The sequence below is a fragment of the Bubalus bubalis genome, chromosome 16, assembly GCF_019923935.1.
Source record: "Bubalus bubalis isolate 160015118507 breed Murrah chromosome 16, NDDB_SH_1, whole genome shotgun sequence".
Classification (NCBI taxonomy): Eukaryota; Metazoa; Chordata; class Mammalia; order Artiodactyla; family Bovidae; genus Bubalus; species Bubalus bubalis.
Genome location: NC_059172.1, coordinates 25,050,377 through 25,194,555, shown reverse-complemented (window position 1 = coordinate 25,194,555; position 144,179 = coordinate 25,050,377). Strand labels below are relative to the sequence as shown.

The window sequence follows — 144,179 nt, the reverse complement described above, 5'->3', positions numbered from 1 at the left end:
TGAACATGAATTTGAGAAAACTCCCAGATAGAGCGGTGGACAGAGGAGCCTGATGTGCTACAGTCCATGGGGTCACAAAGAGTCAGATACAACTTAACGACTGAACAACAACAAATGTGTGGGAAGAGGATGCATTCTATGACCTACGATGAGGTTTCAGTCTTTTGGTAGCCTGTGCTTCTGGACTGTGAACTTGGTGAGTCCTCATTTTTTTACATCCTCTTAGATGGAACAGTATGGGTAGAGTGGGCTATGGCTGATTATTTCCTTTTCCCCAGGTCAGGTAGGATCTGATAATGCTCCAGCAGGTTAAAAGTGAAACTGAAAGTTGTTCAGTCATGTCCAGCTCTTTAGGACCCCATGGACTGTAGCCTGCCAGGTTCCTCTGTCCATGGAATTTTTCAGGCCAGAATACTGGAGTGGGTAGCTGTTCCCTTCCTCCCAACCCAGGAATTGAACCCAGGTCTCGCGCATTTCAGGCAGATTCCTCACCACCTGAGACACCAGGGAGCTCTGGTTAACTACTTTTCCCTTGGGGCAGACCTTATTAAGAAGAACAGAGGGCTCCAGTATGTTTCAAAATGGTTGCTTTGCCCCTTCTCTGGCCACAAGCCAGAGGGGATTTTTCTCAGGTATTCACTTTGGGAAACTGGTCAAGCTCCTGTCAATAAAATTCACAAGAGTATAGGGCTCCTCTATGAGTTGATCCTCCTGGATTTTTAATCTCTCAGATTTGTCTTTGGTAACCGTCTCAGTTCAGTTCAGTTCAGTCACTCAGTCGTGTCCGACTCTTTGTGACCCCATGGACTGCAGCACGATAGGCCTCCCTGTCCATCACCAACTCCCAGAGTTAACCCAAACTCATGTCCATCGAGTCGGTGATGCCATCCAACCATCTCATCCTCTGTTGTCCCCTTCTTCTCCCACCTTCAATCTTCCCCAGCATCAGGGTCTTTTCCAATGAGTCGGTTCTTTGCAGAAGGTGGCCAAAGTATTGGAGTTTCAGTTTCAGCATAAGTCCTTCCAATGAATATTCAGGACTGATTTCCTTTAGGATGGACTGGTTGGATCTCCTTGCTGTCCAAGAGACTCTCAAGAATTTTCTCCAACACCAAAGTTAAAAGCATCAATTCTTCAGCATTCAGCTTTCTTTATAGTCCAACTCTCACATCCATACACGACTACTGGAAAAACCATAGCCTTGACTAGACGGACCTTTGTTGGCAAAGTAATGTCTCTGCTTTTTAATATGCTATGTCAGTTGGTCATAACTTTCCTGCCGAGGAGTAAGCATCTTTAAATTTCATGGCTACAGTCACCATCTGCAGTGATTTTGGGGCCCCAAAATATAAAATCTGTCACTGTTTCCACTGTTTCCCCACCTATTTGCCGTGAAGTGATGGGACTGGATGCCATGATCTTAGTTTTTTGAATGTTGAGCTTTAAGCCAACTTTTTCATTCTCCTCTTTCACTTTCATCAAGAGGCTCTTTAGTTCTTCTTCACTTTCTGCCATAAGGGTGGTGTCATCTGCATATCTGAGGTTATTAATATTTTTCCCAGCAATCTTGATTCCAGCTTGTGCTTCATCCAGCCCAGCATTTCTCAAGATGTACTATGCATTTAAGTTCAATAAGCAGGGTGACAATATACAACCTTGACATACTCCTTTCCCTATTTGGAACCAGTCTGTTGTTCCATGTCCAGTTCTAACTGTTGCTTCTTGGCCTGCATAGAGATTTCTCAGGAGGCAGGTCAGGTGGTCTGGTAGTCCCATCTCTTTCAGAATTTTCCACAGTTTATTGTGATCCACACAGTCAAAGGCTTTGGCACAGTCAATAAAGCAGAAATAGATGTTTTTCTGGAACTATCTTGCTTTTTCCATGATCCAGTGGATGTTGGCAATTTGATCTCTGGTTCCTCTGCCTTTCCTAAATCCAGCTTGAACATCTGGAAATTCATGATTCACGCATTGCTGAAGCCTGGCTTGGAGAATCTTGAGCATTACTTTACCAGCATGTGAGATGAGTGCAATTGTGGGGTAGTCTGAGCATTCTTTGGCATTGCCTTTCTTTGGGATTGGAATGAAAACTGACCTTTTCTCATCCTGTGGCCACTGCTGAGTTTCCAAATTTACTGGCTTATTGAGTGCAGCACTTTCACAGCATCATCTTTTAAGATTTGAAATAGCTCAACTGGAATTCCATCACTTTCACTAGCTTTGTTCATAGTGATGCTTCCTAAGGTCCACTTGAGTTCACATTCCAGGATGTCTGGCTCTAGGTGAGTGATCACACCATTGTGATTATCTGGGTTGTGAAGATCTTCTTTGTACAGTTCTTCTGTGTATTCTTGCCACCTCTTCTTAATATCTTCTGTTTCTTTTAGGTCCATACCATTTATGTCCTTTATTGAGCTCATCTTGGCATAAATATTTCCTTGGTATCTCTAATTTTCTTGAAGAGATATCTAAGAAGAGATCTCTTTCCCATTCTATTGTTTTCCTCTATTTCTTTGCATTGATCACTCAGGAAGGCTTTCTTATTTCTCCTTGCTATTCTTTGGAACTGTGCATTCAAATAGGTATCTCTTTCCTTTTCTCCTTTGCTTTTTGCTTCTCTTCTTTACACAGCTAAATGTAAGGCCTCCTCAGACAACAATTTTCCTTTTTTTCATTTCTTTTTCTTGGGGATAGTCTTGATCCCTGTCTCCTGTACAATGTCATGAACCTCATTCCATACTTCATCAGGCACTCTGTCTTATCAGATCTAGTCCCTTAAATCTATTTCTCACTTCCACTGTATAATCATAAGGGATTTGATTTAGGTCATACCTGAACGGTCTAGTGGTTTTCTCCACTTTCTTCAATTTCAGTCTGAATTTGGCAATAAGGAGCTCATGATCTGAGCCACAGTCAGCTCCTGGTCTTGTTTTTGCTGACTGTATAGAACTTCTCCATCTTTGGCTGCAAAGAATATAATCAATCTGATTTCGGTGTTGACCATCTGGTGATGTCCATGTGTAGTCTTCTCTTGTGTTGTTGAAAGAGGGTGTTTGTTATGACCAGTGCATTCTCTTGGCAAAACTCTATTAGCCTTTGCCCTGCTTCATTCTATACTCCAAGGCCAGATTTGCCTGAGTAGTTTTTTAATTACTGTTGAGGTTTTCTCATCCAGCACTACTTCCTGAAGTGATTTCTGTTTGTGGATTTCAGCTCTTTCCCAAAGAAAATGTAGAATGCTTCAACCAGTGTGCCTGAAATCATTCAACTTCCTTAAAAGGCACAAACCTTCAAAAAATTCTAATTGTTCAGTTCAGTTCTGCCAGGTAAATTGCTTTGGCTATTTTAAGTGCAAAGAATTGGAACATACACCATAATTGTAGCTAAAATCTTTCATCTTAAAACAGATTGTATTAATGTTTATTTTTTCCTGGCCAATTTTTTTTTCCCATAGCCATGTTTTCTCTGGAGGTTTCATGACACCAATTTAAATTAAGATAAATGTGGATTAACCTACAGATTATGGATTTTGCCACTATTAGACCATGTAAGTCATATTTTCAAAAGGGTTTATAAATATTTTTTGGAAAAGTGGTTTAATTCAAATAACATTTGTTGGTAAAGATACCCAGAGTTTTATGCTTGAATGTCTAGTATTTTCTCCCAAGCATGTGGGAAATTATTTTTCCCTTTAAGCCTTTCATGATTGTGATAAGAAATGCATGTAAATATATAACATGTATACATGCTACCAGCAGAATGTAGTATTATAGGTCTTAAGAAGAGTAAGTCCATAGCATAATTAATATAGACATAGAAATAATTAATAAATTGTATGCTGCTACTGCTAAGTCGCTTCAGTCGTGTCCAACTCTGTGCAACCCCATAGATGGCAGCCCACCAGGCTCCCCCTGTATTTGTATATTTATACTTTATTTTTCTGGGCTCCAAAATCACTGCAGATGGTGATTGAAGCCATGAAATTAGAAGACACTTATTCCTTGGAAGAAAAGTTATGACCAACCTATACAGCATATTAAAAAGCAGAGACATTACTTTGTCAACAAAGTTCTGTCTAGTCAAGGCTATGGTTTTTCCAGTAGTCATGTATGGATGTGAGAGTTGGACTATAAAGAAAGCTGAGCACCGAAGAATTGATGCTTTTGAACTGTGGTTTGGAGAAGACTCTTGAGAGTCCCTTGGACTGCAAGGAGATCCAACCAGTCCATCCTAAAGGAGATCAGTCCTGGGTGTTCATTGGAAGGACTGATGTTGAAGCTGAAACTCCAATACTTTGGCAACCTCATGCGAAGAGTTGACTCATTTGAAAAGACCCTGATGCTGGGAAAGATTGAGGGCAGGAGGAGAAGGGGACGACAGAGGATGAGATGGTTCGATGGCATCACCGACACAATGGACATGGGTTTGGGTGGACTCCAGGAGTTGGTGATGGACAGGGAGGCCTGGTGTGCTACAGTTCATGGGGTTGCAAAGAGTCAGACAGGACTGAATGATGAATGAACTGAATTGTATATTAAGAAAAAAGTCAATTCATTCCACTTCTGAGAAATAGAAACAGCAGTGATGTTTATAAAAGTTGGACAGTATTATAGATCTTATAAGAGTGTTTTTTTTTTTTTAATTAAGCAATCTTCTTGTTTAGTCACTCAGTTATGTCTGACTCTTTGTGACTCCCTGGACTGCAGCATACCAGGCTTCCCTTTCCTTCACTATCTCCCAGAGTTTGCTCACTCTAATTGTCCATTAAGTCAATGGATGCCATCCAACCATCTCACCCTTGTTGCCCCCTTCTCCTCCTGCTCTTAAATCTTTCCTAGCATCAGGGTCTTTTCCAATGAGTCAGCTCTTTGCATCAGGTGGCCAACATATTGGAGCTTCAGCTTCAGTATCAATCCAATGAATATTCAGAACTGATTTCCTTTAGGATTGACTGGTTTGATCTCCTTGCCATTCAAGTGACTCTCAAGAGTCCTCTCCAGCATCACAGTTTGAAAGCATCAATTCTTCAGCATTCAGGCTTCCTTACAGCCCAGCTCTCACACCTGTACATGACTACTGGAAAAACCGTGGCTTTGGCTGTATGGACCTTTGTCAGCAAAGTGAAGTCTCTACTTTTTAGTACGTGGTCTAAGTTTGCCATAGCTTTTCTCCCAAGGAACAAGCATCTTTTAATATCATGGCTGTAGTTACCATCTGCAGTGATTTTGAAGTCCAAGAAAATAAAGTCTGTCATGGTTTCCATTTTTCCCCCATCTATTTACCTTGAAGTGATGGGACCAGATGCCATGATCTTAGTTTTTTGAATGTTGAGTTTTAAGCCAGCTTTTTCACTCTCTTTTTTCACTTTTATCAAGAGACTCTTTAGTTCCTCTTCGCTTTCTGCCATTCAGGTGGTATCATCTGCATATCTGAGGTTATTGATATTTCCCCTGGCAATCTTGATTCCAGCTTTAGCTTAATCCAGCCCTGCATTTTGCATGATGTCTTATTTTTCATCAAAATCCTATCAAGTTGATATTAAACTAGTTGAAGAAACTGAAGTATATCTTTCATAAGGTTACCCATGTCCTAAATTGTCAAGAAACTATTGACATTTATGTTTGATCTCCATGTTTCCTAAGTTAAAGCCAATTAGAAACCATAAAAGATTTCATACTCACACACACACAAATTCTTCCCAATTATCTGCTATAATCATAAAAAAGGATACACTAAGCCAAAATGACTCTTTCCTTTGACATACCATATACAATTTAGGAGGAGATGTGTAAATCTTAGCAAATTGAAAACTTCTCATGTAGCTAGTTTTCTGTGGAAGAATCAAGATGACATTTTCCCAAATCATATTAATCCTGATAATAATCATAAAGTATTTCAAAGTTTAGGATTATCACATATTTAATTTGATAACAAACAATTTGAAGTGATTGACCTTCTTCTCCTAGCTTGATTTTCAACAGATTGAAGTAATATTATCCTTCAGTAGAAGATGAGGCAAGTATTTATCTTAAGAATCAGCTTTAAGAAACAAAGATTTACCTACTTGCATTGGCAATATTACATTTATCTATCTGTCTTATCTAACCATGGAAAGTAACTGTTACAAGAGAGTTGCTTGGTTCTCGACAAAGAAATCGAAAAGAATTGTAGTTGCTGCAGGCTTTATTTTTCCCCTTTGGCAAGACACCAGAATATCTTATTTTAGCTTTCAGGATGGCGATTAAATTACTCAAAGTTAATAGTTTGACACACTAACTTTTTCCATAGTACCTGAATTGAGTGAACAAAACAGACCTTCTTTCCATAATTGCCTTGTAATTATTTTGTAAGCTTTAAGCATTTACATTTCATCAGCTGCAGAAGTAATTGCACAATCCTGCATGTCCTTTAAATCCAACTTGTTTTGCTGCTTTTATTACAATTTCATTTCAAGCCATTGCTCAAGAAAAGATGACCTAGTACCATTTAATACTTTATGAATAATTTCCTCATCATATTTATTAAGTATTAATTTTTGCATGATTTTCTTTCCCATCAATTTGTCTATATGGTTAGGACTGACAAAATTAGGAAGATATTATTTTTTCTGAGGAAAAAAAAAAAACTGGTAGGGCAGTATGGTATAGTCCAGATAGATTTATTTTGCATCTGTATGTTTTGGTATAGTACTCTTGTTTACTGCAGTTACTCTTGCTGCATTGGTCACAGTCATCATAGTCTCACACTAGGGCTAGATTTTTGAACACGCACCCTGTGCAGTCTCACAGGACCCCCATGCTTTGTTTAATGGTCTGATGTTGCTGTCTTGAAATTCTTAATAATTTTTGGAGAAGGTATGCATTTTCATTTTGCATTAGGACTCAAAAATTGTCTAGTCAGTCCATTTTTTTCCCCTCTCTCTTTGTTTCTTTATCACACACACACAAACACACACACAGTCTTGGTCCGTGTGGACTGCTATAACATATTACCATAGTCTGGGTGGCTTAAACAACAAATATTTATTACCCACAGTTCTAGAGATGGGAAAGTCCAAGATACGTTGTCAGATGATTTGGTGTCTGGAGAAAGCCTTCTTTCTGGTTGTACATGGTTTCCTTTTGCTGTATCCTCGTGTGGTAGAGACAGAGATCATCTCTTTTAGTGTTTCTATTTTGTAAGTGCACTAATCGCATTCATGAAGATGGGAGCCTCACGACCTCAGTTCAGTTCAGTTCAGTCTCAGTCCTGCCTGACTCTGTGACACTATTAACTGTAACACGCCCGGGGTCCCCTGTCCATCACTAACTCCTGGAGCTGCTGAAACTCGTGTCCATCTAGTCAATGATGCCGTCCAACCATTTCACCCTCTGTCGTCCTTTTCTTCTCCTGCCTTCAATCTTTCCCAACATCAGGGTCTTTCCCAACGAGTCAGTTCTTCACATTAGGTGGCCAAAGTATTGAAGCTTCAGCTTCAGCATCAGTCCTTCCAATGAATATTCAGGACTGATTACCTTTAGAACTGACTGGTTTAATCGCCTTGCAGTCCAAGGGACTCTCAAGAGTCTTTTTCAATACCACCAAAAACATCAATTCTTGGGCACTCAGCTTTCTTTAGAGTCCAACTCTCACATCCATACATGCCTACGAGAAAAACATGACTTTGTTACCTCCCAATTACTTTCATATTATCATCACACTGGGGTCTAGATCTTCAATATATGAATTTCCAAAATAAAAACACTCAGGCCATAGCACATAAACACAGTATGAGTGCTGTAAGCTGTTATGTTTATGGCATGAAGATCAGCATTGATTAAGTTAGATTGGATAAAGGCCCTCAGTCTGTGTTGCTTTTACATCTACATTGTGGATTGATAAATGAGTATTTTAAACAAATAAACAGCTTGCTAACCTAACTTCTGTTGCTCCAAAAAAAGAAGAAAGTAAAAATTAAGGAAAGAAAGAAAGAATATAGGCAAGCTGGTTGACTTGATTTGGTTTGACTTACTCATTGATAAATGAATTGAGCCCAAACTCAATCAAGAATATAAAGGAAACTTTTACAAATGGCTTTAATGCCTGTATAAAGGCACTGGCCTGAAATACCTTTGATTTTTACTCCATGTCCCACAGTAAAAAGCAATCCCATAAGAGCCTTCCTTCTATGTTCTCATGATAATTCAGTGAATTCAAAGCTTCATGTGTATTTTTTATTTTTAAAAGTATGTAAGTTTGATAACACATTTACAGGAGACTTGGAAAATACAGAACAAAGTTACATATAGTTCCAGTATATATTATAATTTTAAGTATGTAAATTAATATTTTTAGTTGGATTTTCAATATCAAACTCCCAAAAATCAGTAGAAGGAATTTACAGAAAGGTAAAATGATATAGCAGACCTGAAAAGCACCATGAACCAATTCAACATAATTAAGATTTATACAATTTTCACACAGCAGTTGCATACAAATTATATTCAAGCTCCCATAGACTATAAACTAGCAGATACTACAACATATCCAGGAATATAAAATAAGGTGCAAAAGTTTCACGATATAAAGGTATTGAAATCACACAGTCTATTCTCTTATCACTTTGGAATTATATTAGAAATCAATATCAAAAGATATTTGAAAATAACCCACATATTTTCAAGTGCAATGTGACATTTACCGAGTGAGATCTTTGACTTTGCCATTGAAAACCTCAATAAAGTTAGAAGACTGATAAAACATAGAGGGTGATTGCAGAGAACAAAACATTTAAATGGGAAATTAATATCAAAATAAGAAATTAATATTAAAGATACTTAAAAAACCCTATGCATTTGCAAATTAAATGTCCACTTTTAAATTATGGGTATATCTAAGAAGCCATAACAAGGAGCATTAGGAAATATTTCTAACAGAATAAAAATGAAAAGAGAATTTACCACAATTTGTTGCATGTGTAAGAGGGTTCCCTTTTCTCCACACCTTCTCCAGCATTTATTGCTTGTAGACTTTTGGATCGCAGCCATTCTGACTGGCGTGAAATGGTACCTCATAGTGGTTTTGATTTGCATTTCTCTGATAATGAGTGATGTTGAGCATCTTTTCATGTGTTTGTTAGCCATCTGTATGTCTTCTTTGGAGAAATGTCTATTTAGTTCTTTGGCCCATTTTTTGATTGGTAACCCTCTTACACTGTTGGTGGGAATGCAAACTAGTACAGCCACTATGGAGAACAGTGTGGAGATTCCTTAAAAAACTGGAAATAGAACTGCCTTATGATCCAGCAATCCCACTGCTGGGCATACACACCGAGGAAACCAGAATTGAAAGAGACACGTGTACCCCAATGTTCATCGCAGCACTGTTTATAATAGCCAGGACATGGAAGCAACCTAGATGTCCATCAGCAGATGAATGGATAAGAAAGCAGTGGTACATATACACAATGGAGTATTACTCAGCCATTAAAAAGAATACATTTGAACCAGTACTAATGAGGTGGATGGAACTGGAGCCTATTATACAAAGTGAAGTAAGCCAGAAAGAAAAACACCAATACAGTATACTAATGCATATATATGGAATGTAGAAAGATGGTAACAATAACCCTGTATAGAGACAGCAAAAGAGACACTGATGTATAGAACAGTCTTTTGGACGCTGTGGGAGAGGGAGAGGGTGGGATGATATGGGAGAATGGCATTGAAATACGTATAATATCATATATGAAACGAGTTGCCAGTCCAGGTTCGGTGCACGATACTGGATGCTTGGGGCTGGTGCACTGGGACGACCCAGAGGGATGGTATGGGGAGGGAGGAGGGAGGAGGGTTCAGGATGGGGAACACATGTATACCTGTGGCGGATTTATTTCGATATTTGGCAAAACCAATACAATATTGTAAAGTTTAAAAATAAAATAAAATAAAATAAAAAATTTGTTGCATATGGCTGATGCTGCCCAATGCAGCTATGTACAGTGTGGAATCCTGAATAAGGTATGAAAACAAATAATGGACATTTAGCATAAAATTTTATGAAATTTGGACAAAATCTGTGTTTTAGTTAATAATACTGTATACCATATGTTATTATTTTTTTTAATTTTACCTACATAGTGTTTCTTTATGTTCTCAAAATTGGATTAGAAGTGTCAAGGCTCATTCAGATTTTTTAAAATCACTAAGATAATAAACATTGTGGTCTTTTAACAGTAATATAAGATACCAAAATACATTAAACTCTATCAAAGTTTTGAGTAAATGTAAATTAGAAATCTAACATTCTATTCATACTAAGTCAAACAAGTGGAATCAAAATGTCATAAATTTTCTAGCTAGACAAAAATTCATGTTATCTAAAATATATGTTATTCATATTATATTTATACATGCATGTATAAAAATTTTCTACTATACTTGATAAAGGCTTGAAAAAGAACAACAAAAAAGAGATGGAGAAATTGGAAAAGATAAACTAAATTAAATGGGAACATTGAATATGAAACAGAAAAAGTGAAACAAACTAGATAAAAGTAAAAAAATCATCATATAGTTCATTTTTTTAAAACATGGATGCTCATGAGAAACACGTATGGAACTTTGGAGAGAAAAAGAATACCTGGATTTTTATATTTAAAAAAAAATTCCAAGATCATTCTAATATGCATCTGGATTTTAGAAAGTGATTACATGTTTAAAGCATCATGTATTTTTAATGAGAGTTCCTTTTGCTCTTATGGAGAAGCACAAACAACAAATTACTTACTTTGCATTTGTATACTCTATTCAATGATACTAACATTATTTTATAAGTGCTGAGACTGAGATGTTGCACAAGCAGGTTTCTAGGTTTTTGTTTTTCTCTTGTCTATTCCACTGTTTTTGACACATTCTGCATCTGTGTGACCTAAATTTCTCTCTTCACACCTCAGAAGTTCTAGTGAGTAGTAGAGGGGATATATATTCAAACTCCCAGGAAATAGACTTCAAAGCTTCTGCATAATCCTACCACTGCATCTTTTTTGATGTAAAGGCCCTGCAGAAAAAGTGGGAGTGGTGTATGTGCAGATATAATAGTTACTATCTACCATTTGCCTATTGTACTTGCAAGTTTCTAATACCTTATGAGGTTGGGATATGATAGGAAGACGGCTGAGGCCAGTCTGGCTGACAGAATTTTAATGTATTTTATTGACATGATAGTGCCCATTACCAAAAAAAGGTAAAAAATTATTCTACTGTCTTAAGGCTGACTCAGAGACTATACAATTCCCTGAAACTTACCTAAGCCAAGCTCTTTTCTCTGCATTATATTATCTTCTGCAATATCTTGCCATTTTTAATACCATCATCATAGCAACATAATCATATCTTTCAAGGGAATTTTCAACACATAATGCTCAATTTATTTTACTTTTTAAAAGACTACAAAAATCTCTATGACCACCCTCTCTGTAACATCATCATTAAATATTTTCACAAGTTACTGCTGCTTTTAGGCAAGGATAGAGTAACAGGATTAGATTTGTCTATCTGACCTCACCCCCCTAAAAAATAGAAAGAAAATATATAAAACAATGATTTATAAGATATTGGAGCACAGTTAATAGAGAATAATTTAGGAAGATGTAGGAAGATAATTAGGTGGTTGCCCCATCTTAATACCCAGATTGTTTCAAGTCATAGCACAGGGAAGGGTAACTCAAAAGGAGAATCTTTAAGATTCTTGAGTTGAGGAAGTGATCTGAATATCTGTGAAGACAAAGAAAGTTAAAATTCTCAAGCCATACTATTATGAAAGGAAGTGCATGGAGAAAGAACTCCAGAAATATACACAAAATGTTTTACTTGAGCACAGAGCAGAGTACTTACAGTACAATCCTATAAGGAAACTACCCAAGCTCAGGGACAGAACCAGTTGAACAAATTAAAGAAGAGAATTCTCTGCACTCACATAAGAATGGACGTAGTCCCTATTACCCCCAGACAGACTACAAGACCTCATGATTTATGGAGCATTGGAGAAATGCCCAGAGGGGTCTTGCCTTAATAGTGGAAAATATTTTATTTTAGACTAAATGCTGCTCATATCTAGTCTAAAATTTTTAAGTAAGACCCAAAGGGATCAAATAGCTTCCAAGAAACTTAAATGCATCCCAAAACAAAGATAGGAACTGTTATGTAGGAATATGATAAAACCTAGCATCTAACAAGGTAAAGCTCACAAGATCAATCTCATCAATGATTGATATGCAAGAAAATATGAATCATAATGTGGAGAAATATCAATTGAAATCATTCTATTTTTGAGTTAGATGTTAGAATTAGCTCATAAGGACATTAAAGTGTTATAACTATATTCCTATGTTTAAAAAATTAAGCAGAGAAATGGGAAACAAAAAAGACAAAATCAAACTTTTAAAAATGAAAAATCCATTGTGTGAGATGAACAATGTGCTAGATGAGATTAATAACTTTAGACACTGTAAAATAAAATATTAGTAAATATGAAGATGAAGCAATAGAAATTATCCAATATTAAACACAGAGGGGGAAAAAAAAAGAAGTTTAAGAAATGAAAAGGATATCGGTGATCTCTATCTGTGAATGGAGTCTCTGAAGGAGTAGGCACAAAATAATCTTTGAAGAAAAATGGCCAGAAATGTTCCAAATTCCTGAAAGCTATAAACTTAGAGATCCAAAATGCTTAATGAACCCCAAGCACAAGAAAAATGAAGAAAACTACGCTAGAGCACATTATGGTGGTCAATTTTCAGATATCTGGTAAAACATATTCTGGGTGTTTCTGTGAGGGTATTTTTAGATGATATTAATATTTAAATTGTAAATTGAGTAAGGCAAATTGTCCTGTCTAATGTAGGTGGGTCATATCCAATCAGTTAAAGGCCTAAATAGAACATAAGGGAGAATTCATCCTGCCTGACTGTCTTCTTATTGGAATTTTGCTTTTTCCTGCCCTTGGACACAAACTGAAACATTGACTCTTCCTGGGTCTCCAGCTTGCTGAGTCACCCTGCAGATCTGGGGATTTGTAAGGCTGTGTAGTCATGTTAGTCAATTCCTTATAATAAATCTCTTTTTATATATGTTCTATTGATTCTGTTTCTCTGGAGAATCCTCATTAGTGTATACACCCTGATCAAATTATTTAAAACCAATAGCAAAGAAAACGTCATGAAAGTGTCCAGAGATGCAAGACATATTATATTTGGAAGAACAGAAAAAGAGAAAAAGAAGACAAAACATTTTTTTCACAGAAATTACAAGCAAGAAGACACTGAAGCAGCATCTTTTAAGTACTTAAACCTAAATTTCTATACTTGTTGAAATATCTCAAAAATAAATGCAAAATAAAGACTTTTCAGCCACACAGAAGTTGAAAGAATTAATTTCTAGAAGACACATATTATAAGAAATATTAAAGATAATTCAGGCAGAAGGAAAATTATACCTTATGAAAATATAGACTCAGTTCAGTTCAGTTCAGTTCAGTCACTCAGTCGTGTCTGACTCTTTGCGACCCCATGAATCACAGCACGCCAGGCCTCCCTGTCTATCACCAACTCCCGGAGTTCACTCAAACTCATGTCCGTCGAGTTGGTGATGCCATTCAGCCATCTCATCCTCTGTCATCCCCTTCTCCTCCTGCCCTCAAACCCTCCCAGCATCAGAGTCTTTTCCAATGAGTCTACTCTTCACATGAGCTGGAGTTTCAGCTTTTGCATCATTTCTTCCAAAGAACACCCAGTGCTGATCTCCTTTAGAATGGACTGGTTGGATCTCCTTGCAGTCCAAGGGACTCTCAAGAGTCTTCTCCAACACCACAGTTCAAAAGCATCAATTCTTCAGTGCTCAGCCTTCTTCACAGTCCAACTCTCACATCCATACATGACTACTGGAAAAACCATAGCCTTGACTAGACGGACCTTTGTTGGCAAAGTAACATCTCTGCTTTTCAATATGCTATCTAGGTTGGTCATAACTTTTCTTCCAAGGAGTAATTGTCTTTTAATTTCATGGCTGCAGTCACCATCTGCAGTGATTTTGGAGCCCCCAAAAATAAAGTCAACACTGTTTCCACCGTTTCCCCATCTATTATAGACTAGCACAAAACAATTAAGAACTTCACAAATGGTAACTACATAAGCTGGAAGAGTAAATCTAAAGTTTTAAAAAATGAAAATTAATGTTTGTTTCAGACTTTATTCTCCTGGGAGTCTTAACCAGTATGGAAAATGTCTTTCCCAGCTCCATAAGTCTCGCTCCAGAAGGATATCTATTGTCTTGATTTGAAGAGATTCTTGACTTCACAAATCTGTATATGCCTTGTTTAACCCTTATTGATTTATCTCTATTAGGCACTTCTGTATCCAAAATGGGTTTTGACTCTTTCCTTGGAAGGATAAACATATCACATATTGGGTGTGGAGCTCAGATTTTTTTTCTTCTTGACCCTTGGAGTGTTCAAATGTGTTCTCATTCACATGGCTTCTGACCTTAATGTGGTTATCTGCTTTAGGGCACACAGCCTTCATAAGTTATCAGGTTTTCCAACAAATGGCAGTAGGGTCTTATATTAGAGGATAGCTTTCTTCCTTGGCCCATACCATCTACATTTTGCATTTCTCCATCTACAGCCAGGAACATTAGCCACTTAACTCTGTGAGGTCTCCTCAATCTCTCCTGTGAAAATCCCACTGTATATGAGATGGTCCTGTTGGTCACAAGTATTCTACTGCTATTCCTGCTTGTCTTGATCCTGACCTCATACCACATGTTTATCTTCTTCACCGTGCTACACGTAAAGGAAAAGGCAAGGCCTTAGCCCATACTCCTCTCACCTGAGTATAGAGGTATCCTTGTTAGGCCAGGGCACTTCAGCTATATGATTCCAGTGTCCTCTGAACCCCAGATCAAGGCCAGGCAAACTCTGTGTTTGACAGTGTATTCATTTGAGGCTCTTGATATACATTCTGAAGAATGCAGTAGTGGGGACTCTGAATAAGCTCTTTATAAATAAACTAAACATTAAACACAGATCTCTGTAGCTTTGAAGACAAGTGTGTACCAGAATAAAGTACTCTTTGCACCATTGTAATACCCAAATGATAATTTTTGACAGCACTGCCAATCTAAGAATTAAGAAAATAAGTACATATTCATCGACATTATAATACTTAATTATAAATATATAGCCTGAAAAATTCACTCTTTTTGTATGAGAAAGATTAAGTTAAGCCCCTTTTAAATTTAAAATCTAATTTCTAAAATGGCATTCCATGAAGGAATAGCATCTGAGAAATATTAGCACGCTTCAGCTATGGCTTCTTAGTCATCAGGTTTGGTTAGAAACAAGAAGATGGTGTCTAATACTTAGAGACTAAATTATTTCATAGTTAATAAATCAATTTATTTTGTCTCTTAGATGATCTTGTTAACATAAAGATTAATATTAACTGTACTGTGGTGAATTAAAGATGGATCTAAATTCTTCAACACTCCTTCCAGGGAGAGAGAAGTCTATTTTTCTCCCCCTTAAAATTAGGCAGCAGGAGATGAGTGTGAGAACTCCAAAATTACACCTCGCTGCTGAACAACCATTGACAGAATGTTGGATCCCACCAAAAAAAGATACCCCATGTCCAAAGGCAAAGGAGAAGCCTCAGCAAGAGAGGAGAGGCAAAACTGCATTTAGAATCAAACCGTATACCCGCCAGAGACCCTTGGAGGTCTCAAACAAACCTTGTGCACACCAGGACCTAAGGACCCCACAGAGATTCAGCAGGAGCCATGTTTGAGTGTCTCCTGCATAGGTATGGGTCAGCAGTGGACTGCTGCAGGGGCAGGGGCTTTGGGTGCAGCAGACTTCCTGGGCATGGCATAAGCCCTCTTGGAGGAGGTCTCCATTAACCCCACCATATTGCCACCAGAACTTACACAGGACTGGGAAACACACTCTTGGAGAACACAAACAAAATCTTGTGTGCCCCAGGATCCAGATGAAAAGAGCAGTGAACCCACAAGAGGCTTAATCAGACTTGCCCATGAGTGTCCAGGAGTCTTTGGCAGAGGCGTGGGTCAGCAGTGACCTGCTACAGGGTTGGGGGCACTGAGTGCAGCAGTGCATGAATGGGACCTGTTGAAGAAGGTCTCCCTTATCTTCATTAGTTTGGCCTCAGGTCAAATAAGAGGGAGGGAACACAGCCCTGCCCATCAACAGAATATTGGATTAAAGATTTACTGACCATGGCCCCGCCCATCAAAACAAGACCCAGTTTCCCCCTCAGTCAGTCTCTCCCATCAGGAAGCTTCCATAAGCCTCTTATCCTTCTTCATCAGAGGGGAGACAGAATGAAATCCACAATCACAGAAAACTAACCAATCTGATCGCATGGACCACAGCCTTGTCTAACTCAATGAAACAATGAGCCATGCCATGTAGGTCCACTGAAGATGAACGGGTCATGTGGAGAGTTCTGATAAAACGTGGTCCACTGGAGAAGGGAATGGCAAACCACTTCAGTATTCTTGCCTTGAGAACCCCATGAACAGTATGAAAAAGCAAAATGATAGGACGCTGAAAGATAAACTCCCCAGGTTGATAGGTGCCCAGTATGCTCCTGGAGAACAGTGGAGAAATAACTCCAGAAAGAATGAAGAGATGGAGCCAAAGCAAAAACGACACCCAGTTGTGGATGTGACTGGTGATAGAAGTAATTCTGATGCTTTAAAGAGCAGTACTGCATAGGAACCTGGAATGTTAGGTCCATGAATCAAGGCAAATTGGAAGTGGTCAAATAGGAGATATCAAGAGTAAATATCCACATTTTAGGAATCAGTGAATTAAAATGGACTGAAATGGGTGAATTTAACTCAGATGACCGTTATATCTACTACTGTTGGTAAAAATCCCTTAGAAGAAATGGAGTAGCCATCACAGTCAACAAAAGAGTCCGGAATGCAGTACTTGGATGCAGTCTCAAAAACAACAGAATGATGTCTGTTTGTTTACAAGGCAAACCATTCACTATCGCAGTAATCCAAGTCTATGCCCCAACCAGTAATGCTGAAGAAGCTGATGTTGAACGGTTCTGTGAAGACCTACAAGACCTTCTAGAACTAACAGCCAAAAAAGATGTCCTTTTCATTATAGGGGACTGGAATGCAAAAGTAGTAGGAAGTCAAGAAATACCTGGAGTAACAGGCAAATTTGGCCTTGGAATATGGAATGAAGCAGGCAAAGACTAATAGAGTTTTGCCAAGAAAATGCACTGGTCATAGCAAACAACCTCTTCCGACAACACAAGAGAAGACTCTACACATGGACATCACCAGATGATCAATACCAAATTCAGATTGATTATAGTCTTTGCAGTCAGGGATAGAGAAGCTCTTTAAGGTCAGCAAAACCAAGACTGGGAGCTGACTGCAGCTCAGATCATGAACACCTTATTGCCAAATTCAGACTTCAATTGAAGAAAGTGGGGAAAACCACTAGACCATTAGGTATGATCTAAATCAAATCCCTTTTGATTATAAAGTGGAAGTGATAAATAGATTCAAAGGGTTAGATCTGATAGACAGAGTGCCTGAGGAACTATGGACGGAGGTTTGTGACATTGTACAGGAGGCAGGGATAGAGACCATCCCCAAGAAAAAGAAATGCAAAAAGGCAAAATGGCTGAGGAGGCTTTGCAAATTGCTGAAAAAAGAAGAGATAGTAAAGGCAAAGGAGGAAAGGAAAGATATACCCATTTGAATGCAGAATTCTGAAGAATAGCAGGGAGAGAAAAGAAAGCCTTCCTGAGTGATCAGTGCAAAGAAATAGAGGAAAACAACAGAATGGGAAAGACTAGAGATCTCTTCAAGACAATTAGTGATACCAAGGGAATATTTCATACAAAGATGGGCACAATAATGGACAGAAATGGTATGGGTCTGACAGAAGCAGAAGATATTAAGAAGAGGTGGCAAGAAGACACAGAAGAACTATCCAAAAAAGATCTTCATGACCCAGATATCACAATAGTTTGATCACTCACCTAGAGCCAGACATCCTGGAATGTGAAGTGAAGTGAGCCTTAGGAAGCATCTCTATAAACAAAGCTAGTGGAAATGATGGAATTCCAGTTGAACTATTTCAGATGCTAAAAGATGAGGCTGTGAAAGTGCTGCACTCAATATGCCAGCAAATTTGGAAAACTCAGCAGTGGTCACAACTGGAAAAGGTCAGTTTTCATTCCAATCCCAAAGAAAGGCAATGCCAAAGAATGCTCAGACTACCACACAATTGCACTCATCTCACATGCTAATAAAGTAATGCTCAAAATGTTCCAAACCAGGCTTCAACAGTACATGAACTGTGAACTTCCAAATGTCCAAGTTGGTTTTAGAAAAGGCAGAGAAACCAGAGATCAAATTGCCAACATCCACTGGATCATTAAAAAAGCAAGAGTTCCAGAAAAACATCTACTTCTGCTTCATTGACTACTCTGAAGCCTTTGACTGGGTGGATCACAAAAAGCTTTGGAATATTCTGAAAGAGATGGGAATACCAGACCACTTGACCTGCCTCTTGAGAAATCTGTATGCAGGTCAGGAAGCAACAGTTAGTACTGGACATGGAACAACACACTGCTTCCAAATAGGGAAAGGAGTAGGTCAAGGCTATATATTGTCACCCTGCTTATTTAACTTATTTGCAGAGTACATCATGAGAAATGCTGGGCTGGATGAAGCACAAGCTGGAATCAAGATTGCTGGGAGAAATATCAATAACCTCAGATATGCAGATGACACCAACCTTATGGAAGAAAGTGAAGAATTAAAGAGCCTCTTGATGAAAGCGAAAGAGGAGAGTGAAAAATTTGGCTTAAAATTCAACATTCAGAAAACTGAAATCATGGCATCCAGTCCCATCACTTCATGGCAAATAGATGGGGAAACAGTGGAAAGAGTGACAGACTTTATTTTGGGGGGCTCCAAAATCACTGCAGATGGTGTCTGCAGCCATGAAATTAAAAGATGTTTACTCCTCGGAAGGAAAGCTATAACCAACCTAGAGAGCATATTAGAAAGCAGAAACGTTACTTTACCAACAAAGTCTGTCTAGTCAAAGCTATGGTTTTTCCAGTAGTCATGTGTGGATGTGAGAGCTGGAGTATAAAGAAATTGAGTGCTGAAGAATTGATGCTTTCGAACTGTGGTGTTGGAGAGGACTCTTGAGAGTCTCTTGGACTGCAAGGAGATCCAACCAGTCCATCCTGAAGGAAATCAGTCTGAATATTCATTGGAAGGACTGATGCTGAAGCTGAAACTCCAATACTTTGGCCACCTGATATGAAGAACTGACTCATTTGAAAAGACCCTCATGCTTTGAAAGATTGAAGGCAGGAGGAGAAAGGGACAACAGAGGATGAGATGGTTGGATGGCATTACTGACTCTAAGAACATGAGTTTGAGTAAACTCCGGGAGTTGGTGATGGACAGGACAGCCTGGCTTGCTGAAGTCCATGGTGTTGCGAAAGTGAGACACAATTGAGTGACTGAACTGTAATGATAGAATTAGGCTGGCGTGTAACTACTTTGACCAATAGAGTATGACATACATGGTGCTGTGTCAATATCAGGTTTAGAGGACTGTCAAATTACATCTTGGTCTCTGGAGGACCGGAGCTGCCATATAAGAAGTTTGACTCACATCTGCCCTAGAAGAGAAGCAGAAGGGAAGGGATGCGTACATAGAGAAATGAAGGTCCAGCTAATTCAGACAGGCAAGTGAACAAAGTCTTTGGACCTTCCAGACAGCACAGCTACCAGCTGAATACCCTTTTGGTACCAGGTGTAATAGAAAATAAATCACTGACCCAAGTTTTTCCCAGATTCCTGATCCATAAAATTGAACTATATAATAATTTTTTTTTATATATTTTAGGCAAAAATTAAAAGAAAAAACAAAGGAAGAAAGGGAAACTGAATGGGGCGGGGGTGGGGAGGAGTCTAACTTCAGCTCAAGATTATTTCACCATATATGCCCTAGATCATTCTTTTTAAATTGAAAAATGTTATTGAGTAAAATTATCCAAAAACATGGTTCCTGTGATACCATTGTCCAACAAGCCTGTCTGAGGAACACATAATGTCCATAAGGTAACTTTGACTTAGTGTATACTAATGACCAGGACCCAAGTTCTTTAAAGCTACACATTAATAAATTTCAAATTTCTTTCATCTGAAAGGGATGCAGGTGAATTCTGTCCAGTAGAAAAAGTAATTTCAAAGATTATTATTTTAAGGACTATAGAGCATCAGTCAGTTTTGTATTTAATTTGACAATCTTATTTCAACATCTTTATTTGATTGATTAAGAATAATCAATCAACTCTTCTTCCTTGGACGTAGTTTTAATATGTTAATCTTTGACAAGTAAAAATTTTGAAATTTAAAAAAAATTTCTTCTCTCATTGTTCTAAGACCTGCCCTTCCCACCTCCACTTCTTTGACTGAGTGCAGAGTGTGGATGCTATTATTGGGTTTGAATTTATTATTTTACAAAACAAAAATAGATTTTGTGTTTATTCTTGTATAAATTTAAAGTATACAAAATTTCAAAATGTCTCAAACTCTAGCACTCAATATAAAATGTAAAACGTATTTTAAAAATAGCCTTTCTAGATACTTATCTGCAAAGACAGTATTATAAATATTGCTGTGAAACAATATTTTATTCACTCAGAAACATTTTGCTGACTTTTTCTGTGTAAATGAGCATGGATATGCATCATTCATTCTTTTAAAAGTCTTTATAAGGTGTTGTTTTCCAATATTACTATATTCAACCATTCTTTAATGGATCAGCATTCAGCTGTGTCCAAGTTTTGTTTTATAAATATTAAACGTACTTGTCGTGCATTTTTGTATGATATAACAGCTATCTTCTAGTGAGAATTTTTTAGAAGTAGAAATTCTGGATCAAAATCTTGATACACACTAGGAAACTATTATCTAGGCATATTTTACCAGTTGACACATTGACAACAGAAATATGAAAAGGTCTGTTTTTCCATGTACTTCCCTAAACTGTAGTTACTATAATTGGTTTAGTTATTACCAGTCTAATAGATTTAATTTTTTATTTGAGTGACTTCTGATTACCAGTGATTCTGATACTTCTTTTAAAAATTTGTATTGGACATTTGTTTATATTTCTCCTTCAAATATTCTGTTTAAAGTCTTTTATGTGTTTCTCTTTGGATGTGTGGCTATTAAGGGCTCTTCTACATTATGAATATTAACTGTGTGTCGGATATATTTATATATATATTATATGTATGTACATATACATCTGTATACATCTGTGCATAACTATATCATCTATATCTGTATTAAATCTGTATTCCTCATATGCTCCCATTAATTGTAAAGTTAATTTTAGAGCTGATTCTGATGTCTTTGGCTATACAGAGTCATTTTATTTGGCTTGGTTATTAATATCCATGCTGTCAAATCTATCACTGTTTCGTTTGTGACTTGGGGCATTTTTATCTTGTTCAGAAAAGTCTCCACAGCTTGAAATTTTTAAAAATGCCATTTTATTTTACTATTTGTATATTTAATTTTTTTATATGTAGAGAAAGAGACAAATTAAAAAAACAAAGCATAAGCCAGCTTTATATTTTCCAGATATTTATCTTCAAAAGTCTATTTTGCACTCATTTATTTATAATGCCATCTTTGTCCTATTTTAAATCACCCTATATATTTAACAATGCTGTAACTTTCCTTTATACTTTTAAAATGAGAATTATTCATAATCTAAAGATTTTGTGTAATTCGTATATTTTGTAGCTAACTGTTTTATTACTAAATTTTAACTTATTTCTAATAGGGAAGCAGCTGGAAATTTTAATAAAGAATTTGCTTCCTCATTTTCAATAGTTACATCTTGGATTAGTTACCTTAAACTGACCACCATTTAAAGATAAATATTCAATATTATTGGTGTTAATAGGTAAACTGTCTTGTTCTTACAAACTTGAATTATTTTTAAGTCTTGCTGACTTCAACTGTGTTTGGCATTTTCTGTTTTGTCTATATGATTAAATCAAATCGACCTTATAGGCCATTTAGGTAAGTGAAGTTGATATTGTTACTCCATGAATAATATTATTTCTGTAGCCAAATGAAATGCTACCTATATCATATGGTCAACAATGAATGCATTAATGAACTTGGCCTTGCACTGTGAACTGTGATCAGATTGTTAGATGAGAACAGGTAGATGAATATATTTCTCATGTCGACTATAGTGGGGACTTATATGTAATACTCAGAGATTTCCCTGAAGTTTAATAATTTAGTGTCATTGACAGTATCAACTGTATAATGAGTCTAGTTTTGGTAGGAGTGAAAACTTTTAGTAATTAATTAACTCATTTATTCATCTCTTCATTTATGGAGTATAATAGTATTGTATCCCCAACTTGCACATTATACTGTAGCCAAGGATGTATTCTATTCTGGACAGAGTTTGAGGTCTCCAGGATACTGCATTGGTTTCTTGCTTAAATGCAGTTGTGCATTCCAACTGGATCAGTTTCACAACATGGATTATGTAAGCCCCTAGCCACACAATAAAATAGTGTATTTGAAAGTCTTTTTTATTTTTGAAAAAGTCCGTGTTCAAATAAAGCAACAGCAATAACTTATATACCTCTGGGATTTACAGGAAATCAAATTCAGGCTATGTTACTGCTTGTTATAAGTACATTGGTAATTTTGTAAATATAATTGTACTGTGAAATCTGTGCACTCAAATGATCAATCAGATCAAGTCAAAATTAAACTTTTAAATAACAAAGCACATGAGTAATAGCATTAGGGAAATAGTTAAGAAGGCAGACGTGAACAAAAATCTTACGGCACACAATTCTAGGAAAGATGTTTTGAGTGAAAGATGCTCACACCTGTGCACACACTTGACCCATCTTCCAAAGAAGATATTTTGGACCCAGAATATCTCGTTTGCATAAGATGAATTGAGAGACAAATCATATAGATTTGTGAGTGGAAAGCTTTTTCTTTATGGAAAAAGAAGCCTAAAGATTTTTCTTACAATCTGCTGTTTCAAATCACAGGACTGGCTTGCCACCATTATAATTACCTAATTTTTGTGTTACCCCACTTGACTTTTATATCCCCAACACTCTACTCCATATCTGAATATAATAACTTAGACCAGGGCATTGGAAACTTCCCACAGGAACAGTTCCCTCAATCCCCATCTTCGTCGGATAATATGACAGCTTTATCCCTCACTACCTCCACTATTATTTTTCAGTTCTCATTATTATACCTTTAATTCTATCTCACCCATTTATTTCTAGTTCTTTACAATTTCTCTTCCCAGTTACAAACCATTATCTCTCTTTTATTATCATTTTTCCCCTAATCATCTTCTATTATCTCTTATTTTAGTACTTGGCTTTCCCGCTTTGATGTCTTCTAGTTTGAACTTCAGGTAATTTGACCCTTTTTGTTAATTCTTTGACTTATCATAGATCCATTATCTATTATTTTTTTCCATCTTTCATCTTTTTTCTATATATTGAAATTCACACAATTGTCTGGTTTAGCTGCAGCCGGCAGGGTGATGAGCTGTGGAGAGCTGTCAGAAGGTGAACAAACAGGCTTTTATGATAAAAGGTTGAAGTCGAGCACACATGAGGTTAAAAAAAGCATTTATTATAGGATTTAGAGAATTGAATGTACATGACATGCTTCTAAATAAAGGAGAAAAAGTACACTGAGTAGGTAATGACATCATGACAAGAGGAAAGCACTATTTATCTCATCAAAGCTTAGTGAACTTAAATACTAAATCGCATAAAGTATGCGTTTTCAAAATAGTTTGTGGATGGTTAGACCAGAAAATCCACATTTGAAGTCTGTATGCATACGCCAGAAGCACCGGCTGTTGGAAATAGCACCTGACCTGGGAGACAGGAGATTTCACCACTTGTTTAACCTTTTTTCTTTTGGACTTTTATTTTTTCCTCTAAAAAATGGAATTAATAGACCATATTGCAGTAGTTATAGATCCTAGAGTCCTAGACTCTTGTCATACCATCTATGTGGCAAGATCTGGAAGAAAAGTTAAAATTTTTCTATTCATATGCTCTTGAATTTAGATGGATTCGAATGCAAATTGTGTGCTCTTGACAATTATTCTCAGCTTCTTCAATTTTCATATATTAAAAAAAGACTTTGCTACACATGATGATGCGTTTAATCAAAACTCATGGGATTTTAAAAATTGTTTTTTTAAAATAACTCCTGTTAGCTTAGTAATTCTACTTTAGCAATATATATAGAGAAAAATATGATAAAAGGGAAAGCCTTTAACCTTTGATGCAAAGTCAATGAGTCAATGCAGTATTTCCTTAAAATAAGGACATTTTTTAAATCATGTGAATATCCAATAAGGAAGAAAATGATTAAATAACTTTTCATGAAGCATGTTTGAGAAGAGATCAAACACTAAAAAATATTTTATTTTTTAGGTAAAAAGCCTGTTTCAACATTATGTAAATAGTAAGATCTTAATGGTGTTAAAATGCTTGGAAGGAAGACAAATAGAAATCAAAATAGTGTGTTTGGGCAATCTAGGTGGGTTTGAGTACTTCTATGTTCTCTAAACTTTTTGTTATAAGATTGTTAATTTTTAATGGAGGGAAGATTAATATACTCATTTGATAAATCTGGTACAAGAGTTAAGGAAATTCTCTATGTTCCTTCTGTGTAGCAGGATTGTATTTCTCAGACCCAATGCATTGTCAGGAGGGATGTTTGAGACCTTGTAAATATGAAACTCAAGCTAAATCAAATCAAACCAAATCTCAGAAAAAACATAGTTCACCTGTCTAAGGGATTATACATATTGCACTGAATTTTATGGCATATGATTGCCTGTTGCATTATATAAGAAACAGTGGAGTAATTGGCTTTTATTGATCTGTAATTTTATTTGCCTAATTTTATGTGTTCACACTGGAGCGTGATACTCAGCAGACAGGTTCTACATTTCCCCCTTCTGTTTCCTATGATATGTTGCTACCTCAACTTCGCACCCAAAGCACATTGTTTGTTTACTGAAGCACTTTTGTGGGCAGAGTGCTATCTTTCCTGCACCTGTTGGTTGCAACAGATTAAAGGATTTTGGAAGCTTCTTGTTTGTAATGTCCTTTCCAGAAAAGCTAATCATTAAATGCAGCAATGTAGGAAAAGCTAGTTGGAAGATGAGGGCAGAAGGAGAAAGCCTGTATTACTATTACTCCAAGTGACATGATAACATAGAAAATGAAATTTCAGGGATTTTTGGATCCTTATTTACTCTGATGCTAACCAAAGTTATCGTTACCTTGGCAACCCTCAAAGCTACTGAAAATCTAGGCAGGGAACATAGCAGATACTTCACCCTCTTGTACTGCACCATGGAGTCAGGAAATATTAAGTCATGTTAAATATAAATCACATGCTCTATGCTTTCTATAAATGGTTTTTAGAATAACATAATTTCCTCAGTCAAATTTTCTCAAGTCATTATTTCTTTTTCCTTTTATTTTTGTAAATGGCACAGCTCAAAGGAAGCAACCACATTAGAAGCAGGAGAAATGTTCATGAGAGCAAAGTAGAAAGGACAGACTAATTGAAATGATATGAGAAGCGTTTCAAACTCTTCTCCAAAATAAGAATCAGCTTCCCTGTATTTAAAAATCCCTGGAAGGAGTTTCCTCGTCATCTCTGTTTTCAGCTTATTGACTTCTAGGGATGTGAAAAATGTACTGGATAAGAGAAACAGCTGGGGGTTTTAAAATCAATCCCACTATGAGTTTGAATATTCTGCAGAGTTGAGAGATGCTGCTCAAAGCACTCAGCCTTCTTGCCAACGCCTACTCACATGTCAAATGAAGATGCTGCCACGTGGTGTGGAGATGCTTGCTGCTCCAAGTGTGGTCTGAGGACCATCAGCATCAGCCCTGCATGGGAACTCACTGAGGAAAACTGAGTACACAGCCCAAGTCAAGTTGTGTCCTTGTCCCCAGACTTCCTGGGTCATAATCTGCTTTGTAACAAGGTCCCCAGCTGATCTGAGAGGCACTGTATAATTTGAGAGTCTCTGATAGAGATTTTGACACCATGTCTTGGCTCATGGAAGATGCTCAAAAACCAACCATCCTGTTCTCCTTGCAGGTAACAGATAGGACTTCACCCTTGTTTCAAAACTGATGGGCCCTAGTTTTAAGGCTACAGAAAAACCCAAAGGGTCATCCTTCAACTCCTTTTTATCACTGAATTTTTCACAGGGTTGATGTTCTGTTCTTCTGTGCAGTTTAACACTTTAATCCAGCATTAAGCCCAAAATGTGCTTAATTAGTCATATTATATGCATCATTACCTAATCCAAATGCTTAGCTTCTGGAGGTATTTATAACACATTAAATTCCAATCTACACACTGGAAGCCTAAGTCAACATAATTATGCTAAAATCACAATTAAATATTTGAAGAGTAGTTGAAGAATCAGACAATTTTTTAGGTAAATTACAAATTTCTGTAAAGTCTGGAATGGTTAAGGGCTTTGAGTCATATTTCATGCCTTTGACCCTTTCTAGCAAGGGACTTGCTACCATTTATAAAAATGTGTCAATAATAGAAATAATATGAACTACATAATCCAGGGTCAGTGAGAATGGTTATATTTGCCCCTTTGTTATTATATTTACAAATTAACTGCTTTTTAGATGGACAGGCATCTGCATGAACCCACATAGAAGTATATGAAAAACCCTTCAATACATAAAAATTATATAATCTTATCATTCATCACCACTTATTATAAAAAATTAAGAAAAAGTTTGAATCATTGAATAAATAAAGACAGTCAGATTATTATTTTCAATTATATACAGTGATTTGAATAAATCATTTAACAAAGTGTTCCCAAGTAGAGATCCTCAGGGACCCACTTTAATGAAAACTGAAAATGCCTCTGTAATTAGCAATCGTGTGCATTAAAATTTTACTTTCTTAAACAGTTTAAATGTGCTTTCTGCCAGGCTTGCCTCATCTTAGTGATAGAAGGATCCTTTCTCACCTGGTAATGCTTGTGACAATCCATCACCTCCCTCTTCTACTACCCCATGGTGAGCAGGAGTGTTATCCATGCAAAAACATGATGGTAGATATTTGATATTGAAGATCCCACAGGCAAAATATTAACTTGCCTATATCAGAGATAACCTGACCCCCAAAATCTTTTTTCCTTTCTTTGAGCATATTCACTGATAAAAGTTTCAAGTGTAAACTTTAACCAAGAACAATTCTTTCACATTCCAAGTTAATAGGGACATATAGACAAGCTTTTTTAAAAATTATTTTGTTCATTTATTTGGCTGTGCTGGGTCTAAGTTGCAGCACGTGGGATCTTTGAGCATTGTTGGAGCACAGAGGATGTTTTAGTTGTGGCCTGTGGGATCTAGTTCCCTGACCAGGGATCGGACCTGGTCCCCCTGCCTTGCAAGTGTGGAGTCAGAGCCAGTTGACCACCAAGGAAGTGCCTTGACAAAAGTTTAAGTTAGAAAGCTTGGCAGTCACTTTCCTCATCATGGAATGACAAATTAATTTTATACTATAAACCTTACAGTATTTCTTCCCTTGGCAATAACTGAGTTGTGTCTGAGGATACAGATTCTCGCCCTGGCTTCCTGAGTCTTGTAGACTTGACTGGGTCATTTAACCATTTGTAACCTAGTGTGTGGAGAAGGCAATGGCACCCCACTCCAGTACTTTTGCCCGGAAAATCCCATGGATGGAGGAGCCTGGTAGGCTGCAGTCCATGGGGTCGCTAAGAGTCAGACAGGACTGAGCGACTTCACTTTCCCTTTCCACTTTCATGCATTGGAGAAGGAAATGGCAACCCACTCCAGTGTTCTTGCCTGGAGAAGCCCGTGGATGGAGAAGCCTGGTAGGCTGCAGTCCATGGGGTCGCACAGAGTCGGACACACCTGAAGCGACTTAGCAGCAGCAGCAGCAACCTAGTTTGAAGGGGGCAAGGACTCTGTCCTGTACACTGCTGCATCTCAGTGCCTAGAAGGGTATCTACCCTACACATTGAACAAACAAATATATCAAACCTTCTGTATCTCTTTATAGGGAGAGTTGACAGCAGAGCCCCCCAACTGGAGTGACCTATTTTATTAATAGCCCTAGTTGGTTGCAGGTCTGCTGAAATCCTGTTCCCCTACCCCAACCTAAGGGCGGCAGGGCAGGGCCTGAAGCAGCTGGAACCCTGGCGGTAATTTCTGAGGAGCTTCTTCCGTTAGTTCCATGGCTCCACAAATAAAGTGCTGTCATTTTCTATGCGTGCCATGATGCGGAAAACACTGGGAAGCACTTATTTAGAGCAAGAGTGATAAACACTAAATGTCTACAGGGACCAGGCAGGTAATTTGAGTGGAATCAAGCTGGCATAAGTACCTGTTAATTGATAGGTTGAGCCCTGGTTTAGAAAGCAAGTGCAATGAATATGAAAATGTTTTGTCAAACCGAAACTGATCACAGAAACTTAAATCCTGAAGGCATCAGACACAGACATAGAATGTGGAAAGTGAACATCTTTGTGAGATTATTGATATATTTCTGATTTGAGTTACATGAATATCAGCATCTAGAACGTGCAGACTTAGAATCCATACTTCCGCCTGTCAGTTTTATCCCCTATCCTTCACCATTTTTGACCCTCATTTTTTCCATGCTTATTTCACCTTTTCTATTACTAATCGAAGTTCATTTCTTTCACTTCTATTCCAAGCTTGTAGACGTAATTGCACACACTGATTTGTGTCAAAATTTTTATTTTGTGCCCTCAATGTGTTTTTTGTTCATGATACAATTCCTTTTCCCCCCATCTTTTATATAAGAGCCTAGAAAACACCATGCCTTATACTAAAATCTTAGGAAATAGATTACTATAACATAGTTTGTGTCTTGAGAAGCTCATAATCTAGTAGAAGGAGAGCATATGATAAGCTTTAGTAGAAACAATAATGAACTTTTCTTGATCTCTAATTGGGTACTAGAAATTATTCTAAGCAAGTTTTCATTTATTATTTCACTTAATCATCATGAAATACATGTTTAGACCCTCTATGCTAATCTAAATGTTCTGAAAGCTACCATAAATTCCTATGGTTTCCTGTGTATTCCAATGCCAGACAGGCTTGGTACATTTTCATGGTGTGTTCTTGCCATATGCACTCAGTTACCCTTCCAATCCTGATCCTTCTCCCATACCAAACCCACAGGTACCTACATAGCTATGATCTATGTATCTGTAAGGGTTTATTTTGGTCTGGATATGGCATGCTTCCATAGTTCAAGGATGTCAGTGAATCTCAGTTATACACATAAACTATAATTTATTAAGATATATCAACAAACAAGAAATTCTCCACAGACTATCTCCAACACTCACAGTAGTCCTGCAAGGTAATAATAATAATCCTACTTCAAAAATGACACCAGGGACTTCCCCAGCAGTCCAGCAATTAAGACTCTGTGCTTCCACGGCAGGCAGCACGGGTTTGATCCACAAATTAAGATCTGGCATGTCATGTGGTGTGATAAAAAAAATGAGGCTAAAAGAAAGTAGTCAGCTTGTCCAAGTTCACATAGATGGGCTGTGGTGGTTTAATCAATAAGTCGTGTCCGACTCTTGCGACCCCATGGACTGTAGCCTGCCAGGTTCATTTGTCCATGGGATTCTCCAGGCAAGAATACTTACTAGAATGGGTTACCATTTCCTTCTCCAGGGGATCTTCCAGACCAAGGGATCAAACCCTGGTGTCTGAATTGCAGGCAGGTTCTTTACCGGCTAAGCTATGAAGGAAGCTTTCATGTAAATAATAAGTACCAGAACTTGGATTCATGTTTATATTTGACTTTAAAATCTAGGTTTAGCCATTGCTTCTCTCTTACTTAAAGTATTTTAGTCCAGCCATTTGTCAGATACTAATAAACCCATCTGCAACTTCCCCTGGCAAGTGATAAAACATACCTTCAAACGAAAATGGCAAGGTTTGTTTTTCATCTAGAGACACCTTGGTCAGCTCTGGGTCTTTGGAAGTTCAAATATCATAAAGTTGAAACCACCTTTAAAATGAATTCCTTCTTCCAATGAGGATATTTAGATTCTGTTCCTTGACCTGTGTAGACATTGTTTATGTTTCCTTTTTTAGCAAACCTTTTGTCCCTCTGAACTTCCCTTTTTTTTTTTTTTTTAAGAATAACTATCTCTATTTCTTCATCTCATCTTCATCAGAGTTTCAATTCTCTTTCCTTTCCCTGTTCCTTTCAGAACACGTTGAAGGTTAATGTACCAAGTGTGATGTGCTCAGCGAGCTCTTCATCCTCTTCTGGTAACAGATTCTGCTTGCCCCCACACTCTGTGCTGCCACTGGCCATGAAAGTGATCATAGGATGAAATCATGGCCAACCATATTACCCCATCTCTCAGATAAAAGTGACTGGGACAAAGGTTTCCATATGGCTATAGCATGGACAAACAGAATTCTCAGAGATTGTCATCAGGCTGTTGGGCCAAAAGAAGCTTTCTATTTTCACTGGAACAGCTAATCTAAGACTCTTAATAGAAATGTCCTCTGCCAGTGGAGAAGGCCTATATGAAATAACAGAGGATAAAACCAACATATAAAATGAGTAGTGATAAGCAAATAGGAGAAACTGGCTCTGAGACTCTATTTTCCATCCTTCAAGTCAAGGTTTTATCAGCTCTTTCTCCAGGTTTATAGGTTAACTGAAAACTCTTGTCAGCTCTATAAATAAAAAATTCCCTCCTTGCATATGAAGTCTCTGACATTGACAAAAGGAAAAAAATCCTAATAGGTGCACCCCATATTAAGGTCTAGAGTTTGGAACTGAAAATATTGGGAAAAAAAAAAAAAAAAGCATACCACTTCCCTTTCTTCAGATAATCTTATTCTACAAAAAGATGTAAGAATCTTTTCATTTTCTCAGCAGCCATGTCAACACCACCAACTCAATAAGCTTGCTAAAAAAAAATATTAATATCTATGAATCTTATATTTAATCTAATGTACTAATGAATTTACATTCTATTAGAGCCTGAGTCTATAACCCAACATGTATTTTTTTCTTTCTACAGCTTCATGTACTTTGCATATTTGAAAAGCTTATACTTCCTGACTCTAGCTTGGTGACCTTGGACCCAATCTTATAATTTAGGTAATGTTAAAATTTGAAGACTATCTCTTTGATTATTGTGAGTATAGAGTTCATGTCAAGGGATAATCACAATGCCTAACATATAGTAGATGCTCAAATGTGATAGCTATTTTTAAAAAGAAAGAAGAAAAAAGAAAGAGATCTTTGAAAAACAATAGAAAATTGTGCTCTAAGATTTAATCAGTCAAGTAACTAGGATCTTTGATATGGTTTTTAGGCACTCTTAAGTCTATTTCCTTGAAGATTATCGAGGTTATGTTTCTGTTGTGACTGCCAAATGCCTTGCTTAATCCAGGTGAACATAAGCCACTTTTTTAGAATTTTTATCCAAAGGAGAATGAAGCTATACTGACCTGACTCATCCTTTGTAAACTTTTCCTAGTCCCTGCTGATCTCCATGTCTATTTCTAAATGTTTGCAAAGCATTTCTTTCTTTTTTTTCCTTTTTGACTATGTACATTTTTCTTTATTGATGATACATGACCAGGTAGGGCTCCCTAATGGGCTCCCTTTTCTTCAGGAAGTCTGGCATGGAAACTTTTGAGGTTGGATGATTCTCAGTGTGTTGGTGGACTGAGCTGGGGCAAAGGCTCCTCAACAGCTGAGGACCTCTTTTTTTCTTCTCTTGTTTTCACTGAGGCTTGTGGTTCAGGGGGTTCTTATTCCTTAAAAACCACATGGACCATAAAGCCCACCACCCTTTTGCTCTAGCCAAACATGATCATTGTCATAGCAGGAAATGTGCTTGACAGAGCAGTCACTGAGGGAGATCCCAGCCCCAGCATCAAAGGTGAAAGAGGATGTATCACTGTTAAAATTACAGGAGGCAGCCTGTTCCTCTGTGTCATCCAGGATGCCCTTTAGGGGACCTTCTGTTGCCTGCTTCACCACCTTCCTTCTTGATGTCATCATGTTTGGCAACTTTCTCCAAACTGTAGGTTAGATCCATGACACACGGGAGCTGAGACATGGGATGCCATGCCAGCCAGTGAGTTTCCAGTTTAACTCAAGGAGTGACCTTGTTCATAGTCTTAGCAATACCCATAGAAGCAGGGAAGATGGTCTTCTGGGAAGCCCCACAGCCAGCATGCCACAGCTTTCCAGAGGAGCCATCTGAGACTTTCTTTGTGGCAGTGATGACATAGACAGTGGCTTGAGTTGCAGGCATCATGAGTTGCCAAAGTCATCCTGGGTGACCTTGGTCAGAGGGCCAGGCAGCTGTTGGTAGAGCAGGCATTGCTGACAATACTGGCAATATTGAGGTTATGGTCATAATTCTCATGATCTATGCCCAAACAAGTGGACAGTGGCAGGAGGGACAGGGATGATGATGACCCTTGGGCTCCATACTTTCAGTGAGTCCCAGCGTTCTCCAAGTTAATGAAGACATCAGTGGTTTCTACAACATATTTAGCACCATCATCACCTCATTTGATGTGGGTGCTTCCAAGCACCCTATCTTGCTCTTGGAAGAAGGAGGTGGGCTTTCCATTGATGACAAGCTTCCCATTCTCAGCCTTGATTGTGGTATAACTTGCTATGGAATCATATTGGAGCATGTAGACCATGCAGCTGAGGTCAGCGAAGGGATCATTGATGAGACAATATCCATTTAGCCAGAATTAAAAGCATCCTGGTGACCAGGCACCCAATATAGCCAAATCCATTTACTCTGACCTTCATGACTATGTCTCAGGGATGTGGCTAGTATTACACTAGAAGAAGCAACTGTCTGTCAAAGAAGGAAGAGCAAAGAGCCCATTTCTTTAATAATTATGAAATTGTGCTTAAGATCCATGTCAGACTTTAAAATTTGTATGTAGCTAATCACTGTCTTTTTTAAAAAACACAATAGGAACCACCACTGTTTACTGGCAGCCTTGCGGCACCAAGCCCATTTGTCTATGATGGCTCAATACCACTGAAAACAGCACAGTAATTTCAAACACAAGTTTTTAGTAGCCTGAAATGTAGCCTCATTTAATTCAGCTGATGCTTTTCTATAATTCATCCAACTACCCATAATGGGAAGCTCCTCTTACCAATAATGCTCAATATGCATATTTTTATTCTGAAGATCATTCTCAATACATAAAAATTATGGATATATAAAAATATATGAATATGTATATAATTTTATTAGTTCATAAAAGAAATCATTATGTGTCAAAATTTCATGTTTATCTTATTGCCCTTGCTCTGGAAATTGGTATTCATGCATCTGGGTTATAAATGTCATTCCCTGCTTGTTCTCAATTGGTTTCATGAGTGAATCACTGGGCACCACCTACACTTTGTTCTTCTGTTAGACCTGCCGTCCTCCATAATAGCAAAAGCGGTCTCAGAGGCTTATCTGTGTATTTTTTCCCTTTCCCTCCACATTCAATTTAATCATTTGATTATTCCAGATAGAGTTTAGACAAATATAGTCTTCCTTGCTCTTATGAAAGTCACTCTGAGTTTGTCACATGAAGCTTTACCTTAGAGATACCTATATTCATATATATGGTCAATAGTTATAATCAATCTCTGTTCATTAACAGTTCGTAATTTATTAGTATTCCTTAAGACACTATTGTTTTCAATTTTTTAAATGTTTTTCATAATTGAATCACATTTTTGCCTTGCATGATGTTAAGTCAACAACCTTATCAAGTTAGTTTTTTTGGAGGGGGGTGCAGATGACACCACCCTTATGGCAGAAAGTGAAGAGGAACTCAAAAGCCTCTTGATGAAAGTGAAAGTGGAGAGTGAAAAAGTTGGCTTAAAGCTCAACATTCAGAAAACGAAGATCATGGCATCCGGTCCCACCACTTCATGGGAAATAGATGGGGAAACAGTGGAAACAGTGTCAGACTTTATTTTTCTGGGCCCCAAAATCACTGAAGATGGTGACTACAGCCATGAAATTAAAAGACGCTTACTCCTTGGAAGGAAAGTTATGACCAACCTAGATAGTATATTGAAAAGCAGAGACATTACTTTGCCAATGAAGGTTCGTCTAGTCAAGGCTATGGTTTTTCCTGTGGTCATGTATGGATGTGAGAGTTGGACTGTGAAGAAGGCTGAGCGCCGAAGAATTGATGCTTTTGAACTGTGGTGTTGGAGAAGACTCTTGAGAGTCCCTTGGACTGCAAGGAGATCCAACCAGTCCATTCTGAAGGAGATCAGCCCTGGGATTTCTTTGGAAGGAATGATGCTAAAGCTGAAACTCCAGTACTTTGGCCACCTCATGAGAAGAGTTGACTCATTGGAAAAGACTCTGATGCTGGAAGGGATTGGGGGCAGGAGGAGAAGGGGACGACAGAGGATGAGATGGCTGGATGGCATCACTGACTCGATGGACGTGAGTCTGAGTGAGCTCCAGGAGTTGGTGATGGACAGGGAGGCCTGGTGTGCTGCGATTCATGGGGTCGCAAAGAGTTGGACATGACTGAGTGACTGATCTGATCTGATCTGATCTGATATTGTCTGTCTTTCTGTTTAGGCTAGGTGCCTTAGACATCTCAGTAAAAGGAGTATTTCATCGTATAGGACACTTTTTTTTTTTAATCAAGTTAAGTGCATATTAGAGAGCTAACAGGGAAAAAAATGAAATTACAACTCAACAAAATCATATATTAAAGTTATCTTAAGAAAGGATTATGATAACTTTTTATTGTACATTAGACTGTGTGCTTCCCCCTACTTTTCTTCCTTTATCCTTTCAGGTGGCCTGGTGTGGGTGCTAATGGGGTTCAGGATAATTACAATTACCCCTCATTATTATGTTCTTTGTATCTTGTAACCTAACCCAGGTTGAGCTGCTCACTGTTCACACGCCAGTTCCAGAGGCAAGTGTTGGTAGAAAAGAAAGATGCTTTAATCAGAAAAGCTGGCAATCTGAGGAGATGGTGACTTGTGTCCAGAGACCAAGTCCAAAGATCCTGCTGCTGCTGCTGCTAAGTCGCTTCAGTCGTGTCCGACTCTGTGCGACCCCATAGACGGCAGCCCACCAGGCAATCCATGATGATTTTTAAAGGGAAAAATGGAGGGGAAAGGATCCCAGTGAATCATGGAGGCAGGAGATTAGGTCCTACATCTCCACTGTGTGCAGACTGACTGGCTGTCTCCTTAGATATTATCTTGCCCCAGTGATCTGCCTGCAGGATTGCATTGGGGGGATTTGGGGGGTTACTTACTTCTTCATTTCTAGGAAAAGAATCAACAGGTTAGCCAAGGCATTGTGTGTATTTAGGAGAACATAAGTCTGGAGTCAGTTTCAATAGCTTAGTGATCATATTCCTTATTATGTTCTTTTAAGGTTAGAGGGGAACAGAAATGGGCGAACAGGAAAGAGGGGGAAGAGCTGCTTCCATTGTAACCTCCTTCACCTCTCTGCTTGCTTCCCCTCCTCCACAGATTATACAAGGGGGCAAGTATAATGCTGGGCTTCCCAGGTGGCACTAGTGGTAAGGAACCTGCCTGCCAATGCAGGGACATGTAAGAGACCCACGTTCGATCCCTGGGTCGGGAAGATCCCCTGGAGGAGGGCATGGCAACCCACTCCAGTATTCTTGCCTGAAGAATCCCATGGGCGGAGAAGTCTAGTGGGCTACAGTCCAAAGGGTCACAAAGAGTCAGGCATGACTAAAGTGACTTAGCACGCACGCAAGTATAATGCCACTCATTGTCACTACTTGGAAGTTTAAAGCTTTGATACAATCAACTAAAGCATCAAATACAGAATACAAAGTATCAGCATAGGTTATATCCGAGTGAGTGTGTGTGTGTGTGTGTGCTCAGTGATGTCAGACTCTAAGATTCCATGACTGTAGTCTGCTGGGTTTCTCTGTCCATGGGATTTCCCAGGCAAGAAGATTGGAGTGGGTTACCCTTTCCTACTCCAGGGGATCTTCCCAACCCAGGGATTGAACTCGTATCTCTTGCGCCTCCTGCATTGGCAAGCAGATTCTTTACCACTGTGCCACCTGGGAAGCCCCTGTCTTCAAAACTTACCTGCAAATTGGTCAGAAAGAAAAGAAAAAAGAGAAGAAATATTTTCTAGGCATATTTCTTCCCTCCTAAAAATCTGGGTCTAGTTTTTCTGAGTGAAAGTGAATGAAGACTCAACACTAGGAAAGATGGTATTTGATTTTTACCTCCCTTTCTTCCCAAATATCCTTCACTGAATTCAGATTTAATTATTTAATCTAACCTTTGGTAGTAAACAGATACACTTTTGTTCCCATTTTCTGGTTATTGTATCCTGATTTTTCTTGAGAAAGTTCCACTTTCCCATTTTCTCACTCTATGGGATCCAGATGAAGATTGAACATAGGAATGGCTTCCCTCTGCCTACTGAGATTGGTATAGGGATGGACACTTGACTGAAGTTGGTCCATTTAGAACTAATACTGGCCGCTTCTGATAAAAAGACTAGAGAAGCAACATTCTTTCTCATGCGGTTGCTAAGACAGTATAATGCAAGTTTAGAAGCCTTAACATCTATTTTGCTGGCAGGAGGAAGTATGAAGGAAGCCCACAAAGAACAAAGCATAGCCTAGGGATCAGAAAAACAAGTCTTAGTCTAGATGAGGACTTTTGAGCACCTGGATTCAGCTACTCCTAAAGCCACTTATTTCTAAGAATCTTGAGCTACATAATATATTAAAGTACTATTTTTTTGTTTAAAGGTTTGGAAATGGAAGGTTTCCTGTCTCTTACAAATGAAAGAGTCCTGCCTTGTATATAATTTTCCTCCCAAAACATCTTCTTCATTTTCCTGAACATTGAAAAACATCTGCTATTTGTTTTTCAACTTTGTAAAAAAAGTACACTTATAGACCTGTTTGTCTCTATTGCCTCTTCATATTAGCTTCATTCTCATGTCATGCTTCAAAAAGTACTACTGTATTCCCTGGACCCTGAAAAAGTGATTGACAGAATAATAGTACACATTCCTTCACATTTCTGTATTTCATATATTGGAATTTTTCCACTCACAGGAGCCTTTAGTTCATCATATAACTGCTCAAAGTTATTTATCTGATTTATATATCCTTTTTTAGTTATCTGATTTATATATCTTTTTTTATATACACCTTTTTAGTTTATTTATATATCCTTTTTCAGTCATTTTACTCTAACCTTTATACATAATGTAAAAAAAAGGCCTTGTTAATTGAGAAGGAAATTAAAATCAATGTCTGCATTATGAGTGAGGGGAGCTTTAGAAGCTCAGTGTCCTAAATATCAAGAACTGATTTCCTTGCCTGCCAAGACTTTTGCCTCATTATTTAAAGTTTGTAGTTCCCTTCAAATTAAATTTTAGAGTACTAAAAGTTTTATAGTTTATTCATGTATTTTTAAACATTTAAATATTATTTATCCAATTGTTGATTATTCTTAATGGCATAAAAGGGTGTCTATTTTTTTAATTCACTAATTCTGTTTTTTGAGGCAAAACCTCAGGATGCTTCTACTCATATTTCCCTTGGTATTATTCCTTCCCTTCTCCTCCTACTTTCCCTCCCCCTCCTCCTCCTTCTTCATCTGACTAGATTGATTCAAAGAGCCTTGTTTTACATTTTAATTACAATACATTTCTTTTAAAAACTGATAGTAAAATAGCAGTGTTTTTCCTATTCATTTCTTTGAATTTTCCATAATTTATATCTCAATGAGCTGTTATCATATACAAACAGCCCGGACCCTTGAGATGTTCTAGGATGAAGATAATTTCTACACATTGTGATTGTTAATAGAGAATTTGGTGTACAACACATTCTTTACAATGCAGTGAAGATAATTATAATTGGGGACACAAAATACAACCTGCCTCAGCCAGGAAATTGTTCAGAGACACATGTTATTTTTATGGGTCTCCTCTGGAAAGGGCAGGCCATGTCAAGAACTTACATTTGATATTAAAATATCAAATTACCAAATGATAACACCTTCAGGGAAACATGCTTAACTACCTATTCAAATTATATTTTAAACATTTCCCTCCAGGTGAGAATATATCATTTTTAATATCCTGAGGCAGTTTGTCAAGTTGGTTAAAAGGGTGAGAAGCTATTAAGAAAAAGCACATTTTTGAAAAGGACACATCATCTCTGCATTGTGTGTAAATTATGGTAGCAGACCAAGTCCAGAAACCTTTACATGGAAGGAATAAAGAAGAAAAATTGTTGTGATGAATCGGGTGGGAAATGCAGTGGAAGTGTGACAAGGGGTCTTTTTTAAATTGTGGGAAATGTCCCTTTTGAGAAGGCTGAATGTGGAGAGGAATCCAGAGAGAAGAGAAATGCCAGGACATATTACCTTTCTTTTCAATCAATGTAAACGATACTGTACTGAGCCACACTGGTCCCTCTTCAGGGCTGATGCCCTCATTTGCTGGGATATGGCTGTTGACAGCTCTTACCTGACAATCCCTTTCCCAAAATCACCTTAGGCCAGAGAAGGCTGCTTCTAGTAGAGCAGCCTGTATCCAGTGACTGGTTGATTTTATTTTGGGGGGCTCCAAAATCACTGCAGACAGTGACTGTAGCCATGAAATTAAAAGACTCTTGCTCCTTGGAAGAAAACCCATGACAAACCTAGAGAGTGCATTAAAAAGCAGAGACATCACTTTGCTGACAAAGGTCTATCTAGTCAAAGCTATGATTTCTCCAGTAGTCATGTAGGGATGTGAGAGTTGGATCCATAAAGAAAGCTGAACGCTGAAGAATTGATGCTTTTGAACTGTGGTTTGAAGACTCCTTGAGAGTCCCTTGGACTGCAAGGAGATCAAACCAGTCAATCTAAAGGAAATCCACACTGAATAGCTGAATATTCATTGGAAGGACTGATGCTGAAGCTGAAGCTCTAATACTTTGGCCACCTGATGTGAAGAGCCAACTCACTGGAAAAGACCCTAATGCTGGGAAAGATTGAGGACAGGAGAAGAGGGCAACAGAGGTTAAGATGGTTGGATGGCATCACTGACTCAATAGACATGAATTTGAGCAGACTCAGGTAGATAGTGAAGGACAGGGAAGCCTGGTGTTCTGTAGTCCTTGAGGTCTCAAAGAGGCGGATACTACTTAGCGATTGAACATCAATGACTTGTTGATCCCTGAGGCTAGAGGCCAGGGCTCCTTAATGAAGGGAAGGCTAACTCTGGAGGGCTTTCACAGCTCCCCTGTAGGGACCGCTGCACCATTTGCTGAAAAAGAATCAACTTCTCTCTGCCCAACATTGCTTCCTTCCTGTCCCTTGCCCTCCCTATGTGCAGATCCTGGGTTCCTTAAGCTTCTTGCATGTTAATCTCCAATACAGAATCTTCTTTCCAGGAAGCCCAATCTTCCATAACCTATGAAACTGTTTCTCTGGTTACTAATGTTTATTGAGTGAATATTATGGGATAATATATGCACTTTGCATGCTCACTTGCTTCACTTGTGTCTGACTCTTTGAGACCCTATGGACTGTAACCCACAAGCCTCCTCTCTCCATGGAATTCTCCAGGCAAGAATACTGGAATGTGTTGCCATTTCCTTCTCCAGAGGTCTTCCTGACCCAGAAATTGAACCTGGGTCTCCTGCATTGCAGGCAGATTCTTTACTGCTGAGTCATTGGGGAAAGACTATATGCACTTTACACAGATTATTTATTTTGATCCTCTTGGATTCCAAGCCATCAGAGCTAGCTATGTAATGATAATGGTGTTCTCATGGAATATGCCTGCCCAACAGACCAGACTTGAATATTGTCCACAAAGAAAGCTGTTGTTTCTTTGCTTAAAACTCTAGTGCTTTTCCATCACTGTTGGATTAATATATAACATCTGACTGTGTGCTCTTAACCACTCATCTGTCTAATTTCCTTCTACTCCTACCTTGCCCTATAGGATGATCCATACGCTGTAACTTGGAACTCAGCAAACCCTTTTCAACATCATGGCCTTTGAAGATGCCATTCTATTGTTCAATGATGGATAGGGGAAAGATATGTGTGGTAGGTTACCTAAGGTGAAGGACCATATCTCTCTTATTTACCACTGTGGCTTCAGTACCAATCTCTGTACTTGGCATTTATTAGATATGTGTAAAATCATAGTAATTTCTCCGATTTTTCACTACTTGCATTTTTAAACATAATATTTAAAAAAATGAAAAAAATAAACATAATATTTCCTGCCCTTTCCTTGCTAAGATGAACACACATACACGTCCTCATACAGACATGTATGTATATGTAGGATGTGTGTGTGTGTGTGTGTGTGTGTCTGTGTTTTTATAAATCTTCAGATTCATGTTCAAATTAGCTTTTTGTCTTAGAATTAACAGTCTCTTTGAGCTGACTTTCTATATCCCTGTTTTGATTTGAAAATAGAGACTATATCCAAGATTTCAGTATATGCCTCATGGCTTCCTCTAGTTACATGACTATGTTGCCATTTCCAAAATCTTTGGACAATTAGATTTAATCATTTGTTTCTACTATACACAAGTGTTACAATACACAAGAGCTTGTACCTATAAAACAAACTATTTTCATATTTTCAATTAACTTTATTTCATAGGATAGACCAAAGAAATACTTGTAAGATGAGTAAGCCCTTCCCAGACTGAAAATTAAAAAAAAAAAAAACCTTAAACAATGATAATGGATCTTTAATTTCTTTAAATATTTTTATTTCTCTGAGTTCTCAATTGGTTTGAAGAGTTGGGTACAAGTTACAATATTTCCAGGATAGAAAGCTAGTGTGGCCAGGTGGGCTTGATTTTCTTTAGTCTTTCAGGAAATGACAAAATGTTCAACCTTTTGAGAAAACTTAACTTTATGTTCCTGTATTCAATGCTGACACTGCTAAGAATGAATCATTAAATGTGAGAGGAAGACTAAATGCAAAAATATTTAATCAACTGTCCTTTCCCAGTACTTCATTTATTTTAAAAAAATGCTATTTTTTGATACACAGAATATATTTCAATGGCTAGGATATAATAGGACTGAAAAGGTATTTGTCAATTGTTGGAATCAATTTATAAAAACATTTTGCATACCTATAGTGTTGTAGCCACACGTTCCAGGAAACAAACTCAGAGAGACAATGCAGATAGTGGAGTGCAGTTTAATATACTGGCACACCCAAGGCAGAGTCTCCTCTTAGCCAAGGACCCCGACCAGTTTTTGTGAAAACCTTATATACCCTACGTGTATGTGCTCAAACCCACCTCCCCAAATTCTCTGAAACTAGTCTGGACAAAGGAAAAGAAAGATATAGTTAAAGTTAACCTGTGATTTGTTAACCCTACCCTTAAGCCTAGGTAGTTAACAGTGGACAATTATCAATAGGTCTGTGGTCATACCCCAATAATCATAATAGACTTTATGATTCTATTCTGTTACACAGATAATTAGGGTATTCTTTTAGGCGACAGAGAGGCTAGGTACAAGCCCTGGGGCTCTTCCATCTGGGGGCCTGGTTTTCCAGTTGGTATGTCGTTTCCATAGATACTAGGCATAGAGCTCAAAGTCTACAGTCCGGCCCAAGATGGAGTCCTGCTTTCAAGATGGAGCCTGTTCTGTCTGATTCCTCCTTCAACGGACCCAAATATTGATGACTGAAATGGTACCTAGAGGGAATGGGAAGGGGAGGTTCTTCATTAGTTAATAGATGAAAGATTTCTTGTGAAGTGAAATGATAGCACTCATTACATACTTCAAAAGGAATTAAATTCAATATGGGAGGAAAAAACAAGCTCATTCCTTTTGTAAATCTATGAGCTTTAGTTGCATGAAATAATAACCATGCTTACATAGAATTCAATTATGAGAGGCATTCAGTTAGCAGATTTATGTTCCCAGTTTTACTTTGGAGAAAAATTAAAAAAAAAATGACAAACCAATGAAATAATATATGTAGGGTTCATGTTGGATGTCATGTCTGGATATGATGTTATATGGAGTCACGTCTGGATGTGAGAGTTGGAGTATAAAGAAAGCTGAACACCAAAGAACTGATGCTTTTGAACTGTGGTGCTGGATAAGACTCTTGAGAGTCCCTTGGACTGCAAGGAAATCCAACCAGTCCGTCCTAAAGGAGTTTAGTCCTGAACATTCATTGGAAGGACTGGTGCTGAAGCTGAAACTCCAATACTTTGGCCACCTGATGTGAAGAACTGACTCATTTGAAAAGACCCTGATGCTGGGTAATATTGAAGGTGGGAGGAGAAGGGGACGACAGAGGATGAGATGGTTGGGTGTCATCACCGACTTGATGGACATGAGTTTGAGCAAGCTCTGGGAATTGGTGATGGACAGGGAAGCCTGGCATGCTGCAGTCCATGAGATCACAAAGAGTCAGACACGACTGAGCAACTGAACTGAACTAAGCTGATGGTTCATGTTGTTGATTGATAGTTTATTCCTAAAGTGTAAATCTATACTACTAAAAGCATATTTATGTATTCTATACTAGACAATGTGGAATGACACTTGGGGTGCTTTATTTTTTGAAGAAATATTCTGAGTACATAAGATATGCCAGATGTTGAGCATATCACCATTGGATTAAATGGTGAATTAAAATATATATCATCTCTATCTTCATAGAGCTAGGGGCTAGTAAAGGACATAGACATAGGAAAAATTTATTTTGAAGGATTAGGTAAATTAAAACTCAGTCAAGCTCTGTATGGAAAGTTACATGATGCTTTAAGAGTATGCAGTAGAGTCATTTGACCTAATTAAGAAAGTAAGTGAAAGCTTTCTCAACAAAGGACAAGGAGATTAAGAAGGATTCAACTGTTAGTTCAAGAAAGAAGAGAAAAAATTCTTAAGAGATGAGCTTTAGAAAATTCCCTGGTAGTCCAGTGGTTAGGACTCTATGCTTTGACTCCCCAGGGCCTGGATTGATCCCTGGTTGGGGAACTAAGATCCCACAGGCTTTGCAGCATAGCCAACAAAAAAAGACAAGCTTTAAAATTCCTTCTTTAGTATTTTCATCTGTACTAAAAAATACACATGACTGGAAGTATGATAACTTTTAAATTGGTAAAAAGATTCCCATCTGAAGAGTTTCATTTCATTATACTTTCAATAAATATTTTCTAGTTGTAGCAAGAAGTCATCTGGATAGTTGGAATGTGGTAATGACCAAGAAAGACAAAATTCCTCACCTTGAAGAGCTTTACATCTGGTAACCCAAGGCAAGTTAACCAATAAAGAAATAATTTCATACATTAATTAAATTCTGTATAGAAAATAAACCTAGGTAAGAACTAGAGAGTGAATGTGACAGGAGGTAATTTGTTAGAGATTCATGAGAGAATATTAGTGTAAGGAGCAAGGAGGGTAAACAAGGTTTGAGTAATAATTGTAAGGTGCCTGCACCTTATATTTTTAAAGACCAGCGCACTTAGAACTTGGTGTGAATATAGAGAGAATGAATATACAAGAGAATGCTAGACAATGAGAATTTTGTACAAGACCTTCTTGGCTGTGGTAGAGAGTTTGGGGTTTATTTATATCAAAGAATTTGTAAGGATTTATGCAAGAAAAAAGAGTTAGTAGATCATAGTAGTAATTTGGTTATTTGGCAACATCAATGGCAGAGAAGAAGTGGTGAAATTTAGGATGTATTAAAGTTAGAAACTTACTGTTGTATTGGACTTTCAAGGGCAGGAATATAAAGAAACCAAGCAGAAGTCCTGGGTTTTTAGCATGATCCACTGGATGCTGGTCATCATGATCATCATGATGCTCAAGGTTATCATGATCATCAAGGTTATACTGTATTTAATTATCAATAAATCCTCATATGTCTTTTACCTTAATACTTGACCATTCATCCATATATTCTTTTATTCCAATATTGACTACTTATTTTGTACCTTCTAAGAAGCACTATCCTTTGGGGACACAGATGTGAAAAAGACAGACTAGGTCCCTGCCCTACTGAAAATTCTATTCTAATTAGGAACAGATAGAGCAGAAAAAAACAAAAAATGCTACAGATTATGATAAGTGAAGTACAAAAATATCTCCTGGGATACAGAGTATATCATGGTACCTAAGTGAACTTGTATGATCAGGGAAAAATTCTTATGTGGTACCTAAGCCAACATCTATAGAATATAAAGGAGTTTGGCATATAGAGAAACTGGGAAGGTTTTGAACAGAGAGTCTCTTCTTTGGTTATAGGTACTCTAGAGCCAGTACTGTGCTGTGGCATAAACTGAATGGGGCCTCTATGGGATTGAATCACTGACTCGATGGACATGAGTTTGAGTAAGCTCTGAAAGTTGGTGATGGACAGGGAAGCCTAGTGTGCTGCAGTCCATGGGGTTGCAAAGCGTCTCACGACTGAGAGACTGAACTAGGCTGATGGGATTGAATAACCCATAGAGTGTTAGCTCAGCTCAGGCTGGGGCTCACTGCAAAGCTGTCACAGGAAATTGGTAGCTGCTAGGGCAGAGCTCTCATGGACAAGTCCCATTTGTCTCCCACAGCTGATCACTCTCTCCACCCTCTGCCACTCCCACCTTTTTGTGGAGCTGCTCTGCTGGGCGGCCAGGGTTTTTGTGATCTCTCTGCATTTACAGGGGTGAAGTGTGGTGGAGCAGGGTGTGTCTGAAATCTGAATAGCTTCTTAGGCACTCTTGAATAAGCATCAACAATAGATAGTGCTACCCAACCCAGGCTCTGCCCTGGGACCAGGATACATCTGCTTCCAGTGGTCTAGCTTTTCCGTAGTCATGGCCGCTCAGATCCAGTGCCCTGCTGTGGTGTGGAGTGAGCAGGGCTGGAGTGTCCACTTGGACTAGAGCAGCGAAGCAGTCTCTTGAAACCAGGCATCTGCTAAAGAGCAGACCTCTCTCTGTCCTACCTTGAGGGCTAGCCAACAAGTGTGCTCCTCGCTAATGAAGTCCAGCCTGCCCTAGCCCTTCTGTTGCCCCAGCTGTCTTCCAACCAGCCGAAGGAGCTTGTCTCCTCAGCATAGGACCCCAGGACTGGAACGCCCAATCTGTGGCTCGACCTGTTCACTCCGCAAGGTATGTGTCTGCCTGTAAAATTTCTGATTCTATGAGATTTTTCCCAGGGGTACAGATCTTGACCTGATCACATTTCTTCCCTTCCTACCTGATAAAGTGTGTGTCTTTCCTACACCCTGAGTTGCATAGGAGTTTTCCTGCAAGTTTCCAGTTAGTTTTAGTGAGAATTGTTCCACATAGAGTAGTATGTGGTTATCTTACTCCACCATCTTAATCTTCTCCTAGAATTTTTCATTTATTTGTTCCCAACCAAATCTCTCCTTTCTTACAAGTTGAAACTATGCAGATTATTTTTTCTTCCAAATACAAATTACTGCTACCTTGTAAATGATTATTTACATTATGTATTCCTTTTATCATGTTAACTTATTCCGTGTTCACTGATACTGTTGACCAGCAGTCACGACAAACTCATGCTTAAGTTCATTATGTCAGTTCTTTTCAGAATACCTGAGTAATACATAAAGAAAATGACCTTAGGTAATATATATTTTGAGAACTTTATAGCAAATATTTTCCTCTTATCTCATATGCTAATGATGATAGAATGGCATAAAACTTAGGTATAATGAAAATTTTCCTCAAAGCTATTTAGATTCTTTTTTACCCTTTGGATATTTTTGTAAAACAAGTCAGAAGATTCTCTCAGTGGCCAAAGATCTCTTATTTTTCCCAGTGGCTAATTTGAAATAATTGGAGGAGTAAAATTAACAACAGGAATATTGGGTTATAACTCATAGAATAAAAAAAAAAATTCCATGGTTTTGTGCTGATATAAATAAATAATTGACTAAATATAATTGGGGGTAAGAGACAGCTATCTTAAAAATGAAATCCAATTAAAAAATGTAGGTGGAATGAGGGAAATGGAAAATCTAATTAGAACTTTACAGTAATAATTGTCAATCAAGATCTACCAAAGGAATATAAAATTAGGAAATGTAAGTGTGAGGAGAGATAGGATATTTGTATAGGCTCAAAGTATATCCCTCAGGATATCCATTAATTATAAAAGGAAAAGAATCGTTTTATAGTAGAGAAACCTGACAGACAGCACCGTAATGAAGTGATCAGTGTTACTGTCACTAGTAAAATGACATATTGACAATTTGTGGCCCTTGCTATGTATTGGGAAAAAAAATAATCACTTTGTGTTACCTTTCCAAAACTGTGTAACTTCAGTCCAATAACGAGAAACTATCAAGCAAGTCCTCAGATAGAGAGACAGTCCTCAGAATAACTGAGCAAACCCTCAAAGTTGTCAGAATCATGAAAGACAAGGAAAGAATGACGAATTGTCACAGATTTGAGGAGACTAAGGAGACAAGTACATTTAATGTGTAATCTAGTGATATGTCCTAAAACAGTATTAGTGGACATATTCGTGGAATCTGAATAAAAAGTACAGTTGAGTTTTAAAATAGCGAAAAAGAAAAAGACCTTTTAAGTCAACAAAGAAAAGACCTTTTAAATAAGCCACTCCCTCTTTGATCCCTTGGGCCTAACAATGGTAATAGTTTGAATGTTATTATTCTAGGGTGCTGCATGTAAAACATTTTCTATATTAAAATCTCCTTGAATTATTCTAATTCAATACTTATTTCCTACTGGGACCCTGACTGGGGTGATATTAGATAATTAGAAATAAGAGATAATATAACAAAAGCAGACAATCAATTTAGGAGGTGAAATACTTAATTGAGAATACCTTTAAGTGAGAAAAGTGTAAATAAGAAGAGAGGGTATTAATTAACAATTTATTCAAAAAAAACTTTCCATAAGTGATAGACTTGAGTTTTAAAAGTCTCCCAGTTTGCACAAATGGATAAAAATCTAGACTGATGGTGGATGGATGGATAGATAGGTAGGTAGGTAGAAAGACAGACAGACAGATATATTTGTTATATAACAAACTATAAAAACTAATTAGAGAGTAGTACTGCTCAAAATTGAAAAGTGACATAGCAAATGGTTAACTTCGTGGTGTGTCTGATCAAAAAAGACCCGATACAAATATATCAAAAATAACCAAAAAAATTCTAGATCATACAGAAAATTTTATAGAAAAGATATTATAAAAAATTTATGATCATAATTTTAAAAATTTAGAGGAAATGAACATATGTCTGCTAGAATAAAAACTGCTAAAACTGACATAAGAAGATAGAGAATATCTGAATCTTACTATTATTAGCTAAAGAAATTGAATCTGTAATTTAAAATCTTCCTAAAAATAAAATTCCAAACTTAGATTGGCCATTATAGAAAGCAATTGTATATAAAATTTTTCTGAAAATAAAAAAACTGAGAGCAATTTCATGAGGCCATCATAGTATTGATACTAAACCTGACAAAAATATTTCAAGAAAAGATATCCTAGTCCCTCCCAAACTCAAATGCATAAAAAAATTCTAAACAAAATACTTGAGAATTCCAATGAAATATATTTTTTAAAGTTTGGAGATATATGGTATTATGATAAAGATGGATTGATCCGTGAATGCAAGGTTGATTTAATGTTTGAAAATGAATATAAGGAATGACATATTAATAGAACAAAAGACAATGATAATTTCAAATGATTCAAAAGAAACACTCAAGCAAAAATATCATAAATTCACACTTTAAAAATAGAAAACTAACAATAAAAGGAATTTCTCCATCTAATACTGAGTATCTTTCAACAAGTATCTTACTTAATGAAATGATGCTGAAAATTCATCCCCTAAATTCAGGCAGGAGAGAGGAGATGCCGATTGTTATCATTCATATTGCACATTGTACTGCATAACCATGCCAGTGAAATAAGGAAAGAAAATAAATAAAATGTATGCAGGTTGGAAAGGAATTAATTGGACTAGTCATTCACAGAAATGATTCTATACACTAAAATGTCCCCAAAGAATCTGTAGATAATCAAGTAAAATTATAAATAATTTTTATCAAAGATACAACTTGGGTTGTGGTTACATAGTTATGTTCATTCTGTGATCATTTATTGAACTATATACTTAACGATTTATTAAGTTTTTGTTTACATGTTATATTTAATTAAAAAGTGTTAGCAGAAAATGTAGAGAAATATGGCTATAACCTTGAAATAAATGCCTTCCTAGGGAATTTGTAAATTGCATAAAGAAAGATAATTTTGTTTCACCAATCTGAAATCTTCTACAGTATGAAAAATAGAAAGACAAGTTGTATACGGGGAAAATACATGCCAAAATAAAATAAAACATAGCATAGCTATCTAGGTTATAGGAAAAAATCCCTTAAATAAAATTTTAAAAAGAAAGGTCAGAGAAATATCTAAATATTCCAAAAACCTATAATCAAGCAACTTATAGGAGAACTGGCTAAAAAAAATATGGAAATAATTTCAACTTCAGTATTATTTAGGAAAATGCAATGTAAAACAAAACATTTAAAAAATGATTACCATAATCAAATTATGGGTAATATATGGGGAAATAGATGTAAGCATGTACAGCCCATTTGGGAGGCAAATATGATGCCTCTTCATAATAAAAATGAGCATTTTGGAAAAAAAAAAATGAGCATTTTGTTAGACCCAGTAATTGCATTTGTGTGCCTCACTTATAAGATTATATATATGATAAGGCTTTATACATATGTATACATTATACATTATACATATGATATGGCTCACAATGAGTCACATGCATGGATTTTTCACTAATGGGAAAATTTATAAATAATCTAAATTCATCGATTCTTGAGTAGTGATACAAACTCTGGTGTATTGTGTGTCTCCAAAAATATAGTAGATATTATGTGTAGTGATATAAACAGATCCTAAGTCATCCTAGGAAGTAAAAATAGTAAGTTACAGAGCAATATATCTAGCATGATTCTATTTGTCTATTAAATAAAATAAGCTATCAGCATACTATATCATATATGCATTTTACTTTTTGCCATAAGAAGTGACATGTGGGATCTTAGTTCCAACCAGGGATCAAAAATGTGCCCTGCATTTGAAGCTCAGAGTCTTAACCACTGGACTGCCAGGGAAGTCCAGACTGTATGCACATTTATGTGTTTGTTTTGTTTTTGTAAAAGTAAAGGAAAAGGTCTAGAGAAATCCACAACAAAACAATTATAGTGGCAGTTGGGGGGAAGGAATTAAGATGAAAAAATTCAAGACCTATGCTTTTTTCCTATTGCTGAAATTTGTTTTAATTTTTTACATAAAGAATTTATTCCTGCATTACTTGAATAATTAAAAGAGAGAAATATATGAATAACAATAAAAAACCCAATGCAAAGATGACTCATTTTTTATTATTAATATAATGTGCATGTTTTATGTAATATTGCTTTTTTAGTGGTATATTGAAGGGGTTGGCATTTGTACAAATACTTAGTCATATAATAATAAAAGAGATTCAAAGTTGATAGATAACATTCCCACTTGTAATGACTGAAAGGCAAAGTCCTAATGACATTACACAGGAAATGCCAAGAAAGATATCTGGGTATAGATAGAACACCAATAGTGAATACAGATGAAATCTACGTTTCTATGGTCCTTCCTGTGTTTTTCAATTCCTCTTAATCACTCTTCTCTCTCTTAGGGAGACATTAAAAAATGGAAGTAGTTTCTTGCTACCAAGAGACTACTTTTAAAAGTATGCTAGAATGCTAAATACGGATTTTCATGAGTATCTAAAGAATTCTCAAAGCCAAGGCACAGTTGTCTGAGCATACAATATATGTAGTTTAATTACATTAAGTGAGATTTTGAAGCATCTGATGTCTGTTTACTAGTAAACATTTAATTAAGTATTTGAACATACAGTGTTAAATAAAATGTTTTTAAAAGGCCATTAGGACTCTGCAGTTCTAACTTCAGTCCTAACACACTCATGGAAGAGCAATACAATCTTCCTACAATCAGGGACGATAGAGCCCACTTGCTCTGTTCTCCCTTTATTCCCTTGATTCCTTCACTGTTGTCTGCTGTTTTCTTACCACCTCTCCCTCAATCCTGATGCATTATTCATCAAACCCTGCATTTGAGGAGGGTTGCATCTTGTAATCAGAGCAGTGGGTCCTAAGTTTTTCACTCAGAGGCCACTGTGCATATATACATTTAAAAATCATTTGTCCCCCTAGTAAAAGTAAAAAGTGGGCCTCATTAAATTTTTTCACTTGGGGCATTGTCTAGCTCCTGAAAGTTACAAGACTGACTTTTATCTGGTGATTAAATATGAATCAAGCATTGCAGCTTTAGTAGATTCTGTGTAAACATTGCAGACACAGAAACCCTTTTATCCTGTGCTCTGCTGTTTTTAGGAGAGAGTGTATGAGGGGAGACACATGGGACTAGGCCTCACAAGGGCAGAATATTTGCATACAGTTGTGGTGACCTCTCTTGGGACAAAGCTGCAAAGTTGGTGTCTGTAACCTCTCCTATTGGACACCCTATTACATTCCAGCACCCTTGAGGGCCTATGTAGCCTTACTGTTTCTTTCCCAGTTCGTACAATGTCACTTGAGCCTTTCCAGTGTGGTCCTCCTGAGAGCCCAGTCTCCAAAACAGCCATCATTATGCAGACTTTCCAGATCCTGCTCTCCTTATTGAATATCAAAATTTACTATTGCTCATTTCTTTTCCCTCAAGATTTTCTTATGTGACTACAGTTTAGCTGGGGATGGAGGGAAATCAAATTTTGGTCTTAGTAGCTAATAAATGACTTAACCAGTTCTCTCTTTCAAATAGCACTGGTACTGAAAAGAAGTTTTTTAATGTACTTAGATAGCATGAAATATTGCATTGCAAGCATCTAGCATATCATGTCTGTCAAATAATAAGGTAGCTAACGTTACTGTTGTTCTTCTGTCATAAAAAGCACTGGGCCAACACATTGGGAACAGGTCTCATTTTGAGATTTGGCTTCTTTATCTGCAGTGCTTATTAACTCTGATTTGTATTTGTTTTCTAAATGTCGAGTCAGTGTCTAGTTACATTATGACCCTACATCCTCAACAACAGCAAAGTATAATATTCTCACTGTGTTTATCCAGATTCTAGAAGGACTTAAATATTGTTTTCCTCTAATAGTAATGGCAATGATGATTAATATTCATTGATATCATATGCTATATGTTAAGCCTTTTCAATAGATTATCCTGTTTTATCCTTACAACAATTCTATGAGGTAATTATTATTGTTGCAATTTTATAGATAGGAATCCACAGGTCAGAGAAGTTAACTAATCTGTCCAAGGTCATAGGCTACTAAGTAACAGAATTAGAATAAAAATCCCAACTCTGAATGTTTACAATACTTTGCTTCTACAATTCCTCGAGTGTTCTCTTCCTCCCACTCCACACACTGTCTGCCCTAGCTTGTTGCTAAGTTATGTCAGGCAGAAGATACCTCTTCGTCTCATGAAATGGAAAATCACCACCTTTGCAGCTTATCTCCTTTTACCATAATGACTACTTCCTCATCTTCCTTTTCAAAAGTCATTAACCACCAAGATATTTTAAAGGGGCAGAGCAAAAGCACTCATTCAGTGAAGGAGCTTCTGAAAATGCCTGGCACTATTCTAGGTAATGCAGGTATAGTAAAACACACAAAATATCTGGCTTCCTGGTATCTATACTGGGAAATAAGCAAGTTAATGATCAAGGTACTGTTGGAATGGTCCAGGCTTCAAGAACAATAAAGCAGAGTGATAAAAGCAAGTGATTTACAGATAGGAAATGGCAACCCACTCCAGTGTTTTTGCCTGGAGAATCCCAGGGACAGCAGAGCCTGGTGGGCTTCTGTCTATGGGGTCACACAGAGTTGGACACGACTGAAGCAACTTAGCAGCAGCAGCAGCTCTATTTTTTAATTTCTTTTTTTTGCCTGTGGGAGTAGACTTCCCAGGTGGCACAGTGGTAAAGAATCCAACTGCCAATGCAGGAGATACAAGAGACACAGGTTCGATTCCTGGGTCAGGAAGATTCCCTGGAGTAGGAAATGGCAATCCACTCTGCTATCCTTTCCTGGAAAATTCCATGGACAGAGGAGCCTTTTAGGCTACAGTCCATGGGGTCACAGACGTGTACTTTCTGACACATCTGAGCTGCTGCTAAGTCACTTCAGTCGTGTCTGACTCTGTGCAACCCCATAGATGGCAGCCCACCAGGCTCCCCCGTCCCTGGGATTCTCCAGGCAAGAACACTGGAGTGGGTTGCCATTTCCTTCTCCAATGCATGAAAGTGAAAAGGGAAAGTGAAGTCACTCAGTCGTGTCCGACTCTTAGCGACCCCATGGACTGCAGCCTACCAGGCTCCTCCATCCATGGGATTTTCCAAACAAGAGGCAAATACACATAGTCACTTTCCAATGTTATGTTAGTTTCTGCTGTACAACAACATGAATTAGCTATATGTATACATACATCCCTTCCCTCTGAGCCTTCCTCCCACCACCCCTATCCCACGCATCTAGGTCACCATAGAATACTGATGCGAACTCCCTGTACCATGCAGCTGCTTCCCCCTAGCTATTTATTTTACACATGGTAGTGTATACGTGTAAGCCTATTTGAAGGGCAGGAATAGAGACACAGACATAGAGAATGGACTTGTGGACACAGTTGGGGAAGGAGAGGGTGGAACAAATTGAGAAAATACTCTAGATTGTATAAAAGACTGGCAGCAACACACAGGACTAGCAGTAAGGGGTCTTGTGAATGGACTATGCTCTTTCCACACACTGGAGCACTAATCAGCAGCAAAAGTAACAGGGGGATCTGTGAATACTGATATGGAATGATTGCCAAAGTAGCTTGTTATTTAATATTATAAGATATAATATATATACAATTATATATAATTATATATAAGATTATATATAATTAATATATATAAGATATATTTTTTGCATGAGGGAATATGGATATATTTGTATATATATATATCAGTTGATATGTATATATGTATATAAAAGATATATATGTGTAAACAAAAACATGTTTGCTTTTTTAAAAGACACAGTGGCTGGATAAAACAGAAAACTAGTGAAAATAGTCACTTGTAGTACAGAAAGGAAAAGAGCAGGATGGAAAGAAATGAGAGTGAAATTTTTTGAATAAAAATCTTGGTACATAAATTTGACTGCAGAAGAAAAATGTTTTCCAAAATTTGAAAAAAGTTACTGATTCGAAGAAAAGTGAAAAAGATTGAAAATAAAAGTCAGTGATTTTTTTATGAAAATTAAATATTAAGCAGGTAATGCCATGCTAATGGCAGAAAACGAACAGAAACTAAGAACCTCTTGATGAGGGTTAAAGAGAAGAGTGAAGAAGATGACTTAAAACTCAACATGCCAAAAACTAAGATCCTGGCATCTGGTCCCATTACTTTCTGGCAAATAGAAGGGGAAAAAAGTGGAAACAGTGACAACTTTTATCTTCTTGGGCTCCAAAATCACTGTGGATGATGACTGCAACCACAAAATTAAAAGAAACTTGCTCCATGGAAGGAAAGCTATGACAAACCTAGACAGTGTATTCAAAAGTGGAGACATCATTTGGCCGGCAAAGGTCCCTATGGATTTTCCAGTAGTTGTATACGGATATGAGAGTTGGACCATAAAGAAGGCTGAGTGCCAAAGAATTGTTGCTTTCTCATTGTGGGGCTGAAGAAGACTCTTGGGAGTCCCTTAGACCACAAGATCAAATCAGTCATCCTAAAGCAAATCAACCCTGAATATTCATTGGAAGGACTGATGCTGAAGCTTTGGCCACCTGATGTGAAGAGCTGACTCATTGGAAAAGACCCTGGGAAATACTGAGGGCAGGAGGAGAAGGGAGCATCACAGGATGAGATGGTTGAATAACATCACTGACTAAATGGACACGAGTCTGAGCAAACTCCGGAAGACAGAGAAGGACAGGAAAGCCTGGAGTGCTGCAGTCCATGGCGTCTCAAAGAGTTGGACATGACTTAGCGACTGAACAACAGCAATAATAGTGGCTATAGGTGTCATTTCATAGAGTCACTATTTCTCAGTGTCACCATGTCACAACAGTACCATCAAGATAAATGTGAGTTCCTTTGGTGTATAGTGTTACCACTTTTCTTCATGAAAAACTGTAGCAAGATCTGAGCCTTGGAATGGAAGGGAAAGAAATGAGGAGAAAAAGAAGAAAACCAGTTTTGGACCAAAGTGGAACTGAGTCTTAAAATTTAAATAGTCTGTGTAATGATTTGAATTAGTTTCCTAGAATAGAAACTAATCAATACCTATTATATAATTATAATCTCACCTAAAATACTAAAATTAAGTATATAACTTTAAGAATCATCTATAAAATATTAAAAGAAATTATTAATAATGATGATGAGCATGAGCATGATGAGATTTATTCTACCATATTTTTAAAAAGTATTCTCACATCTTTTACTTTGGATTGCCCTTATAATAGTTTCTCATGTAAGCATGGTTGGAATTAGTAATAAGAGATGGATTTCAGTCTGTTATAACCCTAGTCTCCTTTTTGAGAGTGTTCAAATTAGCCAGTGTTTTAAATAATTAATGGTATCTTGAAATGGACACAGTACTCCTGGTGAGGTGTAAGTAAGGCACTATGATTTTGGTTTCTTTGATCTGTATATATGACTAGACAATGGTAGTATACCATGCATGCATGCACAGTTGCTCAGTCACATTCTGACTCTTTGCCATCCTATGCACTATAGCCCACTAGGCCCCTTTGTCCACGAGATTCTCCTGGCAAGAATACTTGAGTGGGTTGCCATTTCCTCCTCCAGAGGATCTTCCTAACCCAGGGATCAGACCCATGTCTCCTGCATTGCAGACAGATTCTTTGCCACTGCACCACCTGGGAAGCCCAGTAGTATTACATGGCAATTATAACTAGATACTCTGCTTCTGTCATTCCCTGGGTGATGTGTTATCTTTTGTTTTTCTATTTTCTTGTCTGAAAAAATGCATGTCCTAGGAGCTACTGCACCTTAGTAATTGGGTTGTAACTCTCCTCACTTACCCACCTCTTTCTCTGTGTGCTTTCCCAAAATGAAATGGGAATCTGATAACTCACAGTAACAGTCTATAAAAACTGAGTCACCAATTAAATGCAATGATCCATGATGAAATTCTGAAAACCTTTTTGGTAAATTCTCCTAAGATTGATTAAGGTTTGTAGATGAAGCAAGTATTCACAAAACATGACAGCTATTGTGGGGGTGGGACATGTATAGATTGAGTCAGAGTGGGGGAAACAGCTGTTTCTCTAGTAACGACATATATGAGATATTGGCTTCATTAATTTTATGGTCTTTGTAAACTTAATTAACAAACAGCTGCATCCTGCTATCTGTTCCCCGAGGTGCTGACATTTTCCACATATTCAAATACCTTCATTTTTATTGATTAAACATTTCCCAAGCAGCTATTTTGACAAAGTTACCACATGGCGATGTGTCAGGGGTAAAGCTATACTTCTTGAGGCTTTAATTGGTCAGAATATCAGTATAATTTTTGACCACTAATCACAGGAAGTGGAGACAAACTGGTATATCGCATTTTCCTTCCTTTTTTTCTGTTGGATTCCACAGATGTCAGCAAAAAATTCAAGATGACTTCCATGTCTGGAGTGCATATATAACTAAGTTTCAGATCAATTCCGTTTCAGTTTTAAAAATAACCAGTGATTCACTATGCAGATCTTAGATGTATTTTTATCCTACCAGGCATATGCCTTTGTCCCTTTGGTGCCCCTTCAAAAACCACCCAGGGTTTGATCTCCTCAATAATGGCAGATTTATTGCTGTGATTACAAGGAATGGGGAAATCTGTCTGCTTCTCTTTCATATGAATGTGAGGGCCTAGATGTGGATTTTGATGGAGCTGGACAAATTATTTTACCTCCTAAAGACCTCTGGTGAGTGAGTTTGTGAGCAAAAGATACTAACTGTGTCTAAAGGCCTCTGAACTATGCCCATTTCTCTTAAAGTTATTTCAAAGGACATTCCTGGCAACCAGCTGATCTCTCAGCCTGCATTATCAATGGCCTGTATAGGTGCCACAATTTAAATTGGCTCCCTGGCTTCTTGGAATGATAGTTAATATTTTCGAGGGATATATCTCAGTGCCAATGGACTACAGTTTGGAAATGGAAAATTACAGGCATATAGGTAAAAAAAAAAAATTCATTTTTATGGGAGGAAATGTGTTCTTTTAATATGCTGAGATTATTTTTAGATGTTAAGATGAGAGCATGACTCACCACCCTTCCATTTCATCCACCACTTGTGCCGGCCCCCACTCATCTTTCCTGACACATTGTGCTGATGAAGGGAGTGACAGCCTGTTCTCCACAGTGTGGTCATCACTGCCTGTTGCAGCTGCTTTGGGAGAATATGGGGTACTCTGTTTCTTGAATATAGATTTGCAGACTGAACGTTAGCATTCTGTAGGTCTGTCCACTCTGTGACCTCAAGTGTATGTCATCACATAGGGCTTTCAGTGGGAGTACTTCTCCCTAGTGGTTAACAATAATGATTCAGAATCTTAGAGATCTAGGTTCAAATCTTGCCCTTGCCTCGTAGAAGTTACTGACTCTAGGTGAGGATTGTAACCACATCCAACTCTTTTCTCCGAGGTGATAAATACCAAGTTAATGGGGTTATTTGAAATATTAAATGAGATTATGCTTACAAAGAATTTAGCACAGTGCTTTGCAGAGTATGCCAACCATCACTCTCATAATAGTGAAAATCACTGTTGTGATCATGATGATTCCTACCACAGCCCTTCTTGTTTTCTCACCTGCAAAACTTAAATATACCTATAGCACCCACTAGAGTACCCTGAGGCTAAATTTCTACATCCTCATATGAACATGATATGTTCCCAGGTGCTTTCCAGGTGCTTCCCAGATGGCTCAGTGGTAAAGAATCTCCCTGCCAAAGCAAGAGATGCAGGAGATATGGGTTTGATCCCTGGGTCGGGAAGATCCCCTGGAGAAGGAAATGGTGACCCAATCCAGTATTCTTGCCCGAAAAATCCCATGGACAGAGGAGCCTGGTGGGCTACAGTCCATGGGGTCGAAAAGAGCTGGACACGGTTATGACTGAACTTTTTGAGAAGTGTTTTTCAAGAAGGAACATGTGCTTTTCGAGAGGAAGCTTAGAAAATTCAATTTGTTATTGCTGTTACTGATATTTAAATCTGGGGGGCGTTTGATATGTGATATTAAAACATTTCCTTTGCTGTTTATTTTTCTTATGCTTAAAGCAATTATTTATTTGTAGTCAAATTTGTCAAGCCTTAGGCATGATTCATATCATATTCCATCCTTGGTGAAGATACCTGCTCCCCACATTTCCCAGTTCTGTCTCTTTGCTGGCCCACTGCTCATATTTTCTAAATTATCCTTTGTGTCAGTTTATCTAGTACTCCTCTGCCTACCTTGCTTCTTCCAAAAGTAGTATGAGAATAATTTCTTAAAATTCTTCCACAATAGTTCTTAGAATAATTTCACTAACTGACCAGAAGGAATATTATCACTATAAAATACTCTTTTAAAAAACAAATGAGTATTCAAAATATTCATATGAGACTTCTCCCCAGGGTCCTGATTTTCATTGCTTGTATGGCGCTACTCCTTGGAAGGAAAGTTATGACCAACCTAGATAGTATATTGAAAAGCAGAGACATTACTTTGCCAATGAAGGTCCGTCTAGTCAAGGCTATGGTTTTTCCTGTGGTCATGTATGGATGTGAGAGTTGGACTGTGAAGAAGGCTGAGCACTGAAGAATTGATGCTTTTGAACTGTGGTGTTGGAGAAAACTCTTGAGAGTCCCTTGGACTGCAAGGAGATCCAACCAGTCCATTCTAAAGGAGATCAGCCCTGGGATTTCTTTGGAAGGAATGATGCTAAAGCTGAAACTCCAGTACTTTGGCCACCTCATGCAAAGAGTTGACTCATTGGAAAAGACCCTGATGCTGGGAGGGATTGGGGGCAGGAGGAGAAGAGGATGACAGAGGATGAGATGGCAGGATGGCATCACTGACTCGATGGATGTGAGTCTGAGTGAACTCCAGGAGTTGGTAATGGACAGGGAGGCCTGGCATGCTGCAATTCATGGGGTCACAAAGAGTCGGACACGACTGAGTGACTGAACTGACAGATGGCTTGTAGGCAGATACAAGTTAAAATTTCTTTATCAAGCCAGCAAAGGGATAAACAACAATTGTAGTAGAATTATGTGTGTGTGCTCAGTTGCTCAGTCATGTCCAACTCTTTGCAGCCACAAGGACTGTGGCCCTCTGTCCATGGAATTTTCCAGGTAAGAATAATGGAGCAGGTTGCCATTTCCTCTTCCAAGGGATCTTCCCAACCCAGGGATCAAACCTGTGTCTCTTGTGTCTCCTGCATTGGCAGGCAGATTCTTTACCACTAGCACCACCTGGGAAACCCTGTAGGATTATATAAAATATTATATTTCAGAAGGATTTAAACCATGATACACAGTTCTTCCTGAGTCAGATACCATGCCTCATCATATAACCTTAAATGTCATGAGATTTTAGAGGATGTTTCAGGAAAAAACATACCCATAGTGATTTGTCTAGTGATCCCTTCTTTTCTCACCTCCTTTTCTCTCTTGGCAAAGAGAAAGAGAGAAGAAAAAAGATTCTCAAAGCTAGCAACATATTGAACATGAATCTGGCAAACTGCCCTCCTTCTAAGGGGAGGGTGAAAGTATCAGTTGACTGTTAGTGATTCAGAAATGCAATTTTGGTATATTTTATACCATTTTAGAAGGAGGGATGGAAAATGTGAAGTTAAGGAGAAAAAAATCAAGGAAAAAGATTATTCTGGTTTCTACATTGGCATGGATATCTGTGTGGTAAAATAAAGAAGAGAAGTGACCAACTATAGCTTTCTCACCGCTGCTCCTGGCACCCCCAATCCAGTCCCTCTATAAACAAGGCCTCAAATTGAATCTATTTTGCTTCTAAATCATGGCTAGATTAGATACCCTAAACTTTTATAAGTCCTAAATGGTAAAAATTTGATAGTACCCACTGTCCAAGACCTGTCATGTAGAATCCAAATTAAATATAATACTAAACCTTAAAATGGAGAATCCCATGGACAGAGGAACCTTAAAATAGAAACATGAATTTAGCTTCCTTTCAGAATGAACTTTCTCACTGTGTCTGTCTTAATAATATTCTACGTATAGGCTTAATGTGAAACACCTGCATTGCCTTCAAGTGTAACAGATAAGGAGTGATAGGTTGTAAATAGTTGTAAGTAGACAGCTTTAGCTTTGGAGGAGGAGATGGCAGCTCACTCTAGTATTCTTGCCTAAAAAATCCAATGGACAGAGGAACTTGGTGGGCTACAGTCCATGGGGTTGCAAGAGTTGGACATGACTGAGTGACAAGCACACACGTAGACAACTTTAGGATAATCCTCTGCTTTTTATTGATAAGCCTGGAGCAACTTCCCTAAACTTCAGGTTTTTATAAGGCACATGTAGATAATCATCGGAGAAGGCAATGGCACCCCACTCCAGTACTCTTGCCTGGAAAATCCCATGGATGGAGGAGCCTGGTAGGCTGCAGTCCATAGGGTCACTAAGAGTCAGAAACGACTGAGCGACTTCACTTTCACTTTTCACTTTCATGCATTGGAGAAGGAAATGGCAACCCACTCCAGTGTTCTTGCCTGGAGAATCCCAGGGACTGGGGAGCCTGGTGGGCTGCCGTCTGTGGGGTCACACACAGTTGGACATGACTGAAGCGACTTAGCAGCAGCAGCAGCAGATAATCATACATACAACATAGAGTTTTCTAGAGAATTAGCTCAGATAATGCTCAATAAATGTCATTACTGGTATCCCCAATTATTTGACTTGTAACTTCTTAAACGAGTAATCATGAGCAATGGTGCCATATATCTGATCAACCCATATTTCTCCTTTAAAAAATTAAAAATAAATAGCAAAGTGGGAGTAATTTTGATATTGTAGATAGAGTAATATTGTAGACTGGTAGAGAGAAAGTACATACCATTTTTTTTTTAAGTCTGACATATGATAGACATCCAATAAGTGAAAAATTGAAAGCATTTCCTCTAAAGTCAGGAACAAGACAAGGGTGCCACTTTCACCATTACTATTCAACACAGTTTTGAAAGTTTTGGCCACAGCAATCAGAGCAGAAAAAGAAATAAAAGGAATCCAAATTGGAAAAGTATGTACTATTTTATACATGAGAAAATTATGGCACATAATTTTTTTAAGTTTATCAAATGTTTGGAGCCAAAGTACAAAAATCCAGTGCCTATTTGTAATTATTTTGTTTTATTTCCTCCTTATAGAAAAGACATGGGGGAAAAAAGAGTTTATTTTTCCAACCCCATTTGGACTTCAGAGCCAAAAACTACGTTTTAACTTGTGAGGGGAAAACCAATGTGATTTCCCAATTAAAGTTATAATTGTTCAGGCAATAAAGAAATAGACAACCTACTTGAAATAATACTTTAAAACCACTGGACATGAAGGGATGAAGGACAGTAAACCTTGCTGCTGCTGCTGCTAAGTCGCTCAGTTGTGTCTGGCTCTGTGCGACCCCAGAGACGGCAGCCCACCAGGCTCCACCGTCCCTGGGATTCTCCAGGCAAGAACACTGGAGTGGGTTGCCATTTCCTTCTCCAATGCATGAAAGTGAAAAGTGAAAGTGAAGTCTCTCAGTCATGTCCGACTCTTAGCGACCCCATGGACTGCAGCCCACCAGACTTCTCCATCCATGGGATTTTCCAGGCAAGAGTACTGGAGTGGGGTGCCATTGCCTTCTCCGACAGTAAACCTTAAGAGATGGTTAATAAATAAAGTGAGTCAAATGATTTCCCGAGATTGCTAATTTAAGAAAGTGTCAGAGCCCTCGTACATGGAAGAGAAAACTATAGGGGACCTCAGTTAATGAGCTAAGGAAACAAATTTGAGAGTCTAGGCAACCAGAGGCAGCCAGAGTGCAGGATAGATGACCAGCGAGAAGGGGTGGAAAGAGCTCCTGAGGCCTGTGCAGGGTTTCCCTCAAGTGCTCAGTTGCACATGCAGGTGAGAAAATGCCCCAAGAAACAACTACTGAGGACGGTTAGGAGTAACAGTGTCTGGCATTTACACCGGACCAAGAATAGCGCCTGTTTGCATTAGGCGTATTGAAAAATCTCATGAATCATAGAGAACTGGGCAGATCTGGCCTCACTAGTCAGGAATAGTTATTTTTAGGATAAGTATTTTTCCACAAGCAACTAACACTCGTTAAGCAAAACATGAAAGAATCAAACTATTTCTAATTAATTGCATCCCAGAACAAAGTTCAAAAGTATTTGTATGAATACCCCACATCCAGTAATACCCAGCATCCAATAAAGTGAAATTTGTAACATCTAACATTCAAAGATTACCTGATACATAAGAAAATGTTACACACAATGAAGAGAAAAGTAATCAGTTGAAACCATTCCCGGTCTAAGTCATGTGTTAGAATTAGCAGACTAGAACCTTAAAAACCATTATTATAGATGTATTCTATAGGTTTAAAAAGTTAAATAGAGCTATAGTTGCTGTTGTTTAGTCACTAAATTGTGTTCTATTCTTTGCAAATCCATGGACTGTAACCTGCCAGGCCCCTCTGTTCATGGGAATCTCCAGGCAATAATACTGGAATGGGTTGCCATTTCCTTCTTCAGGGATCTTCCTGACCCAAGGATGGAAGCCATGGCTCCCGCATTGGCAGGAGGATTCTTCACCACTGAGCCATCAGGGAAGTCCAAACAGAACTATAAGTGATATAGACAAAGATCTAAGACAAACTTTGTGAGATGAGAGCTACAGTGTGTGGGTTGAAATATATACAATACATGAGTAGATACAATTAATAACATATTACACAGTGCAGAAGAAAAAAGTGAATTTAAAGACATAATAATAGAAACAAAATAAAATACAGAGAGAGAAAAAAAAACTGAAGAGAGCATTACTGAGCTGTGAGATAACTTCAAATGACCTAATGTATATTTGGAATCCCTTAAAGAGTGAAACAATAACCTCAGATATGCAGATGACACCACCCTTATGGCAGAAAGTGAAGAGGAACTAAAAAGCCTCTTGATGAAAGTGAAAGAGGAGAGTGAAAAAGTTGGCTTAAAGCTCAACATTCAGAAAACGAAGATCATGGCATCTGGTCCCATCACTTCATGGGAAATAGATGGGGAAACAGTGGAAACAGTGTCAGACTTTATTTTTTGGGGCTCCAAAATCACTACAGATGGTGACTGCAGCCATGAAATTAAAAGACACTTACTCTTTGGAAGAAAAGTTATGACCAACCTAGATAGCATATTCAAAAGCAGAGACATTACTTTGCCAACAAAGGTCCATCTAGTCAAGGCTGTGGTTTTTCCAGTGGTCATGTATGGATGTGAGAGTTGGACTACAAAGAAAGCTGAGCACCGAAGAATTGATGCTTTTGAACTGTGGTGTTGGAGAAGACTCTTAAGAGTCCCTTGGACTGCAAGGAGATCCAACCAGTCCATTCTAAAGGAGATCAGCCCTGGGATTTCTTTGGAAGGAATGATGCTAAAGCTGAAACTCCAGTACTTTGGCCACCTCATGCAAAGAGTTGACTCATTGGAAAAGACTCTGATGCTGGGAGGGATTGGGGGCAGGAGGAGAAGGGGACGACAGAGGATGAGATGGCTGAATGGCATCACTGACTTGATGGACATGGGTTTTAGTGAACTCTGGGAGTTGGTGATGGACAAGGAGGCCTGGCGTGCTGCGATTCATGGGGTCGCAAAGAGTTGGACACAACTGAGCGACTGAACTGAACTGAACTGAAAGAGTGAGACAGAGAAGGCAATGGCACCCCATTCCAGTACTCTTGCCTGGAAAATCCCATGGACGGAGGAGCCTGGTAGGCTGCAGTCCATGGGGTTGCGAAGAGTCGGACATGACTGAGCGACTTCCCTTTCACTTTTCACTTTCATGCATTGGAGAAGGAAATGGCAACCCACTCCAGTGTTCTTGTCTGGAGAATCCCAGGGATGGGGGAGCCTGGTGGGCTGCTGTCTATGGGATCACACAGAGTCGGACACGACTGAAGTGATAGCAGCAGCAACAGCAAAGAGTGAGAAGGACAAAAATATTTGGAAAATTATGATGGCAGATTTCTTATGAAAATCAATGCAATCAAAAAACAGTGAGTAACATCTTTAATATACTAATGTACTGAGGGACAAAAGCTGTTAAACATGAATTTCATATTCAATAAAAATATTTTTTACATATGAAAATGAAGTACATGATCCAGTTCATTGCCAGAAGACCTTCACTACAGGAAATGTTAAAGAAAGTTTTTCTTTACTGACTGAGCTATGAGGGTAGTCCATAGCTTAGTTCATATACATAGTTTTATATATATATGCATATATATGTGTATATCTATATGTATATCTATATATATATACACATAAGTCAATAAAGAATCTGCCTGCAATGCAGGAGACCCAGGTTCAATCCCTGCATTGGGAAGATCCTCTGGAGAAGGAAATGGCTTCCCATTCCAGTATTCTCACCTGGAGAATCCCATGGACAGAGGAGCCTGGTAGGCTACAGTCCATGGGGTCGCTAGAATCGGAAACAACATAGCGTCTAAACCACCACCAATATATTTGTAGTCATGTATAAAACTTACGATTTCATAGGCACAAACATTTTTGGGGTGAATTCGCAAGACAGTATTCATAATTATGCATCTGGGGAGGGGACTCGGAGGTCTCGGTATTGTTGTTGTTCAGCCGCTCAGCTGCATCTGACTATTTGCGACCCCATGGACTGCAGCACACCAGGTTTCCCTATCCTTCACTATCTCCCGGAGTTTGCTCAGACAGATGTCCATTGAGTCAAAGATACCATCCAACCATCTCATCCTCTGTTGCCGCCTTCTCCTCCTGCCCTCAATCTTTCCCATCATCAGGGTCTTTTCCAAGGTCTAGGTCTGAGAATTACTATTCTTTGTCCAAGAACTTTTATACTATTTGAGTGTTGTGAGCTCTTGAGCTGTGGTTAATCCAAACTGAGATGTGTTACAAATGTAAAATATACACAGGGTTTTGAATATTCAGTATGAAAAAATAAGAAAAGTAAAATATTACTAAATATTGTAAGGATTATATGCTGAAATGATAATATTGTAGATATATTAATAAAATACACTTACTAAAATTAAAAATTCTTAACTGTAACTTGTGTTGGGTATATATTCAGAATGAATACTTTGTCTATGGGATAATATTTCAGTATTCTGCATAGCAAGATTTCTTAGAACATGCCTTGAAAATGTCTTAATGTTACCTTCTTCACTTTAAAGATTACAAGATAGAGGTGGAAAAGCTTTAAGAGAATTTTTAAAATTTCATAGTGAATGAAATTTAACTTTATGAGTTAATTTTTTCAGTTGGCAAAATGTATGAGCAATTACATTTTCTTAGACATATAGATGAAACTGAAATATTAAACATTTAATCCAGTTCATTACTCTAACATTTAAAGGAAGCTTTTTAATGTCATTTGCACAGAGAGATCTTTCTTTATCTGAAAAGGTTAGTTGACAATGGTATGTGCAAAAATATGTCTGGAGATCTCTTAATTCTTGCCATAATTTCAATAAAATATATTTGTGTTTAAACCAAGCACGAAGAGAGTAATGTCTTTCTATCTTGTCTACTATTTTACATCCAGTCAGTCATAAGGGGATCAGGAAACTAGTTGATATTCAACAACCATTTAATGAATGAATCAATCAATCAAGTGAGCAACCATGGAAATTAGGAATTCTTTATTTTAAAAAATATAATCTCTTTGCAATGCTCCAATGCATTAATCACTCATTTATTTATTTTACAAATAATTTATTGATATGCCTTCATAAAACTGTGCTAGAAAACATATTCATTGCTCATGGACTTGTGTATTTGTGTAAAACCTAAATCGTCATAGGCTTTTTCATTATTTACAGAGCTGGAAAATAATTATACTTTCCTCACCTTGCACCTGGGGTTAACACTACGTTCTTTTATTACTAAACACTTAAAAATATTTGCATTTCAGAAACTTTCAAACCCTCTTGTCATAGTGCTATGCTGGCATTAGCAGGACTATTGGGTGCTGTTGCATATTTCATCCTCTTTTGTGGGTGGTGTGATATTAAAGATGAATTAGTACTTGTCATTGGCTCAGCAGTAAAGAATCTGCCTGCAATGCAGGAGCCACAGGGACTGAGAGTTCAATCCCTGGGAGAGGAAGATCCCTTGGAGGAGCGCATGGCAACCCACTCGGGTATTCTTGCCTGGAGAATTCCATGGACAGGGGAGCCTGGCAGGCTACAGTCCATAGGGTCACAAGCAGTCCCACTGGCCTGAAGCAAATTAGCACAGCACTTATCATGCAGATGAAGAAATATAAATATTCTGTAACTCTGAAGTGTAAAGATTGATAGATGGGTGAGTTGATAGATTGATAGATTGATAGATCAGTGAGCAAGAAGGATATTCTACAACCTGTGTAAATCTGGGGGTCATTGAACTTTTAAGGCAATATGAAATAAATCAATGCCTTAAAGATAGCGGTAATGATTTGTTATAGAATTGACAATAGCATGGTATTTTATAATTTTATAAAAGCAAGCTAAGCTCTGTATCTTATTGGCTATACAAGTGAGCAGCTTTGCTTCTCCTTCTCATGCTGATATTTAGATCTCATTTGAGATGAGGCAAACCAAGTTCTCCCTTTCCCCAGTATGTTATTGAGAGTGTATAAATATACATGTTTTACTCATTGATTTTAATTCTTTGAGTAATGCTGTGTGCTGTGTTTAGTCACTCAGTCATGTCCAGCTCTTTACAATGCCATGCACTATAATCCACCAGGCTTCTCTGTTCATGGGAATTCTCCAGGCAACAGTACTGGAGTGGATTGCCATGCCCTCTTCCAGGGGATCTTCCCAACCCAGAGCTCGAACCTGCGTCTCTTGTGTCTCCTGCACTGGCAGGCAGATTCTTTACAGTCTGAGCCACTATGGAAGCCCTCTTTGAGTAATAAGTGAAGTGAATTAAAAGGAAAATGTAAAAACATATCATGGATTTTTAAAAATCAAACAGAAAGCATCTCCTATGGACAGATTCAGAAGGCTTTAGGGCTCAAAGGACTTATGTATGCAACTCACTGTAAACCTCTTGGCAAGACTGACTCTTGGGGGATCATTTCTTCAAAAGGAAGATCTTAGCTGCATTTATGTATCTTCTCCTAGAATGTATGCCTTGCAATACTGATGCAGTGCAGCCTCGGATATTTGCTACTTGATTGATGCACACACACACACACACACACACACATACACATAGGGATAGCAGCCATATAAAATCTGATAAAGATACTTTTGGAGAGATTTGTGGAATCAATTACAGAAGTATGAGAATCATTATTCTCAGTTTTAAATATGATCTACATAGCATAGAAGCAACCAGTGAAAAAACATTCAGTTAATAAATGCTATATTTTCACATATAATAAAAAACAAATGGTTTTGCTCTTTTTTCCTGAACTGAGTTAATATTTTAATATCTTATTACAGATGATGAAAGCTTTAAGGGAGTTGCTGTATTTGCCTCTGGAAACATTACTTCTGCTTCCTGAAATTTCTTTAAGTGATAGGACTGCGGCTGAATAGAAAGATCAAAGGGACTTGTGCTAGGAAACCTGGGTTCAATGTTAGTATTTTCATTTATTAGCTCTGCAGACTTTTATAATTTTAAAGAAATACATTTAGATATGATCAATGTCTCTTTATATACCATGATGTACTTTCTCCAGAGAGAAAATAATCACTCTCTTGAAGCAGTGTGGTATTCATGGAGATTCTCATAAATTTGTACACACTCTCTCACTCTCTCGATCAGTATTCTTTTCCAAACTTTTTTTTCCATAAATGGTCTTAAATTATATGAATCATTTCACACTTTATTCTTATTATTTATATCATGACATTTTTCCAATTTAAAATTTTCAATTTAGTAGTTGTATTTGGTATTACTGTTTTTATAACTGTTTGAAAGACAAATTTGTAGATACTTACCCTGCCTTTGCTTTGTAAGATGACTGCTTTTCCTCTGTCCCAGTTAATGTCTAGAGATTTACTATCTTGAAAGCATAATTCAGAGCATCTGTGAACTGATGATGCCAGGCACAGCTGAGATCAGGAGATGCCCCCTGAGAAAGACGAAGATGAGGAAATATATATACTGAAAGTAAAAATAGAGACCATTAAATCTACACCCGTGTCTAACCTCCTTCCTACATTCTGGGAATCAAGTTCTTTCTCCAAAATTATGGATATTAGAGAACTCTTCTGAGGATGTCTAACTAACTCAAGAAAACATAACACATCCATACCATGCTATAAAGCACAAAGCTTTTAAAATTGCCAAAATTAGAGCCAGATTTTTAAAAGATGAAAAAGGGAAAATAAAAGAAAACCCAAAATGTAAATAGGTGCCGTAGAGAAAGAGAACAAAAGAGAAATTATCAAAGAAACAATATAAAGAATTTTCACAGAATTTCACACTGAAATTGTCAAATTGAAAAGGTAGATTGGATTACATTCATTATTATTTAACATAGCGAGAACAATGTTCTTGATTATTCTTATTCTTGAAATAATTAATATCACGTCCTGTGCACACACATGCTCAGTTGTGTCCAACTCTTTGCGACCCTATGTACTGTAGCCTCTGTCCATGGGATTTCTCAGGCAAGAACACTGGAGTGAGTTGCCATTTCTTTCTCCAGGAGATCTTCCTGACCCAGGTATCAAACCCACGTCTCCTGTGTCTCCTGCATTGCAGGCGGATTCTTTACCACTTGTGTCACTGGGGAATTAATTTCATATATATGTCAATTATTTGAACTGGTCTGTATTGGAAGGACTGATGCTGAGGCTGAAACTCCAATACTTTGGCCACCTCATGTGAAGAGTTGACTCATTGGAAAAGACCCTGATGCTGGGAGGGATTAGGGGCAGGAGGAGAAGGGGACGACAGAGGATGAGATGGCTGGATGGCATCACTGACTCGATACACATGAGTTTGGGTAAACTCCGGGAGTTGGTGATGGACAGAGAGGCCTGGCGTGCTGTGATTCATGGGGTCGCAAAGAGTCAAACAGACTGAGCGACTGAACTGAACTGTAGCTGCAAAACAGTCACACATACAGACACAGACAATAATGAGAGTGTTTTCATGGGACAAATTTTTTTAAATAACATTATTGCTGCTAAAAATATTTGATAAAAATTATGTTTGCTAATCATTTGTTATTGTTAAAATGGGAAAGCGTTTGTTTTTGTATATTGATCTTATAATGAAACAAACAACCTTACTTAATTTTTTACTTGTTTTTAATGATGTTTGTATAGATTTTTCCAAATCTGCTCTGCCGAAAATTAAACTGTCCATGAATAAAGACAATTATTATTATTTTTTTTGTTATCTGTAGAGCCATTAGTTGTATTTTTTATATAGTGCACTGGCTAGAATTTCCAGTGAAATGTTAACTATGATATTTTCAGTGAATTCTATGAATTTAATTCAGCATATTAAGTAAAACTTTCCTATTTCTAGTTTGCTAGGAATTTTTCTTTCATGATTGAGTATTGAACTTTGCATTTCTTTTTATCTATTAATGTGGCTAATTGCATTAATACGTTTTGGGTCATGCTGTGAATTTTTAAAAATGTATATTTGTGAATTTACTTTTTAATACTTTAAGGTTTTATGTATATAAGCAAGATTTGTCTATATTTTTATTTTCTTGCACAGTCATTTTTGGGCTTTGTCACTAAGGTCCTACACACTAAACTCAAAATAAATTTGAAAATCTTCACTTGTTTCTTATTCTCTTGAACATGTTATATAAAACAGAGATTATTTTATCTGTTCACTGAATATTTGGAAAAAAACTCCTAACATCAGGATATGATGTTTATTCTGTAGATATATTTTTTAATATAAAGCCTATTTATTTATTCATGATAAACTTATCCAATTGTTTCAGCATTAAATTGAAATGCTGATTTGAAGTTTCATTTTGATCATTAACACGTGGGAATTGTGAGGATTTCTTTTTCTTTTTAAAATGTTTTTCCCTGCTGAATGTTCAAATCTTCTAATTCAATTAATTAATTTTCAAATGAAACTGATTCAGTGGATGTCACTTACTCCCATAATAATCTTTGAAGGGATTGCTACAGTTACTGATTTTCTTATGTGTCTGTGTGCTCAGTCATGTCCAACTCTTTGCAAGCCCATGAAGTATAGCCCTCTAAGCTCCTCTATCCATGGGACTGTCCAGACAAGAATTTGAGTATTTTAAGCCAAACTCTTTTAAATGTCAAAGGATAGAACAATGAAGTTGTTATCTTTTCATTAGAATTAAGACACTGCCTTGTCCTCAAGAATCAGAGGCCTTAAGACAAAGCAAATGCAGATATCAGTTCAGTTCAGTCGCTCAGCCGTGTCCGACTCTTTGCGACCCCATGAATTGCAGCACACCAGGCCTCCCTGTCCATCACCAACTCCTGGAGTTCACCCAAACTCATGTTCATCGAGTTGGTGATGCCATCCAGCCATCTCATCCTCTGTCGTCCCCTTCTCCTCCTGCCCCCAATCCCTCCCAGCATCAGGGTCTTTTCCAATGAGTCAACTCTTCCCATGAGGTGGCCAAAGTATTGGAGTTTCAGCCTCAGCATCAGTCCTTCCAATGAACACCCAGGGCTGGTCTCCTTCAGAATGGACTGGTTGGATCTCCTTGCAGTCCAAGGGACTCACAAGAGGCTTCTCCAGCACCACAGTTTAAAAGCATCAATTCTTCGGCACTCAGCTTTCTTCACAGTCCAACTCTCACATCCATACATGACCACAGGAAAAACCACAGCCTTGACTAGATGGACCTTTTTTGGCAAAGTAATGTCTCTGCTTTTCAATATGCTGTCTAGGTTGGTCATAACTTTCCTTTGAAGGAGTAAGCGTCTTATAATTTCATGGCTGCAGTCACCATCTTCAGTGATTTTGGAGCCCCAAAAAATAAAGTCTGACACTGTTTCCACTGTTTCCCCATCTATTTCCCATGAAGTGATGGGACCAGATGCCATGATCTTAGTCTTCTTAATGTTGAATTTTAAGCCAACTTTTTCACTCTCCTCTTTCACTTTCATCAAGAGGCTTTTTAGTTCCTTTTCACTTTCTGCCATAAGGGTGGTGTCATCTGCATATCTGAGGTTATTGATATTTCTCCCGGCAATCTTGATTCCAGCTTGTGCTTCTTCCAGCCCAGCGTTTCTCATGATATACTCTGTATATAAGTTAAATAAGCAGGCTGACAATATACAGCCTTGACGTACTCTTTTTCCTATTTGGAACAGACTGGTTCCAAATGCAGATATAAAACATGTCAAAACAGAATAAAATCCCTAGGAGAAGTTGAAACACATTACTGTGTCCTTATTTTGGGGTTGGAATCTTATGGAAAAGATTATGGAAATCATCTTATGGGAAAACCCCAAATGAAGTTTTTGGCCCACTCAGTATCATCAGATCCCTGCCCTGTGATCTCTCCTAGTTCACTTACGCTCCTACTTTTTAATGTCTTGCTTAACTATGCTCTGACCAGCCTGAACTTTCTTCTGAACTTCAAACATTCTAAAATGATTTGCATCTTAAGTTCTTCTTCCTTCCTACTCTCAGTGCAAAGTTCGTCCCCTCAGATCCCAAATGCCAACTCCTTTCTCATTGGCTGAATTATAACTCAGAGGATTTTTATCTACACCCTAGTTAAAGAAGCCTCTACACATAGCCATTCTTTAGTACCCTGTTTTATTTTCTTCAAAATTCTGATCTGAAGTTACCTATTTGCTTATTTGTTCATATAATTATTATTTTTATACTCTCACTAGAGTATAAGTGCTATGAAAGAAGTGTTTCTTTCATTACTGCATCTGTGCCACCTCTAAAAGCACCTTGCAAAAATTATGCTCTGTCACGAGTATTTATTCAACAAAAATTAACTTTGTACTTTCTCTACTTCTGAGCCTTTGCTGGATGTTGAATTCTTTTTTAAAAAATCTTTAAATGGTGGTTATCTCAATTGTTTAAAGTGTTTTCTACCTGTTTTTTTTTAAATTTTATTTTATTTTTTAACTTTACAATATTGTATTGGTTTTGCCATATATCGAAATGAATCCGCCACAGGTATACATGTGTTCCCCATCCTGAACCCTCCTCCCTCCTCCCTCCTCCTCCCCATACCATCCCTCTGGGTCATCCCAGTGCACCAGCCCCAAGCATCCAGTATCGTGCATCGAACCTGGACTGGCGACTCATTTCATATATGATATTATACATGTTTCAATGCCATTCTCCCAAATCATCCCACCCTCTCCCTCTCCCACAGAGTCCAAAAGACTGTTCTTATAATTGATTTACAATGTCCTCTTAGCTTCAAGCGTACAGCACAGTATATGTTCTTTTACACATTATTTTCCCTTATAGGTTATTGTGAAATATTGCATATAGGTCACTGTGCTATACAGTAGGTCCTTGTTGGTTATTTATTTATAGTAATGTATATTTCATAATTTGTTGGGTATATAATAATGTTAATCCCAACCTCCTAATTTATCCCTCCCTTACCCTTTCCCCTTTGGTAACTATAAGTTTATTTTCTATATCGGTGAGTCTTTTTCTGTTTTGTGAATAAGTTTGTGTCTTTTTTTTAAGATACTACATAAAAACAATATCATATGCTACTTGTCTTTGCCTAGCTTAGTTCACTTAGTATGATAATCTCTAGGTCCATCCATGTTGCTGCAAAGAGTATTATTTCATCCTTTTTTATGGCTAAGTTGTATTCTGCCTTATATATGTACCACATCTTCTTTATCCATTCATCTGTTGATGGACCTTTTAAGTTGTTTCCATGTCTTGGCTATTGTGAATAATGCTGCTATGAACATAGGGGTGCATGTATCTTTTTGAATTAAAGTTTTCTCCACATATATGCCCAGGAGTGGGATTGCCAGATCATATGGTAACACTATGTTTACTTTTTTAAAGAAAACTCCATATTTTTGTCCATAGTGGCTGTACCAATTTACATTCCCAGTAGTGTAGGAAGGTTCCTTTTTCTCTGTACCCTCTCCAGTATTATTATTTGAAATTCTTTAAATTAATATTGGAAGATGCATATTCTTCATTTTAGAGACAATAGTAAAATAGGGATCAGGCATTCAGCAATAATACTCTAAATAGCCTCAGTTCAGTTCAGTTCAGTCGCTCAGTCGTGTCCGACTCTTTGCGACCACATGAACTGCAGCACGCCAGGCCTCCCTGTCCATCACCAACTCCCGGAGTTCACTCAAACTCACATCCATCGAGTCAGTGATGCCATCCAGCCATCTCATCCTCTTGTCCCCTTCTCCTCCTGCCCCCAATCCCTCCCAGCATCAGAGTCTTTTCCAATGAGTCAACTCTTTGCATGAGGTGGCCAAAGCACTGGAGTTTCAGCTTTATCATCATTCTTTCCAAAGAACACCCAGGGCTGATCTCCTTTAGAATGGACTGGTTGGAATCTCCTTGCAGTCCAAGGGACTCTCAAGAGTCTTCTCCAACACCACAGTTCAAAATAGCCTCAGAGAGTTCATAATTACAGTACAGGATACAACAGAAGCATTTCATACATAAAAAACAGCAAGACATATTTTGAATTGCAAAATAGAAAAAAGGTGAAATTTCCCAGTCTTTAAATTTCATTTGGGTAGTCTTCAAATTTGGCAATTTTTCTGAAAATCAAATTACCTGAAAAATAACTGTCAATTTTTAATATGTACTATTTTCAGAAGGTACACTCTATAGCTATATATAGAAAATCATGTTGTAAATTATATTTACAGTGAAACAACCTCTAAAAGGAATGTTTCTGGGGTCAGGTACACAGCAGCATCTCATATCAAGTCCTTCACACATAGTGTGTTCTGTTATAGTTATCGTTGATGCCGGATGATCTCCTCTGTAAAGGATATTCATCTAGACTCCACTGTATTTTCCTGGTCCACATGTAATAAAACTGATTGGCTAAGTAGCATGAAGACTGTGTTTATTATTACATGTTTTTGACCTCATTTCTGCCCTGTAGCACTAGTCATACTAGACTGTGTTGAGACCAATGTGATTTCTTTATTGTTATGGCTCAAACAATACAGACAGATGAAATGGCTATGCTATATACATCATCATCATCATTATCACATGTACGAGGAATTGCTCAGCCGAAAAGAACACAGATGGCAACAATACACACACACACACACACACACACATATATTGTTGTTGTTGTTCAGTTGCTAAGTTGTGTCTGACTCTTTGTGACCCCATAGACTGCAGCATGCCAGGCTTCCCTGTCCTTTACTATCTCCCGGAGTTTGCTCAGATTCATGATATTTAAATTTTCACTGACTATATATATATATATATGTGTGTGTATTTTTATATATTTACTTTATATATATAAAGAACTCAACTTCTCCATGCAAAATCAAGTACAAAGCGTGATACATTTTATTTGTACTCGTATTCACATCCAGATATTCCCCAGCTTGTGAGAGTGAAGAAATCCATTCTAATATAATCGAGAACTGTCTTCCCACCATGGAGAAGCACTCAGTAGAAAGTCAGCAGCTTTTAGGATGGATTCTGACTGCTCTCCCCCAGCTTTGCCATCCTGTCATCTAGCCACATGTGCTCCTGATCCAAATCACCATGCATATGCATAGCCATATGTTTCCTCCTTGTGGGCCTCCTTAGGCTCATCATTTGGTTCAATATCAACATTCCCATCCCCTTCCTTGCAATTCCACACATTACATTTCACTCATTACACCTCTAACCACACCTCAGGAAAACTGTCACTTTTGAGAGTGAAATGGTATTGCCTGGGACGTGTGAAGGTTGTCATAGTCTGACCATCTATGCTAGAACGCTGTTTCTGACTGCCTTCTCTGATCTGTCATCACAGAAAAACCAATGTTTTTCTCTGCTTTTTAAGTTGGAGAGTAGGCTGAAGTTCTTTGCCATCCTCCCGTTCTCAAGTGAATTAACGTTCTCAGAATAACTCTGAGGGGAACTGAGTTTTGCATGTGTTTCTAGCAGCTTTGTCTGCAGTGGAGGTGATCTTAACTGCGAGGATACCCAAGGGAGCTTTGGCGACAAATGCCATCTGACTCGTCATCACCCATGAAATTTAAGTGTGAAGTGGTGGGGGGTGGGGTCCAGTGAGAAGGGAGCAAAACAGAGTAGAAATATGGAGAGTGGTGTTTTTTCTCTGCATGTCAACACAGAAACTAAACAAACATTTAAATAATAAACAGTTCTATTTAAGTAAGATCTCCTGAGAAACTCAATTGCCCAGAAAAGCAAAATGCTGTGTATATTTAGAGAGAAGGAAAAAAAAAAGAACTTCAGAAAAGGAAACTAAATGTCAAGAAATGGCTCACATTTCCTACATCAAATTTCTTAGTTAATTAATTCTACTTTTAGGTCCAGATCCATAATTTGCAAGGCCCAGTGCAAAAGGAAAATGTGAATTTCTTTGTACAAAAAACATGAAAAAAAAATATGTTAAATATACTAAAAATGTTTGTTTCTTCTATGGTCTCTCAGTTCATGGTGGCATTTATTATTGGTTATTTCATGTGATCCTAAGTGAACAAAATTAAACTTTTAAACTATTAGCATGGATTTTACCATTCATCTTAATATTATCCAATGCCAGTTTTAAATACAATTACACAAGCATAACTCTTATGTGGACTTTCTGAAGTTATATAATTTGCCTTTTGTAGCTCACACATTCATAAGTGTTTTGCTTTTATCAGAACAACAGAAACATTTCACAAAACTAACTCAACTTTTACATTTTATTCCTTGATAAAATTTCTGGATTCCTTGATACTCATCTACCAGTAGTCTCTATCTTTGGATTGTTGGTAAGTAAGGAAAGACAGAAAGGAAAAGAACTAGGATTACTCTCAATTTCCCTTTCCCAGCCTTAAGTGAAAATAACATGAGTAAGAAGAATGTGATAGGGTCACTTGATCTCTCTTATTCCTTAAGAATGCCATTTTCTATTTTTTTACATTTGAAACAAGTTCTGGTGCAAATGAGGTGTGGCTTCTTAGGGCTGTCACCACACCCACTTATTCAGTTCTAAGCTTAATGGGTTTACCTTTTATTTATGTGAGTCTCAATGAACTACCACACATTTGGAATCTACTGGAATTCTGTCCTCATGGGGCATCGTGAATGCTATATGCAAATAGGATGAGAAGAAACAGGGAACCCACAGATTACATGAATCTTCTCTGCTCTATTGTCCCATTGTATTTCACTTCCAAAGTTCAAGTTCAAAGATAAAATCATTAAGAATTGAAAGATGGTGACAACAGAGCTTTAAACTAAGTACAAAGCCCTTTGATTTCAAGGCCCTGTGTGACTACACAATTGTACTCAATTTTTTTGTACTCAATTATTTGTGTACACCACACAAATAAAGGTGGCCCCTCTTGCTTGTTGCCTTGGTAACTAAGAATCTCTATTTGAGGACCCAAAGTTGTGTATTATGTTCACCTTTGTATTCCATCATTCCTGAATATATACTGAAACCATGAGTAGAAATTCTTCAGTCTAGTTACTTGAAGACAAAGGAATTCCTTGGGAAAAATAATTGAGAATAAATTAATTCAGATAAATTTTGCTCAAACAATTGTTGAAGGTTAAAGATATCTGAATCTAAGGTACCCAGTATCAATGGACTTATCCTAAGGGATGAGTAAATGTTGATAGGTTGATACATTAAACAGTGAGCACAGATCAGTTGAAGGATGTCTTTATACAACATTCCTTTCACTCTAGAAGTGAAAGTTTCCATTATCTATCACCTGTGTAAGGAAGAGTAGTCCCACACCAGGGGAAAGACTATTGAAGGTCTTGGGGTATTAACATTGGAGTATGAAATTCATGCAGTGAGAGCCTCTAACCAAGAGAAGAAACAATAATATTTCAGGCTCTAAATGACATTAATGCTTTTAATACAATTTGTCAATAGGAATAATACAGTTTGTCAATAGGGATAATTGTAATGATGATAAATAATAATTATAGCTGATATTAGAGGAAAAATTTTAAACTCTGTGCCATAGACTGCTAGAAGTATAAATTATCTGATAGAATCCTCACAATAAATCTGTAGGAGAGACAGTAAATTTATTAAGATCTCATTTAAAACATGATAATATGAGATACAGAGAGTTAATTATCTTGTCTAAGGTCAGGCCAAGGTTAGGATGTGGAGGCAAGGTTTGAAAGCAGAAGCCATGAATGCATGAGTGACTTAGGCATGAATGACTCCAGGGATTTCTACACCACCTAAGTGTGATGTGTCTCTTCTTTAAGAACTGTACTACACCCTTTCCGCAGACCTGGTGGAATCCCATAGCCAGGTATATTAGCTCGCTTCACAAAGAATATATATATGGTTCAATCAGGTAGGCTAGTCTCCTCTAAAATGATCTACAAGTGTTTTTGAAACTTTTTGACTCAGACGTATAGTATATTTTACATCAGTATCAAGTATTCATATACAAGTATATGTATACTTCCCTGCTAGCTCAGTGGTAAAGAATCCACCTGCAATGCAGGAACCACAGGAGACCCGGGTTCAATCCCTGGGTCAGGAAGATCCTCTAGAGAAGGAATGGCAACCCACTCCAGTGTTCTTACCTTAAGAATTCCATGGACAAAGGAGCCTGGCTGGCTACAGTCCATGGGATTGCAAAGAGTCAACACGATTGAGTGACTGAACTGAACTGGACTGCTGAACTGAACTTAACAAAATCCAGGCAGAGTCAGAGAACTAAATCTCATCAGCCTGGAGTTTAGTCTTTCCATTTCTCTAATTCCAAGAGCAAGTTTGTAACTGGCAGTCCAGTCTTCCTTGCCATTCACCAACTCCTGGAGGTTGCTCAAACTCATGTCCGTTCAATTGGTGATGCTATCCAACCATCTCGTCCTCTGTGTCATCCCCTTCTCCTCCTGCCTTCAATCTTTCCCAGCATCTGAGTCTATGTATCTATTTATGCATGCATGCACACTTAGTCAAAAAGTCGTGTCTGACTCTTTTGTGACCCCTATGGACTGTAGACCACCAGATTTCTCTGTCCATGGGATTTCCCAGGCAAGAATACTGGAGGGAGTTACCATTTACTTCTCCAGGGGATCTTCCCAACCTAGGGATCAAACTTGCATCTCTTGCATTGCAGGCAGAATCTTTACCACCAAGCCACCAGGGATGCCCAAGTATATATATATATATATATAAAGCATCTGTTATACGCCTTACTGTCTTATCTGTTCTATTTTTCATTTCTAAAAATGCAAAGTACCCAAATCACTCAGTAAATTGAGTAACAAATTCAAGGCAATTTGAAAAAAATTACTAGCTGATACAAACCTGTCTCCCAGGATTTTGGAATTGTGACTGAGAGCTTAACTGGGATGGCTAATTAAGTTTTATGTGACTCTAACATGGACATGTGAATTTGATTTATTGTTGTTGAGGACTAGCCATATCCTGTCACCTTTACCTAACATAAGGCAAAATAAGCAATTCATACTTACATACACAGAAGGCTGATGTGAGAGGGAGGGAGAGAGAAAGTGAGAAAGAAAGAGAGTAGAGGAGACAGAGAATTTTCAGAAAGAAATAGATAAATATAGAAGCAGATGAGAAAATTACCCAGTGTTTGGTTCCCTCTCTTCCTGAAGACTGGTTATATTTCTGTCTTTGAATTTTACTGAGACTCTTCTAGTTTAAATGGGGTCTACTTTTGTTGGGTTGTTGGATTTACAACAAGTAGAGAATCTCTGGTTGCAAGAGCATGGAAAACCCATCAAGATTGCCCACGAATAGCTGGGAGGAATTTGACAAGGAAAGAAATCTCCCTACCCCTATACTTGCTGTGTTTTCAAAAGGTAAAGAGGAAGAGAATGAGTTATAGTACTTAATTCTGATCTCTTATTAGTCCAGCCAGTTACTAACTTGCTCTTGGCATTAGAGAAGTGGAAAGACTAAACTCCAGGCTGATGAGATTTAGTTCTCTAACTCTGCCTAGATTTTGTTAAGTCATCATCTCTTCCATCTATAGATAAAACAGAAGTAAATATTTCCCAAATATAGAAAAACTCCACTTACCCAGAGGACAAGATTATAACAATTTTGATAAACTGGAAACTGGAATGTATTCCACAGTCAGAAATATGTGAATACTACAAAAACTAATAATCTAAAGCCTTGAGTAAATATCATTTTAACTTTTTTTTTTCCTTTTTACTGTTGATTCTCACAGGAGAGACTAGAAAGAACACATTTGAGAAATCCTTATGAATCCCATAGTATGATTAGCTCCCATTGACTGTAAATTCAGTGTTGCAGGAACTGTCAATTCTGTTTTTGTCCCCGTCTTCTCTACAGCAGGGAGAAGACATTGCCCATTGCTTCAGTGACACTTGTAAGTTCCATAGTTAACAGGTGACTTAACCTGTGGGATGCATGAATGCTTCAACTAATCTTGAGTGACTGAGGTAATTCCAAATATCATTTACTGGCATTAACTTCTAATCACCACCTGCTCATGCCCCAAAGCAGTGATCTCTTATATCTGTAGAATGATAGTAGAAGAAGCTGGCACAATTAAGAATCAAACTATATGTTATCCTCAATTAAATTCATGAGAATGGAGCAGGTTTGAGAAGTTTCTAACCATCTCTAACCCTTTCTCTAGTTCATAGACTTCAATGCTTATATAGCAGAAAAACTCACATGCAACTCAGTCACTCAGTCACTCAGTCATAGTGACTGAGTTGTTAGGAAACCAGTGACTTGGTATGCTCAGTCACATCTCCTTAGAACATGTTAAAAATATTTGGGAATAAATGAATGAATTGTACATATGACATTTTATATTCTAGCCTTCATGATTTCACCTCTTAATTTCATCCATTACTCCATTCAATAGTTTTTAATGGGCACTTACTACATACAAAATAAGGTAGTAAGATTATAATAATGTGTGTAGACATTTGGGTTTCCAAAGATGAATGTGTGTGTGCATGCAAGTGTGCATATTCTATTCCACAATGCTCTTTCTACAATGCAACTGACACTCTTCCCACTGAAATGTGTGGGGGAGATGTCTGTACACCTCTACCTTGAACCTCAGCAAACTTTTGCAGCTACCACAATCAATTAAATATAGCAGAAGTGATAGTGCATGACATTTAAGGGATGTTCATATAATGTGACCTAGCTCCACCTGGCTCTCTCTCAGAAAGTTCACTGGTGGTATCCATGTAGGCATCAAGTCTACATGAAGTGATCCAAGAAACACTGGAACTGAGATTCTCAGCCAATAGTCTGAATTAACGATCCAGTATGAGACTTAGGATAACTCAAGCCCTCAATGTATTTGATCCTCTGATTGAACTCTTTCTTGTCCAAACTCTTGATTCAAAGGAACTAGGAGAGATGAGAAATGACAATTACTGTGTAACACCACTAAACTTCAGAATAGTTTGTTGTAAGGCCAAAATAACTTTGACAAAGGGGGAAAAGAGGCCTTTATCCTCATGGTGGCCATATTTTGGCCACCTGATGTGAAGAGCTGATTCATTGGAAGAGACCCTGATGCTGGGAAAGATTGAGGGCAGGAGGAGAAGGGGATGGCAGAGAATGAGATGGTGGATGACATTACTGACTCAATGGACATGAGTTTGAGCAAACTCCAGGAGATAGTGCAGGACAGGGAAGTCTGGCGTGCTGCAGTCCATAGAGTTGCAAAGAGTCAGACACAACTTAGTGACTGAACAACAACAACAGTCCTCATGGTGACAATAGTTTGTTGAGAGTCAGATATTAATTCAATATAACTGCAGACAATTGTACTTATATTGAATTAATATAAATTAAGACTGAATTTAAAAGAAATTGAATTTCTTTCCTTGAAAGAAAAGCTATGAAAAACATAGACAGCATATTTAAAAGCAGAGACATTACTTTGCTGACAAAGGTCTGTATAGTCAAAGCTATGGTTTTTCCAGTAGTCATGTATGGATGTGAGAGTTGGACTCTAAAGAAGGCTGAGCACCAAAGAATTAATGTTTTTGAACTGTGGTGTTGGAAAAGACTCTTGAGGTCTCTTGGACTGCAGGGAGATCAAACCAGTCAATCCTAAAGAAAATCAGTTCTGAATATTCACTGGAAGGATTGGTGCTGAAGCTAAAGTTCCAACACTTTGGCCATCTGATGAGAAGAGTCAACTCATTAGAAAAGCCCCTGATGCTGAGAAAGATTGAGGGCAGGAGGAGAAGGGGATGACAGAGGATGAGATGGTTGGGTGGCATTACCGACTCAATGAACATGAGTTTGAGCAAACTCTGGGAGATGGTGAAGGATAAGGAAGCCTGGCACGCTGCAGTCCATGGGCTCACAAAGAGTCAGATGTGACTGAGCAACTGAACAACAACAGACAACTGTAGCTCTAATTACAAATTACAAAAGCTAGAATGTTAATATGTAGTGAGAACAGAAATAGTATCTCATTTATTGTCTTATCTGCAAGACCTATTGCAACAACACTAACTCCATAGTTGGTGAATGGGTAAATGAATGAAATCAAATGTTAAGAAAGAAGTAGCCACAGAAATATGAAAGCATATTGCCAAGGAACCTGAATGAGCCTAGGGGATTAGGACAGCTTTTCTGCAAGAACATTTCATGAGCCTGCAAGAATAATGTGTTAAAGCCTGACTGGAAGTAAGGAACATGGTGAATACAAGGGTCTAAACTATGGTCATTGTAACTAGAATGCAGAATGTGAAGGTAAAAGGAGTCCATAATAAGAAACATTGTTTTATTCTAATACTACTGGGAAACAATTTATGTACTTTCATCAGGGACACGATATGACAAGGTTTTTTGGTAATGTTTATTCCAAACATTGGAGGGATGTGAAGGCATGAGTGGAAGAGTTAGTGTATTTTTTTTTTTTTTGAGTAGTCTGGATGAGAAATTTAGATTAAAACAGTTGTAGTGGGATGGAAAAAAAAATCAGTGCATTCAAAAGATAGTTGAGAAAATCTATAGGGTAGGAGATGGATGATTTTTGGAGAATGAGATAGAGAGATGTATCAAGTTCATATCCACGTTTGAAGAAATAGATACTCTTGTTTTCATACATTGGGAGACCAACAATTGAAAGAAAATGAAGTTTAGGGATTAAGATCACAAGTTTTGATTATTAGATATCTAAGAGGAGATGTCATGTAGGTGGGTTGGATACATGGATTCGGAGCTCAGAGGAGATGATTGAACTGCAGATAAACTTTCTGCCTTAAGACATAAATGATAACTGAAGTTTTGGGCAAAGATGAAGTCCAAGTTCAAAGGAAGGAAAAAACATGGCCTCAGGCAATACTTTAAAACTTATAAAGTATGAGTCTAGAAACAAGACTGAAAAGATGACTAGAAAGATAAAGGAAACTGAAGAAAATATGAGGTCGTGGAAACCAAGGAAGAGATTATTGTAATAAGGAAGGTATTGATATATAATACTGGATATTAGAGAAAAGCCAAAGGAGAAATAGACTAAAAACTAACCAACTGTATTGTGACCTGAATTACATTGTCGACTTGATACAGTACTCACTTATGCCAGGCATTAAGTTAGGCTCTATACATGCTTCATCTCATTTATATTTATTTACAAATGAGAAAAGAGACTAGGAAGGTCCAATAATCCAATAACCTATTTCAGTTTAACAAAAGTGAGGCACATATACAAAATTGAAATTGTCTCTGGTTTTTATTGTTGGAAACGTTCATAAAGATTGGGTACCCCAGCAATTAATTAATCAAGGAAGACTTGAGATTTACATATACATAACATTTGGAGAAAACTAAGTACAATTCATGGGGTTGCAAAGAGTCGGACACGACTGAACGACGGAACTGAACTGAACTGACTGAAGTGAAAAATTGACCTAGAATATCAAGTATACTACATCGCTAGCATTTGAGGTTAAACTACAGAAGATTATGCAAGATGTTACAATCATTTTAGCAAAATAATAGACTATTTACAAACCCACTTAATGTAGGAAATAGTTATGTGTCTGTTACATGCCGTTCTGCTTGGAGCACAGAGAGGTTATTCAAAGTTGTACCAAGGAGTTAACCTGTGTGCTCTTGTCCCCTGCCCTCCCTCCCCAAAATATATAAAGTTCTGTGAATAGGCAGTTTACCCTAATGTGGATATTCATCCATAGCAGTGGAACAAGAAAATATCAAGTTCATGAAAACACGGTGGTGGGCAAAAGTGGAATGTCTGAAAACAAAGAAGAAAGCTAAAGTTTACGATGTTAGAAAGCTATTCCTCTCTGGGTGACTACTTTGCTTGCAGTGGCTAATATTACTTAATGGGACCAGCAGACCCTCATGGATAAGAACTGCACCAAGAGTAAAAAGTATAAGATTATGGATGCTGGGTACTGGTTGCAAATCTCAGATGGAATGTGGCTCAGAGTTGATTTCTTCCTGTGATTGGGCTTACCTATGGTTTCATGCTAGACCAGCCTGGTTAATGAATCAGAGGAATTGGTCACTGCCTTCCTATTAATTGCTCACAATTTCTCTTTCCTATGCCCAGATGGGCGTCGTATGTCTCAAAACACAGTGAGGGTAAAAATGAGTCAATTCAGATCCAAAGGGGATGGAGAGAAGACCTGGAAGTAGAGGAGGTATGTGGTCAGAGAATATATGGGAAGACTTTATCAGTTAAGATTTTGGCATGAAAATATAACATGTTTAAGTTGGGGAGTCTGAGAATAATTTAGTAAAGGTATGGTAGAGTTAAAGAAAACAATCAAGAGCAACACATCCTCAGTATGTGTATCCTTATAACATCAAGCAACCACTGGGACTCAGACTTGAAGCAGCCATGGGGGAAACATTTATTGGAACTCTGTGGTGACCTGGCATGGAGAGACTACAGGGAGAAGAAATATGCTTAGCTCAGTCTTCTTATCTCTCGTCTTCTGCCATGGCCTCTCAGTGGCCAAAGCCAACCAGAAACCAAAGGGCAAGGGAGCTCCTTGATGTAGACCATTGAGGTCTGCCTTTCTACACACAGAGCAAGATGGAGAGTACCTCTGAGGGGTCCAATTGGAGAATCATCCAAAGTATCTTCTCTAATGAAAGATTGGGCTAGTAGTTCCCCAGTCCAATTAAATTGAACAAACATTTCTTCAGAGCGGAATAGGTACAATAGGTACATGCTCTGAGATGTAAAAAAGGGCATAAATCTCAGATTCTATCCTTAGAGGACTGGACAAGTAGTCAAGTCCATATTTAGTTGCTTCAGTTGTGTCCAACTCTTTGCAACCCTATGTACTGTAGCCCACTATGATCCCCTGTCCATGGGATTTTCCCAGAAAGAATACTGCAGTGAGTTGCCATTTCCAAGAGACTATACTATAAAGTACAGCAAGAAAGAGAGGAGAGTAACTAGAAAGAGGGATATATTTCCATGAATGTATTAGGAGATAAGGTCCTGGTATGCAAACTCTTCTTAGCTGGGAAAAATTGCGAATTCTATTTTATCATTGGTTTAAATTAAATCTTAGTCAAAAGTCCATTATGCTAATTGGATAAAAGTGACACAGTGATTAAAGTAAGGATAGGCTGAGAATATGTTTGTAAAGGGCAAAAAATCTCCCATTTTTTGGAAATAAGAGACAATAGAAAAATTGGGGAATGAACAAATGTTTTTCCAAGTGCTAATTATGCTAGGTACTGGAGATATAATGTTGAATGATAATGCAACACTCCTGATCTTCATGGAATTAAAAATCTAGTGGTCAAGGCAATGAAGTGGCCAGGAAATTGTAGTTCAAGTCGATAAGAATTATTATGAAGCAAGTAGTGGTGCTTTGGAAGTATGGATGGGAGAAAAAGAGTTGAGTTGGAGCTCAAGACACATAGGTCAGGAAAGTTGTTATATCTAAATTGTTACCTGGAAAGTGTTACCTGAAAACAAACAAACAAAGGCAAAGAAGCCAAAAGAAGAATTTTCCAGGCAGAGAGAATGGCGTGTATAAAATTTGAGAAAACAGAACTGGTGTTAGCACAATGCTTTTAGGGAGGAGAAAGAGATTGAATATTATTAAAGTTCAAAGGGAAAGATGAAACAGCTAGGGTGAGGGAAATTAGCAACAGTGAATTCATGACACCCTATGAGGAAAGAGCTTAGATTTTGTCTGGAGGGTACTGGGAAGTTATTAAGGATTTTTAAATAAGGATGTGGCTTAACATATTGGCATTTTAGCAGACTAGTCCAATGAATGGAGTAGATTAGAAGAGAAAAATGATACAGTAGTATACAGTAATCCAGATAAAAGATAATGATGACCCGCATTAGAGTGGTAGAACCGGCATTGTAAGAACTAAACGCATTTCAGAAATAATAAAAAGCTATAATTATCTGGATTGACGATGGATTTAACAGCGTCACGGTAAAGAGAGAAATACAAGCCTCAGTTTCTGACCTGGCAATTCAATGATCAGTGGTGCCATTACAGAGATAGAAATTACAAAGAAAGAAACAGGTATGGGATGAGGATAACTGAGGTTAAATTTTGATATTTGAGACTGAGGTACTTATAGGATATTCACATGTGAAAGCATAGTAAATATTTTAAAACATAGATATGTGAAAGTTATTGACTGGAACTCTAAATTTAGGAGCTTGTCAACACTTAAGTGGTAATTAAGTACTCGCCAGTAATGGACTATTGTGAGGATATATACTGGGATTGGAAAAAAAAAAGATAGTCTGAAACATAACAGTTTAAAAAAGGCCAGAGGAAGAGGTGCCAGAATGAAAACAGGTGGCATGAAAGGTAGGGAAAAAATCTAAAAGGACATGTTGTAAAAAAGTTCATAGAAGAGATTATTTCTAGAAGAATTGGTTTTTGGTGGTATCATGGACCATAATCACTTTTTAGTGGCACAAAGGACAGCAGAGTGTTCTTGCTAATACCAATCCTAAGGGGAGAGAGAGTTTTTTATCCTCTCTTCCAGTTTCAAATATTTATTTTTTTGGTGTCTGTGGAGAAAAATTTTCCTCATCTATCTAATATTTCAGCAGGTCAGTAGACACATAAGGTACCAGAATAAAAGACTTACTAAAATTCTGTAAAATGCATGAAACCAGTTCAAGAAAGTTCCTGTCACAGAGCTATTTTAGTAACTATACATGGAATCATTACCATTTTATTTGATTCTGAGGCTGGATGAGGAACAAGCTGGAATCAAGATTGCTGATTAAAGAGCTTCTTGCTGAAAGTGAACGAAGAGAGTGAAAAAATTAGCTTAAAACTCAACATTCAGAAAACAGATCATGGCATCCAGTCCCATCACCTCATGGCAAATAGATGGGGAAATAACAGAAACAGTGAGAGATTTTATTTTGGGGGGCTCTCAAATCACTGCGGATGGTGACTGCAGCCATGAAATTAGAAGATGCTTGGTCCTTGGAAGAAAAGCCATGACCAACCTAGACAGCATATTTAAAAGCAGAGGCATTACTTTGCCAACAAAGGTCCATCTAGTCAAAATTATGTTTTTTTTCAGTGCGTGTGTGTGTGTGTGACTTGTCTTCGTTGAGTACTGCTATAAAAACAATGTAGCATATTTGTTGAGAATCTTGGGGTTTGTTGGGTTTGCTGAGTCAGAAGATTAGGGCAGAAATTTCTTATTAGACTGACGGCATTGAAGGACTGTAGTCTGGCAGTATCAGTCAGATGTTTCTCAAAAGTTGTCAGCTTCCTCCTTTTATTATTTTATGAGTAGGACACAAAATTTCAGTACTCTCATTCAGTTAGACACAAAGTTGTAAGATGGAATGTAGGTGGACAAGCCACACAACTTGTCTCTACTGTATACAAAGCATATTGACTGATCCATCTAAATTAATCAGACCTCTTTATACCAAGAATCAAAAGATTAACTAACCAGGTAATGTTAATTACTTAGCCCTGAGTGACAAGGGTATTATCCTATTGGATTCAAAAGGTTAAACTTGATTACTGAAAGAATCTTGATTACACAGAGAAATTTCATTTTGAAGCACTCACTAAACTTTGTGAAAGTATCTATTTTAAAGTAGATAAAGTATCTTTATACTTTAAGATAAAGTAAAGTATACTACTTTAAAATATCTACTTTAAAATCATTAAAAGAGATTTGGTTGGAAAATTATAAAAGTATAGCTATATTGTTAGAGATAAATTATTTTGGTAAATAAACTCCCTGAGGGCAACGGCCATGTCCATCTTGTTTGTCACTATATCTTTACCTAATATTTGCTGGTATATACTAGGGATTCAAGAATATTTCTTAGATAGATGTTGCATAATTTCAGTTTGATTTAAAAGAGTCTCATAAAAATATTTGGCGGGACAATCCTGAAGGCTATTGTAAATATGGCTCCCATTAGCAAATAGTTTTCCTCTACCCATCAATCATGAGTGATGTCTAACCTACATCATGTTGAATTGGAAGAAATATTCAGCAGCTTCTGAGGAATATCCATATTGCAGCACCAACAATCTCTAAAACTGCTGTATGCTTTCTTATACACATATGGAAGAAATCATTGAAACAATGCTGATCCTTTAAAATTGTGTAACACATCACATATTACAAAGAATGTCTATAGACTTTTTGTTTTTATTTGAGCTTCACAGCGACCCATTTGGAGAAGGAGGCAAATACTGTCTCCAATCACACACCTCTGTGTAATTAATTATTCTTTCAGCAGGCATTGATTGTGTTCCAATACTGACAGTGCCCTTTGCCAGAGAAATATATAGGTTATTAGGCATGAATCCTGCCCTTAAGAATCTGGAATTATTTTAGAGGAGATATGATGATGATTTAAATAATTATAATGAAGGCAAGGTGTCAATATCAAAGAAAAAGTATAATCTTCATTAAAAGTTGGGGAAGAGCACACATTTTTGGCTGGGATTTTTCTTTAAAAAGGAAAGTACATGTCAGTGAGATATTTATTTGTTTTATCAATTTTTGGAGATTATTTAATAAATAATTATAGATGCCTACTGTATTTCTGGCTCTGTACCAAGTATTGTGTGTGTGTGTGTGTGTGTGCACTCAGTTGTGTCTGACTCTTTGCGATCCCATGGACTGTAGCCTGCCAGGCTCCTCTAACCATGGAATTTTCCAGGCATGACTACTGGAGTGGGTTGCCATTTCCGCCTCTAGGAGAACTTCCCGACCCAGGGATCGAACCCATGTCTCCTGTACCTCCTGCATTGACGGGTGGATTCTTTACCACCACTGTGCCTCCTAGGAAGCCTGTACCAAGTGTTAGGGATACAAAAAAGAATGAAAAGTCTATTTCTAACTTTTTGGTGAACAAATATTAGTGTTAAATATATGTAGACCTTAAATCATTACCCTAATGAGGAAAAACTTACAAAAGAATTTCCTATGATAGAACCAGTACTACCCTTAGTCCTGGACAAACAGGGACCCTACCTCAGCCCCTAGTTAATGTAGAAAGGAGCCACATATATTTATGGGAGATGAGGCCTTGCATACTTTAGAGGTTATCTTGGGTAAAAAGATGAACTGAGTACTCGTGGGTGAAAAGATATAGAGGAAAATAACTGACTGAAAAGGTCAAAGAAGACTTCCAGAGGAGATAACATTTTAAATGAGAGAATCGTGTATTAAAAACATTATATTGCTATTTTTAACTGTTGTAATTATGATTTCAAAAATATATGATTAGTTGTCATTTCCACTCCTTCCAAAATACATTTTGTGAGCAATATCATTAATAAAGATATAAATGTTGTACTATTTTCAGCATGGCTCAATTTATATCAGACTTGAACCTAAGTTCTGAATGAATTAAACCTACTATATAAAACATTACTAAGTTCCCAAAATTAATTTATGTTTTACAGAAAAGGAGTTTATTTCATTCATACAAGGGTTAGCTAAAAATAATTGTTGAGAGTAAAGACTAAAAATGATGGAAATATGATGCAGTGGGGAAAAAAAGCTGGATTATGGTTCCAGCTCTACCAGAAACTATTGCACTCTTGGACTATTGAACATTAACTTGTCTCCTGGTGTTCAGATTTCCACGAAGAGAGGTAGGGGGCGATTAGATTAAGTATAACAAATATTGTGTATTCAGTTGGCCACAAACTTCATTCCAATGAGATGGTGGCTCAGAGAGTAAAGACTCTGCCTGCAATGCAGGAGACATGGTTTCTATCCCTGGGTGGGGAAGATCCCCTGGAGAAGGGAATGGCAACCCACTCCAATATTCTTGCCTGGAGAATTCCATGGACAGAGAAGCCTGGTGGGCTACATTCTTTGCCATGGGCAAAGAATCACACATGACTGAGCAACTAATGCTGTGAGGTCTTCCAAAAATCCCAAATGAAGTTTCTGGCCAACCCAATTCATGCTATAATATTTCTCTCCTATGACAATGATAAACATTGCTACAGTATCACCGGTCTCTTTTCCACTAAGTCACAGTTCATATACAACGTAAAAACCATTTGCCATCCCTAGATTAGATGATCTTCAAAATATCTTCATTCTGGAATATTCTATAAATCTGTGATTTGTGTAACTCAAATGACATACTTGAAGGTAAAATGAAATTCTTTAGTTTCTTGCAAAACTACTGACTTACTCATAAGCAATACATCAAAACTTTATTAAAGATTTAATGGCAAATAAAAATACATTTTCTTAACAACTATTATTCATAGAAACTTTAGCCAATATCTTCCATTCTTGCCCAATTAGATTCTCACTTGTTTTATATTTTTTGTTTGTTTTTTTTCATTTAGTTCTCAGAAAGAGGAAGGGAAAAGTGTATCAAATTCAGTATTCAGGTTTATTTGAATTATATACTTCAAAAAATTATAAGTATAGTGAGACTTCACTTAGCACCTTCAATTAATGTTGAAAAATATATAAGTTCTTGAAATAAAGATAAATGAAATTATTCTTGAACATTGATAAATTGATGTATAATGCAGTGATTAAATATTACACATGAATAGCCAGCTGTTACACCTTCAATATGCATCTTATTGGATTCTATTGAATTCACTACTGAACATCAAATATTCTTTCTGAGAAGAAACTGAAAATATGAGAATTCAATCCCCTTCCTTCTTTGACTGTCCAAATATCTTAAAATTCATCTGAACTAGACTTCTATAAGATTTCTTTAAGTTCTCCATCCTATACCAATATTTATCATTTCTAAATTCACATAATGTACTAAATACAATAAAATGCAAAAATGTTATCCGTAATTTTGAAAATTTCAGGGCTTATTTACATTAAGCCCTCATGATATGAATAACAGTATATCGTCCATGTATGGTTTCTTTTTGGACCACAGTTAACAGTATTCTTCTTGGGAGAAATATTTTTTTTATATTATTCAAAATAACTATCACCAAACTTGGCACATAAAAGCACATTAAAAAATGGTCATATAAAAAAGAGGAATGAGCATTTCCTTTTTAATTTCCTCTTACTCTAAATAGTTCTTACAGAGACTTTTGAATTCATTTTGATGGAATGGATTATTTATGAAACAACATAAAAAAGAAACCTATAAAAATACTTCATGTAATATAGATCAAATATTGATTTCACAGATGAATAGAGTCATTTAAATTTTATACTTTCAACAGAAATTTGTTATTTTCAATGAGGAAAAATGTCTTCAAGTCACAAAATTATTCTGGGAATGCGAGTCTGCTAAATGAAATTTATACATAAAAAAATTATACTGAAATCAGTTGATTTTTAAAAGATCATTCAGTTAGGGAAATATCAGAAACATATAAGTGAGATTTTTCTCATGGAAACATTGTAGTTAATAGAGTTCTTAAAGACTTTTGGAGTCTCTGTTGCAAACATTGATTTTACTTCCTCAAGAATTATAGATGCAGGTTTAGAGTGTTTTTAATACATTCAGTGTATTATCTGGAACTTTTTGCTCCTTAACTATTCATTGTTGTACTTGTTTAGAATCCACCCGCAATGTGGGAAACCCAGGGTTCAAGCCCTGGGTGAGGAAGATCCCCTGGAGAAGGGAATGGCAACCCACTCCAGTATTCCTGCCTAGAGAATCCCTTGGAGAGAGGAGCCTGTTGGACTACAGTCCATAGGGTCGCAGAGTCAGACAAGACTGAGCAACTAACCCTTTCACTTTCAATTCATATAAAAGTAGAAAAAAATGTTAGTGTAAATAGCTCAATTGAAAAAGCAGTTAACCAAATAAGCAAGCAACATGAAATCACAGGTTCAAATCTCATCTTCATAACCAACTGTGAATGATTTAGAGGAGTTGAATTTAAACATAAAGTTCTGTTTGCAATATTAATATGCCAGTTATGGTGCAATAGCTAGTATTGTTGTTGCTGCTGCTGCTTAGTCACTCCCCTGTGTCAGACTCTTTTGAGACCCTATGGACTGTAGCCCATCATGGTCCTCTGTCCGTGGGATTTCCCAGTCAAGAATACTGGAGGAGTGAGTTGTCATTTCCTACTCTAGGGCATCTTCCTGACCTGGGAATCAAACCTGTGTCTTCTGCATTGCAGGCAGATTCTTTCCCACTCAGCTACAGGGGAACCCGGGTAACTAGTAATTAGGCTCCTCTTTTCCCTAAGAACAGCTATCAAAGCTGGGTAAAATTAAGAACAACAAAAATCTGTTTGAGCAGATAGCAGCTAAGGGTTAATGAGCCAAGATATCAGAGATGAAAGATTATGGAAACACATCTAGATGAACTATGAATTTATGCTTAAATTTTCTTCTTAGGAGATTTTTTGATTTAATGGTGAGTCACAATCTACTTTCTGAGTCTGGATATCAAAATTTCACTAAATAAGTGAAACTTAAATTTAAGAGGGTAATAACAGAGAAAAGAGAGCCGGGTGGGGGGCGGGGGGGGGGTGGTGGGGGGCGGAGGGAAGCCATGAATTCTGCATGTAATTTTCTCTTGAGGCATTTGGTTCCTAAGCTGAACATCTGTAAGCCAAAATGTTGAAGACATAAACTGCAAAATGTTACTGAAAGGCTAAAAGGTAAACAGATTTTAGCTTTTCACCATTGAGTGCTATATTGGCTATGGATTTGAAATAATAGCATTTATGATGTTGAAACATGTTCTTTCAGTATCAAGTTGGGTGAGAGTTTTTATCATTAATGGACTTAGTATTTTATCAAATATTTAAATTTTCTACCTCTATTGAGCCGATCATGTGGTTTTTGTCTTTGTTAACATGATGTATCACGTTGATTGACTTGAACCATCCCTATGAACACCAGGATAAATCCAGTTTGATCATGGCGCATGATCTTTTTTATGTGCTGTTGGCTTTGATTTGTTAATATTTTTTGAGAGTTTATGCATCTATAGCCATCAAAGATATTGGCCTGTCATTTTCTTATTTGGTAGCATCTTTGGTTTCGATATCAAGGTGATGATGGCTACCAGAATGACTGGGAGTGTTCTCTCCTCTTCAGTCTTTTGGGAGAGTTTGAGAAGGATTGATATAAGTTCTTCTTTGTATGTTTAGTAGAATTCCCCAGTGAAGCAATCTGGGGACTTTTATTTGCATGAAATTTATTTTTTTTTAATTTTTTATTTCATTTGTAGTAATCATTCTGTTTTGGTTCAGCTCCTTGTGCACTTGAAAAGAATGTGTATTCTGTCTTTTGGGAGGTTTACACCTGTCCTGAAAATACCAATTACATAATTTAGGCTATTTTCTCTACCAAAAATGAGGACTAATATTCCTCTGAAAATAATTTGTTATGTCAGTCAATCATTTAAGAAGATTTTATGAAATCCTCTTTATTAACAAGAAAGCATGACTTTTATAAAGGAAAGTGAGACTTACTATTAGGTGAAATGTAAAGAAAACAGTATGAGACTCCAAACCAGAAATTATTGAAAGTATAATACCAAAATTTTAAAATTACTGTCATAATACAAGAAAGAAAAATTGAGAATTAAGAAGGCTGGAATAAATTTCTATACAGCTCTTTTAGTTTAAATCGGTATCTGAGTAGCAGAATATACTCTACCAAATGGAAACTATAAGCAGATTTTTAAACAAACATATACAACCATGAAAATAAAATCAGAGAAAAATTTTTACTAATTATGACTTTTAAGATATGAAATGAAAATCACCATCAGTGATTGAAGCTGAAACACAATTATGTCCCAAAGGAAAATACAACTTGGGGAAGGAGATGAGAAGACATCCTTTTCTCTGTTTCAGAGCTCAGGATCTTTACTAAGAAGAAAAATAGTTGTGCTTCTTCTCCATTAATCTGTTGATACATTCATGCATCTGGGCCTTCTGTTTCTTGTAACAAAGAGATATATTGATAAGTAGATGCTAATGTTCTTATTCTTGAATTTAAAATCAGACTAGTAATATTTTGTGAATAGAAAAGTCATGGGAGTGGTATTCTCTTAAACATCTCAATTTTTATTCAGGCTTTTTGGCAAGAAGAAACTAAGAATTAGTTAAAATTATTGAAGAATAAATTTTAATTTTCTTAATTCCAGTTAGAGCTAGCAGATGATCCCTTCCCTCAATTCTGTAGCCACATTTGAAAAATTATTGCTGGATACACAAGTTTTGGCTAGAGGCTGTGTACATCTGTGGCCTTCGAGCTTAAGTCCTGAGAGGAAACTGCTGCCTGTAACCAGGAAGCAGGGATAGAAACCAAGATAAATGCCTGTTTATGCAAAATGTTAGGAATGACTTTATCTCTTTTCATTCAAGGATGTGTAAACAAAAACACACAACTAAAGACATGACCATGAAAGGACTCTGTACTCACATCATACACAAAAAGAACAGAGTCCTTGAGAAACAGAAGAACATATTTGATTTGAAAAAAATTGTAAAAGTAAGAAACAAATTTAAGGACAATATTTGCTTCGATTTGGCAATATAATTTAAACAATTTGGGTTTCATTAAATTAAAATTTTGATGAAATAAAAGACTAGGACAAAAAGATCTTGTTGAAAGGAGAGTAGAAATGAAAAGGTAGCTATGTTAGCCATGTGATTGTTGAAAGACACTTACACATTCATGGAGATACAAAAACTATACAACATAAAAGTATTAAAAATAGTACACTATTTTAAATAGTTTTAAAGAAAACAGGTTTGAATATATGTGAGATAACTTACTAGTAACTCACAGAATACTGTACAGAAGTAAAGAACAACACAACTGGGGAAGCTGGGGGAGAAAGCATGATCAGTATGAAAGACATAACAGAAAGCATATATTGTTTATGAAAGTGTTGCATAATAGACTAATATTACTGGCAGTATAAGTCAAGTGTTCATTTATCTAACAAATATTTAGCACTACAGTGTACAAGATACTAATATTTATGAATCAAATACATCAGCGAACAAAAGACTTTAAAGATTCTTTCTGTCCATATAGAGCTTCTAGAGTGAGGAGACAAACTATTCAAAATAACACAATAGGCAGTTAAAAAATAGTCAGCACCTTGAGGGTAGAAATTGCAGAAGAAACAAGATGATAAGGATACACTTCATTGAATGGATGAAATCTGAGGAAAAAGGTTGCTGGAGACATGGTGGATTCCAAAAAGATAATGGAGAGAAGCGTAATCCATAAGGAAGATCTAGTGAAAACAAACACTCTGAGAGATTAGAACATGCTTGCTGTGTAAAAAGAGCAGCCAGGATCCCATGTATGCTTGCCATGGAGTAATTGAGAAAAAAAGTAGTGAAAGAGAAGGCAGAACTTTAATAGGTGGCCAGAAATGTAGACCTTATAAAGATTTTGGCTTTTCCTTTGATCGAAATGGAGAGCCACTAGGGTTTTGAACAGCATATCTAGAGAGAAATATAATAAAATGAAAGAAGATATTTAAAAATATTCACATCCATTGCCATAGTAATGAAATTTCATAGAATTTACCCTGAAAATATAATCAGGTATGCAACGATGGTTTATGTCCAAGAATACCATAACTTCAGTGAATATATTGTAATAAACAACTGGAAACAGCTTACTGTTTCAATAGTAGGATATTAATTAAATTGTGAATACTCTACAGGCTTTACAAAACATGCTTTTAAAAAATTAATACTACAAAGGATGCTTATACAATAAAAGGTGGTAAAAATGGAGGCAAACCTGTGCAAATATGAACTTTTTGTTATTTCAGTTAATATAAATACATGGATTAATACATGAAGAGAATTAGAGAAAAATACTAGCATGGTGTGAGGGTGTGTCTGGGTGCTGCTATGATGAAATTTTAAAAATTCTTCCTTAGACATATTTATCATGTTTTATAAATTAGCATGCATATTTGAAAGCAAAAATAAGCTCTTCTTCAAAATAAGAAATTTGTGAAGCAATCTACTTTTTAAAGAACATGTGTTTGAGAGGTCAATCATGAAATAGACTATTTTAATGATGATATAGCAAATAAAGTTCTTACTGTTATCTAGGTAGGCACTGTCCAAAATGCTTGCCTTACTTAAAGCAATCAGCTTCTAATCTGTATGCAAGCGTGTGTGCATGCCCAGTTGTGGCCAACTTTTTGAGACCCCATGAACTGTAGCCCACCAGGCTCCTGTTTCCACAAATTTTTCTAGGCAAGAATACTGGAATGGGTTTCTGTTTCCTACTCCAGAGGATCTTCCTGACCCAGGGTTTCAACTAATGTCACTTGTGTCTCCTGTATTGACAGATTCTAATCTACTGGATTCAAATTAACTTTATGAAATGTAAGGAGTTATAGGAATGCATTTCATTTCTTCTGTTGGGTCAAAAGGTGCAAAACACACAATAAGAATGTTTTTACATTATTATTTTACATTATATTCTAATGGCCAAATATTTTCATTTTTTGCATGATATTTTAGTCTGTAATCTCTCTGATTTTAACCAAAATGAAACAAAATACTTATTGGTGAATATTTCCATGTTTCAGAGGTATTATACTGATACATAGTATAACTTTTAATCTTTGCAATAGCATTATAAAGTAGGCATTATTTATAATTTACAGCTTAAAAAGCTAAGTTTGGGTGGCTCAGTTCAGTCCACTTCAGTTACTCAATTGAGTCCGACTCTTTGAGACCTCATGGACTGTAGCACGCCAGGCTTCCCTGTTTATCACCAACTCCCAGAGTTTACTCAAACTCATGTCCATTGGGTCAGAGATGCCATACAACCATCTCATCCTCTGTCATCCCCTTCTCTTCCTGCTTCAGTCTTTCCCAGCACTAGGATCTTTTCCAGTGAGTTGACTCTATGTATCAGGTGGCCAAATTTTTGTCGCTTCAGCTTCAGCATCAGTCCTTCCAAAGAATAGTTAGGACTGATTTCCTTTAAGATTGACTGGCTTGAACTCCTTGCTGTCCAAGGGACTCTCGAGAGTCTTTTCCAATACCACAGTTGAAAAGCATCAATTCTTCAGCACTAAGCTTTCTTTTAAGTCCAACTCTCACATCCATTCGTGACTACTGGAAAAACCACAGCTTTGACTAGACAGACCTTTGTCAGCAAAGTAATGTCTCTGCTTTTTAATATACTGTCTAGGTTGATCATAGCTTTTCTTCCAAGGAGCAAGTGTCTTTTATTTTCATAGCTGCAGTCACTATCTGTAGTGATTTTGGAGCCCCAAAATTAAAGTCTCTCACTGTTTCCATTGTTTCCCCATGTATTTGCCATGAAGTGATGGGACCAGATGCCATGATCTTAGTTTTCTGAATATTGAGTTTTAAGCCAACTTTTTCACTCTCCTCTTTCACTTTCATCAAGGGGCTCTTTAGTTCCTCTTTACTTTCTGCCATAAGGGTGATGTCATCTGCATATCTGAGGTTATTGATACTTCTTCCAGCAGTCTTGATTCCAGCTTGTGCTTCATCCAGCCTGGCATTTCATATGATGTACTCTGCATATAAGTTAAATAAGCAGGGTGACAATATACAGCTTTGATGTACTAATTTCCCAATTTGGAACTAGTCTGTTGTTCCATGCCTGGTTCTTTTCTGTTGCTTCTTGAGCTGCGTACAGAGTTTGGATGGCTATATTGCCCAAAACATCTTGCCTAGCTAATGCCAGACACAAGACACAACCCAAAGTATATCCAACACTCAATCTCATTTTCTTAGCCACTACTGTGAACTCTTAGGAGTATGATTTTAACCCTTAAAATGCTAGGAATCATTAGCATGCTGAGTTACTTGTTCCCTGCATATCTACCATCACTGCATTTTCTAAACAGTGTAGTTAGAAATTTTTAATGAAAACATTAAACTCTTAAAATTAGAATTCTAGAATCTACAGAAACTTTGAATATCTTGTTTAACCTTATAAATCAAAACCAAAATCCCATTTTAATGTGCACTTGCTATGTCAGGCATTCTCCTTGCTCTAAGTTATAATACCTTTGGGTAACATCTTTTGTTGCCAATATCCTGATTACTTCCTACTCAAGTGGAACTGCTCCCACATCATTTTCAAAGATCATTCTGTAGTTTCAAAGCATCCCTCTACGTTTTGGCAAATTTAATGTGAGCTTAGGCTTTGTCTTTGTCTTTGAGCTTAGGCTTTGTCTCATATCTTTGTCTTTAGAAGGACCAGCAATATCTTTAGTAGCAGATTTAGTAACTGGGTACAATGTGTCAATTCATGTGATTAGATATTCAACATCTGGACACGCACACACACACACTTTCTCATAGTCATTCATTTAGTAGCAAGTATTTATGGAACACCTATCGTGTTCTAAGCATTGTTGTAAATGCTAATGATGTAATAGTGAGCAAAATGAATAACATTCCTCAACTTCAGCCTTCAGGAAGGGTACATACCAGAAGTAATCAAGGGAATTTTTAGAATGGAAAAGATAGAGTTTGTACAAGTGCTTATAAGGTTAGAGCCAAAGTAATTTTTGGAAACTATTAATTTAACTTCATTAATTTAAGTGACACTAATTTTACTGCAGGGCTGGCTAAAGCCTGGGAAATATGCATTGTGTTATTTTGTAAAATTTTGGAGTTGAAAAGAACCATAAACATGACCTAAACTCAACCTCCCTGCTCAAATATAGGCTTCCTTTCTTAAACTTTCTCCACTAGATCTGGGTTCTGACTCCTAGAGCAAATAAGAACAAGAAAATGTGACTAAGAAAGGAATTTAAATCATTACAGTGCTTCACAGTATGCATCAGCATTCCCATTTTACAAATTAAAAATAATAGATGTTTCAAAAGATAAATGGCCAGCTGAAAACATACAGTTATTAAGCACAGGATCTGAGGTTGGAACACAGGACTGTTTGTCTTGAAATCTGTGCTTCTAACTGTTCTACTCCCTGCTTTTGCAAGTCCTTCTAATTCAACAAGTTCAGTATCTCATGAAGAGACTATGCTGGATGACTTAGGAGATAAAATAGTGTGTTTCCACAATCTCTGACTCAAGGATGTTCACAGTACAACATGGGCAACAGATACTTCATTAGATTGACCTCTTAGAACAATTTTTAAGAGATGTGCTAGAGAATAGAGTTAAGGACATAATTAGTGCCAAGTAGAGTTAGGACTCGGAGAAGGCAATGGCACCCCACTCCAGTACTCTTGCCTGGAGAATCCCATGGATGGGGGAGCCTGGTGGGTTGCCGTCTGTGGGGTCGCACAGAGTCGGACACAGCTGAGCGACTTCATTTTCACTTTTCACTTTCATGCATTGGAGAAGGAAATGGCAACCTACTCCAGTGTTCTTGCCTGGAGAATCCCAGGGACGGCGGAGCCTGGTGGGCTGCCGTCTATGGGGTCGCACAGAGTCAAACACGACTGACGCGACTTAGCAGCAGCAGAGAAAGTTAGATTTTATTTCATAAAGGTTATTTGAGATGGACCTTGAGGATAAATAGAATGTTGACAAATAGATATAGTAAGGCCATATCCTCTGTGGCCTTACCACGACAGTAAGTAAGAACTGACTTCTGTTCACCCACAAGCTTTTTGTTATCCAAATCCTCTCTTTTCGGGCTCACAGTAGTCCAAAAAACAAACAAACAGTGTCTTTCAGGAGCAGCTCTCAACCAGGGACAAAGAGAAGTTGGTATAAAAATAACCCAGTTCTTTTATTCCTCAGGCAAGTTAACTTGGAGATGCAACTTCCACATGTAATCCAGAGTTTTCAACAGAATTAATTCATAGGTATAACATGATTCAGTACACTTAATATTTTTTCCTCTCCCTTCCCTGTTTTCTAAAATCCTATATTGGTGTTTTCTGGGATTACTGTAACTCTAGGAGCTAGTTGCGTTTGAATCCTTGACTTGGGATCTGCCTCTGGGAAACCCTGAGACTCTTTCTCCACAAGTCTTGGCCTGAGCACCACAGTGGGTGTTTGTCAAGAGTTTGTAGAAGCCACTGTGGTGGCTTCTTGCAGGGTCACCCAGGAAAGTCACAAAGCCTGACACAGCCCAGAGAGTAGTTGTCAGAGATATGTCCTGAAGCAAACTGTGAACCTCAGCCTCCCAAGACTGACAGATTGTCCACCTTCCAAATGTGACATTAATGCCTCAATTGACACCTAACCTCAAATCTCTGAGATCAGTGATGGCGTTGTTAACAAGGAATTCAGCGTAATTTCATCATTTCTTTGTGCATCATTTCCCTACTTTCCACTGTTTTCTGATCATATTAACACTAACCCTGGTGAGGTTTCTCACCTTTTCTCTGTCTCTGTACCAATACCAATTTTACCGAATCTTCGAAATTGTAGCTTTTGTCATTCCGTTGCATGGAGATTTTGGATGGCTGGAAAAGATTTGGATGAAGATCAGCTGCTTTTGTTGAGAGTTAATAGAAGAAAGTACTAAATGAGGAAAAATTAGTGATTTATGGAATAAGAAACTATAAGAAATGAGTTATTTATTCAAATCCAAAAGATAACTACTTATTTACCAAGTTAACTTGGAAATCTTCCAGCAAATATTAAGGAATTAACTTTTCTGATGAGATTACCATCAGAATTATCGCTTTTCATTTCTAGTGTATCTGACACCTTAGAATGGGTACCATTTCCAAACTATCATCCTATGATGTACATCTATAAAATGGTAACAGGCAGTACTTGCTAGAAAGGTTTTGACTTAGCACTTGGAGTTGAATGCTGGTTTGGTGACTTTCTTTGATGACTTGAAAACAAAACCATACTACTTCTCAAATAGTGATATTTTTCTTCTTTCTGTTTTGCTTGATTATGTTTATAACCAAGGTACCTGACCAAAGATTTTCCAAAATTTTATTTGTCTGATGTAAGTAAATTCAGTCTTTAGATATATGCTCATAGGTGCATGTGTGTGGCGCCTCATGTTTCTGTGTGCATATGTATATGCCAAGGGAAGGAAAAACTTGAAGTTATTTCCTGGATTATGTCCTTCTGATCACTTACGAATAATTAAAAATAATAACCACACTAGACTAAATAAATATATAAAGTAAAATTTTATTATAATAATACATAGGGCTCTGTGTCCAATTTGATTATGCATATTCTCGTTTAATCCTAACTATCCCCTGAATGGGCTTCCCAGGTGGCGCTACTAGTAAAGAACCCACCTGCCAATGCAGGAGACGTAAGAGACTCGGGTTCAATCCCTGGGTTGGGAAGATCCCCTGGAGGAGGGCACAGCAACCCACTCCAGTATTCTTGACTGGAGAATCCCATGGACAGAGGAGCCTGGCAGGCTACAGTCTATGGGGTCTCAGCGTCGGACATGACTGACTCAATGGACATGAGTTTGAGCAAACTCTGGAAAGTGGTGAAGGGCAGGAAAGTCTGGCAGTGGTGCGGTCCATAGGGTCTTGAAGAGTGGGACACAGCTGAGTGACTAACACACACACACATGAACCTATGGCATGGATACTATTATTATCTCCACTCTTATAGAAAAAGTTAAATGTTAAATATCTTGTCTAAGAGCACAGACTGTTCACAGCTGGAGTCAAGATTTGAATGTAAGACTATTACATTCTGAGTTTCAGCCAATAAAATATTATGCCACTAGGAGATACTTAATTTGTGTAGTTAAGGTCTTATCATACAATTTAGGAGTACTGCAAAGTCACAGGCACATCTGTCCTAAGAAATGCAAGGTGGACCAATGTGTTTGCAATTTTCTCTCCATTGTGAAATGTGAGTCTGTGTATCAGCCTCCTAATCACAGGCAATGAACACCAGGCTTTGACCTAACTGAAAGGATTTTCCCTATGGAGTTAGATTTCAATTTTTTAGGAAATATATAAAAATATGTTGAAATTAATGGATATAATGGGGAACAACATTTCATACTTTTCATCACAAAGCCCATAATATCAACAATTCTCTATCTCTTCATAGAGAAGACTTGAGGACTGCCAGAAAGTAACTAGGGCACAGTTAACATGACAACTTAAAAGTTCAGTACAGTTCAATTTAGTTCAGGCACTCATTCACGTCTGACTCTTTGCAATCCCATGGACTACAACACGTCAGACCTTCCTATTCATGACCAACTCCTGGAGTTTACTCAAACTCACATCCATTGAGTCAAAGATGCCACCCAACCATCCCATCTTCCGTCGTCCCCTTCTTCTCCTGCCTTCAGTCTCTCCCAACATCAGGGTCTTTTCCAATGAGTCACTTCTTCGGATCAGGGAGCCAAACTGTTAGAGCTTCAGCTTCAGCATCAGTCCTTCCAATGAATGTTCAGGACTGATTTCCTTTAGGATTGACTGGTTTGATCTCTTTGCAGTCCAAGGGACTCTCAAGACTCTTCTCCAATGCCATGATACAAAAGCATCAATTCTTCTGTGCTCAGCTTTCTTTATAGTCCAACTCTCACATCCATACATGACTACTGGAAAAACCATAGCTTTGACTAGATGAAACTTGTTGACAAAGTAACGTCTCGGCTTTTTAATATGCTGTCAACGTTGGTCATAACTTTTCTTCCAAAGAGGAAGTGTCTTTTAATTTCATGGCTGCAATCACCATCTGCAGTGATTTTGGAACCCAAAAAATAAAGTCTCTCACTGTTTCCATTTTTTCCCCATCTAATTGCCATGAAGTGATGGGACCAGATGCCATGATCTCAGTATTCTGAATGTTGAGTTTTAAGCCAACTTTTTCACTCTCCTCTTTCACTTTCATCAAGAGGCTCTTTAATTCTTCTTTGATTTTTTCCATAAGGGTGGTGTCATCTGCATATATGAGGTTATTGATATTTCTCCCACCAATCTTGATTCCAGCTTGTGCTTCATCCAGTGCAGCATTTCTCATGATGTACTAGCATATAAGTTAAACAAGCAGGGTGACAACATACAACCTTGACATACTCCTTTCCCTATTTGGAACCTGTCTGTTGTTCCATCTCAAATTCTAACTGTTACTTCCTGACCTGCATACAGATTTCTCAAGAGGCAGGTCAGGTGGTTTGGTATTCACAAGACTTTAAGAATTTTCAACAATTTGTGGTAATCCACACAGTCAAAGACTTTGGCATAGTCAACAAAGCAGAAATAGATGTTTTTCTGGAACTCTCTTATTTTTTCAATGATCCAAAAGATGTTAGCAATTTGATCTCTGGTTCCTCTGCCTTTTCTAAATCTATCTTGAATATTTGGAAGTTCATGGTTCATGTACTGTTGAAGCCTGGCTTGGAGAACTTTGAGCATTATTGTATCAGCTTATGAGATGAGTGCAATTGTGCAGTATTTTGAGCATTCTTTGGCACTGCCTTTCTTTGGGATTGGAATGAACACTGACTTTTTCCAGACCTGTGGCCACTGCTGTGTTTTCCAAATGTGCTGCTATATTTAGTACAGGGCTTTCACAGCATCATCTTTCAGGATTTGAAAGAGTTCAAAGAGTTCACCTGGAATTCCATCACCTCTACTAGCTTTGTTCATAGTGATGCTTCCTAAGGCCAACTTGACTTCACATTCCAGGATGTCTGGCTCTAGGTGAGTGATCATATCATCATGATAATCTGGGTCATAAAGATTTTTTTTGTATAGTTCTTCTGTGTATTCTTGTAATCTCTTCTTAATACCTTCTGCTTCTGTTACATCCATACCATTTCGGTCCTTTATTGATCCCATCTTTGCATGAAATGTTCCCTTGCGATCTCTAATTTTCTTGAAGAGATCTCTAGTCTTTCCCATTCTATTGTTTTCCCTTATTTCATTGCATTGATCACTGAGGAAGGCTTTCTTATCTCCCCTTGCTAGTCTTTGGAACTCTGCATTCAAGTGGGTTTATCTTTCCCTTTCTCCTTTGCCTTTCCCATCTCTTCTCTTCTCAGCTATGTGTATGACCTCCTCAGACAACCATTTTACCTTTTTGAATTTCTTTCTCTTGGGGATCGTCTTGATCTCTGCCTCCTGTACAATGTCACGAACCTCTGTCCATAGTTCTTCAGGCACTCTATCTATCAGATCTAATCCCTTGAATCTATTTCTCACTTCCACTCTATAATCATAAGGGATTTGATGTAGGTCATACCTGAATGGTCTAGTGGTTTTCCCTACTTTGTTCAATTTAAGTCTGAATTTGGCAATAAGAAGTTCATGATCTGAGCCTCAGTCAGCTCCTGGTCTTGTTTTGGCTGACTGTATAGAGCTTCTCCATCTTTGGCTACAAAGAATATAAATCAACCTGATTTCAGTGTTGACCATCTGGTGATGTACACGTGTAGAGTCTTCTTTTGTGTTGTTGTAAGAGGGTGTTTGCCATGACCAGTGTGTTCTCTTGGCAAAACCCTGTTAGCCTTTGCCCTGCTTTATGCTGTACTCCAAGGCCAAATTTGCCTGTTACTCCAGGTGTTTCTTGACTTCCTACTTTTGCATTCCAGTCCCCTATAATGAAAAGGACATCTTTTTTGGGTATTCGTTCCAGAAGGTCTTGTAGGTCTTCATAGAACCCTTCAACTTCAGCTTCTTCAGCATTACTGGTTGGGGCATAGACTTAGATTACCGTGATACTGAATGGTTTGCCTTGGAAATGAAAAGAGATCATTCTGTCGTTTTGAGATGGCATCCAAGTACTGCATTTTGGACTCTTTTGTTGGCTATGATGGCTACTCCATTTCTTCTAAGGGATTCTTGCCCACAGCAATTGATATAATAGTCATCTGAGTTAAATTCACCCATTCCAGTCCATTTTAGTTAGCTGATTTCTAAAATGTCAATGTTCACTCTTGCCATCTCCTGTTTGATCACTTCCAATTCGCCTTGATTCATGGACCTAACATTCCAGATTCCTATGCAATCTTGCTCTTTAAAGCATTGGACTTTACTTCCATCACCAGTCATATCCACAACTGGGTGTTGTTTTTGCTTTGGCTCCATCTCTTCAGTATTTCTGGAGTTATTTCTCCACTGATCTCCAGTAGTATATTGGGCACCTACCAACCTGGGGAGTTCATCTTTCAGTGTCTTATCTTTTTGCCTTTTCATACTGTTCATGGTGTTTCAAGGCAAGAATACTGAAATGGTTTGCCATTCCTTTCTCCAGTGGACCACATTTTATCAGAAGTCTCCACCATGACCTGTCCATCTTGGGTGGCCCTGCAGGGCATGCCTCATAGTTTCATTGAGTTAGACAAGGCTGTGATCTATGTGATCAGATTGGTTAGTTTTCTGTGATTGTGGCTTTCATTCTGTCTGTCCTCTTAGAGAAAGATAAGAGGCTTAAGGAAGCCTCCTGATGGGAGAGACTGACTGAGGAGGAAACTGGGTCTTATTCTGATGGGCAGGGCCATGCTCAGTAAATCTTTAATCCAATTTTCTCCTGATGGGTGGGGCTGCTGATGAATGGGGCTGATGGTGGGGCTACACCTTTCCCTCCCTGTTAGTTACCTGGGGCCAAACTATGGTGTGGATGTGGCTGATAATAAAAGCAAAGTCCTATGTTGTAAAGAGCAATATTGCAAAGAAACCTGGAATGTTAGGTCCATGAATGAAGGCAAATTGGAAGTGATCAAACAGGAGATGGCAAGAATGAACATTGAAATTTTATGAATCAGTGAAGTAAAATGGACTGGAATGGGTGAATTTAACTCAGATGACTATTATATCAATTGCTGTGGGCAAGAATCCCTTAGAAGAAATGGAGTAGCCATCATAGCCAACAAAAGAGTCCAAAATGCAGTACTTGGATGCCATCTCAAAACGACAGAATGATCTCTTTTCATTTCCAAGGCAAACCATTCAGTATCACGGTAATCTAAGTCTATGCCCCAACCAGTAATGCTGAAGAAGCTGAAGTTGAAGGGTTCTATGAAGACCTACAAGACCTTCTGGAACGAATACCCAAAAAAGATGTCCTTTTCATTATAGGGGACTGGAATGCAAAAGTAGGAAGTCAAGAAACACCTGGAGTAACAGGCAAATTTGGCCTTGGAGTACAGCATAAAGCAGGGCAAAGGCTAACAGGGTTTTGCCAAGAGAACACACTGGTCATGGCAAACACCCTCTTACAACAACACAAAAGAAGACTCTACACGTGTACATCACCAGATGGTCAACACTGAAATCAGGTTGATTTATATTCTTTGTAGCCAAAGATGGAGAAGCTCTATACAGTCAGCCAAAACAAGACCAGGAGCTGACTGAGGCTCAGATCATGAACTTCTTATTGCCAAATTCAGACTTAAATTGAACAAAGTAGGGAAAACCACTAGACCATTCAGGTATGACCTACATCAAATCCCTTATGATTATAGAGTGGAAGTGAGAAATAGATTCAAGGGATTAGATCTGATAGATAGAGTGCCTGAAGAACTATGGACAGAGGTTCGTGACATTGTACAGGAGGCAGAGATCAAGACGATCCCCAAGAGAAAGAAATTCAAAAAGGTAAAATGGTTGTCTGAGGAGGTCATACACATAGCTGAAAAGAGAAGAGATGGGAAAGGCAAAGGAGAAAGGGAAAGATAAACCCACTTGAATGCAGAGTTCCAAAGACTAGCAAGGGGAGATAAGAAAGCCTTCCTCAGTGATCAATGCAATGAAATAAGGGAAAACAATAGAATGGGAAAGACTAGAGATCTCTTCAAGAAAATTAGAGATCGCAAGGGAACATTTCATGCAAAGATGGGATCAATAAAGGACCGAAATGGTATGGATGTAACAGAAGCAGAAGATATTCAGAAGAGGTGGCAATAATACACAGAAGAACTATACAAAAAAGATCTTTATGACTCAGATAATCACAATGGTGTGATCACTCACCTAGAGCCAGACATCCTGGAATGTGAAGTCAAGTTGGCCTTAGGAAGCATCACTATGAACAAAGTTAGTGGAGGTGGTGGAATTCCAGGTTAACTCTTTCAAATCCTGAAAGATGATGCTGTGAAAGTGCTGCACTCAATATGCCAGCAAATTTGGAAAACTCAGCAGTGGCCACAGGACTGGAAAAGGTCAGTTTTCATTCCAATCCCAAAGAAAGGCAATGCCAAAGAATGCTCAAACTACTGCACAATCTCACTCATCTCACACACTGACACAATAATGCTCAATTTTTTCCAAGCCAGGCTTCAACAATATGTGAACTATGAACTTCCATATATTCAAGCTAGATTTGGAAAAGGCAGAGGAACCAGAGATCAAATTGTTAACATATGTTGGATCATTGAAACACAAAGCAATTCTAGAAAAACGTCTTCTTCTACTCTATTGACTATGCCAAAGCCTTTGACTGTGTGGATCACCATAAACTGTGGAAAATTCTTAAAGAGTTGTGTTATCAGACCACCTGACCTGCCTCTTGAGAAATCTGTATGCAGGTCAGGAAGCAACAATTAGAACCTGACATGGAACAACAGACAGTTTCCAAATAGGGAAAGGAGTACATCAAGGCTGTATATTTTTACCCTGCTTATTTAACTTATATGCAGAGTACATCATGAGAAATGCTGGGCTGGATAAAGTACAAGCTGGAATCAAGATTGCTCGGAGAAATATCAATAACCTCAGATATGCAGATGATGCCACATTTATGGCAGAAAGTGAAAAAGAACTTATGAACCTCTTGATGAAAGTGAAAGATGAGAGTGAAAACTTTGGTTTAAAGCTCCACATTCAGAAAACTAAGATCATGGCATCTGTCCCATCACTTCATGGCAAATAGATGGGGAAACATTTGAAACAATGAGAGACTTTATTTTTTTCAGCTCCAAAATCACTGCAGATGGTGACTACAGCAATGAAATTAAAAGACACTTGTTCCTTGGAAGAAAAGTTATGACCAACCTAGACAGCATATTAAAAAGCAGAGACATTACTTTGCTAAAAATGGCCTGTCTAGTCAAGGCTGTGGTTTTCCAGTGGTAATGTATGGATGTGAGAGTTGGACTATAAACCAAGCTGGGTGCCGAAGAATTGATGCCAAAGAATTGAACTGTTGGAGTTCAATGGTGTTGGAGAAGACTCTTGAGAGTCCCTTGGACTTCAAGGAGTTCCAACCAGTTCATCCTAAAGGAAATCAGTCCTGAATATTCATTGGAAGGACTGATGTTGAAGCTGAAATAGTTTGACCACCTGATGCGAAGAGCTGACTCATTTGAAAAGACCTTGATGCTTGGAAAGATTGAAGGCAGGAGGAGAAGGGGATGACAGAGGATGAGATAGTTAGATGGCATCACCGACTCAATGGACATGAGTTTGAGTAAAGTCTGGGAGTCGGTGATTGACAGGAAGGCCTTGTGTGCTGCAGTCTGTGGGGTAACAAAAAGTCAGACATGAGTGAGTGACTGAATTGAACATAAGTGAACTGAAACTATGGTGGAGGTAATTAAGATAATGGCGACCTCCTTCAAAAGGTCCCATGTAAGCCTTGCTACACTCAGTGCCCCCAACCCTGCAGCAGGCCACCACCAACCCACGCCTCTGCTGGAGACTCCTGGACACTCACACGCAAGTCTAGGTCAGTCTCTTGTGGTGTCTCTGCTCCTTTCTCCTGGTGTGCACAAGGTTCTGTTTGTGCCCTCCAAGAGTCTGTTTTCCCAGTCCTGTGTAAGTTCTGGCAGCTCTATGGTGGGGTTAATGGCAACCTTCTCCAAGATGGCTTATGTCATACTCAAGTCTGCTGCACCCATAGCCCCTGTCCCTGTGGCAGTCCACTGGTGATCCATACCTCCTCAGGAGACACTCAAACACAGTTCTGCTCAGTCTCTGTGAGGTCTCTGGGTCCTTGTGCACACAAGATTTGTTTGAACCCTCTGAGCATCTCTGGCAGGAATGGGGTTTGATTCTAAACACAATTTTTCCCCTCCTACCATCTTGCTGAGACTTCTCTTTTGCCCGTGGACATGGTACCCCATGAGGGTACCCCATGTGAGGTATCTCCTCACAGTTGCTTCAGTGCTGTGCAGTCACCACAACTGAAAGATTCTCTGTGTCTAATAAAAGTGACTGGAAATAAATAACAGCTCTGCAAAATCCTTGTTTGTAGCCTGACACACTATAACTTCTTCATAAGACTTCTAGAGGGCAAGAATAAAGTAACCTTTTAAGCACATAATGAAATAAGGACATCCTTTGTGTTGCTGAATTTGATAACTATATGGTAAGAGAGTGTCCCAAGTCTGTAACATATGATCCTTAAAATAAAGTTTTAGAGCACAGAGAAGGCGATGGCACCCCACTCCAGTGTTCTTGCCTGGAGAATCCCAGGGACGGGGAGCCTGGCTGGCTGCCATCTATGGGGTCGCACAGAGTGCGACACGACTGAAGCGACTTAGCAGCAGCAGCAGCAGCAGCAGGGAAAGGGATTGGAAGCCAAAAGCTGGGGAAGATATTATCTCTGCAATGATCATATGTTGATAAGTCAGAATTGGGCATGGCCTCTGTCACAGCTAATATTTGCCCTCTCTAGAGTGATTTTTTTTTTCCCAGAGACCTGATCAATAAAGTCTGTTTCTGCTTGTTCTGTTTGGAATAGTTTCTATTTAAGTACACTTCTGTCTTATATATGAATCTTGGCAATGCAGTTTACAAAAAAAAAAAAGAAGAAGTATTTTCTTTTATCATACTGGTAAACAAGTCATGGGAAAATTAAACCTTGGTTGTAGTGACTGGAAGTAATATATAAATAAATGAAATTGGATTACTCTAGTTATAGCAGAAAAGAAACAACAAATCAGAGGTCAGTTAAGAGTTGTTACACCAGTGGCTATTCTAAATAGGAAGCAAATGAATTTTTTGAATGGGACAATAACTGAGACTAAGTTTTACTTAACACTCAATGAAGATGTGAAAAGGGTAGACTGTTGCAATAAAGTTTTTCAGTGTGCATTTCTGGAAAATTTCTATGCATTCCCGAGTTTAATGGAACTGCATGGAGAACACCTGTTGAGAAAACAAGTCGGTTTAATCAGTTTATATTCTTGATTAGAAACAGGTGCCAAAGTAAATGCATATTGACCACTTAGGAGAAAGAACACAGAATTGAATGTTTTTAACCCATACTGGATTTTTAGAGTTGAAAACACTGTGATAAACTAAACAGATTTTTTTTTAAGTTGCCTGGGTTGTTTTTCTTCAATTTTCTAGACCTTTAGCAGGATAATTGTGATGTGACCATCTCATCTTTGCCTCAACAAGCTCTTTGAATTACTTTAGTACACTTGAGTTTTATTTATATAAACCAGGACTGTAATAACCTGGAAGAGAGATCTCTTATCATAAATTCTTGTCCTCTAAAGAGACAACATATTCTCCTTTTGCCAAAATATCTTGCCTCACATTGGATTACTGGAAATTTCCAAAACATTTTGTGGTGTTTCTTACATTCATACATGCCTGGAATACCTTACTCCTTTCATCAGACCATGAAGAACCAAGAGAAAGTGCTCTGAAATCAAACTTCCTTGTTTCAAATCTCAGTAAAGACCCGCCGGCCAATGCAGGATACGCAGGAGATGCAGGTTCAATCCCTGGGCTGGGAAGATTCCCTGCAGCAGGGTAACCTCCAGTATTCTTACCTGGAGAATTCCCTGGACAGAGGAGACTTGTGGGCTACAGTCCATAGGGTTGCAAAGAGTCGGAAATGAATGAAGTGACTTAGCATGCACATATGCAACCTGGTATCTATGATAATTTAAGATATATGTCTTGCACACACACTATGTATGCACACCATATGTAGGTAATATATTGCACAATGGGTAGTTAGTGATGTTAGCCTCCAATGGATAAATACAAATATGAATATCTATATCAAGATATCAACATTGTCATGTCTATATCAAGATATGTTTTTATATCATATTCCCTCAAGTCAGGGCAAATCCTTATCCTGAATTAAATTAAACCTATTCTAGTTAAAATATAAATGTTTACTTAGGAAATATGTGTTGTGTGCAAGACCATAGGCAAGATTTTATGGAGGAGACAAGGGAGCACAGTCATAGTTCCTTTCTCAAAAATTTGTGTGTGGTGTGTGTGTGTGCTCATACATTAAGTCATGTCTGGCTCTTGGAGACCCTATGGACTGTAGCCCACCAGGCTCCTCTGTCTATGGGATTTCCCAGGCAAGAACACCAGAATGGGTTGCCATTTCCTTCTCCAGGGGATCTTCCCGACCCATGGATCTAATCCTTGTCTCCTGCACTGGCAGGTGGATTCTTTACCGCGAGCCATTTAGGAGGCCTAGTAAGACAGGTTAAAGTTATATAAAGTTGTAAATTGCTAACTAAGTCGAGATTCAAGAGCAAAATCTTAATTTTTTTCACAAGCCCATTTTACCAGCTATTTTCTTGATTGTTACTTTTTTCTGTCCAAAAACAAAGTACAACAAATAAAGATTTCTCAATATTTCCAGAATATTTTCTCTAGCAGTCTTACAGAGTTCCCTAGGATCAGGTATTAAAGACGGATCAGTCTGACAAGAGAATCCTATTAATCTAAATTCACAGTTCCCTACATATCGAGAAAGTATATAAACTTTTTAAAGAAAGAAATTGAATTTCTGAGTTGTTACAATTTAGGCAGCTGCAGTAGCATCACGAGTGGTTTTGCTGTTTTTACATTGAGTGAGTGAAAGTCCCTCAGTTGTGTCTGACTCCCTGTGACCCCATAGACTGGAGCCTACCAGGCTCCTCCGTCCAGGGAATTCTCCAGGCAAGAATACTGGAGTGGGTTGCCATTCCTTTCTCCAGGGCATCTTTCCAACCCAGGGTTCAAACCCAGGTCTCTCGCATTGCAGGCAGATTCTTTACCGTCTGAGCCACCAGGGAAGCCCCTGTTTTAACATTGACCTCTTCCAGTCTCTTCTTCACGTTGCAGGTATTGTGTATTTTGGAAAAGCTGACATGATCATCTCCCATCCTTACTTAAAGCAATAGAGAGCCTTTTCTTTGGGCTTTCTTAGGATAAAGATGCAGACATCTCTTGAGAGGATCTGCTCTGTGGGCTGGCCCTGATTATCTCTCCAGGTTAATCTCTAGGAAACAATCCCAGTCTCTGAATAGAGGCCTCCCTGCCTTTGAATTTCTCCTAATGAAAGCACTCTTTGCCCTGGGGCTTTTGTTCAGCCTCTACCCAGATCTCTTTTCTCTATCCCTACCCCCTACCGACTTTTTTGTAATAAGCACTTTTTCTTTCTCCCCACCACAGCTCTCTCTCAGTTTCCTCAGAAATATATTTCTTCTTCATTGCATTTATCACAATTGTAAGGTTACTTTATTTGTGTACAATTATTGATTTTTCTATGCTCTGTGCAGGACAGTAAGTTGTATAATGAAAGAGACTGTCTACTTTGCTGAAATTATTATATCCCAGTGCCTCACACTGTGTAAGGAATAAAGCAAGTGCTTAATACCTTTTGGTGGATTGTTATAAGGATTTGTAGAAATCAAAAATGTATATACCTCATATTATGTAATTCAGCCATGGCTAGAAAAGATAAGTGCATATGAGCTCATAAGGCTGAATTGATAGTTGATGAAGAGAATTGAAAGACTGGATGTCTTTTCACACAGGTGGTTTGAGCTCCTAATGGTTAGGAAATTGATAGGTAAGGAGAAGTTTCAAAAATGCTTGCATGCTAGAAATCAGAAAATATAATTTTTCTCACATTACAATTAGCATATTTTTGTGTAAGTTCCTGTTGAATTTATAGCCTTAAGGATAGGGTCACAGTCAATTTGGGCTGCTATAATAAATTACCATAGATGAGTGGCTTAAGCAACAGACATTTATTTCTCACAGTTCTGGAAGTTGGAAGTCTCAGATCCAGGCACCAGCAGATTGGGTATCTCTGGGAGGACACTTTTTTTTTTTGGTTTGCAAATTTGGCCTGTCTGCTCATTTCATCTTCATGAAGTGGGTGAGGAAGGAGGGAGGGAGAGAGAGAGTTGATCTTCATTTAAGGGCACTAATCCACTAATCTACTTGGGGCTTCCCTGGTGGCTCAGAGGGAGACCGAGGTTCATCTCTGGGTCAGGAAGATCCCCTGGAGAAGGAAATAGCAACCCACTCCAGTATTCTTGGTGGAGAATCCCATGGATGGAGGAGCCTGGTAGGCTACAGTCCACAGGGTCGCAAAGAGTCAGACAGGACTGAGCAACTTTGGTTCACTTCTTCTTCATTTAAATCCACTCATGAGTGTCCTTAATTACCTTAATTGTCCTTAATGAGTGACCTAATTACCTCCCAAAGGCCTCACCTCCAAATACTATCAGACTGGGGATTCAGGCTTCTACATAGGGATTTTAGAGGGATACAAACATTCAGTACATAGCAGATACAGTATGTTTGTTATGGGGAAAAACATCTGTTATCATGTTTATTAAATAAATGCTACATGTTCAGTCACAGTTAGTGACAATTAATTTAGCCAGCATCACTAGTCTAGCTTTAATTAACTCAACCGGTGGCAAAGGACCATGAAGTCCTTAAATTCATTAAAATGAGAAACCAGAGAAATATTCGATCCTTCTAAAATATATTTACAAATAGAACCTATTTTAAAATAAATCAAAAAACCTAAATATTGTCAAAATGTTGATATGTAATGAAAATGATCTGTTAAATAATTTAGAATTAATTATGTTTTTCTATTGCAAAATATCACAGTCTTTAAGGTAGTAATCTTCACTGAGTGAATCTTGAGGTGAGAATAGTGTAAACTGCATTTAATAAATTAATCTGAACATATCATTCTTTTTCACAAACATCTCCCAAAGAATGTACTTGAGAATGCTACATCTCTGTAATGCTACATTTCATGTCTTAGATGTATGCTACTATGAATATACCTAGAGAAGGGGAAGAAAGAGAGAAAAACCCTTTAAAAGCAAAGTGACGATATCACACTTAGACAAATGGGAAACGTCTTTCAAATTTAGAACTAGATGGAAAATGACACTCTAAACACTTCCATTACACTTATCAACTCTGAAGTTTAGATGTTACTCTTTTATGTAATGTGCACACACCGATATATAAAACCAACCCTAAAGCTTGCTACTTGAATAGGGATGGCCCAGTGCTAATGTTATCTTCATGACTCTGAGAGGAATCTAAATGTTTACTTCCTTGCTCAATTGCACACTGAATACCTAGTTTCAACAGACAATTTTTAAATTTTAAATTCTGAGGTAATTAAGTAGAACTCTATTCAAGGCCCCAAGCTCAAGCATCAAACTGTTATTAATTATATAAGATGCTTTGCCAAGAAATGTGGCCAGTTTAAATTCATATTGCCAAACAAATTTGAAAGAACACATTCATTAAATTCTTCCATTATGTTCTTGTCATTGCTATTGGTATGAATGTTCTGACCTTTGAAAATGATGAACAATTCAGAAATTAAACATTTTAAAAAGCAGTATTAAACTGTGATTGAGGATACTGTGGAGTTGTTTTGATATTACTGACTTTTGAAATAACTGGTAGTTATCAAGTTCATCCAGACTTTCTCTCAATAAAAATAAATAAAGAAATTCCAAAGTAGCTTTAAGGCAGACCTATGAGCACTGTTACTGAAATTTCAAACATGGAGTCTTAGGAATCTTTCTAAGTACCTTGGTGGTATAACAGCCAAACAGGTTCTGAACTGTGAATCATAAAATCTAATCAGATGTCAAACATAAGGTTTTTTTCTTTGTTTTTTCAGCGATAGTGTTCTGCTGTTTCAAATTCCTATTTACCAAATATCTACATGCAGGAGGTAAATGCTCAATTAACTTCTGGGTAAATAGTACTTTTATTCAAAGGTTCATAGTAATCTTGGTATATTAACATATAAAAAACTGACAAAAGTGTAAATGTTTACACATAGAATAATTAACAAGTGATGACATCACAGAAAGTGAAAGTGAAGTCACTCAGTCATGTCCGGCTCTTTGTGACCCCATGGACTATAGTCTACCAGGCTCCTCAGTCCATGGAGTTTTCCAGGCAAGAGTACTGGAGTGGGTTGCCATTTCCTTCTCCAGGGGATCTTCCCAACCCAGGGACTGAACCCCGATCTCCCATATTGCAGGCAGATGCTTTACCAGAAATGTTATATGTAGATATCAAAGAAGACTCCTAAGCATGTTATTATGCTCAGTTGTGTCTGACTCTTATCAGCTTCATGGACTGTAGCCTGCCAGGCTCCTTGGTCCATGGAATTTTCCAGGCAAGAATACTGGAGTGGGTTGCTATACCCCACTGTGGGGATCTTCCCAACCCAGGGATCGAATCTGTGTCTCTTGTGTCTCCTGCATTGGCAGGTGAATTCTTTACTATTAGAGCCACCTGGGAAGCCCAAGCATATTGTTATAGTTGATCTTAAAACATGAATAGGGCTTTACAAGTGTAAAAGGATGGCGATGGGGTTGAGGTGGTGGTGGATGATTATAGGACTGCCAGATTTCACAAGTATGAATATAGGATGCATTTGGAGTTCTTTAGTTTATTCAGTATTCCAAATTGAGAGAAAGCAGTACATACATATGATTGATTGACACTAACTTGTGTATTTAAGGGATAATCCAGAGTCAGTCACCCTACTCCAGTACTCTTGCCTGGAAAATCCCATGGACGGAGGAGCCTGGAAGGCTGCAGTCCATGGGGTCACTGAGTGTCGGACACACTGAGCGACTTCACTTTCACTTTTCACTTTCATGCACTGGAGAAGGAAATGGCAACCCACTCCAGTGTTCTTGCCTGGAGAATCCCAGGGATGGGGGAGCCAGGTGGGTTGCCATCTATGGGGTCGCACAGAGTCGGACACGACTGAAGTGACTTAGCAGCAGCAGCAGCCAGAGTCAGTACATCCTTGAGTCTGTCAGTGACATTGGATGCCTAGTTACCTATAATAGAGTGAAATGGAAATCAGTAGGGCTCAGATTAGAAAAATTAAAAGTTTGGAACAACCATGATGGAGAATAGCAAAAATTACTGACTAGTACCTGCCAGAAGTTCCTCATAGCATTGAATTTTCAGCAAATTAGAAACTTTCTCTCTATATTATTTCAAGTATTAGTATACTTGATACAGTGTAAGAATGCACACATAGATATACAGTTTACATAGATGCTTCTTACATGTTTTGTTATATCTTGTATATACCTAATTTTATTTTATTATGATATTAATATATATGTCATATAGGGACAACTCAGTTCAGTTCAGTTGCTCAGTCATGTCCGAATTTTTGCAACCTGATGAACCACAGCACACCAGGCCTCCCTGTCCATCACCAACTCCCAGAGTCCACCCAAACCCATGTCCATTGAGTCGGTGATGCCATCCAGCCATCTCATCCTCTGTCGTCCCCTTCTCCTCCTGCCTTCAATCTTTCCCAGGTTCAGGGTCTTTTCCAGTGAGTCAGCTCTTCGCATCAGGTGGCCAAAGTATTGAAGTTTCAGCTTCAACATCAGTCCTTCTAATGAACACCCAGGAATGATCTCCTTTAGGATGGACTGGTTGGATCTCATTGCAGTCCAAGGGACTCTCAAGAGTCTTCTCCAACACCACAGTTCAAAACCATCAATTCTTCAGTGCTCAGCTTTCTTTATAGTCCAACTCTCACATCCATACATGATCACTGGAAAAACCATAACGTTGACTAGACAGACCTTTGTTGGCAAAGTAATGTCTCTGCTTTTTAATGTGCTGTCTAGGTTGGTCATAACTTTCCTTCCAAGGAGTAAGCATCTTTTAATTTCATGGCTGCAATCACCATCTCCACTGATTTTGGAGCCCAAAAAAATAAAGTCTGACACTGTTTCCACTGTTTCCCCATCTATTTCCCATGAAATGATGGGACCAGATGCCGTGATCTTAGTTTTTTGAATGTTGAGCTTTAAGCCAACTTTTGCGCTTTCCTCTTTCACTTTCATCAAGAGGCTTTTGAGTTTCTCTTCACTTTCTGCCATAAGGGTAGTATCATCTGCATATCTGAAGTTATTGATATTTCTCCCAGCAATCTTGATTCCAGCTTGTGCTTCTTCCAGCCCAGCTTTTCTCATGATGTACTCTGCATATAAGTTAAATAAGCAGGGTGACAATATACAGCCTTGATGTACTCCTTTTCCTATTTGGAAACAGCTGTTGTTCCATGTCCAGTTCTCACTGTTGCTTCCTGATCTGCATACAGGTTTCTCAAGAGGCAGGTCAGGTGGTCTGGTATTCCCATCTCTCTCCACAGTTTATTGTGATCCACATAGTCAAAGGCTTTGTCATCATCAATAAAGCAGAAATAGATGTTTTTCTGGAACTCTCTTGTTTTTTCCATGATCCAGCGGATGTTGGCAATTTGATCTCTGGTTCCTCTGCCTTTTCTAAAACCAACTTGAACATCTGGAAGTTCATGGTTCACGTATTACTGAAGCCTGGCTTGAGGAATTTTGAGCATTACTTTACTAGCGTGTGAGATGAGTGCAATTGTGCAATAGTTTGAGCATTATTTGGCATTGCTTTTCTTTGGGATTGGAATGAAAACTGACCTTTTCTAGTCCTGTGGCCACTTCTGAAATTTTCCAAGTTTGCTGGCATATTGAGTGCAGCACTTTCACAGCATCATCTTTCAGGATTTGAAATAGCTCAACTGGAATTCCATCACCTCCACTAGCTTTGTTCATAGTGTTGCTTCCTAAGGCCCACTTGACTTCACATTCCAGGATGTCTGGCTCTAGGTGAGTGATTATACCATTGTGATTATCTGGGTCATGAAGATCTTTTTTGTGCAATTTTCCTGTGTATTCTTGCCACCTCTTCTTAGTATCTTTTGCTTCTGTTAGGTCCCTAAGTATATAATATATCACATCAATATGCAGATATAACATTTTGCTATTATGTATTATTTTTGAATATATAGCATGTGTGCATGCTCAGTCACCTCAGTAGTGCCTGACTCTTTGCGACCCCACAGACTGTAGCCCACCAGGCTCCTCAGTCCATGGGATTCTCCAGACAAGAATGCTGGAGTGGGTTGCCATGCCCTTCTTCAAGGGATCTTCCCCACCCAGGGATTGAACCGACGTCTCCTATGTCTCCTACTTTGGAGGCAGATTCTTTATCTCTGAGTCACCAGGGAAGCCCTATGACTATATAGATTTATGGGTAAATGCTATGTATATATATATAGCTGTAGGTAGTATTTTGATTAACATTTTGTATGCTGCTTCTTACATTTAGTATCACTGAGAGTGTTTTATTTCATTAAAGTAATCTGCAAATACCATTTTCAATGGTTACATAGTATAATATCGTTTGTATTGACTATTACTTAAGCGATTTCCTATTGTTTAAGGTTTAAAATTCTTTTCAACCATGCAGTTATAAATAACACCGCTGTATGAATTCTTTAACATAGAATTATTGCCTACATTTTTGATATGTTCTTAGAATGAATTTCAAAAAGCATAATTAGTTGGTTAAAGCATATGTCTATTAAATCTTGGGATTTATTTGGCTAAATTGCACTCTAGAAAAGTTTTATGAATTTAATGGCTTAGAGAATATTTGCTTCACTATGAATTTACAAACATTCAATATTAAAAAAGAATTCTTGACTCTTCTTGGTATTTTCATTTCTTTGTTATCTAGGAAGTTTTATGTTAGAGGAGCCACATGTGTTTCTAATTCTGTGAGTTACCTGCTCATGTCTCTTCCTAGGTTTCTTTCAGGCTATTTGGTTTTATTTTCTTAAAGATTTGCAACATATATTAATACATTAATGTTTTTTAATCCAGGTACATTTCCAAGTTTGTCATTCGTCTTTGTAATAATAAGATGTATGATATGTAGTAACTTTGAAGTTTTATGGTGGTGGTGGTGATTTAGTTGCTCAGTCAAGTCGGACTCTTTGTGACCCCATGGACTGACTGTAGCCCACCAGGCTCCTCTGTCCATGGGATTTCCTGGGCAAGAATACTGGAATGAGTTACTGTTTCCTTCTCCAGGGGATCCTCCTGACCCAGGGATTGAACCTGGATCTCCTGCACTGCAGGCAGTCTCCTGCATTGCATGTGGATTTTTTCCTGATTGAGACACTTGGGAATCCCTTATGTAGCCATACATTTAAATGTTTTATTTTTTCATTGTTCTTATGCACTGAATGGATTTCTCTAGCCAAAAAGTAGATGGATATTCATTTAAAACTTTTAGTGTTTCACTTCATCTTTAAAAAAAAAAAAACCAACTCTGAGCCATCTGAAATATATTTTGTTGTAAAATCTGAGGTAAGGATGTAACAGTGTACCAATTAAGGAGAGCCAACTCATCCATCACAATTAATTGACTCATAAGATCATCGCTTGCCCCTTCAATTATATTATTTTTTAATGCATCAATGTGATACAAATATGAATATTGACACATAATCTGTTTTGAGGCAATATCTTCTGTTCCCTTCATTTTACTGTTAATTCTTGAACTAGTCCCATGTTTAATAAAGTTATCCAACCTGTGTAATATGAGGTGTTGAACAGCCTGCCACTCTCAACCCCTTTCCTTGATACCACTATACTTAAAATTCCAAACTCATCTCACTGTTTTCAAATTCATTTCATGTTGATTTCTTTTCCAGGCAGCCTTTTTAAAAATTTATTTATTTATTTGACTGTGCTTGGTCTTAGTTTCAGCATGTGGGATCTAATTCCCTGATCAGGGATTGAACCTGGGCCCCCCATATTGAGATCGTGAAATCTTAGCCACTGGACCACCAGTGAAATCCCCAAACTACCATTAGAATAGTTCTGCCACCTTCTTTTGTCAGATGAATTCTACTGAGATGCATTCAGGACTGTAAATTAACCTGGTAAGAACTAAGTTTTGAACCATTGGTCTCTTCCAGGAATGTATAATAGCAAAAACTAACATTTATTAGATATTTATTTTATACTATTATCTTAAGTCATTCCCATTCACTAACTCATTTTAAAGCACATATCCTTATTTCTTTGGTGATCTGATTGACTTGCTGGGCTTTGAACACATTTTCTATGAAAGTATCCACATTTGACTTTCCAGTTATGCATCCTCCTGAACTCTATCAAATGTATCTGTTTCCTGCTTAACACTTGTTCTCAGATGTCTCCTCAGCATTTCAGACTTGAAACTGGATTTCACTGCTACCTTTCCATCTCAGTTAATGGCTCCATGTAAAAACCTTATTTTATCAATTAACTCTTCTCTTTCTCTCATACTCCATGTGTAATTCATCATACACTCTGTTTCCATAGTATATCCCCAAATATATCTAACAATACCTCTACTCTCAAAACATATCCAAAATATTTAGGTCCTAAATTTAGATATGTTTTTTGCCTGATGTATTTCTCAGCATTTCCATTACTTTTACATTGATCCAACCCATCTCTACTTGGGTTGCTGCAGTATCCTCCTTGGGAGTTTCTTTGCTCTTCTGATCCTTGTTCCACTAATGTCTTTTCCCAGTAGAGTAACTAGAATAAAGACAGTCTTTACAGTAACCTAAAAGGCTATACAAGGATTTAATTTACTTATTTAGTTTCCTTGTGCTTTATTTTCTGCTTTTCTCCCAAGAATGTATGATCCCTCAAAGCAGGGACCTGTGTCTGTTTCGTACATGATGGCTCAGACAGTAAAGAATTTGCCTGCAAAGCAGGAGACCCAGGTTCAATCCCTGGATTGGGAAGATACCCTGGAGAAGGGAGTGGCTACTCACTGTAGTATTCTTGCCTGGAGAATTCCATGGACAGAGGAGACTGTCAGGCTACAGTCCATGGCATTGCAGAGTCGGACACGACTGAGTGACTAATACTTTTCACTTTCATGTCTAAGCACCCAAAATAGTATATTCTTGACACAAAATAGTTTCTCAAAAAATATCTTCCCATAAATTCATAGAACAGTAATGCAATTTGATAAGCCACATGCTTATTTCTACTTTTCAGATGAGAAGAAGAAATCACATAATGATAAAGTAACCCAAGAATACTTATGAGCAACTGCCAGAGCCAGAATTTGAGCCTAGGAATGGCTTCTAGGATCTGAAGTTTTAATCTATAACCTGGGTATTGCAATCAACCACTGTATTTTTTTAGTTGAAAAGTGAAAGTGTTATTTGTTCAGTCGTGTCTGATTCTTTGTGACCCCATGGACTGTATCCTGCCAGGCTCCTCTGTCCATGGAATTCTCCAGGCAAAAATACTGGAGTGGGCTGCCATTCCCTTTTCCAGGGGACTTTCTGCCCCAGAGATCGAACTTGGGACTCCTGCATTGGAGGAAGATTCTTTACCATCTGAGCCACCAGGGAAGCCCACTTCAGATTGTGGCTAATATTGCACTGTTTTACAGTCCTGGGTGTTCATTGGGAGGACTGATGTTGAAGCTGAAACTCCAGTACTTTGGCCACCTGATGCGAAGAGCTGACTCATTTGAAAAGACCCTGATGCTGGGAAAGATTGAGGGCAGGAGGAGAAGGGGATGACAGAGGATGAGATGGTTGGATGGCATCACCAACTCAATGGACATGGGTTTGTGTGGACTCCGGGCATTGGTGATGGACAGGGAGGCCTGGAGCCCTGCGGTTCATGGGGTCGCAAAGAGTTGGACATGACAGAGTGACTGAACTGAACTGAACCCCCCTTTGAAATTAGACATTACATCTGCCTTGCTTTGGCCAATAAAATGTAAGCAGAAGTGCTGAAAGAATCTGTTGAACAATTTTCATCTTCCATTTTTCCCAAATCATGGTGCAGAGACACAAATACTTGGGTCCCTGAATAAATACCATGTGGAATAGATTGCCGTTCCAGCTGACGAAGGACATGAAACAAAACAAGGTTATTTAGGGAGATTACTTATCACTACGATATAACCTATTCAGAATGATACAGGCATTTATAATTTTCTTCATATATATTCACACAATGATATTCCTAGGCAATGGCTGTGCATTTATGTGTGTGAAGTGTATTTTATTTTGTGTGCTTTCAGGATGGTATAATTTTGACTTTAGAATGTTTGGTTGAAATAGTTTTTAATGTATTTCAGATACTGTGTTTCAAGTGCAGTGAAGCATCTGGTTTTTTTTTTAATATTAATCTAAACTGTAACTACTATTCTTAAGATAAATTCAATCTAAGATGTTATACCTCACTTCTCTTTCACTTTCATTTATATATATATATTTTTTTTAATTTTATTTTATTTTTAAACTTTACATAACTGTATTAGTTTTGCCAAATATCAAAATGAATCCGCCACAGGTATACATGTGTTCCCCATCCTGAACCCTCCTCCCTCCTCCCTCCCCATTCCATCCCTCTGGGTTGTCCCAGTGCACCAGCCCCAAGCTTCCAGTATCGTGCATCGAACCTGGACTGGCAACTCATTTCATACATGATATTTTACATGTTTCAATGCCATTCTCCCAAATCTTCCCACCCTCTCCCTCTCCCACAGAGTCCATAAGACTGTTCTATACATCAGTGTCTGTTTTGCTGTCTCGTACACAGGGTTATTGTTACCATCTTTCTAAATTCCATATATATGCGTTAGTATACTGTATTGGTGTTTTTCTTTCTGGCTTACTTCACTCTGTATAATAGGCTCCAGTTTCATCCACCTCATTAGAACTGATTCAAATGTATTCTTTTTAATGGCTGAATAATACTCCATTGTGTATATGTACCACAGCTTTCTTATCCATTCATCTGCTGATGGACATCTAGGTTGCTTCCATGTCCTGGCTATTATAAACAGTGCTGCGATGAACATTGGGGTACTCGTGTCTCTTTCCCTTCTGGTTTCCTCAGTGTGTATGCCCAGCAGTGGGATTGCTGGATCATAAGGCAGGTCTATTTCCAGTTTTTTAAGGAATCTCCACACTGTTCTCCATAGTGGCTGTACTAGTTTGCATTCCCACCAACAGTGTAAGAGGGTTCCCTTTTCTCCACACCCTCTCCAGCATTTATTACTTGTAGACTTTTGGATCGCAGCCATTCTGACTGGTGTGAAATGGTACCTCATAGTGGTTTTGATTTGCATTTCTCTGATAATGAGTGATGTTGAGCATCTCTTCATGTGTTTGTTAGCCATCTTTATGTCTTCTTTGGAGAAATGTCTATTTAGTTCTTTGGCCCATTTTTTGATTGGGTCATTTATTTTTCTGGAGTTGAGCTGTAGGAGTTGCTTGTATATTCTCGAGATTAGTTGTTTGTCAGTTGCTTCATTTGCTATTATCTTCTCCCATTCTGAAGGCTGTCTTTTCACCTTGCTAATAGTTTCCTTTGATGTGCAGAAGCTTTTAAGGTTAATTAGGTCCCATTTGTTTATTTTTGCTTTTATTTCCAATATTCTGGGAGGTGGGTCATAGAGGATCCTGCTGTGATGTATGTCAGAGAGTGTTTTGCCTATGTTCTCCTCTAGGAGTTTTATAGTTTCTGGTCTTATGTTTAGATCTTTAATCCATTTTGAGTTTATTTTTGTGTATGGTGTTAGAAAGTGTTCTAGTTTCATTCTTTTACAAGTGGTTGACCAGATTTCCCAGCACCACTTGTTAAAGAGATTGTCTTTAATCCATTGTATATTCTTGCCTCCTTTCACTTTCATTTATATATATATATATATGTATAATTTTGACACTTGCAAGTAATGCTAATTTTCTTTCATTTCCAATAGTAATATCTCTTATTTCTGTCTCATGCTTTATTACTTGGGACAGGATTTCCAGATAATGTTAAAAAATAATGATGCCTTTGTCTTGTTCCTGATTTTAATGAGAAAGACTTAGTTTTTCACCATAAGTGTGATGTTGGCAGTTGGTTTAAAAAATTCTTTATTATGTCAAGAAAGTAAGTTTCTATTCTGATGTTTCTACATGTTTCTTTTCGTTTTTACCCAGAAGTGATTATGAAATAGCTTCAAATGCTTTTTTTGTTGTTGTTACTTATTGAAATAAGAATATGAAACTCACTTTAGTCAGTGGAATTGCTATTAATACATTGATTCCCAAATGTGATGATGGTATTTTTTAATTCACTTCAGTTCAGTTGCTCAGTCTTGTCTGACTCTTTGCGACTCCATGGACTGTAGCACGCCAGGCTTCCCTGTCCATCACCAACTCCTGGAGCTTACTCAAACTCATATCCATTGAGTTGGTGATGCCATCCAACCATCTCATCCTGTGTCATCCCCTTCTCCTCCCACCTTCAATCTTTCCCAGCATCAGAGTCTTTTCCAGTGAATCAGTTCTTCACATCAGGTGGCCAAAGTATTGGAGTTTCAGCTTCAGTATCAGTCCTTCCAGTGAATATTCAGGACTGATTTCCTTTAGGATGGACTGGTTGGAACTCCTTACAGTCCAAGGGACTTTCAAGAGTCTTCTCCAACACCACAGTTCAAAACCATCAATTCTTCATGCTCAGGTTTCTTTATAGTCCAATTCACATCCATACATGACTATTGGAAAAACCATAGCCTTTGCTAGATAGACCTTTGTTGGCAAAGTAATGTCTCTGGTTTTTAATATGCTGTCTAGTTTGGTCATAGCTTTTCTTCTAAGAAGCAAGTGTCTTTTAATTCCATGGCAGCAGTCACCATCTACAGTGATTTTGGAACCCCCCAAAATAAAGTCTGTCACCCTTTCCATTGTTTTCCCATATATTTGCCATGAAGTGATGGGACCAGATGCCATGATCTTAGTTTTCTGAATGTTGAGGTTAAGCCAACTTTTTCACTCTCCTCTTTCACTTTCATCAAGAGGCTCTTTAGTTCCTCTTCACTTTCTGCCATAAGGGTGGTGTCTTCTGCACATCTGAGGTTATTGATATTTCTCCTGGCAATCATGATTCCAGCTTGTGCTTCAACTAGCCCGGCATTTCACATGATGTACTCTGCATATAAGTTAAATAAGCAGGGTGACAATATGCAGCCTTGATGTACTCCTTTCCCGATTTGGAACCAGTCTGTTGTTCCATGTTCAGTTCTACCTATTGCTTCTTGACCTGCATACAGGTTTCTCAGGAGGCAGGTCAAGTGGTCTTTCTAAATGACCCCATCTCTGTAGGTTTATTTTCCTGAAGACTTTCCACCTTTAAGATGAGGCTTATAACCTCAGAGAATAAGAATATGAATATTGCCTCTGGAAGGAGAATATATTAAAGTAGTGGCTTCCAGACCATATGGGAAAATGAAAGCCCTGTCTGTTGGAAAGATGGGTTTCTGGGAAGAGTGATGAACACGGTAGTGTCTGGGGATTAGACAGCACAGGCTGTTGTCCATGCAATTCTTAGTGTTCTGTCTGCACAGAATAAACTAGGCATGGGGAAGACAAACTTTCTAATTTTTCAAAGCTTAATATGTTCTTAGAATAAAAAAAATTTTACTCGTATAAGTAAAGGCAGAGGTTGAAAGCTTCTGAATGATGACTCCTGAATACTTGTGGTGTAGGGGCTGAATAATTTTTAGAAATTTTTGACACATTATTTGGAAGACATATGTTTAGTGAAGTATTCAGAAATCTTTGGTTGAAGTAACAGAAATTCAACTTAAGGTAATTTCTGCAAATGTAATATTGGTTACACTCATCCCTTTATGGTTTGATATGGGAAGCTAATAAATCTATAAATAATAACTATAAAGTATATATATTTTGATAATCTATTATATTAATATGTATAAGACTATTATAATATTAACATATTATTATAATATATAATGGAGAAGGCAATGGCAACCCACTCCAGTGTTCTTGCCTGGAGAGTCCCAGGGACTGAGGAGCCTGGTGGGCTGCCGTCTATGGGGTTGCACAGAGCTGGACACGACTGAAGCGACTTAGCAGCAGCAGCAGCAGCAAGTAGAATCAAAGACTGCTCAATCTCTGTCACTGTTTTCATTGTCTCACATCGTTAATTCTCTCGACATGTTGCCTTGTGTTTTTCAGGTCTCTTGTTACCAAGAATGTGAAATACTGGGTACTGGTAATTCTGACTAGAAGGTGGGACAGGTAAGGCCCAGTATGATGTTGTTTGAGTCATATTCCTATTGCTGGTAGCAATATTTTGTTCTGGAGACATGACCCTGTTGTTAGTGCAAGATCAGTCATATGTCTGCCTTTTGGACCGTAAGAGTGGGAGGCCATGATTGTTAGCTCCCATGTGAAATTAATGAAGGCTGGAGTGTTTCACTAAAGTAATGGGTATATGGTTACTAGGAGACTGGAGATAGGGCTCTTTTACTGCCCATACCAGCAGTTGTCTGTTGCAACTGGGAAATGAGAAGTGATGACCAAAAATGTACTGATAATACAAAAAGACAAAACTAAGATGCAGAGTAAATATAGGGTATAGTCCTATATTCAAGGAAAGGATGTAATCAATTGACAGTTGACAACTGATGGGTGTCAGGGTAAATACAACTGGGATTTGCCAGTTGAATGGCAGTCATGGAAGAAGGGTTTAAGAAACTGACCACAATACAGCCTAGTGAATACTTAAATTTTTGGCAATGGTAGATGTCAAATTATAAACTCCTTTGATACTAATAGAAAATAAAATTTCTGGTATTGAGGATATCTCAGAATTTTATGATTGATACCAAAAGGAAATCTTAGATGTTGATTGCAACACTTTCCATCCTCATATGGGAGCAATCACTAATATTCCAGGTGCAAGAAAAGCATCCATTGAGTCATGGCCCATCTCTACTCATCAGCCTTCTATCTGAGAACAAATAGCTGTTCTTAAACTCTCACACTGTCAAGAGACCATAAAAACAAAGGCGGCCCTTAAAGAATGATCTAAAAATTAAGTAGTGTTTCTATCAATAAAACGTTAAGCAGTATATTTATTAATAAGGTTTGAAACCATTATTTCCATCATAAAAATGTATAGAGATGATGATAATAATATACAAATGTTTGAAGATGTTCTGGTTACATAAAAGAATTCAGATGAGATAAGATTTAAAGTCAAGACAAAAGACGTTATGCGTTAGATCAGGGGTCCCCAACCGCTGGGATCTAGTGGTTGATGATCTGAGGTGGAACTGATGTAATAATAATGGCAATAAAGTGCACAATAAATGTAATGCACTTGAATCATCCCAAAACCATGTCTCCACTCCTGGTCCATGGAAAGTTGTCTTCCATGAAACTGGTCCCTGGTGCCAAAAAGACAGGGGACTGCTGTCATTAGATGACTTTTGTATCTATCCCCCCACACTCTCAGCCTATCATTTTATTCTAGTCTTCGCTGTGGAACCTAGATGTGCATAATTATAAATGAGGAGCATCTCACCACAGCTACTCACTTTCTGCTTCCAGGTTCCCATGCAGCCGTTCTGATGCATTTGCCAACAAATATAAGGTAGTTATAAGTCATTGCTTCACCAGTGCCAAAGACAGTCCAATAATTCACACCTGCCTCTTCTGATCCTTAGGCAGAGAATTCTGAAATGCATTCTCCATGAATCCTCAGAGAATTCTAGCAAAACTGAAGCCCCATTACCCACAGTAGGATCAGCTCATAACTCACTCTTTGGGTTAAATTTCCTTGCTTTCTTTTTGCCCATCTTTTGGTTCTCTGCTCTTATTCTTTGGGATCACCCCTCAAAAGAAAAAGCAAAAACAAACCATCCTATTTCCAACTCTGCTTTTAAGGAAAACCTAAAATAAAACATTGGATAAAGATGAAGCAAGTATGATTGTCACAGATTTATTCAGGGAGGTAAGGGCCATGAAGGTAAGGTGATGAGGTTTGAATATTAAAGGGAAAAACTGATAAAAACACTGGCTTTGTGAGTTTTGATCTGACCAATGAAGTAATTATTCCACTGTTTGGTGAACATGGAGTAATGTGAAGAAATTACACTCTCATAGGGTAAATTTATTTAGTTTCAACTTTACTGTGAGAAGCTCTAGTGTTTGGAGACAAGGGACCAAGTACAAACTACTTAACTTCTACTAGCCTCAGTGTTATTCTGTATAAAATATAAATAATGGTAATATCAAATTCATATGGTTGTTACAAGGATCAAATGAAATAATATCTATAAATCAGTCCTGTGTTTTGAAAACACAAGGGCCAATTTCATCTCTCTGGATAGAAGGAGAAACATCTTATATTCTGATTGATAAATACCCACGCCGAAAAAAGATAAGGATTCTGCTAATCAAAATTAAATCAATAACTGTAAGTTAGTTATAAGAAAGTCATCCGAATGTCCAAGAATTTCTTGGGATACCCATCTGCTGTTACTACAGCTGTTTTACTTCTACTTTATCAGTACTATTACACATCATAGATCGTGATTTTAGTTATATCCACTTCAGCCCTGGCTGGCCCCTGACCTAAGTACTCAGTAGGTATTTTCTGAATGTGTAAGTAAACCATTTGCTAACTGTGAAGGGCGTGACAATTCTAAAGAAAGAAATGACCTCTGTGATAGTATAGAGAATCTCCTGGCAAATGCGTGGCCTTCCAGGTGCTGCCAGTTTACTACGGTGAGGATGAAGATTAATGTTGTCTGACATCATGATGTCTGCGACATCACAGAAGGAAACAATGGGATACCTTAAGCTCCACTGCAAAGAGCAAGCTTATTCAATTTCACTACATTCGAATGTTAAAGAAGAGATAAAACATCAAGCTTACATTTATCTTACACAGCACATTTCAAGATGGTAAAGAATTTTAACTCGGACACTAAGATCATGATCTGGAACTCTAAAATGCTCAGAAATAAAATGGAATGCAGAATCTCACAAAATTTGGCACTTAATCAACATATGCAAGTCTTTACCTGCGATTGTTATCATATTGCATAGTTAAAAGGCAGTCCCGACAGCAGGGCCAGGAAGCTCAAGCCACTGAGGCAGAACTAAAATTTCCAAGGAACACTGTTGGTGTTCAGGCCTCTGGATTGCATAGCCTGTTCTGTATCCACTGATATACCCTTATTTTTAACTCTCTTTAATAAAACCCAGTGTAAATGAGAATGTTAAGAGAGTCATATAGCTAGTCAAGTTTAAAGACCCAGATATGTTTTGTAACAGTGTAAAGAATAAACTTTGCATTAAAGTCTCAGTATCACTGATGCTTAATTTTGGAGAAATAATGACTAATCAAAGAACTGCATGGTGGAGGCAGATATCCCCACTGATCAAAGGCAGAACAGGAGGAAATGGTGACACATGTAATGGATGAACCTGATGTTAAGCATTACTGTAAATCTGGAGTGGATTTTTAAGCACAGGCATGATAAGCATTAAGGATAGAGAGTGTCAACCTGGGTTTGCTAGCAAAATAGATGTCAAACCGGACTTTAAAAACAACTGTGTTCATAATGAGCTATACATTTACAGTGGCTTAATTGTATCAAAATATTTGATAAGATGAGAAGACTTTGGAACTCGAGAGGGTCCTTAGGTAAGCTGAAGCCTGACTGAGCGCACCATGTGAAGATCTGATGAAAAAGCACCTTTGGGTGAGGAAACAGCAATGGCAAGGGTTCTGAGTCGAGAAAATATTGATCGTGCTCAAGGATCGAGGAAGCTAGCCTGAATGATGTGGTGTGAACAAGGAAGAGAATAGTAAGAGATGTGGTCAGAAATGAAGGGCCAGATTGTAGAGTGGCATGATCACAGGAAGATGTCTGCTTTTTATTTGATTATACTAATAAGCCATTGCAATGTTATAAGCAGGAAAACTACATGATATGATCTGATCTTTTAAAAAATCACTCTAACTGCTAAGTGGAGAATAGATTGTTGGGGCCAGTTCTACTATCTACTATCTACTATATTATTATAGTACAATCAGGAGGCAAGTTAAAAAGCTATTGCATGGTTCCAATTGAGCTCTGTGGTACTTTGGAATGGTGTCATGAAGGTAGAAGCAGGGACTGGTTAGATTCAGATATTTTTATTGAAGATAAGACCAATGGATTTAACTCATGATTCCATTGTAGAGTCAAGAACAATTCCTGGTGCATAGTCCTTGACTTTTTTTTTTTTTTTTAAGAATTTGTGGTGAGAGGAAAGGAAAAGAGAGGACAGGCATGATTCTCAGGTTTCAGCCTGAGGTGAGTTGCAGAAAATGAAGAGGGAAGCAAAACTTTTGAAGGATTAGGTTTTTTTTTCAATGTGAAAACTTAAATGTACTGGTTTTTATATATCCAATTAAATTTTCAAAGAGCAGTTTAGTAAATAAGCCCACATATTTAACAATTATTTAGTGTTTACTTATATGGGACATCACCTAGAGCCAGACATCCTGGAATGTAAAGTCAAGTGGGCCTTAGAAAGCATCACTATGAACAAAGATAGTGGAGGTTACAGAATTCCAGTTGAGCTATTTCAAATCCTGAAAGATGATGCTGTGAAAGTGCTGCACTCAATATGCCAGCAAATTTGGAAAATTTCAGCAGTGGCCACAGTTTTCATTCCAATGGTCAGTTTTCATTCCAAAGGTCAGTTTTCATTCCAATCCCAAAGAAAGGCAATGCCAAAGAATGCTCAAACTACCACACAATTGCACTCATCTCACATGCTAGTAAAGTAATGCTCAAAATTCTCCAAGCCAGGCTTCAGCAATACCTGAATCGTGAACTTCCAGATGTTCAAGCTGGTTTTAGAAAAGGCAGAGGAACCAGAGATCAAATTGCCAACATCCCTGGCTCATGGAAAAAGCAAGAGAGTTCCAGAAAAACATCTATTTCTGCTTTATTGACGATGCCAAAACCTTTGACTGTGTGGATCACAATAAACTGTGGAAAATTCTGAAAGAGATGGGAATACCAGACCACCTGATCTGCCTCTTGAGAAACCTATATGCAGATCAGGAAGCAACAGTTAGAACTGAACATGGAACAACAGACTGGTTCCAGATAGGAAAAGGAGTATGTCAAGGGTGTATATTTTCATCCTGTTTATTTAACTTATATGCAGAGTACATTATGCAAAATGCTGGGCTGGAAGAAGCACAAGCTGAAATCAAAATTGCCGGGAGAAATATCAATAACCTCAGATGTGCAGATGACACCACCCTTATAGAAGAAAAATGAAGAGGAACTCAAAAGCCTCTTGATGAAAGTGAAAGAGGAGAATGAAAAAGTTGGCTCAAATCTCAACATTCAGAAAACAAAGATCATGGCATCTGGTCCCATCACTTCATGGCAAATAGATGGGGAAACAGTGGAAACAGTGTCAGACTTTTTTTTTTTTGGGCTCCAAAATCACTGTAGATGGTGATTGCAGCCATGAAATTAAAAGATGCTTACTCCTTGGAAGGAAAGTTATGACCAACCTAGATAGCTTATTAAAAAGCAGAGACATTACTTTGCCAACAAAGGTCCGTCTAGTCAAGGCTATGGTTTTTCCAATGGTCATGTATGGATGTGAGAGTTGGACTGTGAAGAAAGCTGAGCACCTAAGAATTGATGCTCTTGAACTGTGGTATTGGAGAAGACTCTTGAGAGTCTCTTGGACTACAAGGAGATCCAACCAGTCCATTCTAAAGGAGATCAGTCCTGGGTGTTCTTTGGAAGGACTGATGCTAAAGCTGAAACTCCAATACTGTGGTCACCTCATGTGAAGAGTTGATTCATTGGAAAAGACTCTGATGCTGGGAGGGATTGGGGTCAGGAGTAGAAGGGGACTACAGATGGCTGGATGGCATCGCTGACTTGATGGACATGAGTTTGAGTGAACTCCGGGAGTTGGTGATGGACAGGGAGGCCTGGTGTGCTGTGATTCATGGGGTCGCAAAGAGTCGGACACGACTGAGTGACTGAACTGAACTGAACTGAACTATATGGGACATTGGAAAATAAACCATACCCGTTTTTGTCTTTAAAAATATTTGGCAAAACTAATACAATGTTGTAAAGTTTAAAAATAAAATAAAATTAAAAAAAAATATATGTACATTTTTATGGTGGGTCTAGAAGAGAAGCCTAACCTGCCTGGATCAGATCAGTATAATTATTGATTGTTAAGAATCAGAGCTACAGATTAGCATAGGCCTCAGAATGTTCCAAAGGATATATCATTTTTTTATGAAGGAAACATTTATCCTCTCAAAATTTGAAATGCTTAGATGTTTAAACATTTGTTCTGAAAGGCATGCTGCAATAGTTTCCCGTTGTTTTTCTATTTACTACAAAATTAACATCTTAATTACTCAGATTTATTATCTTACAATTTATGTTATTTTGTAATTCATATTCCTTTAAATATGAGCTGTGATATTTGGTAGAAAAATTTTGCATACGGCTTCTGATTTGAAACACTTAAAATTCATTTCTCATCCACTATTTATATACTTTCTATAACTGGTGCTTAGGACATACTCGTATCACAACATGACCTCTGAGCCTAGGCCTCCATGCCACCACAGCCCTGCATGGATTGGCACACCACATGGATTGGCACACCACATGGTGGAAGTGTTCCTGGACGTCACTCCTAGTGTAGGAGGACCAGCAGTAACCTAAGTATGAGCAGAAGTGACTGAGACTCACATGAATAGACTTCTGAGCTCCCTCCAAAACTGGGCTAAATGGTTAAGGCTAAGAGACTGTTCTAAAAGCAGTGTCATCAGAGCCGCTGTTCTTTCTGGAAGCTCTAAAAGAGCATCTGTGTTCTCATCCTTTCAGTCTCTAAGAGGCTATTGGCACTCCTTGGCTCATGAGCCCTTCCCGTCTTCAGACCCAGCAATGATGACTGAGTTGTTCTCAAAACACATCCCTCTGACACTGAGGGAGGAGGAAATGGCAACCCACTCCAGTATTCTCGCCTGGAAAATTCCATGGACAGAGGAGACTGGCAGGGTACAGTCCATGGGGTCACAAAGAGTCAGATATGACTGAGTGACTGAACAAGCATTGAAACTGATTCCTCTGTTTCTCTTTCTTCCATATTGGCCCTGCCTACATAGTCCAGGAATGTTTCCCAATATTGATTCAGTTGATTAGCAAGTTTAATTCCATATACAACCTCAAAATCCCCCTTTGCCCTGTGACATAACATATTCACATATTCCAGGGAATAGGATGTGAACATCTTTGAGAGACCATTACTACTCTGCCCACATACCTATGTTTCTCAAGTCAATAATCCGTAACAGAAGCAAGACACATTTAGGTACAGCCATGTCTCTATTGATTATTTCTGTGTATTTTATCACATGCAGGAAAAATATGACAGGAAAATCATAACAGAATTTGCAACATTTATGGACATTTTCATCAGAACATAGGTATTGACTACTAAGTGAAATATATGGCTGAGAATAACCCATAGAAAAGGACATATGTTTAGAACTTGCCTATCAATGGCACTTCAAACATCAGACTTATTAGAAATAGTCTCTTAATAGTCAACATGATTTCCAATTAAATTTTAAAAATAGATGTCTGCACTTGACAATTCCCCCTCCTATTCTCTTCCTCTAATATGTATATAAATGACTTGATAGCACTTTTGATGGACAAGATGCATGATCTTTAATTCTATGTCTACATGCAGATAGAAAGTGAAATATTTTCTATAGATTTGTGTTGGGCACCTCTAGACTACAATCACTACTTTAGTGAATGTCTTGGAAATTCTAATTAGCCAGGAACTCTTGGCTTAGATGGATATACTTTGCTTAGGGAAGACTTCCCTGGGACCCTCACCTTAAAATAACTCTTTCTGTGTTATTTCTTCATAACCTTCTCCTTTTTTCTTCATATGTAGTACAGCTGAAAGAATTAATTGAGTGATTATTTCCTTGATGTTTTTTGTCACTGAACACAAAGACTACCTCGTCTTGTTGGTGACTCTGCTTATCACTGATGCTTCACACATGACCTTCACCCATGATGCTCAGCAGTTGATGAGTAAATTAAATCAACAGGCTTAACCTAGACATACGTTTTGCAAGTGATTTATCTTGAAAGACTGACAATAAAGTTAAAACTTTAAATTTAGTTATCCTATAGATACTTTATTCATTTTATTTTAAATATATGGCTTCTTGAGCATTTGGTAATTTCCTTTAAAAAATGTGGAATCTAGAAAAATCATACAGATGAACCTATTTGCAGGACAGAAATAGAGACAAAGACATAGAAAACAGACATGTGAACGTGGGGTAGAGAGTAGGATGAATTGGGAGGTTGGGGTTGATTATGTACACTGCTGGATGTGAGACAGATAGCTAGTGGGAAGCTACTGTGCAGGGAGCTCAGCTTAGTGCTCTGCAGTGACTTAAATGGGCTAGATAGGGTGAGGGGAGAGAGATCCAGGAGGGAAGGGATATATGTATACGTATAGCTGATTCACTTTATTGTACAGAAAAAACTAACACAACATTGTAAAGCAGCTGTACTCTGATTTAAAAAAAAATGTTCAGGCTAAAAATTCCATGGTCCTATGCATTACTGTGGGCCTAGACTATCTAACTGCTCACATATTTCAAAATAAGTCTTAAATTATTGAGACAAAAGACCTTGATCTTTTTGGCTCACCTCTGTATAGACCTTCAATTTAGCACATTCTTATTAAAACATCCCAGCTGTCAAAACTTACCTCTAGACAACAGCAATGCACACTTATTGAATGTTTACTGAAGGTGCAGCACGAGGATAAATGCTTTCCTTCCTATTTAATCATCACAACAATCCTGTGATATACACATTATTCACTGACTTCATTTTACACATAAAGCAACTGAGATACAGAGAAGGTATGCACTTCCTCGGGGTTGTACAGCTGCGGCCGTTAGTCAGGATTCAATCCGAGACTGATTTTGCTTCAGGGTCCATGCTTTAAACTAGTATAACTTACTGACTCTGCAGGAACTGCTAAAGCAATTGAAATATCTCGATTTCAGGTATTTCTTAAAGAATATAAACTAAGATGCCCGGCTGCCACATAGTTTTCCAAAGCTCCAAAATAAAGGCTCTGTAACAATGTAGAAGGGTGGGGAAGGGCTGGAGGTGGGAGGGTGGTGGAAGAGGGAGGGGACATATGCACAACTACGGCTGATTCATGTTGATGTATGGCAGAAATCAAACCAATATTGTAAAGCAATTATCCTTCAATTAAAAATGAAAAAAAAAAAAAAAAAAGAAATATCAAAGGGAGACTATTTGAGGTCTTCCCAGGTGGCGCTGTTTCTCTACTCTTCTTCAGTAGTATATTGGACACCTATTGACCTTGGGGGTCATTTTTCAGTGTCATATCTTTTTGCCTTTTCATACTATTCATGGGGTTCTCAACGAAAGCATACTGAAGTAATTTGCCATTCGCTTCTCCAGTGGACCACGTTTTTGTCAGGCCCTAACTAGCAAGTATGTGCCCTTCAGCCACTCAATGTAGCTGGATGGCATGCCTGGTGCCCTGGTTGTCTCACTGCTGGACCTCATTGTGTGTAAACCTTCACTGGCTGTCAGTTGTTGGTCAACGTGAGACTGGGGGTCGAGGCAAAGACACTGCTGAAGTGGTTGGGATGGGGGTCCAGTGAAAGCTGGAGCCAATGTTGGAGGACACCCAACTGGTACATCTATATATAGTCTACTGTAATCTATGCAGGTATGATTTTGTCAGAGGTTCTTGTTCCCTGGTTGTATTTAAAAGCAGAGACATCACTTTGCTGACAAAGGTCCCTATAGTCAAGGCTATTTTTCCACTAGCCATGTATGGATGTGAGAGTTGGACCATAAAGAAGACTGAACATTGAATAATTGATGCTTTCGAACTGTGGTGTTGGAGAAGACTCTTGAGAGTCCCTTGGACTGCAAGATCAAACCAGTCAGTCTTAAAGAAAATCAGTCTTGAGTATTTTAAGGACTGATGTTGAAGCTCCAATACTTTGGCCACCTGATGTGAAGAGCCAACTCATTGTAAAGACCCTGATGCTGGAAAAGATAGAAGGCAGGAGGAGAAAGGGGTGACAGAGGATGAGATGGTTGGATGGCATCATTGACTCAATGGACATGAGTCTGAGAAAACTCCAGGAGGTTCTGAAGGGCAGAGAACCCTGCGTGCTGCATTCTATGGGGTCTCAAAGAGTCAGACACGACTTGGTGACTCAGTGACAACAACTCTTCATGTGCCTGGTTCCCAGTTTTTTAAAGTTTTCTACTGTGTCTGAAATTTCCTCTTGGCTCTAAAGTTGTACTTTGCTTCCTAGTCTCTGATTTTAATTTTTTTTTTTTTTTTACTTTCAGCTCATTTCCATTTGCCTGCTATAACTTGTAGGTCCACCTTGACCTTGTCCCTATGATAAAGTAAAACATACTGCTCTAAAGTTTAGCCTCTGAAAGCAAATGAACTGCTTGTCACAAGACACTGAATTTCTACATCATGGGTCTTGCCCTCAGCTGATCTCTCAAGTAGCATATTTTTGACATAGTCTAATGTCAAGAGAGCTATGTTTCCATTCAAAGGAAACGTTATTTACAGTTTAGACCCTGACCAGAAGTAGGACCAATCTTGCTGTCAAGGTATAAAGCACTGCTCACAAGGTCATCATGGGAGAATGATGCCTTGGGAGAAAGGGAAGATCAGAGAGCATCAGGACACAGCGGCCCACATTAGTAGTGCAACACTTTACAGAGCCTGCTGCTGGGACGCAAAGAACCCCTGTACTCTGGACTTGTGGCAGAGAGTCCTAGAAGCCTCTTCTGTCTGAACTTTCCTTTTTTTGGGCACAAGGCTAGACTCCATTTCTCAGACTTCTTTGAGTGAAGTATGGCCCTATGTTTGATTGAGTTCTGTACAAGGAATGAGAGCAAAAGCAATGTGTTCAATTTCCCGTCTTGACCCATAGAAATTCCTGTGCCTCATTCCTGTGCTCCCCTCAACTGCCAAAAGGAGAAAACACTGAGGGTGCAGGAATGGGTAGAGACACAGCCTGTTAAGAGCTTTGGTCTCAAAATACCTGCACGGAGTATACCCCAACAACAACAACACACACAGACTCTGACTACCAGGCATTGGAATGTGATATGAGTAGGAAGTTTAATTGCGGTAAGCCATTGAGATATGGAGATTTGTCTGTAATAGCATCCAGTGTTAATTCCCTTAAATAATACTGTGCTGTGCTAAGTTGCTTCAGTGACTCTTTGCGACCCTATGGACCATACTCTGCCAGGCTTCTCTGTCCATGGGATACTCCAGCAAAGAATACTGGAGTGGGTTGCCCTCCAGGAAATGCCCTCCTCCAGGGGACCTTTCACACCCAGGGATCAAACCTTCATCTCTTATGTTTCCTGTTTCCTGCCCGGGAAGGCAGGTTCTTTGCCACAGTAAAGTACAGTACTTAAGATCAGTTCTGAGTAATCACATTAACTGAGGTGAAAATAATATGAAAATAGACAGCAGAGCCTGAAACAAAGAGTAACCAAGTACAGATGACTCAGGCAGTGAGAGAGTGCATTTCATATACTTACTCATTTAATCTTCAAAGCACCTATTTTATGGATGAGAAAACTGAGGTGTAGGGAATTTAAGAAACTTGTTTCAAATTATACAATTTCAAGTGACAGAGCTGAGATTCAAACCCTGGGTCATTTATCTCTAAAGTCATTACTATTGACTATGACACAAAACATCATGCTGTTTACACTTCTGAATCCTGTATGGAACAACTGACTGGTTCAGGATTGAGAAAGGAGTATGACAAGGCTGTTTATTGTCATCCTGTTTATTTAACTTATATGCAGAGTACATCGTGAAATGCTGGGCTGGATGAGTTACAAGCTGGAATCAAGACTGCCAGGAGAAATAACAACGTCTGATATATGGATGATACCACTCTAATGGCAGAAAGTGAAGAGGAACTAAAGAGCCTCCTGATGAGAGTGAAGAAGGAGAATGAAAAGCCAACTTAAAATTCAAGATTTGAAAACTAAGATCATTATATCTGGTCCTATCACTTTATGGCAAACAGAAGGGGAAAAGGTGGAAGCAGTAACAGATTTCCTCTTCCAGGCTCTAAAATCAATGCAGATGGTGACTACAACCATGAAATTAGAAGGTGATTGGTTCTTGGCAGGAAAGCTGTGACAAACCTAGACAGCGTGTTGAAGAGCAAAGACATCCCTTTGCCAACAAAGGTCCATATAGTCAAGGCTATGGTTTTTCCAGTAATCATGCACGCATATGAGAGCTGGACAGAAAAGAATGCAAAGTGCCAAAGAATTGATGCTTTCAAACTGTGGTGCTGGAGGAGACTCTTGAGATTACCTTGGAAAGCAAGGACATCAAACCAGTCAATCTTAAAGGAAATCAACCTTGAATATTCATTGGAAGTACTGATGCTGAAGCTAAAGCTCCAATACTTTGGCCACCTGATGCAAACAGCCAACTCCCTGGAAAAGACCCTGATGCTGGGAAAGATTGAAGGCAGAAGGAAAAGAGGGTGACAGGATGAGATGGCTGGATAGCATCACCAATTCAGTGGACATGAACTTGGGCAAACTCCAGAAGATAGTAAAGGACAGGGAAGCTTGGTGTACTGCAGTCCATGGGGTTGTGAAGAGTGAGACATGACTTGGCAACTGAACAACAACCATCTACATATCATCGTGAGTTAAGGATTACTTATGCAACTATTAAGAGCCTTTTGCCTATAGTAAAAATATATTGTGCTCAGTAATTATAGATCTGATTTGTTTGAATACCTTGCAACACTGTTATTATCAACTCTGATAGAGAAGAACACTGAACTTTGACAGTTAAGATTTAAGGTTCCAGAGCTGGTCTAAGAACCAATATTCTTAGATTTTCAGGTTCCAGAGCCTATGCTCTCATAAGCATGCTCTACTGTCTCAAACCTATAGAAATGCCCCTCTGAGCACTGCCTTCCTCCTGGCTGGGTGTCTACAGGATTCCTTGTAAATAAAATAATGTGTTGTATGGAAAAATGCTGTGTAAAACAGGAAACACTGCACAAACATAAGGTCTTGTTATTGCCATTATTACTTAAGACAGAACAAGCCATGACAAGCCAATTGCATGCACTTCCTTGTTATTCAGAAAGGGACCTCACAGGAAAAGGCCGGCCTGGGGAATTCACTACCATCTGACTGTACGTTCTGCAGTTCATTCAGAGAACTGTGATTTGGCAGTTCCTTTCCTGGGTTCTGCTTCCCATTAATTGGGTGATATTCACTTAGAAGCAGTGCAGTAGGATCACCTCTGCCTCATGCTCCCGTGCCTCATTTCCTCACTTAATGCCTTCTTAGTTCCGTTATTTATTTTCTTTAATATTACAGCAGTACAGCAGGATGAGTCACAGTCCCTGTCATTCCCAGGAGCACCCTAAGAGGCCCACAAAACAATAGGATGATTGATGAGGCCATTTCCACCCAAATGCTGCAGAGCATTTGGAAGCACATTTTCATGGCATTGGTCTCCAGACCAGGAACTTGTTTCAGCTCTCAGATCAGGGATGGGGTTCCAGGTCTTTTGCCCAGGCTCCTGTACTGGAGCCCTTCTAAAGCTGGGAGACATGGATGGCTGGATGGTGGGATGGGATACAGAGAGTGGAGATGAGGGTCTGGGCATGAGCAGATGAAGCCTCAAAAAAAAAAAAAAAAAAAAAAAGCAAAGAGCTCATAAGCACAGACCTCAGGTTGTAAATTAATCTTAGAGTGGGAATGCCATACATCTAAACCTGTGGTTCTCAACCTGGGAGCATTTTGTCCCTTAGAATCACTTGGCAAAGTCTGGAACCATTTTTACCTGTCGTAACAGGGTACATGGTGGGTTGGGGTAATGCTACTTGTATTCAGTAGGTAGACACCAAAGATGCTTTTAAGCATTCTACAATATCCTGGAGAGTCCATCCCCACCCCCAACAAAGAATTAGCTGGGTCAATATGAGTCATGCTGAGGTTGAGAAACCCTCCTCTAAAACCTAGACAAGGAGCCCAGTCCCATTCAGAATTCGAGTTTGAACTTTGGGATCATAGTGGAGGGATAGAGGGGTGGGTGTGATTGAGAGCTCCAACCCTTGGCCACACCCATGTTTTCTTCTGCCCAGCAGTACTCATCTTCAAAGTTAAAATATATCACTTTCTTGCTAAAAGATTTTCCAGTTTTACTGAGATAGAATTGACATATAACATTGCATAAATTTAAAGCCTTAAACATACATATACATTTAACACAGTAAGTTTAGTTAGTATCTATCACTTCAAATAGTTCAATTTTTTCCTTGTGATGAGAACTTTCAAGATCTACTCTCTTCAGTTCAGTCACTCAGTCCTGTCCGACTCTTTGCGACCCCATGAATCGCAGCACGCTGGGCCTCCCTGTCCATCATCAACTCCCGGAGTTCACCCAGACTCATCTCCATCGAGTCAGTGATGCTATCCAGCCATCTCATCCTCTGTCGTCCCCTTCTCCTTCTGCCCCCAATCCCTCCCAGCATCAGAGTCTTTCCCAATGAGTCAACTCTTCACATGAGGTGGCCAAAGTACTGGAGTTTCAGCTTTAGCATCATTCCTTCCAAAGCAATCCCAGGGCTGATCTCCTTTAGAATGGACTGGTTGGATCTCCTTGCAGTCCAAGGGATTCTCAAGAGTCTTCTACAACACCACAGTTCAAAAGCGTCAATTCTTCGGCGCTCAGCCTTCTTCACAGTCCAACTCTCACATCCATACATGACCACAGGAAAAACCAGAGCCTTGACTAGACAAACCTTTGTTGGCAAAGTAATGTCTCTGCTTTTGAATATGCTATCTAGGTTGGCCATAACTTTCCTTCCAAGGAGTAAGCATCTTTTAATTTCATGGCTGCAGTCACCATCTGCAGTGATAACAACTTTCAAATATACAGTATTTGAAATAATACAATATTGTTAACTATGGGCTTCCCTTGTAGCTCAGATGGTAAAGATATCTGGGTCAGGAAAATGCCCTGGAGAAAGGAATGGCAATACACTCCAGCATTCTTGCTAGACAATTCCATGGACAAAGGAGCCTGGTGGGCTACAGTCCATGGAGTCGCAGAGTTGGACATGACTGAGCAACGACACACACACACACATACACACAGATTGTTAACTATAGTCACCGTGCTGTGAATGACATTACATTCCCAGGAAGTACCTATTGTATGATTGAAAGTTTATACCTCTTTAACCCTCTTCACATAGTTTTCCCACTATGCCCAAGACCCCTACATTTAACTTTCACCAATCTGTTCTTTGTTCCTATAGTCTGTTCTTTTTGATTCCACATATAAGTGAGATCATTTAGTATTTGTCTTTCTCTATGTGACTTGTTTTACTCAGCATATTGCATTCAAGGTCCATCTATGTTATTGTAAATGGTAGTATTTCCTACCTTTTTATGGCTGAAAATTACTCGTGTGTGTGTGTGTATATATATATATATACACACACACACATATATATGTATGACATTTCATGTTTATGTTATCTATATAATTTATCTATTCATCCATTGATGGACACAGGTTTTTTCCGTGTCCTGACTATTTTAAATATGGGCATACCTCAGAGATACTATGGGTTCTGTTCTAGACTACTTCAATAAAATGAATATTGCAATAGAACTAGTCTTGAGTTTTTTGGTTTCCCAGTGCATATGAAAGTTATGTTTATTTTGGTGTAATCTAGTAAGTATTTAGGAGCATTATGTCTAAAAAAACAGTGTATATACCTTAGTTAAAAAATACTTTATTGGTAAAACTATTCTATCATCTGAGCCTTTGGTGAATTTTAATCTTTTTGCTGGTGGAGGGTTTAAAAAATTGTAAGCAGTCAGCTTCCCCAAAGGCTCAGCGGGTAAAGAACCCACCTGCTAATGCAGAAGACCCAGAGACATGAGTTCAATCCCTGGGTTGGAAAGATTCCCTGGAGGAGGGAGTGACAACCCACTCCAGTATTCTTGCCTGGAGAATCCTATGGACAGAGGAGCCAGGCAGGCTACAGTCCGTGTGGTCGCAAAGAATTGGACACGATTTATTGACTGAACAACAGCAACAAAACCAAACTGTGACACAGACACAAAGTGAGAAAATGTTGACAAAATGGTGCCGATAGACTTTGCTGAAGCAGGATTGCCACAAACACTCAACTTGAAAGACACGCAATAGCTGCAAAGCATAATGTTATAAAATAAGCTGTGCCTGCAGCGCTGCAAGGAGCATGGGCTACAGATATCTCTCTGGGATGTGAAAAGAAGTGAGAGTGAAAGTGCTCCTTGCTCAGTCTTGTCCAACTCTGGGATATAGCCCTTTCTTAAAGAGAAAGCTGAGGAAATGACAGTAACTTTGGTGCTGAACAGACCTGAATTCAAATGCAATGTTGACCACTTATTAGCTCTGAGACCTTAAAAAATGTTTTTAACCTCTCTGTATTAAACTTTCAACACCTGTGCAATGGGACTTATAATAATTAGGTTGAAAGTAGTGCCAACATTTAAAAGAATGCTGAAGTTTCAGGTTTTCTTCTCTGCTAGAATTGAAGGTCCTTGCTGTTAGAGCTGTTGTCTAATATCTGGGACAGTGAGGGAGGAATGGTCTACCATTTTTGAGCGTCTACATGTGCTGATGACTTTATGCCCATCATTTCACATGATCAATAAAGTTTGAATTAGAATGGCTACAGTGGTAAGATTACTGCAGATGGTGACTGCAGCCATGAAATTAAAAGACGCTTACTCCTTGGAAGGAAAGTTATGACCAAGGTAGACAGCATATTAAAAAGCAGAGACATTACTTTGCCAACAAATGTTCATCTAGTCAAGGCTATGGTTTTTCCTGTGGTCATGTATGGATGTGAGAGTTGGACTGTGAAGAAGGCTGAGTGCCGAAGAATTGATGCTTTTGAACTGTGGTGTTGGAGAAGACTCTTGAGAGTCCCTTGGACTGCAAGGAGATCCAACCAGTCCATTCTGAAGGAGATCAGCCCTGGGATTGCTTTGGAAGGAATGATGCTGAAGCTGAAACTCCAGTACTTTGGCCACCTCATGTGAAGAGTTGACTCACTGGGAAAGACTCTGATGCTGGGAGGGATTGGGGGCAGGAGGAGAAGGGGACGGCAGAGGATGAGATGGCTGGATGGCATCACTGACTCGATGGATGTGAGTTTGAGTGAACTCTGGGAGTTGGTGATGGACAGGGAGGACTGGCATGCTGCAGTTCATGGGGTCGCAAAGAGTCGGACACGACTGAGTGACTGAACTGAACCGAACTGAACAGTGGTAAGAGGAGGGACATTGCATCACTTCCTCTGGAATAGAATCAACTGAGATCTTCCCAGCAGGGATCCTAACCATGTCTGTGCAATGAGGCTTTGTGTGTGTGTGTGTGTGCAAAACAGATGTGACTCCTCATCAAGACTGTTCACAGTTTCTCCCTTTGCATTGTGACACTATCCTCACCTAGCCATCCTTTCCCACTTCTTTGCCTGCTTTCTGGTCACCTCCTTGAAGAATTTATCTTTTCTTTTAACACATTTTATATTGGAGTGGGCTTCCCTCGTAGCTCAGTTGGTAAAGAATCTGCCTGCAAGGCAGAAGACCTGAGTTCAATCCCTGGGTTGGGAAGATCCCCTGGAGAAGGAAATGACAACCCACTCCAGTATTCTTGCCTGGAGAATCCCATGGACAGAGGAGCCTGGTGGGCTACAGTCCACGGGGTCATAAGAGTCAGACACGACTTAGTGACTAAACCACCAGAGTTGATTTACAATGTTGTATTAGTTTCAGGTGTAAAGGAAAGTGATTCAGTTGTACATGTATCTATTCTTTTTCAAAATTTTTCCACATTTAGGTTATTACAGAGTATTGAGCAGAGTTCCCTGTACTATACGGTAGTTCCTTGTAGGTTATCAATTTTAAATATAGTAGTGTGTACATGTCAATCCCAAACTCCCAATCTATCCACCTTCCCTCTCCCTCCCTTGAAGAACTCATCTTAAATGACTCAGTCCTCAACCATCTGGACCTCTGGTTCTTTCTTACTCATTCCTAATCAATACTCTCCATAAATGATCTCATATCAATCCAAGATCTTAACCACCACTTAGAGAAACATTAGCTCCAGAATTGTATTTCTAGCTCAAATCCATATTTTAAATCTTATTTTAAGTCTTATAAAGTACCAGATTTATGAGAGGAAGTCTTGCATAGTGATTAACAAGTATATACTTGAAGAAATATCTAGAATTACAATAACATTTTGACTTTACCATTTGCCATATTAAATGGAACAAGTTAATCTATATGAGCCTTCATAATTAAAATAAAATTTAATACCTACATCACAGGATTTTGAAATGATTAATATATGAAGGGTCTAGTAAGGTTTCTGATATTTAGTTAACCCATGAAATTATATACTCAGATAGGTACTGTAAAGTTAACTCTGACCAAATGTAAATTGTTTTTTCTGTACTCTCATTCTTCCAGGGAGAAATCTTCCCTCTCTTAATTTCTACATCCAAGACCTGTAAACTCTACCACTAACTCTATTTTGACTCTGGGCTTTCCTTTCCATCTCCACTGCTCTTGCCTTAATTCAGGCCTTTATCATTCTTTTTTACCTGGATTACTATAACAGACTCAAAATGTGTCTTCCTAGCTCCACTCTGAGCTCCACGACTGAGCAACTGAACTGAACTGAGCTCCACACTCTCCCACATCCCTGAATCCCTACTAACAATGGAAAGGTCTTTCTCAAATGTATTTCTAATTCAGTTCATTTCAGTTCAGTTGCTTGGTTGTGTTCAGCTCTTTGTGACCCCACGGACTGCAGCACACCAGGCCTCCCATCACCAACTCCTAGAATTTACTCAAACTCATGTCCATTGAGTCAGTGATGCCATCCAACCACCTCATCCTCTGTCATCTACTTCTCCTTCCGCCCTCAACCTTTCCCAGCATCAGGGTCTTTTCAAATGAGTCA

The 144,179-nt window shown here is 38.1% G+C and overlaps 1 long non-coding RNA gene across 1 annotated transcript; it reads left to right on the top strand.

The window, feature by feature from the left end:
• Positions 1–44,911: 44,911 nt before the first annotated feature.
• LOC123329596 lies at positions 44,912–127,355 on the top strand. Its single transcript, XR_006545150.2, has 3 exons — positions 44,912–45,376; positions 125,190–125,252; positions 126,570–127,355. It is a non-coding gene; the product is annotated as an uncharacterized LOC123329596 (long non-coding RNA).
• The last annotated feature ends 16,824 nt before the right edge of the window (positions 127,356–144,179 follow it).